The sequence below is a fragment of the Setaria viridis genome, chromosome 3 (assembly GCF_005286985.2).
Source record: "Setaria viridis chromosome 3, Setaria_viridis_v4.0, whole genome shotgun sequence".
Lineage (NCBI taxonomy): Eukaryota > Viridiplantae > Streptophyta > Magnoliopsida > Poales > Poaceae > Setaria > Setaria viridis.
The window spans coordinates 7,167,621-7,277,104 of record NC_048265.2 but is presented as its reverse complement, the minus strand read 5'-3'; the positions used below and the strand labels follow the sequence as shown (position 1 = coordinate 7,277,104).

The 109,484-nt window shown below is 43.5% G+C and overlaps 14 protein-coding genes and 1 non-coding gene across 17 annotated transcripts; 10 read left to right on the top strand and 5 right to left on the bottom strand.

Moving 5' to 3' along the window:
• Window positions 1–8,236: 8,236 nt before the first annotated feature.
• Window positions 8,237–16,666, top strand: LOC117849460 (uncharacterized). Of its 2 annotated transcripts, none has more exons than XM_034731021.2 (13): window positions 8,237–8,712; window positions 11,781–11,955; window positions 12,187–12,270; window positions 13,044–13,285; window positions 13,379–13,622; window positions 13,737–13,816; window positions 13,940–14,024; window positions 14,463–14,594; window positions 14,716–14,829; window positions 15,325–15,369; window positions 15,881–15,965; window positions 16,108–16,158; window positions 16,257–16,666. In XM_034731021.2, the coding sequence occupies exons 1-13, from the start codon at window positions 8,489–8,491 to the stop codon at window positions 16,334–16,336; spliced, it is 1,641 nt and encodes a 546-aa protein (XP_034586912.1). In that variant the 5' UTR covers window positions 8,237–8,488; the 3' UTR covers window positions 16,337–16,666. The 2 variants fall into 2 exon arrangements, with proteins under 2 accessions (XP_034586912.1, XP_034586911.1); XM_034731020.2 differs by having other exon boundaries at window positions 8,243–8,712; window positions 16,248–16,666.
• Window positions 16,667–21,206: 4,540 nt separating this feature from the next.
• Window positions 21,207–22,653, top strand: LOC117849840 (probable WRKY transcription factor 51). Its single transcript, XM_034731543.2, has 3 exons — window positions 21,207–21,548; window positions 21,679–21,822; window positions 22,024–22,653. The coding sequence occupies exons 1-3, from the start codon at window positions 21,307–21,309 to the stop codon at window positions 22,250–22,252; spliced, it is 615 nt and encodes a 204-aa protein (XP_034587434.1). The 5' UTR covers window positions 21,207–21,306; the 3' UTR covers window positions 22,253–22,653.
• A 1,193-nt stretch (window positions 22,654–23,846) lies between these two features.
• Window positions 23,847–27,014, top strand: LOC117849839 (uncharacterized). 2 transcript variants are annotated; one of them, XM_034731542.2, is made up of 3 exons: window positions 23,847–24,137; window positions 25,564–25,910; window positions 25,989–27,014. In XM_034731542.2, the coding sequence occupies exons 1-3, from the start codon at window positions 24,104–24,106 to the stop codon at window positions 26,688–26,690; spliced, it is 1,083 nt and encodes a 360-aa protein (XP_034587433.1). In that variant the 5' UTR covers window positions 23,847–24,103; the 3' UTR covers window positions 26,691–27,014. The 2 variants fall into 2 exon arrangements, with proteins under 2 accessions (XP_034587433.1, XP_072148723.1); XM_072292622.1 differs by lacking the exon at window positions 23,847–24,137 and adding an exon at window positions 24,151–24,347.
• A 1,868-nt stretch (window positions 27,015–28,882) lies between these two features.
• Window positions 28,883–33,833, top strand: LOC117848465 (glutamine--tRNA ligase). Its single transcript, XM_034729887.2, has 22 exons — window positions 28,883–29,145; window positions 29,266–29,313; window positions 29,420–29,491; window positions 29,571–29,670; window positions 29,865–29,960; window positions 30,072–30,133; window positions 30,239–30,340; window positions 30,425–30,508; window positions 30,605–30,757; window positions 30,832–30,887; window positions 31,003–31,180; window positions 31,298–31,495; window positions 31,567–31,665; window positions 31,743–31,874; window positions 31,968–32,104; window positions 32,342–32,441; window positions 32,541–32,636; window positions 32,766–32,866; window positions 32,950–33,055; window positions 33,132–33,221; window positions 33,314–33,443; window positions 33,542–33,833. The coding sequence occupies exons 1-22, from the start codon at window positions 28,990–28,992 to the stop codon at window positions 33,637–33,639; spliced, it is 2,394 nt and encodes a 797-aa protein (XP_034585778.1). The 5' UTR covers window positions 28,883–28,989; the 3' UTR covers window positions 33,640–33,833.
• Window positions 33,834–34,488: 655 nt separating this feature from the next.
• LOC117848466 (acyl transferase 15) lies at window positions 34,489–36,145 on the top strand. Its single transcript, XM_034729888.2, has one exon. The coding sequence runs from the start codon at window positions 34,621–34,623 to the stop codon at window positions 35,947–35,949; it is 1,329 nt and encodes a 442-aa protein (XP_034585779.1). The 5' UTR covers window positions 34,489–34,620; the 3' UTR covers window positions 35,950–36,145.
• Window positions 36,146–36,395: 250 nt separating this feature from the next.
• LOC117848467 (uncharacterized) lies at window positions 36,396–42,441 on the bottom strand. Its single transcript, XM_034729889.2, has 12 exons — window positions 42,197–42,441; window positions 41,967–42,053; window positions 40,026–40,107; window positions 39,808–39,875; window positions 39,378–39,479; window positions 38,705–38,794; window positions 38,254–38,328; window positions 38,146–38,178; window positions 37,759–37,833; window positions 37,216–37,266; window positions 36,814–36,905; window positions 36,396–36,722 (listed from the first exon to the last, which is right to left on the bottom strand). The coding sequence occupies exons 1-12, from the start codon at window positions 42,314–42,316 to the stop codon at window positions 36,695–36,697; spliced, it is 903 nt and encodes a 300-aa protein (XP_034585780.1). The 5' UTR covers window positions 42,317–42,441; the 3' UTR covers window positions 36,396–36,694.
• Window positions 42,442–44,362: 1,921 nt separating this feature from the next.
• On the bottom strand, window positions 44,363–49,634 carry LOC117847585 (FACT complex subunit SSRP1-B). The gene is made up of 16 exons (XM_034728807.2): window positions 49,462–49,634; window positions 48,387–48,572; window positions 48,096–48,201; window positions 47,865–48,001; window positions 47,403–47,486; window positions 47,231–47,325; window positions 47,042–47,150; window positions 46,850–46,936; window positions 46,671–46,763; window positions 46,082–46,279; window positions 45,845–45,996; window positions 45,599–45,749; window positions 45,414–45,512; window positions 45,152–45,319; window positions 44,850–44,928; window positions 44,363–44,703 (listed from the first exon to the last, which is right to left on the bottom strand). Exons 1-16 carry the CDS (start codon window positions 49,513–49,515, stop codon window positions 44,585–44,587), a joined length of 1,917 nt encoding a protein of 638 aa, XP_034584698.1. The 5' UTR covers window positions 49,516–49,634; the 3' UTR covers window positions 44,363–44,584.
• Window positions 49,635–55,803: 6,169 nt separating this feature from the next.
• On the bottom strand, window positions 55,804–61,411 carry LOC117847584 (FACT complex subunit SSRP1-B). The gene is made up of 16 exons (XM_034728806.1): window positions 61,232–61,411; window positions 59,976–60,161; window positions 59,682–59,787; window positions 59,448–59,584; window positions 58,965–59,048; window positions 58,799–58,887; window positions 58,582–58,690; window positions 58,361–58,447; window positions 58,185–58,277; window positions 57,551–57,748; window positions 57,317–57,465; window positions 57,070–57,220; window positions 56,887–56,985; window positions 56,574–56,795; window positions 56,225–56,303; window positions 55,804–56,068 (listed from the first exon to the last, which is right to left on the bottom strand). The coding sequence occupies exons 1-16, from the start codon at window positions 61,289–61,291 to the stop codon at window positions 55,950–55,952; spliced, it is 1,968 nt and encodes a 655-aa protein (XP_034584697.1). The 5' UTR covers window positions 61,292–61,411; the 3' UTR covers window positions 55,804–55,949.
• A 4,101-nt stretch (window positions 61,412–65,512) lies between these two features.
• On the bottom strand, window positions 65,513–68,623 carry LOC117849593 (protein SLOW GREEN 1, chloroplastic). The gene is made up of 4 exons (XM_034731197.2): window positions 67,331–68,623; window positions 66,280–66,426; window positions 66,117–66,197; window positions 65,513–66,027 (listed from the first exon to the last, which is right to left on the bottom strand). The coding sequence occupies exons 1-4, from the start codon at window positions 68,090–68,092 to the stop codon at window positions 65,842–65,844; spliced, it is 1,176 nt and encodes a 391-aa protein (XP_034587088.1). The 5' UTR covers window positions 68,093–68,623; the 3' UTR covers window positions 65,513–65,841.
• Window positions 68,624–68,771: 148 nt separating this feature from the next.
• Window positions 68,772–70,933, bottom strand: LOC117848988 (uncharacterized). Its single transcript, XM_034730601.2, has 3 exons — window positions 70,589–70,933; window positions 69,436–69,600; window positions 68,772–69,187 (listed from the first exon to the last, which is right to left on the bottom strand). The coding sequence occupies exons 1-3, from the start codon at window positions 70,889–70,891 to the stop codon at window positions 69,074–69,076; spliced, it is 582 nt and encodes a 193-aa protein (XP_034586492.1). The 5' UTR covers window positions 70,892–70,933; the 3' UTR covers window positions 68,772–69,073.
• Window positions 70,934–80,064: 9,131 nt separating this feature from the next.
• Window positions 80,065–82,174, top strand: LOC117847595 (uncharacterized). The gene is made up of 5 exons (XM_034728817.2): window positions 80,065–80,272; window positions 80,850–80,908; window positions 80,987–81,059; window positions 81,158–81,223; window positions 81,864–82,174. Exons 1-5 carry the CDS (start codon window positions 80,084–80,086, stop codon window positions 81,936–81,938), a joined length of 462 nt encoding a protein of 153 aa, XP_034584708.1. The 5' UTR covers window positions 80,065–80,083; the 3' UTR covers window positions 81,939–82,174.
• A 366-nt stretch (window positions 82,175–82,540) lies between these two features.
• TRNAM-CAU (transfer RNA methionine (anticodon CAU)) lies at window positions 82,541–82,612 on the top strand. Its single transcript has one exon. It is a non-coding gene; the product is annotated as a tRNA-Met (tRNA).
• Window positions 82,613–82,995: 383 nt separating this feature from the next.
• On the top strand, window positions 82,996–83,932 carry LOC117847280 (embryogenesis-like protein). The gene has a single exon (XM_034728459.2). It carries the CDS (start codon window positions 83,110–83,112, stop codon window positions 83,566–83,568), a length of 459 nt encoding a protein of 152 aa, XP_034584350.1. The 5' UTR covers window positions 82,996–83,109; the 3' UTR covers window positions 83,569–83,932.
• A 16,688-nt stretch (window positions 83,933–100,620) lies between these two features.
• LOC117849571 (putative disease resistance protein RGA3) lies at window positions 100,621–102,733 on the top strand. Its single transcript, XM_034731159.2, has one exon. It carries the CDS (start codon window positions 100,647–100,649, stop codon window positions 102,729–102,731), a length of 2,085 nt encoding a protein of 694 aa, XP_034587050.1. The 5' UTR covers window positions 100,621–100,646; the 3' UTR covers window positions 102,732–102,733.
• On the top strand, window positions 102,733–104,297 carry LOC140222340 (putative disease resistance protein RGA4). The gene has a single exon (XM_072292620.1). It carries the CDS (start codon window positions 102,844–102,846, stop codon window positions 104,143–104,145), a length of 1,302 nt encoding a protein of 433 aa, XP_072148721.1. The 5' UTR covers window positions 102,733–102,843; the 3' UTR covers window positions 104,146–104,297.
• Window positions 104,298–109,484: the final 5,187 nt, after the last annotated feature.

Sequence of the window (109,484 nt, the reverse complement as noted above, 5' to 3'; positions counted from 1 at the left end):
AGTTAAGTAAGAATGAGATCGAGGTAACGTGGATTGATTTGGGCTTCCACCAATACTAGAAAAATAATCTCTCATTTCGAGGTTTAGTACCGGTCACTTTTGAACCCGGTACTAGCCCTCTAGTACCGGGTTGGGGCTCCACTCGATACTAGAGGTACCCCACCCGGTACTAGAGGTACCTCCCATCCACGCACCGCAAACACTTAGACTTTATTTGGCAGCACATGGCTAATTAGCCTCGTGATGAAATGATCCTACAGGGATTTTTTTGATTTCGGAATCCCTTCCATGGCAGGACAATCTTGCCCCCTCCTTCCCCGTTGTTGTTTGGCAGCACACGGCAGGACAGCGCAACCCAGCTTCAGATAACAAAATGGCTCCGTTCAGTAGTGCGTGCTGCAGCTCTAGCTACATCAGCTACCTAGCAGCAACTGTACCAGCTGCAGCAAGCCAACATGAAATTTAATCCTTATCACATCGAATGTTTAGATACTTTAAAAGTATTAAACATAGAGTAATTACAAAACCAATTGCACAGATGGAGACTAATTCGCGAGACGAATCTATTAAACCTAATTAATTTATGATTAGCATACATTTACTGTAGCATCACATTGTCAAATCATGCACTAATTAGGCTTAATAGATTCGTCTTACGAATTAACCTTCATCTGTGCAATTGGTTTTATAATTAGCTCATATTTAATCCTCCTAATTAGTATCTAAACATTCAATGTGACAGGGACTAAACTTTAGTCCTCAATCATCTTCAGCTGGATAGCATTGTGCAGCACTTTTGCAGCTGAGCGGCTTGCTGTTCAGCTGCAGCACAAGACCCTGCAAATAAGCAAAAGCGAACAGGGCTAATCTGACACCTCAAAAAAATCATGAACGTCACAAAAGGACATGTAAATAAGCTCCAGCCACACATGCAGTCTTAACTATAAGTTCTGTTCTCACGGCACTACATAAACAAAACAGACGACAGTCTCAACTAGATCATGCATGATAAAACATAAGGATGACTCCTCTCCTAGCCTGAGATCACGGTCTTGTAGCATGCCTTGCCAACTCGAGGATAAAACAGGATAAAAGGAAACTCCAAAGCGACTGCAGCTTTCTACATCTTTAACCATGTCACTCCTACAAGCATGATCATTTCAGGGCATTGCAAATTTGCACGGCAAGTTTAGCAAGTCCATAAACAAAGAGGTGCAGAAAGAAAAGAAAAGGACCACTGATACATGTTAGAAACATATAGTTATGGTAGTAAAACAGGATTTAGGTAAGCAGCATCATATCAGCAGAACGTGAAAAAGGTAGCATAAGAAACATACTAGGCACTAAGTGGCTCGGACGATGCAATCGTTAGCCCATTGTCCAAGCTGATTGAATATGAAAAGGAGACTTCAATTACCCTTCACTGCTGACAGACTGGACCAACCCATGAATTGCATCTGGAACAGATACTTGAACAAGAGCACATCTAAATCGTAATGCAGAGGTACATGTCCGTAATGCTAAAAGTAAAAGAAGTTGGCTATGAGCCTGTGACAAAAATTGCCAAAGACCAGGAAACTAAAAGAACAGATAAAATTCAATTAGATGGGTTGAGCATACTACCAGCTATCATATACACAATTAGCCGGGTTGAGCATACTACCAGCTTTCATATAGTGGACAGGACATGAGGGCAACATTTAAAGACATTGCATTTAGAAAAGACAGTTATGTGTCTTAGCCTCCATTAACAATCTATAAGGTAAGGCAACCAACCATGTGCTGAACTCAAGGCAACCATGTGCTGAAGGAAGAAATCATACAAAGAAACTCATATGTAGATGAGCTCAAGGACAAAATGAATGCTGTTGAGATTGAAAACGGAAGACTGAAGGTCGATCTAAATGGTGATTTCATGATGTTAGGATCGTTGCAGACTGAAGTCAGTGCCCTGGAGGAACAAACCTTGTCCCTTGCCTGCCAATGACTGCTTGCAATCAAATAAACTCAGAATGGAGGTATACATTCCCTCTTTCATGTTTTATTCAAGATTTAAGGATCATATATAGTTCCCGGTATAATATCATATTGCTATTCTCTAACAGGTTAATTCTTTTCTACTAGTAACATAGCGCAATAAACTTAGCTATTTTCTCCTTAACATTCAGTTTAAGCAAGAGGTCAAATATACTTAAAATAGTACACACTACACAGTGATTGCAGGATTTAGCAGTTCTAGCTCCTAAAGATATCCATGAGAAAAGAACCTATCATTTAAACCTTTGACTTCAAATATCAGTATGCAATGCCTTTGAAATCATTTAAACCTCCATTTCCCAGTAGAAAAAAGAACATATCATTCAAATGGGACTAAATCATTAGGCTGCTATACCGCTCCAACAAAGTGTAGTAAAATATACACTTCTGTATCTGTAAGAAGAACTTCATAGGTGGGTATAATGGGAGGAGCAAATAAGACTAACACTCAAATCTAGATCTGTGAAATCAAGAACCCCTACGCAAATCTAGATCCAGGCATGTGAATCAAAACACTACCCAAGCACCCAATGCAAACCTAAAGGGTGGCCTAAAAAGCAAGTCACTCTGCTAGATCATGGACGAACTTAACAAGAACAAGTGCATACATAAATACTCCAACTCCCTTGTCGAAGGAAAAGCTGCAAGAAACACTATCTAAGGCACCCCAAAGCAAAGCTAAAAAGAGGCCTACAAACAAAATATCCCTGCTACAACAAGATCTTGGGCGAGCTAGGAAAAAACAATCGCCTACAAGAAGAGGAGAAGGACGAGGATGGGTGACTCACCGGCAAGAAGACGGCCACCGAATGGGATAAGCGCTTGAGTGAAGAAGACCGCGTGCCTTGCGGGTATCCACCGCCGCCATCGGGAGGATGGGGAGGCGGTGGGAGGGACGAGGAGGCGACAGGGAGGATAGGGAGCAGGGGAGGCGACGAGGAACAGCGACAACGAGGCGCAGGGAGGGGGAGCCGCACGGGCGACGGCGCTTGAGTCCCTCAAGAAACCGCACGGGGAAGAGGCGGCCAGACCCTTGAGGTGGGGAGGGCCTGCTCGGGGAAAATGCAAGGAAACGGGTCGCCCAGCCCCTCGGTGTGGGCTTCCAAATGACAAGAATTTTTGACCCGTGCCGCATTTTCACGGGGAGCGTCGGGTCGGGGAAAAGGCCGGGATCCTAGCAGGATGTTGGGCTCCCAAACTAGCCCTTAGATTTTTGGGCCGCTGTGATTCCACGCGCTCCTCCGTGCGGTGCCTTATCTTGGCCTCGTTTGTTTCCGCTTATAAGCGGCTTATCCTTATATTGGCCCCGTTTGTTTCCGCTTATAAGCGGCTTATCGTGGAAATAAGCGAAAATCCCGCCGAATGCTTTGCTTATTTGCACCGATTCTCGCTTATGTGGTAAGTCGTTTCAGAGACTTGAACTACAAGAAGCGAAAAGTGAGAAAATCTTCGTTTAGATTATAATCCAAACGTGGCTAGGAAAAGCGTATCCAAACAGGGCCCTTATCTCATCGCCGGCCCGCCCTCCACGCTCTCTCACTCTCTCTCCCACGCGCTCTCCCTCCTCTATCTCTCTCCCTCCACTCCTCCTACCTCCCCTCCCCTCCCCCTCCGCTCGCCCCTCACCAACGGTGAGGAGCGGCGGCGGGACAAGGTGAGGTGGCGGAGGTGGGTCGGGGTGGTGGCGACGGCGCAAGAGGGGCGCGACGGTGGGAGCGGCAGGGCGGAGGCGGCGCGGGAGAGCGCGGCGGCGGTGGGGCTAGTGGATGCGGCGGGAGGCGAAGGAAGGACGGAGGAGGGGACGGAGGAGGCGGAGGAGGGGGCGGAGCGAGTGGGGCGGAGGGGCAGAGGGAGGCGGAGGGGAGGGGGGCGGGGTTGGTGATGGGAGGGGGCGGGCGGGGCGGGTGTGGGCCGGCAGGGCCGGGGGATTTTTATTTTTTTTACCGGATTGCTAGTACGGTTGGGCGTTGCGGATTGGTACTGGAGCCGTTCTATCTGGTAGTGCACTGAACCGAATCAAATAACCGAAGCACGAAATTCTTCAGCATTGGAGTGCTGCGGGCCTGCCTGTAGTAATTAAGGGGGAGTGACCGAGTGAGAGGCTGACCTGACATGATCACGTGTAGCCTTAGATGGACGAGGACGACGGCAAGGCCAGGTCTGAGGTCTGGGCCGGCCGGCCAGCTAGCAGGCGACAACAAATGCGTCCGCAAACTCGATCCCCGGTCACGACTGCTGGTTATCTACCTCGATCGATACGTGGAGGTGACCTGAGTCATTTACAAATTTTCACATCTTCTGACCGTCAACTGCAGGCAGCAGTGGACTGTTCAGATTCGAACTAGACATTTGAGATACCCGACGCACTCAAGCACCACGTCGTTATATTGTTCAGTTTTTATTTTTAGGGTGGTAAGGACCTCTAATTTAGCTTAGTAAATTTAAAGATCGGATTCAATAAAGGATCGGATCATAATAATATATGATTTTAAGTTAAAAATAGATAGCATTTTGTTGGACTGTGAAGGAGGTACGAGTGTCATACTTCATTACCACCCCTATATATATATCACTCTCCCCGTGGTCCATAGATTATACTCCCAAGTTAAGTGAGCAAACTAACGCAGTAACCTTTTTTCCTGGTACCATTATTGTTGCTTCACTTCACATACCCTCACAGCAGAGACTGATGTTTGTTCTTTTGGTGAAAGAGATAGAGACTGACCGATCTTGACAGGTTAACCAAGAATGATTTCGGCGTGCAGTTACACACAGGCTGGCGGCCACTGCACACGAGTGACCTGGCCGCGGCGGTGACTCGTGCATGGCCGTTGACCCGATTATTGTGCGCGGCCGGTCGGTCTCCCACGAGCACGGCAGTAAAATTGGACCTTTAGTCCTGGTTGGTAAGGATTAAAGATCCCAAAAATTCATTCGAAACTAAATTTTCGAGACTAAAGACCCCCTTTAGTCCCGATTGATGTTACAATCAGGACTAAAAAGTTTCAAAAAAAATAAAAAAATAGATTCGACCGCGCCGGTCGCACCGCCTGGCGGCCTGCCCGCCCGTGCGTCGTCCGCTCTGCCTGGAAGAAAGGGAGAGGAGGAGAGAAATAAGGAAGAAGAGAGACTGATGCATGAGATAAGAGAGTGGAAAGGATAAGTGGAGAGCGGTGTGTGTGTGTGGGGGGGGGGGGGGGGCTAAAGGCCTCGGGAGCTTTAGGCCCTGTTTGGCATGGCTCCAACTCCAGGTGGAGCTGCTCCACTCCTGAACTCCACATGGAGCCAGCTCCACTCCAAAACTCCAGAACAAAAATGGGGTGTTTGGCTAGATGGGTGCTCTCAGCTCCAAAAAAGATCGATTTCAGTGTGGATTGCCATTGTTGCCCCCCAATTAAGGCCCCACTTGTCATCCTCTCTATCCTATCTTCTTCTTCCCCTTTTTCCACTGCACTGTGTTGCACACGGGAGACCCTCCACGGGCGGCGGGCTCGATGGCGGGCAGCGGGGTGGGCGGCGACGGGCGGCGGGCTCGACGGCGGGCGGCGGGGTGGGCGGCGACGGGGGCGGCGACGGGCGGCGGGGTGGGCGGCGGGCTCGACGGCGGGCGGCGGGGTGGGCGGCGACGGGGGCGGCGGGGTAGGCGGCGATGGGGGCGGCGCTGGGCGGCGACAGGCGACGACGGGCGGCGGGCGGCGGCGGGCGGCGACGGGCGGCGCTGGGCGGCGACGGGTGACGGGCGGCGCGCGGCGACGGGCGGCGATGAGTGGCGGGCGGCGACGGGGGCGGCGGCGGTCCGTGGCGGGCGGCGAGGCCGACCGGCCATGGGAGCGGCGATGGGCGGGGCTCTGGCGGCGAGTGGGGCTCGAGAGAATAGAAGGGAGAATATAATGAAACGTTTTTTTGTGTAACCAGTGGCATTGGTGGGTAATTACCTACCAACTCCACGAGGAGGATCAAAAGAGAGGTTTCTGGAGCAGCAAAAGAGGTGCTCCAAAACTCCACCTCCATTTGCACTACAGCTCCATGGAGTTGGTAACTCCATGGAGTTTTGGAGTTGGGATGTTTGGCTGAATTTTTTGATGGAGTTGCTGGAGTTTAGGAGTGGAGCCGTGCCAAACAGGACCTTAGTCCCGGTTGATCTTAAAACCGGGACGAGCATATTTTTGACTCGGAGTCCAATATTAAGGCCCTGTTTGGCATGGCTCCAACTCTGGGTGGAGCTGCTCCACTCCAGAACTCCACATGGAGCCAGCTCCGCTCCAAAACTCTAGAACAAAAATGAGGTGTTTGGCTAGATGGGTGCTCTCAGCTCCAAAAAAAGATCGATTTCAGTGTGGATTGCCATTGTTGCCCCCCAATTAAGGCCCCACTTGTCATCCTCTCTATCCCATCTTCTTCTTCCCCTTTTTCCACTGCACTGTGCCGCACACGGGAGACCCTCCACGGGTGGCGGGGTGGGTAGCGACGGGGCGGCGGGCGGCGACGGGCGCGGCAACGGGCGGCGGCGGGCGACGGGCGGCGGCGGGCGGCGACGGGCGACGAGCGCGGCGGCGGGCGCGGCGGGCGGCGGCGGGCGGCGACGGGCGACGAGCGCGGCGGCGGGCGGCGACGGGCGGCGGGCGCGGCGACGGGCGGCGGCGGGCGGCGACGGGCGACGGGCGGCGGCGGGCGGCGACAGGCGGCGGGCGCGGCGACGGGCAGGGCTCTAGCGGCGAGTGGGGCTCGGGAGAATAGAATGAAACGTTTTTTTATGTAACCAGTGGTATTGGTGGGTAATTACCCACCAACTCCACGAGAAGGTTCAAAAGAGAGGTTTCTGGAGCAGCAAAAGAGGTGCTCCAAAACTCCACCTCCATTTGCACTACAGCCCCATGGAGTTGGCAACTCCATGGAGTTTTGGAGTTGGGGTGTTTGGTTGAATTTTTTGATGGAGTTGCTGGAGTTTAGGAGTGGAGCTGTGCCAAACAGGGCCTAACTGAGATAAGGAGCTGGATGGAATATCAGTTATAGGTCTGCAGTTGCAGCAGCAGCTGCACCTTCATCCAGAGTCATGGTCATGGCCGGCAGCTATGGAGGAGGGAGCTGGACTGCCACAAATTTCCCGGGAGCCGCTAAACTCTGCTTGACGGCGCCGCGCGATGACTGCATCCACAAATTTTCCCGGCGCGCTTCTGTCATGTGTGTGTGGAGGGAGTCCGCCCATTTCGGCTCATTTTATTTTAGTGGGCCTGGTTTTGCAAGGGAGCACTGGGCCAGCTTGATTCATTCTTGGTGGCCCCTAAACGCTGATCCAACTCCTTTTAGGCAGCCCAATTACACTAGACTGACTTCAAGGCCTGACAAGACCTAACGTCGGCAAATTCGACAAGCCCAATTTTGTTTTTATTTCTTATCTTTGATGAGATCAAGTAAAACATGCCATCTACCTTTCAAGGAAAAAACGCTATACAACTTAAAATAAGGTCTTTAGAACACAATCTCGTTAGAAAGTTTGGGTTTTTTTAGGTAAGGCGGTAGGCTATGGAGGATGAGGCGATAGCCGGTGAGAATGAACGGGGTGGGGCAACTCACTTTGTTAAATTCCCATGGCAAATGTGGGGAAGCAGCGAATCCAGTAGATCAATGTACGAACGACTAATTTCAGACGCCTGTATTTAAACAAGAAGACAATTCCTTGAAAGAAGATTGGAGGGAGAAAAAGACCAGAAGAGGCAAAGATCAAACAACCGTTGCTTTGGACCAAGGGTGTGCCATTAGGTACAGCCAGGGGCCAAAATTTACCAGGTGCCCTCTACACTGGTAGAGCATTACACTATGAACACTGAACAGCAAGGTGGGAAAACTTCTTCTTTTTTTAAGGAATGTACACCGTCCTCATCGAAACCAGTGACGTCACACCTCACATGGAGTACGTTCTCTCTCCCCGAAACGCACACAGGATTACAGGATGGCTGCTGGAACACAAACCGACGCGGGTGTTAGTTAATGCTCCCGCGAACCCGAACGGAAAAAGGCTCTTCTCCCGCGGGGATCGCCCCGTTCCGTTGCGTCTCTCCCCTCGCAGGCCCTTCGCGCCGCGCGCCGCCCGCCCGCCCGCCCGCCCGCAGCACCACCACCTGTTGCTAAGCTAAGCAAAGCAATGCTTGCGTAACCTCTCCCGCACAGCTGTCTCCAGCCTTTTTAACCCCGCCATGACAGCACGATTAGTTTACTCTCCCTCTAAACCTCAAACCACCCCGAAAGAAAGGAAAAAAGATCGGAGGAGGTAAAAATATACGCAGGCAGGCAGGCCTGCGCGCGTACAAAGCGCTGAGAAACAAACAAAAAGGAAATCGGGGGAGTGCCTGCCGAGTAGAAAAGGAGGAGGAAACAGTTCGAGCTCGCCGCAGCGAGAAGCGACTCCCCCAGTCCCAGGCGACGAGCGTGCGAGGGGGTGCTGGGGTTGGGCATGGATAGCGAGATGGCGGAGGAGTCGGCGGCGCGCGGCGGGGCTGGACAGCTGGCGGCGGTGGCGGAGGAGGGTGAGGGCGGAGCGGTGGCGGGGGCTCAGGCGCCGGCGCCGCCCGCGGCGGTCGGGTCCAGCAAGACCATGGAGCGCGTCGCGGCCGCGAAGAAGTTCATCGAGGACCACTACAAGGCGCAGATGAAGAACCTCCAGGAGCGCAAGGAGAGGTACTGGAACCCGAACCCCCACCTCAGAATTTCCTGATCAGAGGTCCTCGAGCTGGTGGAGTACGAGCGCGTGCGATTTGGATAGATCTCGCGTGGGGGCGGTCCGATTGGTCTCGAGCTGCGAGGTGAGGGGTTGGGGGTAGCTTCTGTATGCTTGGATTGCTGTGGGGATGCTGGGGGGTGAGGGTTTGAGCTGCGCGTTCAGCTGGATTGGCTGTGGTTCATAAGCTTTTCATGGTGCTTGGTTGTAGAATGTGGCTTTAGCTTCTACTGGTGCTGTGGTTTGGGGCTTGATTGGCGGTATGAATTCAGTGGATTGAGATTTTGTGCGTTGCTGCAGTGGAGCTTAAGTAGATTGTCGTTCTGTGGAGTCCAAGTTGCTTGGGCTTGATTTGGCTAGAATAATATGGTGGGTTTTGGAAGGCTTGCCATAATTGGAATAAAGTTGCGGACCGTTAATGGGAGCATGCAAAGAAATGAGGTTTGCGCTTATGGCCGCTTCCTCAGTTTCAGGGAGAGGGGACACGCGGCGCTAGAGTACAAGTTTCAGGGAGAGGGGACACGCGGCGCTAGACGTGTACTCTGACGTGCTATACGTTACCTTCCGATGGCATGCTAGCAATTGGTGCTGAAGATTGGACTTGATGATGTGAATTGTGAATAGGTCTTTGTGTGTGGCACGTGCTATACGTGCTTGGATTCCTGTAGAGATGCTGGGGATGAGGCTTTTAGCTGCGCAGTTGGCTGGATTGTTAAGTGAATCGAGGGGCCTGACCTGTGAAGAGAGAGTTTGGGGGTAGCCTGTATTTCTTATGCTTCTGTGGGGTGCTGAGGGATGATGATTTGAACTGTGCATTCAGCTGAATTAATTGTGGTCCAGAAGCCTTTCATGGTAATTGGTTGTAGAATGTGGCTCTAGCTTCTACCGCTGTAGTTTGGGGCGTGATTGGTGGGATGTTGTAGTATGTATTCAGTGGATTGAGCTGTTGTGCATTGCTGCAGCGGAGCTTAAGTAGATTGTCACTTTGCGGAGTCTGAATTGTTTGAGCTTGATTTGGCTAGAATCAACATGTTGGGTTTTGGAAGGCTTGCCATAATTGGGATAAAGTTGCAGGCTGTTAGTGGGAGCATGCAAAGAAATGAGGTTTGCGTTTATGGTCACTCCTCAGTTTCAGGAGGGAGGGGACACACGGCGCTTGACGTGTGCTCTGACATGATATACATTAGCTTTCTGTAGCATGCTGACAATTGGCGTTGGAGCCTTGGAGGCTGGACATGTAAATACGACTTCATGTGTGGCACGTGCTATATGTGCTTGGATTCCTGTGGAGATGCTGGGGGTGAGGCTTTTAGCTGCGCATTTGGCTGGATTTTAAGTGGATCCAGGGGTCTGGGCCGTGAGGAGAGAGTTTGGGGGTAGCCTGTATGCTTATGCTCCTTCGGGGGTGCTGGGGATTGAGGATTTGAACTGCGCATTCAGCTGGATTGGTTGTGGTTCAGAAGCCCTTTGTGGTACTTGGTTGTAGAATGTGGCTCTAGGTTCTACTAGTGCTGTGCTTTGGGATGTGATTGGTGGGATTTTGTAGTATGTATTCAGTGGATTGAGCTGTTGTGTGTTGCTGCAGCCTGCAGTGGAGCTTAAGTATATTGTTGCTTTGCGGAGTCCGAATTGTTTGAGCTTGATCAATATGGTGGGATTTGGAGGGTTTGCCATTATTGGAATAGAGTCGTGGGCTTTCGAGGGAGCATGCATAGAGACGAGGTTTGCGCATATCACTTCCTCACTTTCAGGGAGAATGGACACTGGTGCTTGACGTGTGCTTTGATGTATGTTAGCTTTCGGTGGCATGCTGACAATTGGTGTATGACATGTGGTGCCATTATTGGAATAAAGTTGCAGGCCGTTTGTGGGAACATGCTAAGAAATAGAATTTGCACTTATAGAAGAGCTTGAGGTGTGCTTTCAATGGCATGCTGACAACTGGTGTTGAACATGATATGGAATGGAAAAATTTGAAGTGATCTAACATTGGCAACAGGTAGTATCAAGTAAACATGTTGAGACGGATCCATGTGTCGTGCATGCACATGTTATTGTGTGTTACAAGTGAATTTCTTCCTCGACATATTTTCTTGCTGACGTCCTGTTACACGTTATTGTTGTGCCAGTCATGCTCTAGGAACACATTTAAAAGTCAGGCCGACACATACTTCAAATATGTAAAAGATCTAAATGAAACACAAACCTTATCCATCGAGTGCAAGCATCATCATGTTAACCCAAAGTCATCCATACTTCATTTCTGGTCACACCCTCCTTCATTCATCCATGCAACTACGTTTTGGAGTGCAAATCCCCTTCAATCAGTCACGGGAAACTAAGCAGCAGCTAATGTGGCAAGGCACAATCCATGCATTGCGTGACTCAATGCAGGCACTCTTCTAGTGGAGCCATGACTCAATCAAGTTAATGAATCTGTCGTGTTCCATTCCATATATTGCGTCAAACTGGTTCTCAACAGAGAAATAATTGATTCGTGTAAATGAATGCAGGTTTCTTTTTTGAATTGTATGGTGAGATTCATTGTGCATCCTAAACTAAGAAGAGGATTCTAGAAAGTTGTAGGTTCATAGTGGAATCTAAAAGGAACTCTCTACAAGTTTAAAGTTAGGTTTATAATCTGGATGTGGAGTTATATTTTGGACCACCGGATGGTTATGGGAGAACACTAAATATTTTAGATGCTGCTGCACTCTCATTTACTAACTTTTGAACTCAACATTGAGACTAGTATAGTCCAAGGACTGTTGTTTTAACACACTTTCGTTAATGCTGTCTTCATCCTAGTCCCAATGGGTAAATTAAACAAACACTCAGTCCTAATGAGTTTTAGATTTGTCGTTGTACCAAATGAATCTTTCTCTCTCTCGTTATCCTTTTGTACCCTTACTTTTATGAACCATGCGTTCCTTTATTTTAGAATTCCATATTTCTCTATTACACACCCATTAATGGTTATGTCTATACTTAAGGAATTTGGGCATATTGGTACCATTTGTGTCTGTAGGCGCTTGGTTTTGGAACAACAGCTAGCTTCTTCACAAGTTCCCAGGGAGGAGCAGCTAAACTTAATAAAGGATCTGGAGAGAAAGGAGACTGAATACATGAGACTCAAAAGACACAGAATTTGTGTGGATGACTTTGAGATGCTCACTATCATTGGAAGAGGCGCCTTTGGGGAGGTTTGCACATTCCGACATTCATATTTCTGCAAGCATGCTCATGATTTCTTTTCTGTAATTTTATCTTGAACAATTAGGCATGATAATCTTTATATGCTGTTGTGCCACTCAGCTACATGTAACAGTCTATAACCTCTCTGTAGTGCCTGGTGTTTACACAATGCAACTTCTGTTTTTCATAGTATGACTCGTATTCCTTGCGCTGATAGCTTAAATTTGCTATCCTCACAGGTTCGACTATGTCGGGAAAAATCCTCTGGTAACATTTATGCAATGAAAAAGCTAAAGAAGTCTGAAATGCTTGTCAGGGGTCAGGTAATACAGAGGAAACTACATCACTTATTGTGGCTTTTCTTTTTCTTTGTTACCACAGATATGGTAATCAACTAATTACTATTTTTCTTATTTTGATATGCTGACTAGTAAATTATCTGTGATATCAATAGCAATATCATCATGAGAACATGAACCCTTTGTTTAACTATTTGGAGTTTACTGGATTGGTTATATACTTTTTAGTGACAGACTGCTTTGTTATGGTTTCTTAGTTATATAACTGTGACAGAAAAATTATGTGTTCCAAAATTTACAAAAGGAAACTTACTAAAAGCATTATTTGGATAGAGTTGTTTTCAGTTTTTGTGGTCCCATTTTTGTGGTAGTAGACTTGGTATGTTATTTTCCAGCTTAAATTTTTTGTGTTTGTTATACCGTTTACTAAGGGGTACGGAGATCCAAAGCTACAAGGATATGTGTGTTCTACTGTTCTGAAGTCTGAACTTTATAACTGTTGACCACCAATTAGGCTTTTCTAAACTTTATTATATAATTGTTGACACCAATTTGGCTTACTTTATATGAGTTTCGTGATACAAAAGTGGTACAACTAGATTTGACTTTCAATATACATTCCAATTTGTCATGTTTTTTTCCTACTTGTTAAGGATATTTGAAGGAAACTTTGTGGCAAAGTTCAATTTTAAAGACCATGCCAAGTCAAATTGCACCTTATAAAAATAGTGTAGTATTAAGTATGCTTAGTGGTTTCTTCTGTCCATTGTAGCTAATGTTTTCACGTTTGTAATTAGGTGGAACATGTTAGAGCTGAAAGAAACTTGCTGGCTGAAGTTGGTAGCCACTGTATTGTGAAACTATATTATTCTTTCCAAGATGCTGAGTACCTCTATCTTATCATGGAGTACCTTCCTGGAGGTGACATGATGAACCTCCTCATACGGGAGGATACTCTGAATGAAGGCGTGGCTCGTTTCTACATTGCTGAGACTGTTCTTGCAATCGAATCCATTCATAAACATAACTACATTCACAGGTTACATGCTTCTTAATCTGATTTAAATGGTATCCAGTGTGCTCTGTATGTTTACTCATTTTTAAACATTTTTTTGGCTTATCATTGTTACAGGGATATAAAACCTGACAACCTACTCCTCGACAAGAATGGTCATATGAAATTGTCAGATTTTGGACTGTGCAAGCCAATTGATTGTTCAAAGTTGTCAACCTTGAATGAAGATGAACCAATGGCTGATGAAAACCTTAGGGAGTCCATGGACGTTGATCATTCTTTCTCCGATACAGCAAATGGTAGGAGGTGGAGAAGTCCAAATGAACAGCTTCAGCACTGGCAGAAGAACAGGAGAAAACTGGTAGACATGTCTTTATATTAAGTGCCTCTCTAGTTAAACTAGTTCTCATGATCATAAATTCTCAAAAGTTGTTTTCCATAAATTTTTTTCACATGCTATGTGAATGTTCTTCAGGCATTCTCAACAGTTGGGACACCTGATTATATTGCTCCGGAGGTTCTACTAAAGAAGGGATATGGAGTTGAATGTGACTGGTATGAAGTTAATATATTCGTATTCTTAGTTGTCTCTTGTTTTCATCTTCCAAAACAAAAAAAAAACTGAACTCTTATTTGAACTACTGTAATTTCATTGTTTATATTTATTATTGCATGCAGGTGGTCCCTTGGTGCAATCATGTATGAAATGCTTGTTGGCTATCCACCATTTTATTCAGATGATCCAATAACTACGTGCCGAAAGGTTTTAGTCTTGGCTTCCAAACAGTTTATCTTCATCTTACTTTCGTGGGGCATGTTGTCAGTTTTTCACATCGTAATAGTTTAGTTAGATTATTTAGTTGTTATTGCAGCTTTGTACAGAGCTTATAGTTAACTGGTGGGTTTTATGTTTTTACTGAACACTTTTTATATGTTATCTTTATTTATGTCTGCTGTGTTAGAACATAAATTTGTTTCATGCCTGGAACACCCTAATCAGATGTGGCACTGTGGCAAATAAAATAAAAAAGAGTTGCGGAACTGACACCAAATGGATTTCCTCAAGTTTGCTATAGTTTGCCAAATATTGAGAAAATTATGCTCAGAGAGTCAGAGTCTATGTATAACGAAGATGTTTAAAGCAAAGTTCCTTTTTCTTTGTTTTAAATTATTGCATTGACTATGTATTTTAACTTTCTAGATTGTGCATTGGAGAAGCTATTTGAAATTTCCAGACAGTCCAAGTTTGTCACTTGAAGCAAAGGATCTCATCTGTCGGTTATTATGTGATGTTGATCACAGGATTGGCAGTGGAGGGGCAGACCAAATAAAGGTTTTTTATTTCTCATTATTAAGATCTAATACTTTACTGTTGTTCATTTTGGATGATATGGCTCCCCTCTTTTTATATTTTTGTATGGTTATATTAATCATTTCTGTTATCCTTTTCATAGGCTCATCCTTGGTTTCAAGGAATAGAATGGGACAACTTGTATGAGATGGAGGCAGCTTTCAAGCCTCAAGTAAATGATGAGCTGGATACACAGAACTTCATGAAGTTTGAGGAAGTAAGCAAAATCCGTTTTCATTTGTTTGATGCATTTGTCATTCTTTAGACATTATCAAGCTGCACGAGGTTGAATGTGGTCTGGTTGTGCGTGGGCGTGTGCATGCGTGTGTGTGTGTGTGACACAAAGTGTGGATGTGTGCATGTGTTGTGTGACCCAAAGTGTGGATGTGTGCATATGTGTGTGTTTGTTACACAAAGCATGCGTGCGCGCGCGTGCGTGTGTTACACAAAGCACGTGTGTGCATGTGTGTTACACAGAGCACATGTGCACGCGTGTTTTAAGTGTGCCTTGGCTGAGGTCTTTATGCCCTCTCCCTTGTACCTTTTTTCCTTCTCCTTAATGAAATGATGGGCAGCTTTCCTGTGTGTTTGGGGGGGAAAGCTGCATGGATTTTTTTTATCTGCATTTGGTTTATTATTAATGAACTGCTTATGTTTTTCTATCACCAGTACATTATACTCAGCATTTACGTTCTTCGACTCTTTTCTGCAGTCTGACCCTGCTCCAGCAAGACCAGGTTCTGGGGCTTCAAGGAAGGTACGCACCATATACATAAATATGAAATTCAAAAAAGCTAACCTTAAACCACATTCATCATTGCATTCATGTTAAACACTATAATACCAATAATACATAGTTAATGTGTCCCTGTGTTTTATTCTGTTAAAGTTATTCTTATAGTTAATGTGAAAAAAAAGGGAAGTAAAAAAAATCCTCAGCAGTGTCCATATTCTGTAGAGTGATTCATTATGACACAGTTCTTGAACTAGTTATTAGTGCTGTGATATTTGACAGACATTTTAGGATTGTTAAATTGTTTCAAAATACTTAAAGTGATGATGCTGGTGCACCCAAATTGAAATAGAATGTTTTGCAACTCGCATTATACCATATGGACAGTTGGCCTTTTTTATTGTCTGGGGTTCTAGCTTCTGGGATGGCACCTTTTGTTCATATCACTTTCATATGTCCATGGGTCTCCATAACTACATGCCATTATTTTTTTCTTCACTCCAAAATTCATTATTATTTTGGAATGTTGTTGCAGATGATGCTTAATTCTAAGGATCTTAGCTTTGTGGGTTATACATACAAGAATTTTGAAGCTGTGAAAGGTTTGCATCAATCCGCAGGTTTGTTAAGTATAGTGACAACTAAGAATGCCTTGTTAAATACACTGCTTGCAGTTGAACCGCATGATTATCTTTTTTATGCAAATGTCATTGTGGCCCTTGTCAGTTTCCTTTCTTACCTGCAAACCATGTATGCATGCAGATCTGCGGAGAAGCTCCTCATTTACAAGGCACTCCACTGGCTCCCCATCTGGTAGGGTATTTCATTCCATGGCTAGTTCATTAAACCTCATATGAGTCATTGGTCCGTTCTTTATCTTGTTTGGATCCTTACATTCCCAGATTCAGCAGACATGGACTCATCAATGGAACAGGATGGAACGGACACCCACAGGCGCTCTAGTTCGTCTGGAGACCCTATGGTGCCATGATCTCCCCTGCGGTTTCCCTGAAGCACCCTGTCCTACAGCATCGGTGCCCCTTGATGATGTGGCTGCATCTGAAGAGACCTGCCTGCTTTTATTCAGGTCCCAGCCCTTGTAATCGTTGGCGAGCACCTTGCTGTACAAACTAGAGGTATCAGCGCAGTGTGTTTCCGGTGAGAACCGAGATGGGTAGGGTTTGGGTATTTGCTTCTTGACGCTGGCTGCCCAGGTTGGCATAGTATTAGATTGTTGCCTTCCTTGTGGCAGCTCTTGGCCCTTTTAACATATATGATAATGGAGGAAATGAAGAGGTGGTAAACTGTGTTAGGATAGCCATTGTGGTTGGTTGACCTGTGCTTGTTCTGTTTGATGCCCATCAGAGATCTTCGGTTGGAGCTTATCCGTGAGCTGTGGTGTCTTAAGCCTGAAAATGCCTAGTTTTGTTTTTCATTTGCAGGATGCCTTTGCCGTTTTGGAAATGCCAAAATTTGTCAGTTTCGGTGGAAATTGAACTGCTCCCTATGAAACTCCAGCACTCTAAATGGGGCCTGCGATATGGTGTTTGGACATGGTTCCATGCTCAGTGTAGCTAATATTTCAGGTCAGGTCACTGCGTATGTTTGAGACGAGCCAAGGGAATCTGTTGGATAAGTCTGGACGCGCGATGCAAATGACCGGTTCCTCCGTAGACAATTTGCCACCCACGCGGCTGGCCGGAGTCATGCCAGTTCAGCTAGGCCGTGCCCGTCAATCAGGGAATTCATGGGCTGCGGCGAGTCGTCGTCAAACCACAAACGTGGCCGGACAGTAGGGGACAGCAATGTGGCCACGAAAGATGTTAACACCTATCGTCTACGGCCACAAACCCTTCGTAATCACTCGCTCCGGCGTGGTCACCTGCACCTACATTTTTTACAGGCTGTGGAAATCCCCTGTCGTCAGGGACTCAGGGTCACCTTTGAACACTGTTACATCGTGGTGTACTTGCATTTTTTTTTTTGTCTAAGTGACATGGAGTTAGCGAAAAGAGAGAAGCTGACTACTACTAGTAGCCAGTCTATAGTCCATTTCGATATGTAACAATGTTACAGACTTATACTAGTTTCGGAAACATGTTGCAGCGCTAGACCATTGGAGATTGTATCTATTATGCTATCTATGGTGAGATGGTGACGTAGATAATCTTATAGCTACCAAACTACTTTACTAGTGGAGAAGCTCTACTAGGCTCATTGGTGGCTTAAGAAGGATGCCTTGGTGATGGGCTGATCGTTGCAGACCGAACAAGGGGATTATGTTCTTTTTTTTTGTCGGATATTCCGGGCCATTTGGTGACATGAACCAAACATGACGTTAGTTTTCCAAAGAAAACTACAAAGTGCTGCTTTGTGTGCATGTTACAAAACTTGAATTCGGAAATATAAACATCAATCCAAAATATTACACATGAGTTATGAATATTTATTGAATAAAAGATGTAGCGATCAAATCCGGGTTTCAATATTGCTAGCAGATTTTGAATGAGATAATAGTATATCAATATAAGTTGATGAAATTTCTCATTTGGAAATGAGAACAATTTCATTACTACAAAGCTTTGGCAGTCAAGAATCAATTTAGTCTAGGCCTTGTTACACTTCTACTTTATTTGGATTATACCTTTATTTTTTAAACCTAATTTAATACTATTTAATTCAAAAATAAAAGAAATAGAACAATAACATAATATTTTTGAGGCACAGTAATATAATGACTAATGAGAAAGTTACATCAGTAGCTCCTAAACTTGTCTAACTGTGTCTCACGCATCCCTTGTACACTTGCAAAGTGATTTAACATCTCCCTAAACTTTCACTACACTCAGTGTACCCACCATGTAGCCGTCTCATTGAGACTTCAAGACTGGTTAGAGTCTATCCACATTATTGTGACGCGTGGTATTTACGTACTTTCTCCTATCATGAAGGAAGATCCACTGAATTTCATGTTTCGTTAAAACACATGTTATGCTAGGAATAACAATTATACGCATATGTAAAGGACAAGTCCTATATGATTATTTTCCACGAGTGTACCATTGGTAGCAATGAATCAAATGATGGACTTAGTGAGGAGGGATAATCTGCATCAAACTCTCCCTGATGGTTACGGATAAGGTCTTGTTTTTTGTGGAAGATGAAGTTAATATAATGCAAAATAGGCTTTCTATTCCCGCAGGTTTACCTTTAGGCGTTGATTGTTCAAATATGGGATTGGTGGATCAAGTGAACTTCAAATAATAAAAATCCAAACATTTGAAAACCGTGTCAACTAAGTACTAAACCCTATGAATGTCTCGAAAGACTGAGCCGATAGATCTTTATCATATTGATGAAGTTATCATAGGTGTATATGCCACCGCCGATGAACGCATTGTGTACTATTGAAAGAATGATGCATACTTTCAAGATTACTAAAAAATGTGAGCACCTATGCGTTTGAGACTCTAACCTAGAAATCTAACCAACTGAGCATTGCCATCGCATATAGACAAGATCACCTAGGAGGATCTAGGCAGTCTCGTACTAACAAGAACATAAGCACAAATTTGAGCTAAATAAAATACCTAACTTGAAATGTAAAGTGACCTCAAGAAGAAAAGGAACTGTAAATCATGGAGGGGCATACTCATTCCAAAGTACTCACTCCATCTCAAATTATAGGTCGTTTTGGTTTTTCTAGATGCATAGATATTATTATACATCTAGGGTACATCTAAGTGCATATACCAAAATCTATGAATCAAAAAAACCAAAACGACCTATAATATGGAGGGAGTAATACCAACTAACCACACTGACGTATCTAGCTCGATTCCTCGGTGCATCATGACGTCACTGGAAGTGCGCAACAGTTTAGGAGGAAGGGATTGCTAATGCTCACGTCAGAAAACTAGTATTAGGCGTTTAGCAGATTCAACGCCGCCTAATCCGCTTCTTATTAATAGCCTCGAACACAGGGCAGAGTTCCGGCAAGCAGACCAGCTGCATCATCACTGGTCAAATTAAATTAGGCTCTAATCCTGTCGTGGAGGGAACAAAATCCGAGCAGGCCAAGCCAAACAACGACGACGACGCCACACCAGCTGGCTCACGGATCCCCGTCGCCGTCCCCGTGTGGATTCCGACGAGATGGAGACAGCGACGACCCGCGCTGTCGTCTTCCGGCCGAGTCTGCCGGAGAAGACACGGCAGGGGCAGATCGATCGATGACGACGCCGGATCGGAGCGGACAGCCCCCGCTGTGCGATCGATTTGATGTGCGGCCGGCCGAGGAGGCGCGCGCGCGGCAGCTGGTCGTGGTCGTGGAGGGTGTCGGATTCGACCTCTTCGTCTCCGGCCGGCCAGCTGGTGGTGATCGACGGAGGAGGCCGCTTGGTGCCTTCCCTTTCGTGACTGCGGCTTTCGCTGCAAACAATTCCACCTCGCTTTTCTCTCTCGCGCGCGCGCACACTCTCTTTTAAGACTCGCTAGCACTTTCGGGGAAATTCAGAAACTATGCTATTTCCATCTTACCACCTTTGGTTTTATGCGGTCACAAATTTAAGGTATTCAATACGATTTTTTGTATTCCGATTAAAATGTTGAAATGTCTAGATGTACTAGTATTCAGAAGCTATTTCAAAATCTTAGAAATTTTCTATACTTTGCGAAAAAAATATGTATACAGCTACTAATTTACAAACAAAGTAGTGTGTAGTTGCCATGTGAATGTTTAAAAGGACACTCTTTTGTGACTTGATGGGGGAATATATATATTTTGAACCAAAAATAGGCAGTACAAAAACGTTATAATTCTCTATGCTTCGCAAAATATGATCAGCATTTAGGATAAGCTATATGCTGAGGAAAGGGGAAACAGTACGCAATTGCAATGCACGGATTAACTAATTAATGAACCTTTGCAGTGCTGTACTGTTTACGTTTTCTTCAACCTAAATACGGGACTACCTGAGAGGGAGGGGCAGCCAGGTAGGTCAAAGCTGTACTAGCACGAACGCAGCATGGGGCAGAAGAAATTATTTGGAACAATACATGACTCTCACCGATATTCCTACGCGTATGCTCCTCCTCCAGATGATTTTTCTTTATTTACTAGTACGTGGGTAGCGTGGCAGCACAGAGCAAGTAGGATAACTACATTTTTGAACTATCTATAGATGACAAGCACGTCACTGTCAAGCAACGCCTAGCTTTCAAATAAGTGACCAAACGAAAGAGACGAGAGGGTAGCGGCAGAGATAAAGATACGAGAAAATCAAATAATAATCTGTCCACGACAAGCTGGGCATCCGGATAATCAAGTTACTATATTTTTTTTATAACAGCACAGATCTAGCGAAGATTTGTTCCCTAATCATACAAGCATATAGTCTTTACGCGAACTGTTAGAAAGGGTCGTGATGATGTAACACTGACAAGTGAGACCCACAACGACTTTATTTTCCAGATAATCTATATATTACCCCCCCCCCCCCCCCCCCCAAAAAATACTATTTGTATAAAGTTTACCTATATACATATATGTATCATCTATACAAGATTGATTATATTATTCAGTAGTCCTATATATATTTTCGCGTACAAGTTGCATATATACAAAGCTTATCCATTATATATGCGCGCCAAGTGCAACTTGTACAGTGGGTGCACGTCACAATCGTATATATCGCGCATGCATGTACAGTTGAATTGACATGTGACATTATCTCTGAAAGCGTAGAGTAGTCCAAGGAATTGACAGGTGACGCATCTCCGAACTTTCGGACCTGCTTTGCGAAGCCTCCGCGAAGCCCTTGGGATCTCAGGCCCGATGTATAAATTGCAGAGCCCGGCACGGCATGAATATTATTCAGGCACACTAGCAGGGCGGCTAGCTAGCTACAGCGGCTATTAGTGTAGCTAGAGCTAGTGCGAAGCTTGCTGGTGGTGCATGCAATGGCGGCCTCGCTTGGGCTGAACCCTGAAGCTCTCTTCAGTTCCTTCTCCTCGTCGTACTACTCGCCCTTCATGTCCGACTACGCGCCGAGCTTCCCGGCGGCCAATAACGCCGTCGACGACGCGGCGGCCTTCTCCGCCGAGCTCGATGATCTTTGCCGGTTTGAGTACTCGCCGGCGGCGCCGGTCTTCGCCAGCGCCGGCGGCGGGGCTGGTGGGGACGATCGCAACGACAAGTCGATGTAAGTATATACGCAATTAGTCCCTCGCTTAATTTGTTAGTTGTAGCAGATTATATTAGTGCCCTTTATTCGACAGGGTGCGGTAATTTTAATTTGGTTGGTGACGCTTTTGGCGATTTGATTCGAGCAGGTCGTGTGAGGGTGGAGATGAGAAGAGACCGAGAAGCAATGGAAGGATCGGGTTCAGAACGCGATCAGAGGTGGAGATCTTGGACGACGGTTTCAAATGGAGGAAGTATGGGAAGAAGGCTGTCAAGAACAGCCCCAATCCAAGGTACACATGCGTACAGTCCCTAATTTCGAGTTTGAGTTCAAGCAAATTCATAGAATTCTACCAAATGGAAGCATGTCATGCGCATACAATTGCTTCTTTTTTTTACGGAAACAGTTAAATTCCCAGAACATTCAAGCGAAGATCTAAGAAATGAAATATCACTCGATTCTGATGAGCCTTTTGGCGCGCGCGCGCGTGCAGGAACTACTACCGGTGCTCGTCGGAGGGCTGCGGCGTGAAGAAGCGCGTCGAGAGGGACCGCGACGACCCCCGCTACGTCATCACCACCTACGACGGCGTCCACAACCACGCCAGCCCCACCGCCGCCGCCGCCATCCAGTACGGCGGCGGCGGCGGCGGCGGCTTCTACAGCCCGCCGAGCAGCGGCTCGCCGTCGGCCGCCTCCTACTCGGGCTCCTACCTCTTCTGACTTCCGAGTCTTTTTCAAGGACGTGCTCTGACCACGTGCTGTATCAAGAGGACTTGACCCAATGGTTTAATTTACCGGCCCAGTAGGATGAGAAAAATGTTCGGAGGGATCATCACCGGCCGGCCGGATAGGTTCCGACCTGCTTGTAGATTTTTACAGTTGTGCAGTAGTAGTAATTAGTAAGCTAGAAATACTTTACTTACCTCAATTGGTTACCTAGCTCTTCTGATGATGCATCAATCATCACTAGGATAACCGATGATGACAGCATGTTTTTTTTACTTGCTCCTCTTTCTTTGTTCTGTTTTCGTTTCTTTGCATACGTTTGTAATAGTTGCTAAAAGGCTGCTGATTTAACCTCGGTTCTCAACAATTATCATCAGAACTAGAGTTATCCGTGAGCTTTTTCCTTTTTGCAGTGTATAGCACTTGCTTGTTGCTTGAACCAAGATCAACAATTATGCCAAAAAAAAGGTGCATGGTAACTTTGCAGGGATAATGCTCTAGTTTACTTATGGGAAACTTTATACGACTGAAATCACAACTGCAAGATAGTTACTCTCTCCGTTCCAAATTGTAGGCCATTCCAACTTTCTTGGAGAGTCAAACTATTTTATGTTTGATCAAAATTATAGAGAGGATTACAAAGATTTATAGCACCGAATAGATATACTATAAAAATATATTTAATGAAGAATCTAATAATACTTATTTGTTATCATAAATATTAGTATTTTATTATATAAATTTAGTTAAACTTGAGATATCTTGACTTTCAAAAAAAATTGAAATAGCTTGCAATTTGGAACGGATGGATTACTTCCTACCTTGTTCGTCTCTACTAGTCCAAGCAACCAGCAAGCCTAGTCAAAAGTCAACAGTCATGCACGATCCATTTCTTGACGTTTCTCGTGACTCGTCAGGGATACAGATGTAGCATCTGTGTCCATGCACCCACGTACACCGTACCCTACTCACCACATCACATGTACATAACCAAACTTACAATTATATTACACCCAAACTCTACAGGAGCTACTTATTATAGCAAGGATGCCTCACACTTAGCCCACTTTGTAATTTGCTTTCTTGATTAACTTTAACTTCCCTTTCCCTCCATTTGTGCCGCTTGTCTCTATTAGGGTTGGGTGTTGTGGACACTGTGTTCACAACAAAATAGGGCAGCAAATTCTCTATGGCCAACATTACCGTGACCTTCTTGATCGATTGTTACTGGTCTAGTTGTCTAGTTACTTCTTACCATACTTCTTCTTCTTATATCTTGTTATATTCAATTGTGTGTCATTTGGTTCACGGCTACATTTCTACGTGGTGTACTAGTTTAACTTTTGGTTTCTAGCGGATATCATGGCGGCTGATCATTGCGAGTCATTTTATACAGGCACAAATATAAAACTTAAGTTCTTCGCTGTAGAAAAAAATAGTTGTTTTATTTGATCTTAGCACCAAAAGTTAGGTAAGTCATGCTGGAGGAGCGTCACGAACGACCAGGGCCTTGTTCGCCTAACTATACCAAAATATCGCCAACCAGGCACCGTTTTGCGGTGGGGGTCTTCCTGTGGGCCCCACCTGTCATGCTATTCCTCCCCGAGGATCCTCCCCCAAATTCCCCAATTCACAGGCTGCCTCGCAGCAGCTGCAGGCCACATCGCGCGCCCGCCTCGCCGCCGTTCCCGCCGGCAGCCGCACCGTACCGCCTCCAGACTCCTCTCCTCCATAGCCCAGCTCGGCGCCTCTCGGGGGCCCGAGCAACCAACCTACTCCTCCCTCCTGCACGCGCCGTGGGGGCCTGCCATTTCTTGGATCTCTGGGCGGCCGGCGCCGGGCACGATGTCTGGAGGCCAAGAAGACCCCGAAGGCTCAGGTGACTTCGATTGGTCAAAGCTAGCTCTCAACTTTAAATTAATGCGCTTTTGTTTTTTGGAAGAATAAGATGAGTCCCGCCTCGACTACCTGGCTTGAGCTTGTACGGTTCAGTTAGCCTATGTGATGCAAATTCACGATCCCTGCAGGCCTGCGGCATAGCCTAGTGATATTTGGTTCGCAATAGCCTTCCCTGACCCTGATACAATTGGTATGACTGTTCCTTTATGCTGCCACAGTAAACAAGGCATACATCCTGTTTTCAGCAGGGTAGTTCATTCTGTTTTATATGGTTACGGTTATTTGGTCTTTGGATTTTTGTTTAGTAACTGAGATAACTAGGGGTAATTTCGTTATATCTTGTTGTATCAATTCTTGTTCGCTGTTGTGATGTCTTTTCAAATGACAATATGCGCCAATCAGACGCATTGAGAATTTTACCATTAATCCTACCTATGAGTTTTTTATTAATTAAACGTGAAGTAAAGTTCTGCAAATTGATGATGTCCAGTGAGTAGATTTTGACTTATTCTCAGTTGTGTTCATGTATGTGCTCCGATTGTCAGTGATGCACTATTCATCTTTGGCAGCTCACATAACTGAGGAAAGAATCCAGAATAAATGCAGGCTACAAATTGTTGGTGTCCAAGGAATGGTTCTTTACCTGTTCTTAGTTGCGTTCATGATGTGCTCTGATTGTCAGTGCTGCATCAGCCATCTTTGGAAGTCCATTTAACATAGGAAATAACCTAGAATAAATAAATATGGACTTAGCTGATTTAAGGTATGCTGCTAGGTCCCGTATATGGTAACCTATAGATAATGCCATTTAAATAAGTCTGAATGTGGGGTTTATCATGGTGTCCATACAACTCCATGATCCCCCAACTGACAAATGGTACTATCTTGCATGATAATAGAGAGCGAGCATTTGAACTCTAAATAACTTGCTTTTAATGCTTAGTCACTAGCCTTTCTTGCTTCATCCTCACAGGATTCTAGTGAATATTGTAGTGTCGTTCTGCAGAAGAATTAGATCCCAAAAAAGGTTCCAGTTGGTATTATAATATCCTTTATTTATTAAAGTTGTCACAGACTTCGAGATTAAGCACAGTTGAACTACCAATTGATTGTGTAATAGATTAATGATGATGACTGTTCCTGGGGCAAATGGACACAAGAAAAATGGTTTCCCTTGTGATTTACTAGTTTACAATGCTGAGGGCACCATTTTTTTACTGATCTTACTACTAGCTGCCTCTACTGTTGTGGATTACTTGTAATGGATTTCACTTGTTGCTAGTACTTCTGCTATTTGAAACACAATTTAAGTGTGATTGACCTACTTCTATTGATAAGGTAGCCACCTTGCCCCAAAATTGCAGTGAAATCTTCTTACGTACTGTCACCATACCTTATCCATGTAGATCACAACATGGACCTGGGAGAAGGCAATACCACCACACGGATCAAAAGGGCAAAAGCCACAAATTGGCCCAGGGTCATGTCAAAGTTTTTGCTTGATTGGTACCTTGAGAAAAAGAGAGGAATGCCACCCAAAACCAAGTTCAAGAAGATGCACCATGTTTGGTGCACATCTGCAGTAAATGCTAAATTCAGAACAAGTTACTCTGTCGATCAGGTCCATCGCCATTTTAGGCGTTTCAAGGAGATCTGGATCGTTGTGACTCGGTATGCCAATGAGACTGGGAGCAGATTCAACAATAAACACAAAATGCTTATACTTCCTGCTGCCATTATGGCTAGTTTACCTGTAAGTATTGTATCATAAGAGGGACAAATTATTTTGCATTGTTTCCCCACTGCACTAATGAATATAATTCTTTAACAGATAGCGGAGCGTGCTATTCTCGCCAAGCCCATTCCATTCTTCGACCATCTGCTACAACTCTTTAATGATGGCGAGCTGGATGCTGCCTGCATGAGAGACCCTATTATGGATGATGATTCTCATGAGGAATTGGAAACCCAGATTGCAATGAATATTATTGCCCAGGGTGCAGACACAAGGGATCAAGATGGGGCGAACTTAGATATTATTGAGTTGGAAGGTGAAGATAACCATCATGAGGTGGCAGCAAGTAGCGGTGGGGTCCCTTGTGAAGTCATGTCTGACACTAGTGCACCATCTGTGCAGCCATCTGGTTCCTTTGCTGAGAGCACAATGGCTGCTCTCAAGCCTAGCGCAAAGAAGATGAAAATCATCAGCAAAACAAAACCAAATCCAAAGCTGCAGGCTCTAGTTCCACGTGATGGCAGGAACATGGACGCATTGAACAGTACATTAGTGGGAATCCGTGACAGTGCTCCAAAACTGGTTCGGACACAACCAACAACATCAGACCCAAATGCCCCTTTATGGGACATGCTAAAAGAAATTCCACTGTCTCATCCTGATAGGCTCTCTGTTGGAATGTACCTTTGTAAGCCAGAGTCTGAAGTGCATCGAAGCTTTTTCATGAGCATGGGTAAGGAGTACCTTGAATCATGGGCCCGTAAGTTCTTGGCTGGAGAGGAATCTGGGGCCTTATAGTTTCATAACTGAATACTGATTGAGCTTCTTCACTACAGCTGCATCATAGTTAGCTCATAGACTATGCTGCTGAATCGTCGTTTATAGGGTCGTGTTGTTAATGCCGATTTATGTTCTACAATATGCACATCTTGCGCTTCGTCAGTTGGTAAATATCAGTTCGGTAGCTGTCATGTAAATTGTTATGTGGACAAGTTAGTTCGCCTCTCAGTTTGTAAGCCTCTCAGGTTATTTTTAGCTCTGATTCCTCAGGTTGTATATGGTAACTGAATTGGTCTAATTTAGTCCTGTTAATTCTTGGGATATATATCGTCTCTTCGTTGAGTTGCCTGAGTTTCCTTCTTTGGGTTTGGGGTGGTTAGTTTCGTGTAGTTGACATAAGCATAAAAATGGGTTTACAACTGTATATACAATGTATTGATCATTTGAAGAAATATTGGCGCTTTAAATAGCAGGCTATAGTATAGCAGCTTTGAAGTGCTGCTTCTACGACCGTTGCAATAGAAATAGCGGGCTATAACAGCGATGTCTGGCGCTAAATCCTAGCTCGCTATTTAAACACCGAGAAATATAGATTTTCAAAGGTAACCTGAATACATATGGGTAATTAATTAAATTTCCAGAAAAATAGAAAATATTTAATCAAAACTTTGTAATTTGTAGGACAGTATTAGGCCTGTCACTGAGAGGGTATGGACAAACCCACTCTTGTTTATACCCAAATTCAAATAATTATTATCCACTCCTTACCCTCCAATCCCACCCGTATCCAATGGATAATTAACTTTATGCTACATATATATACATATCCAATTGATTAATTGTACCTTCCCAATATCCTCTCCTCCCCATTTCTAATGGGTATATAATTTTCTACCCATACTCTCTCCATTTGAAGTGGGTGTGATTTTGGGAAGAGGGTATGGATACCCAGTGGCATGCCTAGACAGTATCATATGTTTACTGGATGTCAACCAAACACTCTCTGAAAATGTACATATGACTCGATCAATTGTTCATGACTAAATTCACTGTGAATTTCTAGGTGCATAGTAAAAACTATGAACCAAAAAATGATAAAACGACCTACAATTTGGGTTGGAGGGAGTACATATTAATGTGCCTAGCATAATTTGCAATTTAAAAAACATATACTCCTTCCTTTCCAAAATTTAAAAGATATTAAGTTTTTCTCTAAACCAAATTATTTAAATTTGGTCAAGTTTATAGTAAAATATATGAGCATCTTTATGCATAGTAATTGCCAAACTCATCCTTGTTTTCACAATACTGTGAAATAGTCTGATACTCTCAAATTGTACCGCTCTGTGCATAATGTTTTAGAATATAATGACTTTATAAGATCCGCTGGTTCAATTTCTTAAGGACGATGCATATAGATGGGTTGCGTCTGCATGTGTTTCCACAAGGATGCACGTGAGCATGTATCATGTTTTTATTTTTTATTAAAAACCTATTCGTGGAAATTTTTGAAGGTATGTTGCTGTTTAATTTTAGTTCGTGGATCTACCCACATCTGACTGCTGCCCCTGCAATGCAATGCAAAATCACATTGCTCACCAATCACCATTGACCAACACCCAACAAACACAAAAGTGATCAAACTTTGCATCCTTGCAAGATAAGTTCGAACCCTGAGTTCGACGCTGGTTTTATTTGATTTGGCACGTGTGTTTCTAACAGCAAAGCGGGTGGGTCCACTTATATAATGTATGTACAAGGGGATACGAGGTGCTAAACTTTAGCAGGATCACATCGGATGTTCGGATGCTAATTAGGAAAACTAAATATGAGCTACTTATAAAACTAATTGCACAAATGGAGTCTAATTCGCGAGACGAATCTATTAAGCCTAATTAATCTATCGTTAGCAAATGGTTACCGTAGCACCACATTAATAAAATATGGACTAATTAGGCTTAATAGATTCGTCTCGCGAATTAGACTCCATCTGTGCAATTAATTTAGAATTAGACTATGTTTAATACTCCTAATTAATATCAAACATCTGACGTGACATGTGTTAAACTTTAGCCGCATGTATCCAAACAGGCCCTAAATGTAAGGCCTATTCTGAAAAATTTGGAGTTTAATTTGAAATCCATTTTTCCAAGGACCTTGTCACATAATAGAGCTAGGGTTTTACACTCTAAGTGGGGCCCGCATCTCCTCGCCGGAACCTCTCTACTGTCCGTGTCCGGCCCCTCGTCTCAGCTCACGCCTCCCACGCTCCGACACCTAGCCCGTCTCGTCGGAGCTACGCCGCAATACAGCCGAGATGGCGACCGTCAGCGACGGAGGCAAGGGGCCGGGAGCGGCGGCGGTGCCGCCGCAGCTTGAGTCGTTTCTGGCCATCGGGCTCGACCAGCGCACGGCGGAGAACGCCCTTGCCAACCGCAAGGTCACAGCCAACCTCACCGCCGTCATCGCCGAGGTATGCGTCACCCGCCTCAGTTCGCCTCTCCCCGCTTCGATTGGAGCCGATGAGAGAAATCTCGCCCCTAGCGTCGCGTCTGGGGTTAATTCGCAGTTCTAACTCTTGCTTGTGCTGCAGGCTGGTGTTACTGAGTGCCACAAATCTGTGGGGAATCTCCTTTACACTGTAAGGATTTCACACTGTTGAATTGAGTGATCGGAGATGTATCTTCGGTGATGCCTTTTAAACTGTATTTGGCCAATGATCGTGAATCTGCTGTGCAATTGAATAGGTTGCGACCAAGTATCCGGCAAATGCGCTAGTGCACCGACCAGATCTCATTAAGTACATTCTTTCAGAAAAGGTGATTTTGTTTTTGTGATGTTCTGTAGTCCCCGATTGTAACCTTGGATGAGTTTTAACACAAGCCATGCAATTTCCAGATCAAGAATTCTGCACAATTGGATGCTGCTCTGTCATTTCTTTCTACCTTAGGTCCTGATTCCTTGGATCCAGTGAAGTTTGAAGAGGCTTGTGGTGTGGGTATGTTTTCTTGGATGTATTTTTATCTATATTTTTACATCTGCAGTTAAATTTTTTAAAGATGTGGAACCACAAGCTCGTTGCTGTTGACAACAATTTATATTAAGTACTTGTGATAATTAAGTGAAATTGATATACTCCATTCTGAGTTAATGTTATGCTCACTAGTCCATAATATTTCCTTTTTCCTGCAGGGGTAGTTGTTTCGTTTGAAGAGATTCAGTCAACAGTCAATGATGTTCTAAATGAAAATATGGAGGCCATACTGGAACAGCGATATCGTATAAATGGTTCGGGTTCCAGTTCACCTTCTCTTACTTCAATCTTGCTGTTTTCTTCCTTTCCCCCCTTTTGACATGGACGGTAAGAGTTGAGCATTATTTATTCCTTTTTTTTTTCAGTTGGCAGCTTATGTGGACTGGTTAGGAAGAGGCAACCCTGGGGTGATGCTAAGTTGGTCAAGGTGGCTAAATTGCTGAATTTGTTGGAATTTCCCCCTGTATTTGTTCATGTTGTGAACTTTGCCATATGCCTTGCACTAAGTTACTACCATTTGACTATGTTACAGGAGGAAATTGAGAAAAGGCTTGTGGAAATTTTAGGTCCAAAGACAGAAGCAGATAATGCTAAGCCTATTAAAAAGAAAAAGGAGAAGCCTGCCAAAGTTGAGGTTTGTTAGCTGATTATTTTTTACAAATTTAAGATAGGACTGTTTAATTATTGTATAGTCAGTATGGTTTTCGATGATATACAGGAGGAGAAAACTGTTGCTGCTCCACCTTCTGAGGAGGAACTAAATCCGTACTCCATATTTCCTCAACCAGAGGAAAACTTCAAGGTACCGTGAGGCGTGAACCATGTGAGATGCCACCATATTCGTCATGCTATGGATAGTTTAATGAAGTAATTGACGGCCATTGTTTTGGTGATTTAGGTCCATACAGAAATATTTTTCAGTGATGGAAATATATGGAGAGCACATAACACAAAGAGCATTTTAGAGAAACATCTTAAAGTAACTGGAGGAAAAGTGATGACCCGCTTTCCCCCTGAGCCTAATGGATACCTTCATATTGGTCATGCCAAGGTTCTGATAATCCCCTACACTGAAGAGAGTTTCATGAAATTCAAAATGATGCTTACATGCTTTCTCATGTACAGGCTATGTTCATTGATTTTGGACTTGCTAAAGAGCGCAATGGCCATTGTTACCTTAGGTATGAAGGATTTTTAACTGATCCATAGATATTTATTTCTGTCTCAAACACTTACAGACTTTAACTGATCTAGAGATATTTATTTGTCTCAAATATGATGTTATCTGTATAACAGGTTTGATGATACGAACCCGGAGGCTGAGAAGAAAGAATACATAGACCATATTCAAGAAATTGTCACATGGATGGGCTGGGAACCTTACAAAGTTACATACACGAGTGACTATTTCCAAGATCTATATGAACTTGCTATTTGTTTGATACAGAAGGGACTAGCCTATGTCGATCACCAGGTTTGCTTTCTTTGGGCTTGCTTTTTTGGATTAAAAGAAATCTAGAATTTCACATATAGGTGTGTTTTGAATAACAAGAATTATATAGCATGTTGATATTGGGTATATGCTTGGCAGACCCCAGAAGAAATTAAGGAGTATAGAGAAAAGAAGATGAATAGTCCATGGAGAGATAGGCCCATTGAGGAGTCGCTGAAGTTATTTGAAGATATGAGACATGGGTTGATTGCTGAGGGAAAGGCTACTCTCCGAATGAAGCAGGACATGCAGAATGACAACAAGAACATGGCTGACTTAATAGCATATAGAATAAAGGTAAATGGTCCGCTATAATTGGCTTATTTTTCTTAAGTGTGGGATTTTAATCTTTGTTAATGTACATGCAGTTTACACCTCATCCACATGCTGGAGACAAATGGTTCATCTACCCAAGCTATGACTATGCTCATTGTTTGGTAGATTCTCTTGAGAATATTACACACTCGGTAATGTCTGATTATTGCTTTCCAGTTGTTTGGCCCCTAAATTGTCATAAACTAATCTAGCTATTGAATATTGCCAGTTGTGCACTCTAGAATTTGATATACGTCGTCCGTCATACTACTGGCTGCTTGTAGCCTTGGGCCAATACCAGCCATATGTCTGGGAATATTCAAGGCTAAACATATCAAACAATGTTATGTCCAAAAGAAAGGTATACCCCTGAAACTTGTGGATGAAATTTCTACTTAATATTTATGGACTTTGGTCCATTATACAGTTAAATTTTACATCCTGTGTCTTGCAGCTGAATCGACTTGTCACGGACAAGTGGGTAGATGGGTGGGATGATCCTCGACTATTGACACTAGCAGGACTAAGAAGGAGAGGGGTATCATCAACAGCAATTAACTCTTTCATTCGTGGAATGGGAATAACAAGAAGGTTAGTTGAGAAACGTCTTACCAAATTGGGAAAGGAAAGTGTCCATTATTTTTCTATGTACACTTTTGTTAGGGAAGCAACAAACAAGGTGAATCGCAGATCAGTGGGCGTATAAAATGTGTGCATGTTCACCTAGAGCACAAAGTCCATGTCCCACAAATTGGCCCCTTTCTATATCAATATCAGGAAAATCTTCCCTAGTTTTTGTATTACTGATACTGTAATATTTTGTTGCAGTGATAATAGCTTGATTCAAGTTGAACGCCTTGAATACCATATTAGAGAAGAGCTTAACAAAGTAGCCCCTCGAGCTTTGGTTGTTTTGCATCCTCTAAAGGTTCTGTGTAAACTATTTCCCAAATCCTTACTTTTTTTCTTACTTTGTTAATCGCTTAACTGATGAACTAATCATTTTTCATTGTTTTGGTGGATATAGGTTGTCATAACTAATTTAGATTACGGAACGATAATTAACCTTGATGCCAAAATGTGGCCTAATGCTCCTGACAGTGATGCTTCAGCCCACTATAAGGTGCTTCTCAATTCTCACACGTTATATGCCATCTTTCTTAGAAAATGGATAGGATGTTTTATGTTAATGAAATGACATCATTCTGCTAAATTGTCTTTTTGCCTCTAATGTCTATCACAACTTTCCTAGGTTCCATTCTCAAGAACACTCTACATTGAAGAATCTGATTTCCGCCTAAAGGATTCGAAAGATTTCTATGGGCTTGCTCCTGGTAAATCAGTAATGCTGAGGTAATATATTTGGAAACATCTAAGTAGTGGTTCACCTACTTCATGCCTAGTCATCTGATGTGTGTTGCCATTTGAATGGATAGACACGCATTCCCAATAAAATGTGTGGAGGTTATCTATGGAGACAATCCAGATAGTATTGTTGAAATCCGAGCTGAGTATGACCCTTCCAAGGCTACAAAACCGAAGGTACATAGGCTGCTGAAATACATGAGAAGCATTAATTCGCAGCTTCCCCTTTCTAAGTCATCTTCAATTTGTGTAGGGCGTGTTACACTGGGTTGCCGAGCCTTCTCCTGGGGTTGAGCCACTCAAGGTTGAAGTGAGATTGTTTGAGAAACTGTTTCTTTCAGAGGTATAGTATTTTCTTCATTGCCTTCCTGTTGCAAGCTCCTTGTTCTAATGGAAGTTCCCGCTGACTTCTGTCTTTCCTGCTCTCTTGATCAGAACCCTGCAGAGCTCGAGGATTGGCTGGGTGATCTCAACCCGCAGTCAAAAGAGGTGATAAAGGGAGCATATGCTGTACCATCACTTGCAAATGCCATGCTGGGTGACAAATTCCAGTTTGAACGCCTTGGTAACATCATTAGGATCCTGTTTACATGTTTAACTCGGATAAATAAGATAAAGCGTTCCTGTGTCTTAGTTGCTTACCACCTTGTCGCGCGGTTACAGGTTACTTCGCTGTGGATTCAGACTCGACACCTGAGGGGCTGGTGTTCAACAGAACGGTTACCCTAAAAGACTCCTATGGAAAAGCTGGACCCAAGTGATCGACTCACCATCTGCCGAGGAAGAGACTTGCTCGCTTGGCTTGGCGAAAAAGATTTTGTTGTAATACTGTTAGTGGTTTCTAAATAGTTGTAGCACACTGCCCTGCATGAGATTCTGTGGGGGTACCCAATTTTGCAGCGATGTCACCAACACTGAACTGTTGTTTCATTAATGGTAACTCAAATTATGTTTACTTGATAGTGAGTTTTATTTAACATCCCGAGATTTGATGTGGCATCGATGCAGATACATACAAGTATGTTGGACTCTTTAAGCTCGCTCATCAGTCAATTGAGTGTGTTCTATACGTTGTCTAGTGGTGCACTGGTGCGTGGTGTCAGCCACACCACCTGACGTTTGTAGCAACATAGACAAGGTGTTGCTGAGGGATCATTCCATTCTATCTTAGAACCATTCTACGAATTTGCAACCGCTGACTCTTGCCGGGTAAAACCTGCAACCTGCAACCGCTGACTCTTGGGTGGGATTGGGGAACCAAACAGATCTTTTCAAACAAATTATAAAACCTGCAACCGCTGACTCTTGCCGGATATCGTCAGGCATCGACCAAAAAGTTCGGCGACTTTTTTAGTCGCCTAAACAGGATGATGTGCGCCCAAACGATAAACAACTTAGCAAATTTCGGCGGTGCGTTCGTCCGCTAGTTCAACGCGTACCAAAATAAGCTTATCCGCTACACGACTCTACTGTCTCTACGTGTTTCACAGTTTCTCATCCCAGCTATCTAGTCAACCCTCTGCGCTGCCGGCTCCACATGACACTTCTACATGATGCATCTGACTTCTGACCTCAAGGCGCCTGCCACCGTAAAAAACCAAACGAGGTCACGTCACACGTAGCCTGGAAACAGTTGAAAGTAAAAAATGCCTGCCTGCCACCATTGAATGTGGCGGGTTTAAAGGGAGGGGGGGTAGATAGTTAGAGTCAACAGCTTTGCAGTACCAGTAAGTGAGTGAGACATGCCGATGAGCGTCACCGTCACCAAGTTCCCGCCGGTGCTCGTCGGCCCGGCGACCGCGCCGGAACCGGCGGCGGAGGCGACGGTATACATCAACCTCTCCTCGTTCGACAGGGCCCTCGCCTTCTTCCCCGTCACGTCGTTCCACGTCTTCGACCGCGCGATCGGCGCGCCGGCCGAGACCGTGCGGGGCGCCATGTCCCGCGCCCTGGTCCACTACTTCCCGGTCGCCGGCCGCATCGTCGCCGCCGCCGCCGACGGCGAGCGGCTGCGCATCGCCTGCACCGGCGAGGGCGTGTCCTTCGTGGCCGCGACGGCCGACCGCTCCCTGGCGGACGCCGGGCTCCTCGACCCGCCGTCCGGCGCGGCGCTGCTGGACGAGCTCGCCGTCGGCGTCGGCGCCGAGGGGTTCCGCCCGTCGGACCCGCTGCTGCTGGTGCAGGTGACCGAGTTCGCCTGCGGCGGGTTCGTCGTCGCGGTGACGCGGAACCACGCCGTCGCCGACGGAACGGGGTTCGCGCAGTTCATGCGCGCCGTCGGCGAGCTCGCGCGGGGCATGCCCCGGCCGTCCGTCCTCCCCGTCAGCTGCGGCGACGACTCCCTCCCGGAGCTGCCGCCGCTCGTCGCCGCCATGGAGAACGCGCTGGTCGTCCTCGAGCCGCGGGACTTCGCGTTCCTCGACATCACCGTCCCGTCCAGCTGCATCGACCGCATCAAAGCCGGATTCGCCGGCCAGGTCACCGCCGGCGGCGGCCCCTGCACCGTCTTCGAGGCGGTCATGGCCGTCCTCTGGCAGTGCCGGACGCGCGCCGTCATGCCGGACGACCCCTCGACCCCGGCGCCTCTCATCTTCGCGGCCAACGTGCGGAAGCACGCCGGCGCCAGGCACGGCTACTACGGCAACTGCATCACGTCGGCGGTGGCGGTGCCGACGAGCGGGGAGGTGGCGCACGGCGGCATCAACGACGTGGTGAGGCTGATCAAGCGCGCGAAACAGCCGATCCCGCACCAGTTCAAGAGGAGGAACAGCGGCAGGGTCGCCGGCGGCGGCGGAGAAGGAGAAGGTGGCTTGTCTCTGTCCGCGGAGCAGGCGGAGGTGATGTTCGGGTACAACGCCTTCGACGTGACGAGCTGGCGGAACCTGGGCGCCGACGCGGTGGACTTGGGCGGCGGGACGCCGGCGAGGGTGATGTGCCGGATGGACAGGATGCCGGTGCCGCACTGCGTGGCGTGCCTGCCATGCAGGAAGGACGGGGCCAACGTGCTGGCGCGCTGCGTCAAGGAGGAGCACGTCGACGCCTTCCTCGGGGAGTTGGCCAAGTTCACCTGATGATATCTGCTGACAAACCGCAAGGGACCTGGCCCCTGTGGAGCTGTAGTTACAACTGCATGTTTGGCTTGTTGCAGGAACGTGTAGCGTGGCATGTCGTACGTGTCACTAGGGTTTAGGAACATGCTCCGTATTTTGTTAAGCTATTGTGTTTGCTTATCGTCGTTTCTCAGTAATCAATAAATTAATTTCCTAATGCATTGCCACTCGACGAGTCACATCGGGCTCGCTGGCCTCCGCTCCAACCTTTGGTGGTTTTAGTTACACATTTAGTTTACCTGTATATGGAGCATCTGTAACTCTAATGCAGAGCCCACCTGCCATTTGCTGGCACGAACCGATTATAAGTTCTACTGAAACAAAAACTGATTTCACGGCACGAAAACACAGGTTTAGGCGAATTGGTGGGTGCATAAAAGTTTTTTCTAAGTTGCAAGTCCACACGGTCACAAGCCAACCAGAGTGTTGTCCATTTATTTACGGCAGAGTGCTGCCTCAAAAGTCAAATCATGTCACAAAGCGATGCCACAAAACTGAAGCATTGCCTAGATTCCTAAGTAGCAACTACTGGCATTTGCACAAGCTTACAAATTAAACAAACAGCACTTCCTGCAAGCAAATAACTTTAGAAAAAGGCTGCAGCTCTTTACATGTTTACTTGTAATGAATACCCTTTACAATACTCTCATGGGGCATGGGATCTCCATAGGAAGATGTTTGGCCCTTGGTGTCAACCGGAGAATAATTATTTGACTGATTTGATGGAGCTCGACCTGCAAAAGTGCACACCACAGTAGTTAGTTCAATTTATACCCAATCCAACGCAAAAGAGGAACTTGTATGCAGAGATTCGGATCTTCAAACCTGTTTATCTTATCAGTGGAATCAGAATCATTGATTAGCGCATCAATGGCGTCCTTGCCAAAATTCCCTGATTCTATCGCCAGTTGCAACCCCTGAAATGTAATTTAGCATCCAATGTAACAACTTGAAGCTAGTTTGATTGCGGCAGACCAGTAAATATCACATTCCAAACCTACTTGCATTATTTGTTGTTTCTTCAGTGTAAAGTTATATACGCTGGACACCATGCCAAAGATAATTCACTCGTTTCAACAACCAATCCTAAACATTTTCATAGTCATTCCAAAAATCCAAACAGATTTCACCACCATTTTTGTGTTGGTACTTGTAAAAATTTGCAAATTGAACTAAACACTATTTTGCCTCATAAAATGTGTAATGCTATTATGCTAACTGACTAACCTGTATGACCTTTTGACCTCCATAACGCTTCCCAGTCACTTTTGGGCCCTCCTGTAGAAATTTAACAAAAAAAAGGTTAAGTGAAATGAACTAAGAACCTTGAAACTTGCGGGCCAAAGATAAGAAACAGGTACTCCTCTGATACTTGTCAGGCAAGTATCGGACATTTTCATGAGTTTAAATAAATAAAGTAATCCCAGTACTTTGTTGTTACCACTCTTAACTCTTTCCTAATAGCTTCAAACCTAATCCCCTACTATGCTCATAAAAAGCTCTATGCATAAATATTCTTCACAAAGTAGAGGCCACCTCCTAGCTAGCCCTAGCTGCCAGTCAATGCTATCGCCCCTAGAATCACCTGTTTGTCTCTCTTTGCTTCCTTTTATATCAAATACGCAGTCAATTGGGTAGCAGATAACCTTTGAAGCATTTTTCTATTTCTGTATTTTTAATATTCACTATATATATATGTGCATCCCCCTATTAGTGTTTTTGGGAAATGTATCAGACTATCTGGGTAACATAGAGTGGAAATGCTCATACCAGGCGTTCCGGCAGCTTTCCACCATTTTGCTCTATGAATTGGCAGAGGTACATCACACCCGCACATGAAAAGTCCTGTTGATAAAGAGTACTTCAGTCAATATAAGAAAGACCAGTAGAAGGAAACATGCATTAACTGGATTTGCATGCATTTGGTGCCTAGGGGCACCACACCCACTGTTATGACTTACGAAAAGCATGCATGATGCACCTTTTGGAAAATTCGAAATAAAAAAAAACAGGGATAGAGTGCATGTAATACATTTACACATGCTAAACTGGACCATCAAATTTCCTACCTTCAAACATATTATTTTTACTTTGTTCATTTAAAAAAAAACTGAACAACTGAACAACAACATAATCTTTTTTCAAGTGAAGGCCCACCTGTTTGGCTTCCATTGAATCAATTTTCCCATCCTGCAGAAGTATAAAGAATTCAGTAAACAACTTGGTAGCAACAACTAGTAACCTTCAAATGAGATATACACTTACAAGACCCCAGACTAATTCTTTGATGTTTTTAATTTCTGAACCGATATTCTCGAGCTTCAGTCGTGCATCAGTAACCTGAATAATGAAGTAGATATTTCAGAACTGTATGACCAATGAACTCTCTTCATGCGTTTTTAATGGATGCCAGTTAAGAGCATATTGACATCCAATTATAAAAAAAACTTGAACACACAGCAGGGCTAGGTATCATTATATTAGATAGGAAGAAAGGCAAACCCAAGTAGAAACAAACCAAAAACATAGAAAAGAGAAACAAGGAAGTGGGGGGAAAAACTAAAACACAAAACAGCTACTTAGGTATGGTATATGCTACTTCAGATTTTGAACAACTGAATGCATGGACTTTGAACAAATGGAGCAAGATGTGGAATATTGAACAACTGAATGCATGAACTTTGTACAAAGATGTAATATTCAGGAAAAAAAGTACATCATCTCTTATTTGTCCAGATAGAGCCTTTTGCTGATCCAATTTATCATCCAACTTTTCAATGCGCTGCGTCAAATGCCTTTTAGCAGCCTGCAAAAAGAAGATCAAGGTTTAATTATTTGAGAACACACAGGTTCTTGTATAACAAACTAGCAAAAGATCTCAACAACGGCATTCAGACCATGTGGCAGAAATACACAACGAACAACTTGGAGAAAAACATGAACTGACTTCATCAAGAATCAATTTAAACACCTAACAAATGTCTGGCACAAATAGAAAAAAAAAAGAAAAACATAGCCAGGGTACAACCCATGGAAATCTTACTCTGGTTTCAAAAAACAAACTACAGTTCTCACTTCTAACAAACACTTAAATAAAACACCCGTTGCCTTCAACAGCTTAACTTTTGTTATCAACAACAACCTCATAAGTTAGATTTAGTAAGCATATGAAAATTTGTATGCCATCAAAATGAGTATTAGACCATTAAGCTTATTTTAAAACAATAGAGTACTAAAAGTAACATCTTACCACAGTAGTATTGTATTAGAGAAAGACAAATTAGCAATCATAGTGAGCTCAAAAGTCAAAACTTAGCTTAAATCAATATTTTCAAAAAGGCGGAAAAGGTACGGATTCTGTGACAAGCAACTAGGAAAGAAGTACTTACAGCAAGCGAGCTTTGCACTTGCTCCAAATGTTTAGTCATACTTGAAACAGCATTTGCCATGTTGCGCTTGGTAACATACATTAGATCTGAGAATGAGATGCCCTGGACAAAAAAGAGTACAAAATGAGTAATAAGAATCTCGTGTACTATAATAGATGATAGAAGAGGAATTCAAGAAGAACATGTACAATTTAATCCTTAACAGATAAATATAAAAAATCCAGAAAATCATACCTGCCTTTTCAGAATAGAAGGAAAATGAGTCACACTTAATTATATTATAAGTTTATGACAAGAAATGATGAAAATATAAATGAGAAAACAGGCAGATCCCACAAAATTAGCATAAACTGTCAAACGAATTGCTAGCATCCAAGAAAACATAAAATAGCCATGACCTGATTGTCCAGAACCACCAGTAAGAACATACCTTCCACCACATATAGCCATATCCCAGTGCCCCTACAGTTGCTGCAGGTACTAACAGACCTGACACTCCTGCAAAGAGATTAAGATCAATGGTATAACATATATGCTATCACCAAGGATATAGGCTAATGTCCTGAATACAAACTTATAGCATCCACCTATCCTAAGTCAAAACTTAAAACTCAGGCACACCTCGAGTTTGAATCAAGCAAGACAAACCTGATTGTCCAGAACCTCCAGCAATAACAGTTACCGGACGTGAGGAAGTAAGCTGTCGGACCTCCATTGCCAGCCGACGCACCTATAATGGAGTTTGCATTTGACATGAGAAAACTGAATAAAGATGACCACTAAATACAGAATCTGTACTAACCATGACAAGTAATAGTGTAGTTATTGAAACAATTAAAGACTGCATGAAGAACACTGAAATTGCATACGCTTAAGTGCCATGTTCAGCTATTAATCATATGATGTGTTTTTATGGATTATAACCACATCATGACAGGGCTTATCATGCACTGCTCTGAGGCTTGTGAACAATATCCACATTGCTGTAGCAGTGGGCCCAAACCAATGATTTGAGAATCAAGCAAGTTATATATTTCCCTAAATAGCTTATTTGTTCCCCAGGGCAATGATTTTTGGTATCCTACCAATAAGTTGATCAAGTGACTATCTGGACTGATCTTGTATACAATTGTTACAAGAGCCTTTACATATGGAAGCTTAGTATACTCAATAATTATTCACAGACATCAAGCAAGAAATGAGTATAGAATAGTCAACCCAATCTATAGTCTAATCCCTCCCCTAACCTCCTCCTCCCTCAGGCTTTGTTTGAAAACACAGTGATCCCCTCCCAATCCATACATATTGGAAGGGATTGAGGGGGAAATTCGTTCATTTTCCACTCTGATCAACATATATTGGGAGGGAATGGTTTTATCCAAACAAGGCCTTAGGCGATCTGAACCGAGCAAGCCCTACTTGGTGTGGTGTATACCCCTACTTCATAATGATCTAAAAATCAATGCACAGTTAATAAACATTTCCAGAAGTACCAAGGGTTCTTAATTCCAAGTGCAATGCAAACCCATTGCATGATCATAAAATGAAATATAAACAACAGGTAATAGTAGAATCATTATCTTAACTAAGTTCAGACTACAAGGAAACAGATCAAATATCAACCTTCCAAAACTTGAATTGAGATTACTCTAGGATATCCCTCTGGTGAAAAGAAACATGACAAAAGCCTTTTACTCCCAAGCAAGTTAGGGTAATTCAGAACCCAAACACTGCCACCACCAATCACCCCCCCCCCCCCACTTCTTCTCCCCTAAAGATTGCACGAGAGAATTCGAAGAAGAAAAAAGTGTCAGGGCAAAGATCCAAAGTTTATAGCAGCATTGTCCACTACTAGGAGTCCTTGACGAATGCAGATAAAAGGATTTGTTTCTATGGTCATGGTAACTGTTTGAGTTAAGCATGTATGGAAATTACAGATATAAGGATCTGTTTATACAGTCATGGTAACCATTTGAGATAAGCATGTGCATGCAAAAGAACAATATCAGAAGAGAAGTACACAGCTGCAATGGTGGACTGACGCAGAGAACTGTGGGGTCTATTTAGAGACTAGACAATAAATTAACGAGCACAACAAACTTAGAAAACATTTTATGATAAAAATCATCAACCCACCACTTTGCAATGAGCACTTCACCAAAGGAGAAGTACACACAAGAATAACAAAAAACAGCCTCAGCCATAGAGAAGCACGTGGGATCTAGCATAATGTCTCCCCTGATGTATATGTTTTATCATATACTTTGTTTAAAAAGAAAAGAGACTGCTCGGGATAATATTTCCATTGGACCATTGGAACAGAGATACCAATTAACATGGCAATAACATCAAGTCTGAATATTGGATACACCAAAGTAGTACTGAATTGCGTGATGCATTTCTACTTTGGGAGCTGAACACTGACAGATAATCCGGTGCATTGAATTAATAGGATTATGGGAACATTACAAGATGTCCTGCTGTATTTGAATTACTCGGAGGCAGAAGCAGGCACTAACGTGTTCGCACAGCCACATCCAACATACTACTATGCTAGCAAACTAGTTATATGAAAGGCAAGGAGATCACCTGCGAGGTGAGCGCCTCGTTGAGGTCGGCTTCGCCATCTCCTCCCCCTCCGCTGCCCTTCCCCTTGCTCCCCTTGTCGAGTATCTCCTGCACAAACCCACGCGTCACAAATGATAAATCATCAGAACCAGAGCAATCCGGATCGCCTCGCTCCCCGGATCAGGACCCGGGATCACCAGGTCACCATCAAGGCGCCGGAGCGCGGCCCGCGGCCAGGGGACGCGACGCACCTGGAGCTCGCCGAGGATCTCGGCGAGGCGGCCGTTGCGGAGGACGACGGAGCCGGCGACGCCGGCGCCGACGAGGACCACGACCTTCGTGAGGCCCATGCCCGCCTGCGCCAGCGCCATGGCTGCGCACCGGCCGCGTAACAGGGGGAGAGGTGGTGGCGGCGGAGGAAACCCTAGCTCAGGGCCCGTCGAGGTGCGACCGCGCGAGGCGTTGAGCTGGTCTGGTGGAGAGAGAGGAGGCGTAGAGAGAGGAAGAGAAGGGTGGGGCCTATGTGGCGGCGGGAGAGGAAAGTCGGTCGGCACGCGCGAGCTGCGCTGCGCCTGCGGAGGTGGAAAGGAACACGACACCGCGCGTATTTTTGAGATGACGTATTGTGAGTCAACTAGAAACCGGCCAGGTAACAGATATTTTTCCATAATAAATGTACTCATGAAATAATTACAGTCATAGCTAATTAACCACGAGCTCAATAAAGAATGGGCTTATTGGTGCCATAATGCGCCGTCGAATAAACATTTTGCTAATTGGAAGCTACATAACTATGCTCTCTCTTGGTATGCTAAAAACAAAAATCATTCAGTTGTAGACATTTGTTCAGGAGTACTTTTGCATGTTGCCGTGGACTTGTAATACGCTTCAATATATCTTTTATTTATTCAATTTGAATTTTGCCTTCTCTCCATTAGCCTCCATTTTTATATTTGAATCTAAGGCCATGGTTACATTTGCTTATTTTTAGCATCCGTCACATCGAATGTTTAGATACTAATTAGGAGTATTAAACGTAAACTATTTACAAAACACATTACATAAGTGGAGGCTAAACGGCGAGACGAATCTATTAAGCCTAATTAGTCCATGATTTGACAATGTGTTGCTACAGTAAACATTTGCTAATGATGGATTAATTAGGCTTAATAGATTCGTCTCGCCATTTAGCCTCCACTTATGTAATGCGTTTTGTAAATAGTATACGTTTAATACTCCTAATTAGTATCTAAACATTCGATGTGACACGTGCTAAAAATAAGTAAAGGGAACCAAACGCCCCTTAATATTATGACTCTTGCACCTTATAGTAGGCTTTTTGATATATTTCCTTTGCAGTAGTCCTTCTGATTTCTTGAAAAAAATTTCCTGATCTGATTTGTTGCTATACGACTCTTGATTACACCTTTTGCAATAGGCCCTTCAATGGTAAGAGATTGATGAGTTTCTTTTCACCCATTTTATCCAAATTATAGCTTGTTGCCATTGTTGGTTTGCTTGTTGCACTATTAAGAATAGATGTTACGGTGTAGTTTACGATGAACATGTATAAATGTTTATTAGGGGATAATAGTTTCAACGAGGGGATCGATGCTCATATGGACGATTTTTATTGGTGGGAATTTGATTTTTTATATTTTTTTTCAAGTAAAGCATTTATGCTACTATTTTATTTTACAGTTAGATCCTTTAGGGTCAAATAATTTTATTTTTATATTTTACTGTTTGCAAATTTTTAAGGTAACCAAAATGTGTTGAGAAATTTCCAACTTTGATAAAGACTCCATCAACGGCTGAAATAGATGGAATTGACGATGGGTGTGTGCTCTTTTTTTATTGCCCAACAAAACCAAGTAGGGGTGAATGTTTGCTAAAAAAGCCTTAGGGGGTGCTACCTAACAAATGCCACAATTGAAATGTGAGAATTTTTCTTAGACCGTGTAGCTAGTACTATAACGTATGATGATGCTACTACCCTGATTTTGACTGGACTACGGCAGCCTGACCCATTACCATGAACTCTTGATATTGAGCTGCAGCTTTTAACTTTTCTAAAAAGCTAATGCAAGCCTTTTGCTTCTGAAAAAGTCAACGCTAGCTTTTAGAAGATGTGTTTATCTTTCTGAGCTCAAAAAGCTACGAAAAGCTCATAAAATTGAGCTTTTCAACTTTTCATATAAACTCAGCTTTTCTGAGCTTCCAGCTTTTCGGAAGGTATATGAGAATATCACTATTTGTTTGAGCTTCTGACTTTTCACGCTACGCTAAAAAGCTGTTAGAAAGCTCAAACAAATAGGGTTATAGTTCACGCACACATATCTATTGCGCATACAATTTCAACACGTATCGCTAGTTCACTAATCACTAACCATTGCTATGTTTTTCACACAGAACGTTTCAACACAATTTTTGCAGCCAGAGTATTTACCTGAATGTCACATTAAAAGTTGATAGCGAATAGATTCTATAGTACTTCCAGGCAACAGATATTAATGGTAGCACTAGCTAAGATACCAGATTGGATAGAAGATTCAAAAGCTAGGTAAAATTTATCGCTCAGTTTACACTGATGGCTCAATAATCCTCCCCAGTAGTTAACTGTCAAAACGATGCCACATTCAGTCCGACCCACCTCCGGAGCCCTGCTGAGTACTTGCACCACGGTAGGCAGCAGACTCTTCTGCATAGCGTTGCTTGTCGACCTGGGACTGCTCAATGTATGGCTGCCTCTCCTCAGCTGCAAAAAGGAGACCAGAGGAAATAATCGTAATGGATAATTTCCACTTCTGCCATGGTGGTATCTCTAAGAAAACACGATCACCATAATGAAGAATATGTATGTGCACGGCAATGGAAGTATGCATCACAGAGCTGGAATATTACCTGACATCTTTTGCCACCGCTCCCCAAGCTTCTTCGCGATCTCTGTAGTAGCTAGTTCAGGGTTGCTGCTCTTAATATTCTGCAACGGGAAAGTGCCAGTTAACATTCAACACATACCTCATGTTTCGATTTGATCTGCAAAATCCTAGGACAAAAGCTAACATGTTTGTTCTTGCAACCTAGCAAATACATGTAGAGTAGAAAAAATAGCAAGCTAGGTCCAATATTTGCAACGAAAGCAACATGATTTTTCTCCTACTAATTTTATTCAATTTTGTCACTCAGGCTTATAAGAAACTTACAGGTCGCTCAGCCTTTGAGAAGTACATGAATGGAGCTATGGCTCTTTTAGGGGCATTTGGATCTTTCTTCTTCTTAGGCTTCTTTTTCTGAGAACCTTCATCAGGCACACTCTTCTGCTTCTTCTTCACAGGTGGCTTTGAGGTACTAGCTTCCTTCTTGGAAGATTTCTGAAACAAGTTCATTAGCGTGGCATACTACTCTAGATGTTCTAGTTCAAACTGAAAAAGTTATTACGGTATTTTGTAAGAGTAAATTTAGTACCTCCTTTTCTTCCCCGCTCAAACTAGCATCAGAGCCATCCTCATCAGAATCATCAGTAGGAGATCCACTATCATCCTTCTCCGCCACAAAATCTTCATCCTAATGTTGAAGAGAGATTACACAAAAATGTAACATACAAATGGCCGAGGGGCCTCTATCTAGAATCAGATAAATAGATATAATACCTCTTCATCACTTTCCTCATTACCAGCCTGATTTTTAATCCTCTCTAGATGTGGATCAACTGAATCATCATCGGTGCTCTGAAGAACAGCAGTAACACCACCAGCTCTACCTTGACCATCTCCAAGATTTAGAATTTTCAAGTGCTTACCGCTTGAAAAATTATAAGAAATAAGAAGCCATATAAGTTTCATAAAAAAATATGGAGGCTACAATGGTGATTAAATCAACAAACACATATCAAATACCTGATGAAATTGAACAGGTTATGGTATTCATTCCTTTGGATGTTTCTGAAGAGATGTTCTTGATCGTTTTTAAGCTTTACTAGGAGGTCAAAATAATGAGATGATATACTAGCACCACCAGTACCATGACGCTCAAACTCAACATACTCAATCTGCAGCCAATAAAAGGTTACCATAGGACAAAATAAATTAATGAAAAACTATCTTTTATCTTATTTTTAAACATAGAAAACAAACCTCATCATGAGAAATGAGTGTAGGGGGCTTTGGCAGAAAGAAGAAGGCCTTTTCAAGTGGATAAAGCAAACCATCTTCAGCTTTAAGTGATGACTTGACAGCATATCCATCTTGGCAACTGCGGAACGTACTTGGCCTTGTCACTTTAGCACCAGATAAGCCACGAAGGACCATGGAGAATACCTCATGTATTAGACCCTACAAATAAATCAATAATTCAAGAAAGTTAATTTGAAGACGCAAGTACAACGGATGATCATATTAAAAGCCTGGAGTGCAGGGATAGATGAAAATAACATTAGGCCTACATAATTCTTTGCTCAATTGCAAAACTTCACCAAATGCGGTTAATCACCACCCTATTTGCAAGGAAAATAACCATACGCAGGGCTAAGAAAGCATGCACAATTCCATTATATTAAAAAATAATGCATGTAATTACGAAAATACAATCATGTGAAAGAAATAAGCCAACAGGTGATACGCATAAGTTAGATAACCAGTAAAAATAAAATAAATGAGCATGTGCTAGTATCCATTCAATGGATGCAAGAATAGATTACTTATCAAAAGTGAATAAATGTATCACCCTATAAGAGCTCTGAAGTCTATCCTTGTACTTTTCAGCCAAAACCTCCTCACTTAATGTCAGTTTCCTTTCAACAATTGTCTCTGTCTCGAACTGTTCACAAAATGAGGAAATTAATTTTCGGTTGAATATGAACATTTGATCCAATTTAGTGTGAAAATTTAATTGTAGCACAACACCTGAATAACGATGTGAGGATATAATGTTTGTCCTTTGCGAATAGGTGGATCAAGTGTGATAACCACGAAAGTATGAGGGTTGTGTGACTGCATAGGCAAAAAGGAAAGAGATGAAGCCATATATTAGTTTGCAGTCCACAATGTGTGCAATAAAAGATAGCACATATAAAATAAATATGAAATAAATGTAACCTTTGGTAAAACAAAGAGACGAAGAATACTGCTGTACTGTATTTTGAAATCATTAGCTTGTCCTTGGAGTCGCAAGAATGACTGATGAAGCTCGACACTATATCGACCTCTGAATGGACAAGGGGCAATTAACTACTTAGGTAAAACAAACACATTGAAGTAGATGTTCTGCTGTAAGATTTTTCCCACCTTGGTGTAAGAATTGCAATTCCATCAAATGTAGCAACAGCCGCCTCTGAGGAGCCACCTCCGTCAATTTGAACCGAGATAGCTTGCCATAGCATCTACAAAGGAAATATTTCACCAATTGGCATCATGCATGCATGTGTTTTGGCCATTTTGAACTTATCAACAACCTCACCTGAGCTGACGTACGATGCTCATCTCCAATGAATTGAGTATTTGAAGTTGGTACATGGAAACTTAAATCCATGAGTGAATCTTTCTGCAGTCATAGCAAGGGAAAAGAGTTGATCAGCTGTAACGATAACAATGATCAAACATAGACCATTAAAATTTCAACTACTGTTAATGGATCTTCAACTCACTGTAGTCAAAGACTTGAAAAGTTTATATAATGACAAACCATGGGAATGAAAACCATTAAATGAGATTGAACTATCTATGGCAGAAAAATCATTTGCAAACAAATAAGAGACACAATGAAATGAAATAAGTAGGACGTTTGGGTACCCTTCAATGATATTTGTAAACATAAATATCAACTTCTTAATTTACTCCCAGAGAACAGTGAAGTAAGCAAACAATAAATTTTAACAAAACAGGTGAACATGGATTAAAAGAAACACACTTAACCACAGACCTCATTAGCCCCAGTTGTATCATCTACATGGAACTCAAGGACAACATCTGTTTTTCCTTGCATCTGACTTTGTGAAACATCCGCTAGAGAGACTTCAAATGCTTCCTTTGAACCGACATTAAAGCAAAGCACATTCCCTAAAACAGAAATAATAGTAGAAGAAATCAAACCAAAGCAGAGGTTACCAAAAGGCAATGGAGTATACAAAATGCCACATCAAACTTGGCTAACCATTTATTTCAATTCCACCCCAGTTCTGCCCACTGATGGAAAGCTGCTTCTCCTGTGGTGTGATTCCTGTGCTCTTTTGAATGTAGTTAGTCAGGCTACTAACATCCTACAAAATGACAGGATAAAACTGGAGTCAAAATATGCATTGTTTTCAATTATCTGAAACAAAAATAGGCATCAAAACAGATATCAGGTATATGATAAGAAATCCAAATTCACTATCATTCTTTAGCATTTTCAAGTTAGAAATAGAAATTAGATCATTCGGATAAAACAATGGGAGAATATAACCTGTTCACGGAAGCCAAAGAACCTGTAACAGAGGCCCTCCTTTGTCCCAACACTAAGCTGATAAGATTTAGGAATTCTCATCCATGTCACAGATGTGATATCAGCTTTATCAACCTCGATGATCTTTCGTCCCCCTTGCTTCTTCCACGCCAGTCCTCCTGAATAAAGTTTGAACTGCCCAGGGTTCTACAGCACAAGTGATCAAGGAGAATTTCATCAGCACAGTGTAATTGCGATAACAATCATTAAAAAATGATGAATGGAGATATTCACAGATTTGATCTACAGAATCCCCTCTTTTGCAATAAGAAATGAATGGTTGGTTCCTACTTCCCTAAAATATACAAAACAGAATAGAAGCCAAACACAATTTAAATTTGCAATAATGAAACAAAATGTGTTTTATATTAGTATGATAAACGCTGATAAAGCTAGCATGACAAGAGTATTAATCCTTGAACAAGTGCACATATTCATCAGATCAAAAGGATTAAAAATATTTAAGCATTTGCCAGTTACGTAACCACAGGTTATGAACTTATGGTCTTCGAGAAGGGTGCAATGGTAGCCCACTTATCCCAGGTTGAGCGTTGCTCTTTAGGGAACATGCTATGGTGAGAATGCAACAGCACAAGAAATGAGTATACGATCTTGGATAGACTCGAATAGAATCAGAATTTCTCTGAAGTTACGACCTGATGCTGAATTTCCTATGTAACGCCTATTGATTGTGCCATTCAGTAGTAATTTGATGGAGAAACCCAACCTTTTAATTGTTGCAAAGGCCGCATTGTTCCAGGAGTCTGTTCCGACGGAATTCCTCAAAAAAAATCTAACGTGCCCCTCGAGAAAAACCCTACCGCGTATCTCTAGGGAGATCAAGCGCCGCACCTGAGATGCCAACCAACGAAATTCCCCGATCCCAAACCCGATCGATACGCGAAACCGCCGCCACGAAATCGAAGGCAACAAGAGGTAGTACCGAACCCTGGCTAATAAACAACCCCTCGGCTCGCCTCTGACAACTAATCACGGCGAAAATGAACTCGAGAAGGGAGGGGGATCGAGGGCTCACGCCGCCGCCGCGGCCTCCGAGGGAGATGTTGTTGAAGTGGTGGCCGTCCATCATCTCGGTCGCCCGCCGCCGCTAGTGCCGTCTCGATTCGCTCTCACGTGGCCTCGTCTCATCGATCGCCTTGTTCGTCGGATGTGTTTGATCGCGGAGCTCTGCTCTCCGCGAGGAGAAGACGGCTCCAGTTTTTTGGTGGGGGGAGGGGGCGCGCGGCGCGTTTATATAGGCGTTTTCGTTCAGACGGGCGGAGTCTGACAAGTGGGGTAGTCTTCTCGCTAGCAAACGAAAAGTTTTATGCATCTCCCCTGTTATTACTTACCATATTTTTCTTTTTGTAAGGCTACTTACCATATAATATAGGCTAATGACAAGCAATTCCGATATTTGTCCAATACGCAGGAGAGCTGCATATTTTTTCATTAAGAAGAGAAATGAACAAGTTCTTACAACATGGACCTTCCCGGACGCACGTACATGAATGTTTTACATATTGGATGCTACATTGCACAAACCAAACACAACTAAGGAAAGGGCAGGGGTACTAGCATAGAGCTAAGGTGGTCGTGCTCTATCGGCTGCAGCCGGCCATCCTAGGACTGCTATCAGTGTAGCACCGGCTTCGATCCAGAGCTATGCTTGCCGGGTGATGGTCATGGCGATCTGAGCAGCGGACTGTGGTGCCGATCGTCCAAAGACTCTGTCGTTTCTCTCCCGCAAAATGCTCCAAGAGATCAACATGAAGGAGGAATCAAAGCCCTTTCGTTTGTGCTTGTTGAAACCCGAGAGTAACTGCATCCACCAATCAACCAAAGATCCAGCCAGAATGGGAGTCTGAATGTTCAACAGCCTACTAACTGCATACGACCTCCTTGGTGAAGCAGCAGTTCATGAAGAGGTGGTCTTCAGTTTCCACTCCTTGGTCACAAAGTGCACAATTTGGATTATCTTGCAGTCGTCGCTTGTGCCTCCTTGCTGCAGTCCATAATCGATTTTTGACAGCTAATCACATGAAGAACTTGATATTCAACGGTGCCCATGTCTTCCAAATTGTATCGGCTACAGGGAAAACCGTAGCTCCGAGGAATAAGAACATGTATGCTGATTTGGCTGAGTAAGTGCCTGTTGCTTCCCATTTCCAAGACACGGTGTCTTCGACCCCTGGCTGAAGGGCGATTGAATCGACAGAATGCCATAACTGAAGATACTGAAGCAAGCTTCTACTGTTGGTTGTCCGATAATATCAGAGACCCAGCGTCTATCCAGAAGTGCTTCAGCAACCGTTCGTGTCTTGGCAATCCTTGGCCTTGCCAACCTGCAGAGATCAGGTGCAATGTCGCATGGGGAAACATCCCCATTCCATCTATCCTTCCAAAACAACACGAGGTTACCATCCCCTAAACGCACATTGATGACGCGTGAAACATCTGGCGAAGGAGGGGATCATCTGCAAACTGCACCTGCAGGTATTTCCATGGCCTGTTGGCGTCGGTTCGTTGCAGCCAGAGCCAGCACAGGCGTAGTGCATAGGAAGCCAGCTTGAGGTCTTGAATCCCCAAACCGCCAAACCTCGTCGGCCTGCAGGTCCCTGTCCAGGCCACCATGCAATGTTCTCCATGACAAGTTTGTTTCCCCGCCCATAGGAAACCCCGCCGGCGCTTGTCTATTTCGTGAATTACCCATTCTGGCAGCTTTAGGGAGATGATGGTGTGTATCGGAATTGAAGTCATAACAGTTTTAACACTGGTGAGCCTCCCTACCTTGTTCATAAGAGGCGCTCTCTAGGCCGGCATGCTGTGTGAAATCTTGTCCACGAGAGGCTGAAAATGCACCTTTCGCAGCCGCCCTGTAGATAATGGCAAACCAAGGTACTGAATTGGGAATTCTGATAGCCGAGCCGGCAGGATGTTAGTGATCCTTTCAATCTGCAGTTGAGAGCAAGCAATCGGAGCAATGAGACTCTTATGCAAGTTTGTGTGCAAGCCTGAAGCGTTGGCAAAGAAGATCAGCAGGTCCCTGATAGCCACCACATCTCTCACTTTTGGTGCAAGGAACAACATCACATCATCAGCATACATTGAACACTGGTGGTATATGGCGGGGCTTGCAGGTGGTGACAGAATGCCTTGCTGGGCTGCCTTGGCAATGAGACGGTGCAGCACATCCATGATCAAAATGAAGAGCATTGGAGACAAAGGGTCGCCCTGCCTCAGCCCTCTTGCATTGCGAATTGTCCTCCCAGGTTCCCCATTCAGGAGTATTCTTGTGGACGCAGATGGGGTAAGTGAGGCAATCCAGTCCCCCCATCGTCTGCCAAACCCCATGGCTTCCAGGACCAGCAACATGAAAACCCAATCCACAGTGTCAAAAGCTTTGGAGATGTCGAGCTTCCATAGCAACGAAGGTTTTTTCTTTCTGTTTAGTAACTTGGCAGCCTGCTCAACGTATTTAAAGTTGTCATGAATCGATCTCCCTTTTATGAAAGCGCTCTGGCTCACCTCGATCAGCTTATCGAGCTTCGGTGCTAATCTCTTAGCCAAAAGTTTCGCAACCAGCTTACTGAAGCTGTGCATCAAGCTAATGGGGCGATAATCCCCCGGGCGCTTAGGATCTGGTCCTTTTGGGATCAAAGTGATAAGTGACCCATTAAGCCGGTACAGATAAGCACATGCATTTCTGTAGAATGCACATTGAACCCAGCCACGATGTCGAGCTTGATCACCGGCCAAGCAGTCCTATAAAACTCTGCCGTGAACCCGTCAGGTCCAGGCGATTTGTCGTTCGGCAAGGACTTGATCGTGCGCCAGACCTCGTCTTCAGAGAACGGTGCTTCTAGGTGCGTGAGGTCGGCCTGCTGAATTCCCAGAGCGGCAAAGTTGATAGCCTCAGAGTGGTGATGCAGTGTGCCCAGGATTTTGGTGAAGTGCTGGAACAGCACCTCCTCCTTTCCCTGCTGTGTCACTGCAACGCCGTCATCTGTGTGTAACTGGGCTATGAACTTCTTCTTCGTTCTGTTGCTAGACTGCAAGTGGAATAGCTTTGTGTTGGCATCTCCATCCTTCACGAATAAGATGCGCGAGCGTAAGCGCGCCATTGTTCTTTCTAAGGAGGAAAGACCGAGAACCTTCAGTTTGAGCTCTTTCCGTAGGTGAATTTCGTCCTGCGTGAGTTGCCGTGCCTCTTGTGCCTTGTCAAGCCATGGCACGATTGTTCTTGCAATCAGGAGCTGCGACTTGATTTGTCCCACAGTACGCTGGCTCCAACTTTGGAGGTGCTTTGCCATGTTCTTAAGTTTAGCGTCAATCCTGCAAAGAGGGTCGGCAAAATCCTCATTGCACACCCAGCCGGCCTGCACGGCATCTAGGTACCCCGGGATTTTGATCCACCAGTTTTCAAAGTGGAGGCGCCGTTTAGTGTGGAAGGAAGCATTGGCTGAGAGGAGTAAAGGGCAGTGGTCTGGGTATCAATGGAGCAAATAGTGTATATAAGATCACAAAAATGTATTAGTTTAACTGTTCGGGATAAGCTATAACTTTAGTTGAAATATACGCATGGACTTGGACTCGAGCACATGCTAATAAGATCAGAGACACTACGTATGAGATGATATGAATGGCCCGAATCGATAATTCTTGAGTGTCGAATAACCTAATTAATGTGCTAGAATATTCCCCAAGCTAATAAAGTATTTTATACGTGAAACATGTCTAGCATGACTTAAGTATGGAAAATATATCAAGACCACGATAGCTTGATGAAGAAAAGTAGCTGAAAATATTGACATGTCTTTGGATGTGGTGGAAAGAGAGAAGCGGAGTAAGGAGAGGGTATTTAAATAGTGTTGAGAATCAGCTGATCTGGCATACGATAGCAACGGAGGAGAAAAGTTGAATGCGACAGAAATCGCATTGGCAAAAACCACCATTAGATCGGTATTCTCAAAAACAAATTGTGATGGCTGTTTCCATTTATCTTGCTTGGGTGGACGGGATTTTGTGATCAGTAATGGTGATGTGGTGAGCGGGGAAACGACGTCTTGAATATGTTCTGAAAACTGTGCAAGCAGAAGTGATGGCATGTCTTGGAGGTGTTAGCAGGACAGCCATTGAGTGTGGCATGGGAATACTGTGGTCGAGACTGAGACTGATGCCCAAAGCACGTACATCAACGGCCTTTGCTTCATACGGTGGGACGGCAGAAGTCTTTATTGCAGAGTTGAAGAATTTACGGTAATGCTAAGGTGAAGACGCTAGCATCTTTCTGTCCACGTATAACTTGCACGGGCTGAAGATATTATCTGACAGCTCCACCTTTTCCCTCCGCACAGCACAATGGTTATCCTCTCCCTCTTATTTTTTCCGTGCCTCTCCCACACGGCCACTGCCCCCAGTCCACCACCACGTCCACGCCGTCGTCGTGCCGTCCTCCTTCTTTCCCTACCACGCACGTCCCGGTGCTGCCGTCAGGCGCGTGCGTCCCCATGACACTGCTTCCGCGCGCCGCTGCCACAGCGCGTGGGTTCCAAGTCAAGGTGGCGGCAGGCAGGGCTGGGGCCGGGGAGAGCGAACGACGTGGGAGGAGGGAGGATAAGGGCGGCCACGGCGCGGGCCTGAGCTGCGGAAGCGAGGTAGCGGCGGCGTTTGGTTCGGGCGGTGCACTGGGCTTGGGGATTGGCAGCGCGGGCTTGAGGATGAGGATTATGGCACAGGCCGAGGAGGCGCGGGTGACGCTGCTGCAGGATGAGGAGGCGGGCGGCAAGTGGAGCTCCAGGCCGCACCGCATTGCTCTCTTCGTCGAGCCGTCGCTCTTCGCGTCAATCCACGCCCTCCTCTTCTCAAGCGCGTAGCTAGTCAGTCTGATTAGAGTAGATCACATCGAGGTACATGGATGTGACAACGGTAAAGTCCAGATGTTTCGTGTATTTATTTCATTTGTTTCAATTGTTCGTTTCTCTTGTTGCGGATTTTATTCACTTCTCTGGGATTTCCATTCTGATTTTTGCTTGCCCCTCTCTTTAGGATTTGTGATGTTTCAATATTTGATTTTGCATGTTGCAATAGTTGATTTGAGATGTTAAGGTGGGAATTGGTGTTGCCATGGGGGTATCTTTCTTCCTCGCTGGTTGACTTCTTGAAGGCAACGTTTTCATGTTGCAGCTCAATAAATTTGATGTTGCAGTAGCCTTGTTCTGATGTTTCAACTGGATCGATGGAGATAGTGATGGCATCCATACTTGCATCCATACATGTTTCAACGAGTAAATCGATTTGTTGCGGTAATATTTTCTTGATGTTGCAGTAGCCTTGTTATGATGTTTTCAACTGGATCGATGGAGATGGTGATGCCATCCATACTTGCATCCGTACATGTTTCAACGAGTAAATCGATTTGTTGCGGTAATTTTTCTTGATGTTGCATGAGCTTTTTACTGGATGCTGGAAGAGCAAAATGAATTGTTGCGATAGATTTATCCGAATGTTTCAGAATTGGATCCGGTTCTATTTTCCTGTACAACTCAACTGGAACTCAACTGGATCGATGGTGATGGTGATGCTATGTTCAAGGTTGCAGTAGCATTTTTTATGGATGTCGCATGTGCTTTTTTTCGTTGTTGCAATAAGTTTTCCGGTAGTGACTGAGTTTTTTTTATTATATTCTTGATATTGCACAGATTATTTTATAATATTGCGGATGCAATTTTTTATGGTGTATGAACTATTTTCATCTTCTCCAAATCTCCAACCAATCATCTCTCTGCCCTCCGCGTGACGTTGGGTCCCTCCTCTCTCGTGATGAAGCAGGGGCTCACAGTGGTAGGACAATGTGCGCGCACAGTGGTAGGACAATGTACGCGCACAGGTGGTTGGGTAATAATTAATATGGGACCCACCATCCGACGACCAGTGCTCGGATCGGACGTCCGCTAGCCGTACCGAAGAATTTAATGAATCTTAATTTTATCAATGTTTCTACTATCATAAGGCTATGCATGCTTGGGGTCATAGTAGTCTTGTGGAAGTTGGTGGCGGTGGCCGACACATAGGTGCAACCGTGCAAGGATGGATCAAACTTGGAGAATCCATGAACCATGATCACGAGTCGTAATCAAAATTAGGAAGGATTGGATGTTATCTTGGTTAAGTTTTTGCTAAATGGATTTTCTCAAAGTGGAGTTTCAACGAGTCTAACATGTGCAATGCAGTCCTTTTGTGCTTGGACCATTAGATTACTAATGACTAAAGATAAGGATATGAGAAATTACTTTTATATTGTTCTACTTATGGCAGCTTCTACTTATCGTTCCTGATTGATCTACACTCTTTACGGCCGATAGAGGACTTCACAAGATACTCCAGGCAACACATATTACTAGTAAAGCTGGCTAAGAAAGATTGCATGTAACAATTAGAAGGTAATAAGGTAATTTCACGCCCTATTTACACTGAGCGCTCAACAATCCAGTTCCTTCTGTCAACTGTCAAAATCTGCAACCTTCACTCCGATCCATCGCCGGGGCCTTGCTGAGCGGCTGTTCCGCGGTAGGCGGCATACTCTTCCTCGTAACGTTGCTTGTCGACTCGGGATTGCTCTACGTATGGTTGTCTCTCATCGGCTGCAAAATTGGGACCAGCAGAAATTATTAGAACAACTGTTCTCTACTTTCTGTAAACAAACATGATTTTTGACAACCATCATGAAGTACATAATAATGTGCATGGCAATATCACAGTGACCGGGTATGCAGCACAGAGATCTGAACTGTTGTTACCTGTCATCTTTTGCCATCTCTCCCCAAGCTTCTTTGCAATATCTGTGGTAGTCAGTTCAGGGTTGCTGTTCTTTATATTCTGCAATGGAAAAGCGTCAGTTAACTTTGTAATATGTACCTATTTTGTCTGCTTGATTTAATTTACAGGCCAAATGCCTCGTGTCTTTTCTTACAACCAAGCATGTTTGCATACATGCAGAGTAGGAAAAATAGCAGAAGTATAGCCAGAGGAAGCAAAAATTTTCAATATTTGCTGAGAAGTATAAAATCAGGTAGGAGCAATTCTCCTAACTTTAATTAGTTCTGTCGACAGTATGGCTTTCTGAAATTCAGGTTTATAAGTACTTACAGCTCGCTCAGCCTTCGAGAAGTACATGAATGGAACTATGGCTCTTTTAGGGGCATTGGGATCTTTCTTCCTCTCTGTCTTTTTCTTCTGAGAACCTTCATCGGACCCACTCTTTTGCTCTTTCTTTCTCTTTGTTTTTTTATTAGAACCTTCATCAGACCCATTATTCAGCTTTCTTTTCACATGCAGCTTTGATCTACTAGCTTCCATCTTGGAAGAATTCTGGATCAAAAAGTCTGTTAGTGTGTCTCATTACTATAGAGACTCTGGTTCGAACAGGAAGAAGGGATACTGTAAGAGGAAATCTAATCACCTCATTTTCACCTCCACTCATACTAGCATCAGAGCCTTCCTCTTCAGAATCATCACTAGGAGAACCACTATCATCTTTATCTGCCACAAAATCTTCATCCTAGTGTTGAAGAGAGATTACACAAAAATATACATGCAAATGACTTAAGGTAATCTATAATATCCATTAAGCAGAAATTAATACCTCTTCATCACTTTCCTCATTACAAGCTTGATTTTTTATTTGCTCCAGATATGGATCGACAGAATCATCATCAGTGCTCTCTAGAGCAGTTGTAACACCACCAGTTCTCCTTCGACCATCTCCAAGAATCCGAATTTTCAAACGCTTGCCACTTGAAAAATATATAAAGGATCAAGAAGCCCTTGTCAGTTCCATAAAGTATAAAGGGTATAATGATAATTATTAAATCAATAAAAAAGGTAAATACCTAATGAAGTTGAACAAGTTTTGATATTCAATCCTTTGGATGTTACTGAACAGTTGTTCTTGATCGTTTTTCAGCTTGACCAAGAGGTCAAAATATTGAGATGATATATTAGCACCAGCACCATGATGCTGAAACAACACATACTCGATCTGCAGCAAATAACAGCTTTAATCGGATCAAAAGCAAATGAATGAACAACGATCAACATCATTTTTCTTTTTTATTTACACAAACCTCCTTATAAAGAATGAGTGTAGGGGGCTTTGGCAGAAAGAAGAAGGCCTTTTCAAGTGGATAGAGCAAACCATCTTCAGCTTTAAGTGCTGATTTGACTGCATATCCATGTTGGCAACTGCGAAATGTACTTGGCCTTGTCACTTTAGCACCAGATAGGCCACAAAGGATGTTGGAGAATACCACATGTATTTGATCCTACAAATATGTCAATAGTTTCTGTGAGCTAATTAGTTTAGGTTAAATCGATAACCCAGGAGAAGTTATTCATTAACCACAAAGGTTATAACCAACAATTGAAGATGAGAGTACAAGAGATGATCCGAATGGTAAGACCCTTGAATGTGTAAGCTCGAAAGAAAGACCCCGGAATGCAGTGACAGATAAAAAAAACATATGGGTCAATAACGCCTTTTGAGTCAAAACTTCTCCACAAGCAGTTAACCAGCACCCTATACTTGCAAGGGGAAGAACTGTGCATCTATGGAAGCTTACATATGCAAAAATACAGCGCACTAAATCACAAGTCAGCTGATGAATAAAACCAAAATGAGCTCGGAACCATCTTATGAAGACTGTAAAACTCAACTGATGCAAGCATAGATAACTAATTCAAAGTGAGTAAATGTATCACCCTGTAAGAGCCCTGAAGCCTATCCTTGTACTTTTCAGCCAAAACTTGCTCACTCAATGCCAGTTCCCTTTCAACCACTGCCTCTGTCACAAACTGTTCACACAGTAAGGAATTTTTTTTCTGTTCAAGGAACACTTTATCCAATTTACTGTGAAAACTGGATGGTGATACAACACCTGAATAACAATGTGGGGATATAATGTTTGTCCTTTTCGAATTGGTGGATCAAGTGTGATGACCACAAAAGTATGAGGATTTTGTGACTGCATAGGTGACAAAAGCAATGGATAAAATGATTTGATTAGTTTGGAGTCAGCAATGGAACAAAAAAGGGAGAATGGACTGCACAATAAGATATCACAACATATAAATAAAACAAAGACAGAAGAAATGTAACCTTTGGCAAAATAAAGAGGCGAAGAATACTGCTATACTGGATTTTGAAATCATTAGCTTGTCCTTGGAGTCGCAAGAATGACCGATGAAGCTCAACACTGTATCGACCTCTGAATTGAAAAGGAGCACTTAGTTACTTCAGCAAAACAAAATAAATACACATTAAGTATCATTAGTTTTAACCAAACATATGCTCTGTGCGTGTATGATTTTCCCACCTTGGTGTGAGGATTGCAATTCCGTCAAATGTAACTATAGCCGCTTCTGAGGGGCTCCCCATGCAAAATCTAATCTCCTGGCACAACATCTGAAAAGCAGAGAATGTTCCAGATTTGCACCGGGCACATGTGTTTTTATCATATTGCACATATCAAGCAACTTCACCTGAGCTGAAGTATGACGCTCATCCCCAATAAATTGAGCATTTGAAGTTGGTACATGAAAACTTAAGTCCGCTAGCGAATCTTTCTGCAGTCAAAACAAGGGGAGGAGTTGAGCTTAGCCATGTCAGTTATAATCATCATCAAATAAAGACCATCAGAGTTGCAACTATCTTTAATGCATAAACAACTTCTAAACAGTATTCATCAACGCATTCGCTGTTCAGCTCAGTCACAGACTTGAAAACTTATCTAATATCATGGAGCATGTTATTGGAACTAAATAAGATTGAAAGAGCAACATGGAAGCACAGTATTTTGTTAGACAGTCTTGGAACGAACAAGAAACACTACAAAAGATTAAAAAAAAGGTACAGAAACTATGAGCTTCATGAAAACTTGCAAAACATATATTAATTTACTTCTTGCAATACACCCAGAAAAAGTGACGCAAACAAAAGACAAAAATGGATTAAGGGAAACATACCTCGTTAGATGCAGTGGTATCATCAACATGGAACTCGAGAACAACATCTGTTTTCCCTTGCATCTGAGCCTGCGATACATCTGCTGGAGAGACTTCAAATGCTTCCTTCTCACCAACATTAAAGCAAAGCCTAGTTCCTGAAACGGAAAGAACAAGGAAAGGAATCAAATCAGAGGTTATAAAAAGGCAAGGGAGTACAGAAAACACTTGAATACAACAGGAAGCTTGGCTGACCATCGATTTCAACTCCACCCCAGTTATGCCCACTGATGGAAAGCTGCTTCTCTTCTGGTGAGATTCCCGTGCTTCTTTGTATGAAGTTACTCAGGTTGCTAACATCCTAAAATGAAATTAGATACTTTTCGAGTTACAATATGACCAAAGGTTCCAATTATCATATAAAAACATAGACACTGGCACATTTATAAGGTCTTTTTTCAGCATTTATTCATTAGACATAGACAATATAAATACCTAATTTGCTTCTGACAAAATAATGGAGGGACCAAGGGAATATCATTATATCACCTGTTGACGGAAGCCAAAGAACCTGTGAAAGAGCCCCCCCTTCATCCCAACATTGAGTTGATAAGATTTAGGGATCCTCATCCATACTACAGAAGTGATATCAGCTTTATCAACCTCAATAATCTTTCCTCCACCATGTTTCTTCCATGCAAGTCCTCCTGAATAAAGTTTAAACTGTCCAGGGTTCTACAAGAGCACAAGCCATAATAGCACAAAAAAAAAATTCAGAACCACAAAGGGACATAAATAATTGTAAAAAATCATGGAATGTACATTTTTTTTGGTTCATTTCTTTCATGTATAAAAAATGGAATTGGTCGGCCAATCAAGTTCAACATCATACTTAGTATGGTAATCAATGCAACAGGCCATGATAATAGGAATAATCCTTAAACAAGTGCAAAAAATCAGGTTAAAATTGGTCAATAATGGAGGCCAACGGTGCAGTGGTAGCCCAATAATCACAAGCTAGGAATTGATAAGTACATGGACAAGGGGAAAATTTTAATTGAGGTGCAAGTTTCCCCCCAATTATTCCTATCAATCCTTAAAGGCAAGGTTTTAATTTAATTCCTCACGCGAAACAAGTCGTGGAAACAAGTTTCATTGTTAGGCATCATGGTTCCATAGTAATTTCACAGGAACAACAAGAACTCATTTCATTGTTCAAAAAAGCCTACATTGGGAACTTTTCCCATCAAGATTATGTTCTTGTATAATCTCCAAAATCCCCGTGTTCGAAGTACCTTTTCTGTTCCCAGTGCGCAATTACAGCAATACAGTCAAGCATTAGCAAAAATAACAAGGAGCTTGGTATCTAATAGTTGCAACTATTGCAGTTATCCGATGATCGAAAACACAGTTCCAGATTGTTCCACTGTGCTCAATCCAGCGTCCAATGCATTGCACGAAACAAACAAAAGACAAAAGGATTCAATTGTTTTCCCTATAGACAAATTACGTTCATCAAACAATCCCGCAGGTCGCAAATATTCGTCCTTGCAACAGTACTCGTGCCCCTCGAGGAAACCCATAACGCGTGGCGTGATGCCCAGGGAAATCAGGCGCCGCACGAATGCGAATAACGCCAACAAAATAATATCCGGCCGCGCAGCCCGATCGCGAGATCGCCGCCGCGAAACCGAACGCACCAAGCCGTAACCCTAGAGAAACAACCCCTCGGACTCGCCGAAAAGCGAGGCGAAGCGAACTCGAGATGAGATGGGAGTGGCAGAGAGGCGCGATCGGGGACTCACGAAGCCGCCGCGGCCGCCGAGGGAGATGTTGTTGAAGTGGTGGTGGTGGCCGTCCGTCATCTCGCTCGCCGCCGCCGAACCGCCTCGAATCGCTCTCGCGCGACCTCGCCCGCGCGTCGCCTCCTCGGGTGTATGTTGATCGGGGGAGCTCTGCTTCGCGAGAGCTGAGAAGGCTTTGGGTTTTGGGTTTTGGGGGGGGGGGGGGGGGGGGGGGGGGGGGGGGGGGGGGGGTTTAGTAATTTGGGAGACCGAATCCCCGTCGGGATCCTGCAATTTCCCAAGAGTACGTCCGTGGAATCTAGACACGGACCAAATTTTCCCGCCGTTTGGAGGCCCACGCCACGGAGGCGGACGACCCAATCCACACGTTTTCCTCAGGGTACCTCTTCCCCACCTCGAGAGTCCGGACATGGCTTTCCCGTCCGCCTTCGCGAAGCGACGCAAGCATCGCGCCGCTACCGCCGCACCGCCTCTCCGTCCAGGCGCCTCCTCTCCACTTCCCATCCAAGCGCCGCCGCTCCCCCTTCCCGTCCAGGTGTACCTCTCCGCTCCACATTCAGGCGCCACCCCTCCACGTTCCCGTCCAGCACGCCCCCTCTCCGGCATCGGCGGCACACCCCTCGAACATCTCTATCTGCACCGACGCCTCCACCTTGACCGCCAGTCTGCCACCTCATCTTCCTGCTCGGGTGAGTTCTCCCCCTTCTATTCTCCTATTGCCTAGGATTTATAATCCTCTTTCCTTAATTCCTAGTTCTTGTAGATCTTGGTGGCTTCAAGACTGTCGGATCCAAGATACACTCCTTGTTCATCTCTTAATGGGATATTGTATGTCTAGGTAAGCATCCCGTTCTATTGGTTGCCAAGGATAAATTGCTTGTTACGATTTATACTATGCTTACTGTAAAAATGGATTGTTAAGAAGGGAAAAATGCAGCAATATTATTACTGTAAAGAAATGATATTATGCACCTGTTTGATGATGATCATTATAATAGTCGGCACATGGATGCAGCTGGCACTAACTGTTAACCTCGTCTCATTGCATATATGTGTGGTGCCACCCATAATTACTTTGTCTGGTCATCCATACTAGTATCATAAGAACAAAAGCTTATTTAATCATTTCAATTTGTTTGATTGTTCATACACTCTCTTTGAAAACAACAATTGAATGAATGATTGTTGGTTTCACAAGTGCTGGTAGCTTGTAGTTGTGCTGATTTATCTTATATATTTAGATACGATATGCGATACCTGAAAGAAAGAAACAAGTTATTGACTGCATTCGGTTGTTTTCCTTGCTTTATTTTTTAGGTTTTAGCACATTTGAAATCTTTGCGAGGGAATAACTTTACGAAAGTGTGGACAGGTAGAACTGATTTGTAGTGTTTTCATGCACTCAACTAAATTGGAGTGCCATCCATATGCCAACGAACTGGACACCCTGCAAATAGTCCCTCATGTCTATATGACCAGAGCACACCTCATCTCTAACCAGTGCAAAAAAGGTCAATTAAATCTTAGAAGGCCATGGGATTTGGTGCAAAAAAAAATTAGTTCAGTTATATTCTGCTTGTTGTTTTTCTGATTAGAGATGGTTCACCCTGGTTACACTTTAACTAGAATTGTTTGGTGTAAATATGTTTGCATCTATATATTTGGAAGCATCAGGCTGATTTTCACTTGGAAATATATAGCTACTTGGAAACATCATAGCTCGGCCCCATCCAAACGTCCATATAACTGCCAAAAGTTTTGAACTTGGACAGAGTTTCTACGATGTGTTATCTGTGTTTGTTGGATTAGGCTATTTCTATGGTCTGCTTCATTTGAAACGTTGTACTGGCATGTGTCCGAAGGAGGCAGGCTGCTTAGGAGCAGTTAGCCTGTTACTAGCTAGGATGCTTGGTGGTTGTTTAACTAGATATCTCATTTGAGTCTGACAAGTTAATTTTGTTGCAATTTTATATGAGTTTTTTTTTGCAAGACCTTGGTCTTTCATCAACAAATTCAGTAGCACCAGAAAAATATACAGTGTAAGGTATATCTGGTTTCAATGTTGAACAAATAGTTGCTTCACTTGGTCTTTCAGTTCCATTCCATATATGCATGTCTCATGGCTTAGTACATGTGTTCTGCTTATGCTTAGGCCATGTTTAGTTCCCTCCAAACTCCCAACTTTGACACTATGCAAAAAGAAGATTCCCCATCACATCAAATTTGCGGTACATGTATGGAGTACTAAATATAGACGAAATCAAAAACTAATTGCACAGTTTTGTTGTACTTTACGAGACGAATCTTTTGAGCCTAATTAGTCAATATTTGGACAATAATTCACAAATACAAACGAAACGCTACAGTTGCGCATTTATGGCAAAATGCCAATTTTGCCACTCCCGAATTTGGAACTAAACAAGGCCTTAGTTTTTTATACAAGTTTCCCTTTCAGTTCCATTCCATATGTGTATGTACAGTTTATATATCTAATAATACTGACTAGTGCTTCCTGGGAAGAACATAGTAGTACTTTGGTGTCTTATCCTTTGTCTTATTTTTGTCAAACTGAACCGGCAATGTTAATTCTTCTTATAATTTTATCTGAATGTTCATGGCTGGTAGCAAAGTACTGGTGTTTATTATCTCAGGATAATGAGAAATTAATCCTAATTATTATTTTATTGTTTATTTTTTAGAATAAGTGAGTGTTGACCGGAAGATGGTGGTTTTGTTGTCTTAATGTCTTGGATAATGGGGCCATTTCAGAAGGGGTGATGAGATGCTAGAATTTCTTATATAGTAAATACTTGCTGGATCTTAGTTGATATTTGAATTAAACTTTGCATGAATTGTAATATATGTGGATGTATGGACAAAATAATTCAAATTTGTCTTGGATGTGTTTGTTCTTTGTGATGGAGTGCAAGTCAAGGTGGATGAATATTTATAGCTATGCAATCTTAAATTCGGATTTTTTAGTACCCGTGTATCGTTGGCACTGAATTTGAATTTTGGATGGCCTTATAGCTGTGCACTGTTTGTATTTTGTGTTTTTTTCTGAAATTTCTTGACCCCATATGACCATTTTTGTTATTTTATTCAACCTACATACCAGCACTCCCTTGATTTAGTAGCTTTGCTATTAGATTAGCATTATTCCCTCCCGTTGTGCTGCTCCCCGCCTCAAACTTCCAAACAGTGATGGGGGGAGGGCGCAGCAAAACCCTCCGGTGGAAGGGATTTGAAAATCCTAATTAATCCCCGTAGGGGCATCTCTTCCCTGGCTAGTCATCCCTGTGCTTCCAAAGGAACCCTGATGGATGGGGTAGTGCAACGAAAAATTTACCTAATCTTTTTCCCGGTAACGGGCCTATCCGTAGTGCATATGTTTTCACGATCAAAAGAGTCTGAATTTATAGAGTGCTAGATGCGGTAGAGAAAATAACTTTGTTTAATTTCATTTTTTTACACTAGTTATACTTTTGTTAATAGAAATCGAATGAAATGTTTTATAAAAAATGAATTTATCGGAACTATTTGATCCAATCAAAAAAATAATTAATCTAGTGATGTCCCGTGATAGGAATTTAATTAGTGGGAACCTGTGCATTAATTACATGATATTTTACATTTGATTTTATTAAAAGTAGTTTGTATATTATTATGATAGTACGGCTTATCATAGTGGAGGATTTCATTTGATGTTTCCAAGATAACCACATCATCAAGAAGAAAACGAAATTATTTTTGAAACTACCTCTCCAATGCATAATTTCATGTTGTTATATCATCGGCACCACATAACATTTAATTTCATGACACATTTTGAGTTGGTTTTTGTGCCAATAGAGTTTCATCTAGATAAATTAGTCCTTTCTCTCCCCTCTTATTCCTACCATGTTACTAGATTAGCTGATGTGGAATTACATTTAATGTGCATGAAATTTTTACGAAACTAGCACCGGGAATGGCCTAAGCTATGACCGTGATACAAGACCGTTGATAGCTTGGAATTTTGAGATTTTCCAAGATTCCTTCGGAAGTATCACTCACTCACCATAAAAAAAATGCACCATACTCACTTGAAACGCAAGAATTGATAAGACTGGGATAGAATTGCATGTACAAGATTGGAAACTAGAGAATTTTTTTTGTACGATGAGGTGTCTGGATCACAGAGAAGATTCCTTTACAAGTATCATTACTGACTTATAGAAGTTGTATTTATGGAACTCAACATGAATACGTGCAAAAGAGGGGAGAGGTGATACTTTACGGTGATAGAGAAACTTCACTTCTTTCAGCATGTACACTTGTATATCATTTCACAACTCAGTGTCTCAGCGAACTTCTTTCAGCATGTACATCCAGTTGTCTGCTACTACATCTTTTCGATACAGATATGACCTTTCAAGCAGATTTTTTATGATGGGCATAAATACTTCACCTCTCTTCACCACTACCAAGTGACAGCAGGGGTGGAGAAGGAATGAAGAAAAATGGTGCTAATCCTCTCATTCACTTCCCTTTATTATATTTCGTACATCACTATGCAGCTATCTAGCCTACCAGGAGTATAACTGTTCAGCTACGAAAATGTTAATGGATCATTTCTTCGATAGAAATTCTGTTCCAAATTCCTTTTGTATCCGATCATTTGACTCCATTCTAGCTGCTAGTATCACATCATTAATAAAACTCTTATCTGGGAATTCATCTGGCACAAGGCTTCTGTATATATCAAATTGCTTATCTGCATCTTCTTTCCTGTCTAAAAGTGCATACACAATGCCCTGCAACACAGTAAAATCCATAGCCAGAATCAAAATAAAGTATTTCAGGAATCAAGACAAATCACAATCTACAGAATATCAAAGAGTACCTGGCAAAGATGAGGCCGAAAATCTCGAGGATCCTCATTTATAAGATTTTGTAGTTTCTCTGATGCAATGCCTAACTGACCCTGTGTGCCATCAAAACTTTCATTTAGACAACAAGAAACTGCTGTGGATTCAGAACTCCATGTAATTTGAAGTATTTGTTACCATGACAACATGCATTTGTGCAATCAAAAGCTTTATGTTGCGCTCTTCCGGGACCCTTTTGTCAGAAGCTGCAAGTTGCAAAGCATTATCAAGCATTTCAAAACCAGCAGGGCCTTCATGTTTCTTTTGCATACATATTGCGAGTCCCTACAAGAGTGTGAGGTGTTACCAAATCATGAGGAAATATCAACTATTCAGAAAATGTCACATGAATGGGACTATAAGAAAGCACAAGTTTTAAAAATGCCTTAAGGACTAGAATTGGGCTCAGAATCTGCTGCACATGCCTGAACACAAAATGCTGAGCAGACATGTCTAGAAGTAGAGAACTTGCTTTGCTTCATTTCTCACTAAATCATGAAGAAGTCGATTATAGCTGCAGTTTATTGAATGAAATTTACAACACTTGATACAATCAGTTTTCTCACAATTTAATCAGTAAAATTTACAACACTTGACTTAATCAGTAATATAACCCCTATATAATATATGCTGACAGCAGTTTCCTCACTTCCTCAGGTACTAGTTCCTATCATCATAAAAATGAAAAGTTGACTGTTAACGCAAAGCTGCACAACGTCGCCACAAAACACCTTGCAGAAAGGGCTCATGGGCTGTGGCACAGCCCTCCTCCACAACATTGCGTTTGAAATTGCTAGCACAAGAGCCGGTTACCCAGTGTATAGCCAAATGCATTTCTGTTTCATTCTGAATTTTAAGCATTAAGACAATATATATTATGTGGATTCTCAGGGGCAGCTCTAGCATAGATTAGAAATAATCGCAGCAAACTGCCATGATGTTAATGGAATGTAGCACGACTTTTCTTCCCATCACCACTAACGTTCTATTGCAATTGCTAAGTACCAATTTGAATTTTCAATGTATTAAACATGTATGATCATCAATCATACCAAGGCAGAGGCAGGCAGAAACCAATAATAGTAGCATAATTCTGATATCATAATGTGAGCAATGTAACCATATCAACAAGAACAATTGCAGTTAAGAGTCTCCTAGATCAGGAGGAGCATGTGTGTGCTATACTCACATGGAGAGCCCGGATGAGGAGGGGCTCCTCTGCTAGGACCCCCCTGAACTGGCGCTCGGCCTCGGCGAGATCCCCCTTGAGCTCGTGCAGCTGCGCCTCCATCAGCCGCCACTCCACCTCGCCGGGCTCGGCGTCACGCAGCCGCCGCGTGTACCGGAGCGCGCCGGCCCAATCTGCACGCCTCATCTTGGCGTACAGCGCGCACTTGAGCGTGTCGAGGTCGCCCGGGTCGCGACTCAGAATCGCTGAATACATCCGCACCTCGTCGTCGTCCTCCTCCTCCTCATCCTCTTGCTGCTCCTCATTCTCTTTCACCTCTGCTTTCTCGACCTCGTCCTCGACCTGCTCCTTCCTTTCTTCGGATTCTTGCTGCTCGTCTTGCCCCTCGATTTCTTGCGGTTGCTGCTCGTCTTGCCCCTCGATTTCTTGCGGTTGCTGGGTCGGCGGGGGAGCGGAGGCGAGGGCGGGGAGCGGACGGATTCCAGAGAGGGAGAGGAGGCCTGCGGCTAGCAGGAATAGGAGGGTCCTCGAGGTGGAGGCGACGGGCGAGAGGGCGCTGACGGTCGGGGCCTCGCAGGAGGGGGAGACTGAGGGGCCTCTGGAGAAGCGCGGGGGTTTGGGTGGAATTCGGAAGCGGGAAGGGAAGCGGTGGGGCTTCAAGGGAAAGGAGAGGGAGGGACCGGCGGCGAGCTGGCGGCGGATGGGGAGGAGGGAGGCGGAGGCTACGGGGGTAGTGGTGAGCAAGATGAAGCTCATCGCCATGGCCAAGGTTTTGTCGCGAGGAAGAAGAGTGGTTTGCTGAAGCTATAAAACCTCTTGCTCACGCTCACGCCAGAGCCTCCTCTGCTTCTGATCTGCAATTCTGCACCTGGAGAAATGGAGATGCTACAATGGGGAAAGAAAGGGGCTATTTTAAATGCACATGGATTTCCAGAAATTTAAACAGATCATTTAGTTTGCAGAGAAATTGAAAAATCACATTCATTTATAAAACGATATTGTTGAAACCCATGCTTATGTTCATAATGAATTTCAGACGAATTCCAAGGATACATTTCATTTCTCAGGAAAGCTTCCCTTTGGGTCCTGAAACATGCCCAAGCACAATATTCATAGTTTCTCCCCATGTGCATACATAAGCAGAGCAAATTCAGAGACACTTCAAACCTATGCTTTGTTCAGGAAACCCTCCCCTGGAAACCTGAACATGCTCAAATACAGTATTCTCACTCCATGTGCATGAGGACAGCAAATATAAACTGAACTTAACGACTCAAGGCTAGGCTGGGACTTTAGTTCAATAGTCACCTCAGCTGATACCTTCATTTTGACAGGTAGGTAAGCTTATTTTTCCCCTCCCAATAAAAGTGTTTCCAGCGTTGACAATGTATAGCAAGCCAATTAAAAGTGAACAAGACATCACACAGAAATCTCTCAGATGTAACTTCAAAGACGCAGCTCACTACGAGATAAGCTGTTTGGCTTGTAAACCGAAGATTTAACATGTCATACAACCACATCTTTCCCTTCAGAGTTGCGTTGTGGTGACAAACAAAGCCAGCAGTGATACGTACTGTTACGCCACTGAAATTTAGGAAGCTGCAGTTTTCCTGAGCTTAGAAGGAGAAAAAAGTAAATTAGCAGGCTTTCTGCTTCTTTCTTGTACAAAGTTAAGCAAAACTGCGATGCTTGTATCATTTGTAAATCTTTCCTCTTGCACGCGGTGCAAATGCAGGCTCCAGTCTAATTGCTTGAATCCTTTTTGTACATCTCAGGCTTGAGAACACCGACATAAGGCAGGTTGCGGTAGAGCTCCGCATAATCCAAACCATAGCCAACAACAAAACAGTCTGGGCACTGAAAAGGAACAAAAGCAAATTAGCACTTACAATGTTTGCTTGATATTAAGTCTACATTTGTTACAAAAGAGCTTTTAAGCACCATATTTGTTACAAAAAAAAACTACATAAGTCTCTAGTTTGCATCTTTCACTAGTAATAAATATAGTTTGCTTGATATAACATAACAATATAATGTTTTTGTAGCAATATTTTAAAGAAGCGTGTGCCATACAGAATGGTATTAAAAGGAGAAGGTATTCGTACCTCAAAGCCACTGTAGAATTTTCCATCCCCCACAAGCTGAATATTAACTTTTCTTCTAGCTGGTTTGTCAAGGAAAGTGCAAACTGATATGGACGATGCACCTTTCTTTTCTAAATGAGCAATGAGGCATGAGAGAGTATTCCCTGTGTCCACAATATCTTCAACCTATAAAGATACGATATCAATCAAATTCCATATACCAGCAGAAACAGATCTATAGGAGTTCATCTCAGGCAACGCAATATGCCAGTTCAGTTGCTGAACACATAGGCTAATTAAAATAAAACAGATAATGGACAGAGAAGGCATTTCTATCATCCTGGATGCAAGATTCAGGCACACCTATTGCATACAAGCAACCACCCTTCTAATGAGACATGCAATTAGGCACTCTGACTATGTACAAGTCAATATATCATAGTCCGGCAGATAGCAAATAATTTGACTAGAAATGATAGTGCGACGGTCCTATTGATACTTGCTTGAGCTCATGAATCATGGGAAAAAGTGTGCTCGTTTTGCTGATAAGAGAGTACTCCAAAGACACTAAGCGGTCAAACAACCTTATACAGCACATTGTACAGAGTCACCTTCACCTAAAAGACTATCCCATCAATTTCAGACTATTAGTGCCTTGCCTGATCATTCTTATCCCTCTCCCATCTAGAACATTTTTGCCCAACTTCTGGTGAACAATTCTAGAATAATTTCAAATGTTCACAATAAGAGACCTTGTAGCAGTGACAGATTAAAGAACATATGCAGGGACCTAGAAAATAGAAATTACATGCAACACAGGAGCATCATGCCAAAACGTTGGAACACTTATGCAAGCTAAACAAAAACCAAAGAAAGAAGAGTATGCCTTTATTTTGCTCGCATTAGAATGGACTTCTTCCTGTAACTGAAGAGAGAATATTTGCAGCAAGCTACTGAACTCCTGAGTGAAGTAATAAACAAGCATGTAAACAGTCCAAACGAGGTCACGTGAATAATCTCCGTCCACGAGCAAGCGGCAGGTAACAAATTATCAAATCTAACAAATTCTCCGTACAGGACCACACCCGAAGGCAATAGCCGCACACGACAAGTCGACAAGGCATGCCATCCACGCAAAAGCGGGTCACGAGAAAGGAAGGGTCGAGCCGCTAACCACGACGACGTGCTTCCCGGCGACGTCGACCTTGAGGTCGGCCGTGATGCGGGGCTTCCCGCTGGACTCGGTCCCTCCGCCGTAGGACTCGACGCGCACGAAGTCGACGGCGAGCGGCGCGTCGACGCGGCGGACGAGGTCGGCGAGGAAGAGGAACGCGCCCGTGGCGACGCCGACGACGACCGCGGGCTCCGGCAACGCGCGCAGGTCGGCCGCGAGCTCGGTGGCGACCTCGCCCACGCGGGCGGCCACCTCGGCCTCCGTCCACAGCACGCGCTCGATGCCGGCCTCGGCGCTCACCATGGCGGCGGCGGCGGCTGGGAGGGCGACTAGGGTTGCAGTGCGGCGGCGGGCGGGGGATTTATTGGGCGGGCGTTGGTGCGCGGGCGGCGGGGTGGTGGGGGTAGCGCTGTTGCGCGGCTGGGAAGACGCCGAGTTGGTGCGAAACCGTTACAGGATTCCGGAATCCTGCGGCGTCACCACGACCATGTTAATGTTTTTTTTTTCGAAATACTCAACCATGTTGATGTTGGCCGTGATGTCGGGAATCCTAGCTCGCATCGTCGCGTCCTGGCTGCGCTGGACCAGCCTCGATGGATTTCGTATCCCACGAGCCAGGTTTGGTGGGTATCTTTGCATCATCGGACTATTTGATACGAGGTGCTAAACTTTAACATCGAATGTTCGGATGCTAATTAGAAGGACTAAACATGAGCTAATTATAAAAATAATTGCAGAACCTTGTGCTAATTCGCGAGACGAACCTATTAAGCCTAATTAATCAATCATTAGCAAATGGTTACTGTAGCACCATATTATCAAATCATGGACTAATTAGGCTTAATAGATTCGTCTCGCGAATTATACTCCATCTGTGCAATTAGTTTTGTAATTAGCTTATGTTTAGTACTCCTAATTAGCATTCGAATATCCGATGTGACAGGTATTAAATTTTAATAGGGTGTTCCCAAACACCCCTGAGACAGGCTAAACTAGAGGGGAAAATATTGGGTGCAAACCAGGTGCTCAGGGCAATCCTGGAAACCAGAATTCTATCCGCCGGATGCAAAATGGAGCATCAAGATGAACCTCCTGAACCCAGTGAGAACTTTTCAATTAACCCCCCTCCTCCCCTTGAAACACTTCGCATGGCAAACCTTGGATGCAGGAACTTTTGCACAACTCTCCCTCCTATCTCGGCCCTGTTTGGGAGGAAGGGGCTAAAGTTTAGCCCTGGGCTAAAATTTAGCCCTCTCAAATAGAGTGCTAAATTTTAGCACTGTGGGGTGTTTGGATAGGAGGCTAAACTTTAGCACTTTGATTGCCAAAAGACTTTTTTACCCTCATTCATCTCCTTTCCTCTACCCCTCCACAACTCCTTCCTTGTCAGCTCCAATCGAGCAAGCACGGCAGCCACCGCTTCCTCGGCGTGGCCGTTTCGGATCCGGCCGGAGGAGGCGGCGGTCGGCGCGGAGGCGGCGGGGGCGGGCGGGGCCGGCCGGAGGCGGCGGGGCCGGGTGGGGTCGGGCGCGGAGGCGGCGGGGCCGGGTGGGGTCGGGCGCGGAGGCGGCGGGGGCGGGCGGGGCTGGCGGCGGCGTTCGGGCGGAGGCGGCGGGGCCGGGCGGGGCCGGGCGAGGCTGGCGGCGGCGGCGGCGTTCGGGCGGAGGCGGCGGGGCCGGGCGCGGAGGCGGCGGGGCTGGGCGGGGTCGGGCGCGGAGGTGGCGGGGCCGGGCGGGGTCGGGCACGGAGGCGGCGGGGCCGGCGGCAGCGGCGGCGTTTGGGCGAAGGAGTGGGGAGAGAGAGAGAGTGAGGGGAGGAGAGAGAGGGGAGGGGGGCAGGGGGGAAAGTGGTAGAGGGGGACCACTTTTTAGTCCATTTAGTCCATTTTAGCTACCCCCAAGTGACTAAATGATTAGTGAGGGGCTAAAGTTTAGCCCACCAAATTTAGCCCACCTGTTTGGGAAGCTTGGGGGCTAAAATGAGCTAAAGTGGGGGTGCTAAACTTTAGCCCCCCTCTTCCAAACAGGGCCTCATCCTCTGCTCCTCCAAAAAAAAAAAGCCAGGGTTCAAGTCAAAGCACCTCTATTCTTCTCCTCCAACCATCCAATCCCCTTGAGTTTCCTCCAGATGTACACTTGGTAGATCTGCCCTTATTGCATGTTCTGTGTGGCTTTGGCCTTTGAGGTCAGAGGAGGAGGCTGCCCATCACACATGGTGCCCCGACTCGTTTGACAGGATTGCTTCGTTGCTAGCTGCTCCACAACCACAACCACGATAAGGCCTTGAAGATCCCCAACAGCTCCATGTCATGCTAGTATCCCCTTATCATATGGGTTCCTTGTTCAGTTAATTTTACTATTTGGAGCATAAATACATGATAGCTGTCTTGTGCCAGCTGAATTTTAGGTTCGGAGTTGGGAAGCCTCAATTATTTGGGGTGCTTGGGGCTGGTTCCAGGGTCCAAGAATTCATACTAATGCTTTGATTTGTAGATTGGTTAGACCAGCGATGTCATTTGCTTGGACTAGAAGAGGTTATTAGACCAGTGTTGTGTTGCATATTTGTATGCTTAAGAGGTTATTAGGCCAGTGTTGTGTTGCATATTTGTATGCTTGTCAGATTCTGAATATAAGTTTGGGGGAATGTTAGTTTGTCTGTTGAGTTTTTTTTTGTGTGTGTTGAGATGTAGATTATTTCTTAGTTTGAAAAAAGTGATATATGGTCTGGAGGAACCACTTTAGTTTTTTTAGCTCCATGGAACCTCCTCATTAGCTTCAACTGTAGGCTTCTCTGTTTTTTTTTTCACTTTTTGGGCCCAATGGGCAAAATCTGGAGAACGTATTAGTGATTTTTACATCATTCTGTAGTGAAGAACAAGTGTTTGTCGTATATGCGAACTAGATTTCAGATGAAAGTTCAAAAATATGTACTCACTGCTGTTCATAATTCAAGTGCTCCTATTATGTTCAGTTGGTGAATCAGGTCCTAGTTTTAAATTGTGCTGAGCTCCATTTGTGCAAAATACAAGACTATAATCAGTATGATAAATGCTTAACTTGCTTCTGTTTCATTAGTTCATTTTTACTCACATTTTTGTAAATTTTAAAGTTGTTTGGATTATCACAGGTTCCGTGTATGTTCCTGACTGTTACACCAACCTAAAGCATGCGATTGACATGGTTTTCAATAGCTTGAAGGAAGATGCAGACTTCTACAAAGTTTGTGCTTTGCGGGAAGCAGGCAAAGGTTATTTAGGGAAGCAGTTCGTTTGTTTGAAGGCAGGCTGGAGCCTGGAGGGAACGCAAATGGAACAAAAAGCCCACGAGGTGGAAATGTAGTACTAGCAGAATCATTGGTTGTATAATCCCTGTTGGTTTGACCTTGGGCAGCGTGGGCTGCCTCTACAAGATATAATGTTCTTGTAATATTGATCCTTGAATGATTATTAGATTGAGCGCTAACTTCCTGAATGGTGTAATTGATAAATTTAGCTATTAGAATGGTTTCCATGATTGATCATATACAATGCTGCTCAAATGTGTAATTTCCATGTCTTTGACTGCACTTCCATATGTACAAAATAAAACAAAAGATCAAAGCTCAAGGGGTTCAACAATGTGCTCATGACTTCGATTTTTGTTTAAAGGTGATGTCATATATTTTCAAGAAATGTTTTGTGGTTCCAATTTAATATTTGATCTTTGTATTTTCTAGGCAATATAGTTTCACATGCTGAATAGTCACCAAAATGCAAGTGGCACGACCCTGATTTGTTACATTTTACTGTCTATACACTAACTGAAATGTTCCTAACCATCTAAGGGTGTATTTGATTGAGCTGTGACTTGTGAGCTGTAAGCTGTGAGAAAGCTGTTGTGAGATATGAGTTGTGAAGAAACTGAAAGCCGTTTGGTTGAAGAACTATGGCTTTTGAAGAAACTGCTGTTAGTGGGCCCCACATACCATCCATGACCCACATGTCAATCTCCCGTACATCTTCCTCATCCTCTTCCTACACACATCATCATCTTCCTCAAGCCAACGGAGGAGAGCCGCGGGCGGCCGCCCGGCCGCCGGTGTGCAGAGCTCGCGTGCGCTTGGTGGGCCGCAGCGGCGGAGCTCGCGCGCACCTCGACGAGGCCGTGGCGGCGGAGCCCCCCGAATCACCACTGCCTAGCGCACCCAATGTTGTCGGCCTCCCCTTCCCTCCTCCTGCTCCTCGCCCCATCCTCCTGCTCCTCGCCCCCATCCTCCTGCTTGCCCCGCACGCATCCGCAGGCGCCGTCGTGGGGGTCGGGGTGAGCGGCTCGACGAGGATGGCGCACTGTAGAGCACCATCGACTGGGCGTGCGGCCTTTGCACCGGGAGAGGAGGAGGGGCATGGAGAGGAGGGGCCCGAAGAGGGTGCCGTCGTTGGGAGCGGTGGAGCGGCGCCGAGCAGGGGAGCGCCGGCGGGTGTGAGGGAGACGAGGCAGTCGGAAGAGAAAAAAGAAGCAAACCGATACAACATAACCAATGGCAGTGGATAAATTTCACGAAAACACAGATCCACAGCCGGCCACAACCACTCCTTCCCTACTGTGAAAAATGAACTACTCAAAAGCAGCTTTGAACATGGGAGGAAGTTGGTGACTTTGGTTGGCTTTCAGTTTTTTTTGGTAGCCACAACACTTTGAACCAAAGGGACCTAAGTGTGTCTGACTGTACTTGTGTCACTAGTTGAACCCAAAAAAATCTCAAGTGGTCATTTCCGCACAAAAGCAACTCAGGTTCCTTTAGTGAATCAATCTCGATCTCAACATAGAAATTTCATTTGCATAACACATTGACACTGCCTCAAACTTTTCTTTCAAACAAAGCATTGCAATTTCTTTAGTGTAAGAACCAATCACACATGTCATCGAAAAGAAGATATAAAAAAACTAACAATTGTATGCAATCAGAACCATACAAGCATACAAATATGTCAGGAATGAGTTACACTTGAGAATATCCACATAGCACCATATACAATATGTTGGTCCTGATCTAATAAAAAGAAGCCTTAGTCCTACCAACTTGAATCGTGCCATCCAACTTTCTTGCATGTCCTGCACACGTGTGGCATCCTAGAAACTCTTCGAGCTGTTCAAGTGCACTCAGTTCTTAGGCTGAAATCATATCACTTATTTTAACCCCAAGTGCAAATACGCCATCCATCAAAATCTGTATGACATCCTGCTCCCAAAGTGGCATCCGCTTGTAGTACTGATTCTGCATCTGACAATGCATCCAGCAATTTGAGTGCAGCAACATTGCTCATTTCAAAATTAAATTCCATCCTTCCTGCAAGGTTGAGGTGCATATTATGTGTTACACGTGCCCAGATAAACTACCACAAAAGGAGAACCCCATAAGCACATCTTTTTGCCACGGAATTAAAAGAAATCTTACATATTCCAGAATTTTCCAAAGCATCATTTTCAATATATTTTGCATGCTTTTAAAAGTGAACTACAAAAGATCAGCATTTCCACATATTTGTGCAGTGTTCAACTTCAATCAAGCATCATTCTTTAACTATTTAACTGCAAAAACACACCAGATGCATCTTCTTTCAAGAAAAATGCACATGTTTTTTTTACATTTCGGGAGAGATCAAAAGAAAACCCAAATAAATATCTAGCACTTATGCATCCTAAATAACATGTACCAGACTTAAGTAATCGATACAATTTGAGAACTAAAAAAACAATCCTCACACCAACAAGAACAGTTGCAGGCCAAAACAATCCTCACACCAACAAGAACACTTGCAGGCTCGTGGCTGAACCTTGGATGTTGCAGCGAACCGAGGCTTCGAGCTAGTCCGGGTGCGATTTGAGAAGATTAAAGCCTGAGGCAAGATGTCAATCCGGCGAGTTGGGTTGCCCGTTGCCATTGGGATCTACACCGCCGCCGCCGCCACCATCATCGCTGTCGCTACCTAAACCATCGTGTGAGCTTCCTCCAAGATGGTCCTGAGCTCGATTAGAGTAGATCCAGTAGATGGATTCCTGGAGGAAACTCAAGTTAATGGAATGGCTAGAGGGGAGGAGCGGCGCTACAGGGGAGCCATAGCCCTGAGCCCCCGACCTAAACCCTTGCTCGATGTGTTTGAAATTTGAAAGGGTGCTCCGTGCGAAGTGTTACAAAGGGAGGCGGGGGGCTAATCGAAAAGTTGGTTGCTAGTTCCGGATGGCTGATCTTGACGCTCCATTTCGCATCCAGCGGTCATAATTCGAGTTTCCAAAATTGCACTGAGCAGCCGGTTTGGACCTGATATTTTCCCAAACTAGAGATGATGACCTCCAAACAAGCACAGCCTCCACCACGCGAGCCAGGCTGAGCAACCAATCACGCGAATATACGAAGATGCTGCATCTTGGGAGCCTGGAGCGGCCTTGTGCAGGATACCAATCAGGCCCATGGATGTTGGGGTTGACTTGTGTCGCGTTGGAGTAGAAACCTCAATCCCGGAAACCTCGTTTCTGGCAGCCTTATGGTGACTTGGATGCGCTGCTGCTGCCATAGTGGGAAGAGGTACGTTGAACCGAACTGATCGGGTTCTGTCAATCGAGTTGCTCGTACGCATACTCCGCTAGTAGAGTCAGTTCTGGTGTACTTGGTTTGTGGCAATGCTCGAGTAATCAGGTCAATGGATGCGATGGCGGTGAGAGGAGTGTGATGATGACGCGATTGAACGGCTTTAAACGCGTGATCCAAGTTCATAATCGGTAGGTCAGACGCAAGGCGATGACGACGATCTGCTCGTGCTGCGTTTCTTGTTCGTCGACGATTCCTTTGACTCTCAATCTCTTCTCCTTCTAATTTGTGGTGAGCTCATCCGCCGACACGTCGTTTGGGTGGCACTCGCGTCGCAGATGCCTTTCTGGTGGCTCTTCGCAGTCGCCCTCTGGAGGAGCGACGATGGCGAGTAGTTCCCGCTCCGGAGAAAAACTATCCGAGCTTGACGTGACGATCTCCATAGGGCCATCTTCTTCATAAATAGGAGATAGAGGAGTACCCTTCTGGTATGGGAGAGTATCGAGGTATGCAACAAGGCGTGACTCATCGTCATTGGCAAGAGCAGATGGCTTCATGTTGGGCTAGTAGACGAATCTGCCTTGAGGAGTAGTTGTGATTACCAAACCCTGTTGCGGACCTAATAAAGGGATTTTCTCGTCCAAATCTGAGTAGTAGTAGAGGTCCTCGATCGAATCCGTGTTGGATTGAGATCTAGATAGGATAGCTTGAAAGATAGTACCCGAGTTTCGGAGTCCGAACGAGAATCGACTTGTATCATAGACTGATTCACATGATGGCTTAAGCGCTGGCTCGTGGGAACCAGTCCGACTGGTGGGAGAAGTCAAGTTGTACTTAGAAGAGGTCAAAAATTTTGTTGAATTTTCAACAAAATCCTCCAAAGCTTGGCGATGGAGATTGATGTCGTAGTGCTTCTCCTCCAGGGCCGACGCGATGTGGCGGTGGAAGTTTCCAGTGTCATTCCCGACGCAGACCCAGGAGTCAAAGATGAACGTCGCGCCTTCTTCGAATGCAACGGTGGGCTTGATGATGACTTGAGCCATCAAGTTCGGCGATGGATCTTTTGCGAGATCCCCTACCTGGCGCGCCAGCTGTCGGTGTTTAGACCCGGCAACCTACCGAGGGGGTACCCGACGTAATATTTTATGCGTGGGGCTCGCCGAGATCAGGAACTCAAAGGTGAACTCGAACAAACGATTTAGACAGGTTCGGGCCGCTAATGTCGCGTAATACCCTATGTCTTGTGTGTTGGTTGGATTGTATTGATTGAACTTGTTTGGAGGGGGTCCCTGCCTTGCCTTATATTATCGGGGGTAGGGTTACAGAATACTAGTCGGATTCAACTAGAGAGTTCTACTCTAATTGCTACAAGTAGTTTCCTAATTCTCGATTAGTTCTTGTCCTCCACGTAGACCACGTCGTCCTACACCGTAGTCTTCATGTTTGACACGTCTCGGTGTACAACCCTGTATCTAAGACTGTCCAAGATTCCCGGTGGGTCCATAGATATATGGTCAACAGGTGTAATGCTACACATGGTGTGTACAATAGTAGTAATGATAAATCATCACTGTAAATGAGTTTTTTTTGGCAAAGATCCTTTCCAATGTAGCAGGAAATTTGGTTTTTTTATGTAACTTAGCTTTGTGAGAGTCACACGTTTCTTATGTTACTGTGTGTTGGAGTCGGCGTACTCTATCCCGAAAGTCTATTTATACGTAGCATGATATTTCTTATACATTAGAGTGGCTTTTTTATATATTTAAATATGTGCTACACATTTAGGTGTTTATTGTGTGTTCATGAATTTGGCTACAATAAGTTTCTAACATGTTTCTATAAAAAAATGGCGATATGTGCCACGCAATAAAAGGTGGTTAAGGGATAGAAGGTTTCAAAATACCGGAAAAAGTGTGATCATACACCCGGGTTAAGAATAGTGGTCAATAACATAGCTTGTTCTACCAAATTTCAAGTGCAAAGAGCACTCTTTGTTTCGTCCAAGAGAAGTGCAATTGCATGAAAAAAAACTTAGTTTTAGAAGCTTTTTGATTGATTGATTACATTACAAGTTACATTGTTCTTACAAATTAGCCCTTACCTTAAAATTTACTTCTCATTTTACAGGCTATACATCACAAGATACTTGAACTAATAATGTGACTAAAAAGAGAGCATAGTTATACAAATATTTTATGTAGGGTTTTGCTCTAATGCAAACACAAAGTCGTACAACACACATTTGGCATATAACAATAAATATTTATGTAGGATTTTTCTCTAATTCAAACACACATTTTATAGTTGTATGCTTTTTAGTTATAACATTAGATGTCATAGATTATTAAAATAATGATGAAAAATAGATAATTTATTTTTTAACATATATTACCATATCCGCTATTAATATGAAAAATTTCAACTTAAAATTCCACTTGTGATGGAAAAAAGACAAATCTCATTAAAGGAGAAATTGGACCAATTGACATGGTGGTGGGTGTAAATTGAAAAAAAAAACTTTAAGAGGTTATTGGAACCTTTACCATATTGAAGGGAGTAATTTGGACTTTTTATTTTTTTTTCTAATTTTTCTGAGCATACTACTAATTTTAAAATAATTATATCATCACTAAATTTAAAGAAACACTTTTTCATTTCATTTGCAATTTTGCACAATCCTTTACTTGCCACTATCAGCGGCACATATGGTCTCTCAAAGGGACCTTTTCTGTAACCTTTTTCAGAGTGACAACTCTTTGACATACAAGCATTGTTTTTCTTTACATGGCTATCCATGTAGCCATATCTATACCTATTAGCCAAAATGTTTGTCAATTTTAAAATTTAGTTACACTGTTTATTTTAAAAAATATTAATTGAAAAACTTTAAAATAAGACACAAAGAGAAAAAGGATCAAGGATCCCATTCCCATGTTACAAACTTCTGAAATACTTCTCCTGCATGTTCTCGCTCTCCTGCCCTTGTCCTCCCAAATTCAACACGCCGGCGACCTGGTTGTCATTACCTCCTCAACTCCTCCTGTCCTGGCTCCAAGCCACCATCGCACCGCTTGGCCCTTGCGGATCCGCCAGGCTTGGATTGATTTCTTCTTTTGCTTGGTAAGGAAACCCTAGCCCGCCAGGATGGATTGTTCCAACATTAGTTTTTTTCCATGTCCCTTTTCTTTCTTTTCTGTCAGAAGTTAAATCCAAATCTTTACTCCAAGCACTGCCTACTTCATTTTCCAAACAAAATTGGGGTTCAATTGAGCCCATATGCCCCGTTATGTCAGAGGTCCCTAAACGTTTGGCTTTTATTACCCTCCGCCCTGACAAGCAACAGTAAAGAATTCTTCAGGTTCGTCAGGATTGTTCAGTTGCTGAGTCGATTCAGTATAGGTTTAAAGCTTGAGTCGATGTAAACATTGCCATGGAGTAGTTCGCGTGTATTGACCCGTTTAAATCGGTAGTATCTTTGCAAGGTGTTCTTCAGATGCAAGTATCTGATGTTACATGTGGCTTGCATTTGTAGATTTTATTAGACTGCATACCATAAAGAATCTGCTAGCTGAACTTAGGACATTTTTTTATTGGACAGTGCAGAGTATGCACTGCATGGTGTTTGCGTGTTTATAATTATATAGATGATGTAGTACCATAGCTGATTTGAAGTGATTGTCTGATGGATATTTTGCAGGAAGGAGTATCCAGTTATTTGATGATAATGGAACCAAAGCATTCAGCTGAAATGTCCAAGTAAACTTTCTTGGCTACCCTTTTGGAGTAAATGGATTGTAACTTTAGCTCGTTATATAACATAAAAGGGACCTGCAGGCATCTGGAGAAGCAAAATCAAGCACTAATGGGAACATACCGAGCAATGTCCCACGAGTTGTATAAACTTCAGGTGTGCCCCTAGGCCCTAGATAGTATGAACTTTTATATAAAGATTGTCCTCTAGAAGATGATGTGTAGATAGTCATTTGTTCCCATCATTTAATAAAGGTAGAGGAAGAAACAATCATGCGCGAACTGTATGAGCTTATGTCTGCAGAAGGTCCTCTTCCAAAGGTACATGCCTTTTTTAAGATTTCATCATGTTTGCATTACTCATCAATATGCGGATGATAAATGATCCCAAGGCTACACTATCATAGGCCAAACAACTGAAATTTCATTCTTACTGAAAATATCATGGAAATGATAGAAGAGAAAGTAAGGAACAAAAAGAAGCTGTAATCTCCCCTGTTATGGCCAAATGCCAGTCCTCAGTTCTTACCAAATTCTCGTTTGCTTAGTTCAGTCCTTACTTCAGGTTGAACGGCTAAATGAGTATATCATAAAAAAGGGAAATGCTAATATGTGTTGTCTAGTTTTCAGATTGAGCTGAAATAGCGTTCTTAACAATCATTTTACAGGCATTTATGCACGTATGCTTGTTGACGTTTCCATAACGGGTTACTGATTTGATAAAACAACACCTACTTCCCTGCCTGGACTCCATCACATGTTTTTTTTCTACGGAGCAATTTTTTTGATGGGACTACATGCTTCTTTTCAATTAAATTGCTTCTTAGGTGCTGCATGAACAGCGATTTCACGCTTTTTGCACGTGACACTCTGATATACTTCATTCTCCTATGTTACTCCCTCATTTCAAGTTTTCAACGCTGCTCTGCCTCATTTAACTAGCTTACCATTAATCATGCAGCACAAGAAAGAAAAGCAACTGGAGAGAGATGCCAAGGAATCAACTCCGGTAGGAAAACAATGGACAGAACCATAGAAAGCAAACTTCAATTTGAAATGTTGATCTGGCACTGGGTTCCTATCCATTCCAATGCGATACCCTGCCACTGCAACTCAAGTTTCAACTATGATTTAGATATTTGGTGGCAACTTCAGATGTTGGCATGATCTGTATTTTCCGACTGCATAAAGGAATGAACCTTACAGTTTGTTTTGTGAGGAATCATTTTATTGTTTATCTGTTGCAACCAGATTCACCATTTTTCCTTTTCACGCTTATCTTCTCAAGAGGTTTCTGTATTTTAAGATGGGTTTCCTCGCTGTAGAGCTAGTTGTTCCCTGACGCTTTGGAAACTTTGAGTGTGATCACTTTTTACGGAATTGTGAAGTTTGTATCTGTATCTACAATCGGAATATTTGGATGCCAAGGGAAGTGTTCAACTGTGCTATCACCATGTTAAAGCATTTTAACCATGTTCTACACAATTATGAATTACATGATGCCGAACGCGACCAGTATTTAGTTGGCAGTAAAAAATATCTGACGCTCTAGAATGACCATCAAACGGACGGAGTTCAGTGTGGCATGACCACATGGATTTTATACTTAATTATTTTTGTACGTACCTAGATATCAAAATCAGAGTGGCGCAGCGGAAGCGTGGTGGGCCCATAACCCACAGGTCCCAGGATCGAAACCTGGCTCTGATAGATTTTCCAGTGCCTTTTTCTTTTTTGCTGTTTTTTTTTCATTTTATACTGCTCTCTACGTTTCCTACATTTCTTTTCTGTTGCCGGATTTTGCTCCTCTAGCAATACCAAAGCCAATGCACTCCTTCATAGATATTCGATAATCACACATTCATGTTCAGAAATCGTAGGAAAACCGTGTGTTTTACTTGTATAGCTGAGTAGCTGACTGCTAACATTGTTATTCCAAGTACTACTTTTTATTGGATTGGATGCTTTTCTTCCACACTTTATAGGATAAACCCGAAATATGTTTATACATACATAAAGAGAGAATTTTTGCTCTATTCATTGTCACTATTAGTCTTACAAAATCTTTTACAAGCTGATGAAGAGGCGTACCCGGTACCCGTGATTCTGTCAAGATGAACCATTAGGACGATCCAGTTCTGTAGAAACACATCCGAGCCCAAAATTGCTGGACGGGAAGGAACACGAGACGAACCACGCCACGCAAGATGCACCGAAACCCTCGCGCCGTCCTCCGCGCCGCCGTCGCCGCCCTCCTCCGCCCGGCCGCCGCCACCGCCCCCAGCGCGGCGTCCCGCCAAGCCCTACCCAAGGCGACGCCCGCGCCCACGCTCGCGGAGTGGCGACCCCTCCCGACGGCGGCGCTCCCGGGCAGCGGCAGCCGCCGCGCCTTCTCCTCCCCGGCGGCGGACTACGGCAAGGACGTGGACGAGGTGAACCGCAAGTTCGCGGAGGCGCGGGAGGAGATCGAGGCGGCCATGGAGAGCAAGGAGACGGTCTACTTCAACGAGGAGGCCTCCGTCGCGCGGGACGCCGCCAACGAGGCGCTCGCCGCCTTCGACGCGCTCCTGGCGCGCCTGCCGCCCGCCGACGCTGACTCGCTCCGCCGCTCCATGGGGCTCAAGATGGAGCAGCTCAAGGCCGAGCTCAAGCAGCTCGAGGACTAGGCCGGCGAAAGGTTTGAATTTTGGGAGGAAATTTGGGCGAAGCTAGCTATACATGTTCTTTTCAGATTGAAATTCCTAGGTGTTTTGGTTGGTGAATAATGTAGCCCAACAATCTGTGGAAATGCCAATGTGTTCTTTTTGGTGGCAGATCCGTAGCTAATATGTCATGTTTGCTTGGTTTACCATCTACTCCAATTGGCCACTTTTGAGGCCTTCCATTGTTACTAATTAGGAGAAGCTAAACTGGAAATGTGCTCGTGTGTTAGGATTGAGCTTCATTTGCATTTATTCCTGCTTATTACTGAATGATACAATGATGCTTCATTCCTCAGTATATCTGTGGTATTGGCAAAATTTTGAGGTACTTTGTCTTGTGCTCCTGAAATTGGCAGCTTCTAGGCCTTACATTGACACAGAATACTGAAGAATAGGATAAGCTGGGCCGTTAATGTTTTCCTGTGTAAACAGTGAGCTTCATTTGCATGTATTCTTGCTTTAATGCTTAACATTCTTATCTGATCTTGAGGTGTTTCTTCTTAGTGAATAAATGAATCAGTCAAAAACTGCTAATAGCAATGTGAGATCATTTTAAGCTAGAAGCTACAAGTATCATGTCTTCCTTTGTTATTGTTTGGAAAAAACTGTTGATAGGCATGTCTTCTCGTGTGATTATTTGGAAAAACTGCTAATCATCGTGACAGATTTTATAACCTATAAGATCTGATCCCAGTGTTGTGACTTTAGGTGCTCTGGTAGTACCTCATTTACATGGAACCATCTCTTCCTTGAGACCACTTGCATCTGTTAGCCCATGTTGCTCATGCCCCAACGGAGACAATAGACAAGCCACTAGCAGGGGCCCAAGTAGCTTATTGCGCCTTATGTGGGTAGGCAAAATGAGAGCACCCTGAGTCCCTGAGATTGCATGTATTTACCCGCGCCTGCCACTACATAAGTACGATGAACTTCTTTCTTCCCGTCTGGCCCCTCCCCATTCATTTCGTTCTCCACGAGCTAGGGGTTTGCTGGTCCAGCAACTCCGTGTTGGTTGCTGACGCGGTGACGCCAGGAGGGAAACAAATCAGTCGTTGATGCCAAACTCTTCAAACATCCCTGTGCAGCCGGTTCCCCCAGTCTCATCCTCGTGTTCAGGAGCTAGGTTACCCATTACCCAGCGGCCCCGAAGTTCGATACCCCTCCTGTCGCAGATCTCCTTTGACCCCAGGATACCTCCTGCCGCACCTGTTCTCCAGAGAAATAACTGCACGGCGCCAAGCTAAGGTACCATTTCTACTCTTTTCTTGTTCTTAGCTCTATTAATAATGGATTTGATTTGGCCTGTGGCTTGCACGGGCAGGGAAGAAAAGCCAAAGCCAAAATAGTAGCGTTCATGGTCTCATCTCATAGAGCACAGCATGATTTCTCTGTTGAAGTAGCTGGCAGGCTGGAACAGCAACCAATATACCATGTATCACTGTAGAGATGAAGCCTGTCAGTTCACTAAGAATTATTGTATGTAAAATGGATTTTAGATGGTTGGTGCTGGTTGATGTGAGTGCTGTAAATATTATGATGCATGGAAGAGGATGAAAATTGCAGAGTGATGGTGATTTTTTTTGCTTGACAGGTGGTGTCATGTTCTGAATTTTTTGGTTGCATTGTGCTGCTATGTTCTGATTTTTTTTCCTTGCTCATGAATTACTGAGGTTGATCCAAGTTGTTAAGTTTCGGTAATAACTCCTTGAGTACTAGATGATTTGCTCAATTTTTTTTTCATGTAATGGATCTGCTAATGATGTGTGCCTAGCTGTGCGTGTCCGTGTGCGTGTGCGTTTTTTCTGTTATATATCTAATGGCTTAATTTTTTAAAAGTTTCTGTTCCATATCTATATTTTTATATTATTGTCATGTGCCAAAACGAATAGAAACAAACCCACAGTCACTATTTGTTTGTGTTATATAATCCTAGGGATATTTCATACATTTCTCAATTTGCGATAGAACTCAATATGTCACCAGCACATAAAAATGCCAGGCCGAAAAATACCCAGCTTCTCCAGGTGGCTGCTTTTCCAGGCAGCTAGCCTAGCTTTGGCAGGGTTGTTGCAAAGCTAGGAGATCACTCGTAGCCGAGCTTTGACAGGCTAGGGATCTTTTCAGGGCCTACCGGGTTTAGTATGACAAGTCCATTCTTCATACAATTTGATTACTTTGTGCTAATGCTAGTCACAAAGAAAGAAATGCGCTTTATTGGAATCCCTCTGTTTATGTCGAACACATTTTTTTTAATTCAGGATCTGGGATTTCTCGAACATATAGTTTCTCTTCTAACGGGGCACATTCTTTTTAAATTTTTTTTTGGAAAACTACATGAATCAGATATCGCTCCCTGATTTGTTGTAGTTCTTTGTTCTTTGTTTCTTTCATTGCCTTGTTTATTCCATAGTAGACACTTGCCTTTTTCATTTGGTAGGAGTCTCTACACATTTTTTATTATGGACCAAAGCCCTTGGTTTATCGGTATCCTATTTCGGGAAAATTGATTCCAGCATAGAAAGATCGCGACTTTCGTAAAATATCACTGAAAGGCATCAGCCCTGTAAAATACCACTGAAAGGTACAGACCTCAACTGAAATAATCAGCTCTGTTAACTTGGATAAAAATACCTCCAAACTGGTACCTGACGACTAGAAACATAAACTTGGACAAAAATGCCCCCAAACCGGTACCCGACGACTAGAAACATAAGCAACAATTACAGGGCCTCAACTGACAGCATTTCAACACAAGCTCACTATACAAGTCACCACATGCACTAAATATTGACCAAACACATGAAAAATATTATTCTGGTTCAAACTAATATTGACCAACACATCTTGCAAGCAACATAGTGACTAATGAAACACATCCTACAACCAATATAGTGCAATGGTCCAACACATACAGGAGCCAACTTAGGTTCAGTATACATACAGGAGCCAACTTAGGTTTAGAGCCAACTTAGGTTTAGTACAGGAACCATATTGCTCTGGGAAAAATTGGTTCTGTAGCATCAAAAGATCGTGACTTCCGTAAAATACCACTGATAGACATTGTGCCGTAAAATACCACTGAAAGGTGCAGACCTCAACTAAAAATACCAATTTGTTATATTTCAGCGTCAGCTTTGTTAACTTGGACAAAAATACCCCCAAGCCGGTACATGACGAGTAGAAACATAAGAAACAAGCATAGTGCCTCAACTGACAACATTTCAACATAAGCTCACTGTACAACTCACCACATGCACTAAATATTGACCAAACACATGAAAAACGAGCCAAACCCTTTATAAAAGTTTGAGTCCTAAGTTTATACTACAACTCCACTTATTTGACCTAGGCCCAAAATCCTAGCAGAACCAATTTAAATTTTGATCTAAAGTCAGCTAAAAATGTCAAAATCAGCCCCAAGTCGAAAATCAGCCAAGTCTCCAAAACCGGCGTTCCCACGATTTTTGGCCTCAAGTAACTTTCAATTCAGCCTGAATTTGTGCCTAATGTGTTTCTAAAATTTGTAGAGTAGAGTTTAAACTATAAGTTTTATATTTGGAGTTGGCAGAGTTTAAATTGAAAAACTTGCACAAATTTCGTTCAAACCGGCGCCCTTCGCGCTGCACATGCGTCGGATCAGGCAGATCGTGCCCGACGCGTCGCCTTGCTCCGCGTGGCACCACCCCACCGGCGAGCCACTGCCAGCCAACCCAAGGCCTCGGCAAGACCCAATGGCCCAGCCCCGCGCTGCACTAATCTCCGCCCGTGACACGCGATCCCCTCCGCTCTATCCCGCGGACGCCTCCGCTCACCGGACCGCGCCACGACGCCGCCACTGACTAGCTCCGCGCCTCCGCCCAATCTCCGCACCGACGAGACAACTTGCGCCGCAGCCGACCAACGCCCGAGCCTGGCAAAGCCGCTCTAGCGCGCTTGCAATCTGCCATGGCCAATGGTCGGGAAATCCCCGCGGATCTGCACGCCTCCAACCGGCCAACCATGGCCGCTGGCCAATGGTGCCACCCGTTTTCTCTCCCCCGCTCCCCTCCGACCACGTCCTGCACGCTCGCTGGCTCCGCCTCGCTCCCCTGCATCTTCCCAGCCCTATAAAAGGGGTGAATGCCCGCCGGAGCTCCCATCCCCAGCTCGCTCGCCCCCTGCCTGCTCCTCTGCTCCGCCCGCTGCCGCGCTATCTCCTCGTGGAGAGCCCCGCTCCACGCAGCACCACCGCTCGCCGCCACTCGCAGTAGCAGCCCAGCGCCCACGCGCAGCTTTCCCCACCGCCCGTTGCCCGCCAGCTATGCCGTCGGCATCGGGACACGTGAAGCTTCACCGCCGCGCCGCAGTTTCGTCCCCATGCCCGTTCACCGCCGACGAACCACCGCCGCGCCCCAACGTTCACCGGACTCCCTCACGGTGAGCACCCGCACGTCCCCCGCCCCTTGTCCCCCTTGATTAAGCCCTAGATCGCCGGAACACCACCCACCTCGCCGCCGGCCACCATAGGGGCCTTTCTGTGGGCTTTTATTTTGTGCAGGGACCTAGATATAAGAAACCAAGGGTTTTTCCGTGAATGTTTAAAACCTCTAAGGGTCTGTCTGCAAAACTGCCACTTTATATCTGGTTTAAATGGAGTAAAATAAGCTGAACTTTGAAAATGCACAAATAATTGTAGAACAATCAGAAAAACACCAAACCAGTTTTGTTGAACTCAGTGAGTAATGTTTTTCACAGAAAAATAACCTTGCATATGTTACTATTAGAAATAATGTTCTATGATTTATTTCTTGCTTAAAGCCTTTAAATGCATAGTAAATCATAGAAAAATGGTAAATGGCAAAACTACCTCTGTTAGACATGTAACCTTGAGCCTGTGCAAAGAAAAATAGTTGTCACCCTAGTTTAGATGTTTTATACACTGTTTTAGTTTTATCCTTGAAATCTAGTGAAAAAACTTTCTTTTTGCATAAGTAATGGAATATGTCAGAGTAAAATATGAAACCACCTGGGTTAGATCAATTATGCAACATACCTGCTAGGAAAAATAATAGTCACTATAATAAACATGTTGGAACATGCCTTTCGTTTTATGCAAAGTTAAATCATAGGAAAATATAGAAAATAGTTGTCCTTCACCAAAAATCCTGAAAATTTTACCAAAGACTCTGTTGCACCTTTGTAACTCACTGTTAAAATTTCAACAACAAACTCTCTGTGTAAAGCAAGATGAAAAAATAGTTAAGTGCTTGCTACCTTATGGTAATGAAATAATTTTTTTGATTTTTGTAATAATCTAATGGACTTCAAATTTCTACAGTAACTTAGGAGTGGTAGTGATAAATCTCTGTAAAAGTTTCACACCCATAGCTAATCATATGCCACTGAAATGAATTATGGAAATTAAAGCTAAGAATAAATAGATAAGACAAATTAAGTAATGATAAGGGTAAAATGGTAATTTTAGAAGAGGTACAAAAAACATTCAGAAGCAGGATAACTTCACAATCTAGAGTCTAATAAGCTTGTCACATTTGTATAAACACAATCACCATCAAGACCGAGCTAAGTGCTTAAATCGGAAAACACTGCAACTATGACGAAAGTGCTGTAAGTGTCGGTCTAAGTGTAGTTGGTCTCGAAATGAAGTTTACTTTACCATAACATATGAAATGCCTTTCAGACCTTGTAAAGGGTCAAAATGTTGAACTATTGCAAATGCATCACGTGTAGAGGTCAATCTCGCCGAAGGGACATACGAGCTTCACGCCACTCAGGAAGAAGAGCCCCCGGTGGAACTACATCACTTGGAGGCCGAACCCGCACAAGACCAAGCTCCTGAAGACTCACTAACTCCCTGTGAGATCAAAGGAAAACCTCGGAGCATGTCCCCGCTTTCTAAACTTATGCACTACTTATGTTGCTTATGTTTATGCATTTAAGTTCATAGGAGTTGATTGAAAACTTAGTTGCATGATCCGGTACCTATATGTTGAATACTAATATGTTAAGATGAGTAGTTGCGATGCTTAATAGGGATCCGGTAAAAGTCGAGTGATTTCCTGTCACTCGTGAGCTGTAGGAGTTGCCTGTTTACTTATGTTGCAACCATAAGGATTGACGGGCGGGGCTGGGCTATATGTTCTATTTTGATGGATGGTGGATTGCCCCGTATGTCTAGGAAAAGATGCTAAGGTCAAAATGTGTTTAGAGTTGTGGTTAAGTGTTTGAAAGTACTAATCTCATACCTAGTATGGGATAGGGAAGTCTAGTACCTAATTGAACCAGGATGTGGACATACTCCCTGCTCTCTCTAGAATGGAGTTCCCCGGTGCATCATGTGGGTACAAGTGTAGTCACAGTATGGCGACGTTCCGGGACCGTGGGGCCTTGTATGCAAGGGAAGTGGGCCTTGGCCACAGGCCTGGGAATTGATGGGGACGGCTGACATGGGTGGACCTGTCATGGTTCGCAATATCGTGGGATTAGGTTCACCTTGCAAGGTTAAGAAACTTGATTTGAATCGTCTGCCTCTCACAGTTTGAGACTGCTTGACCTACTTCTGCACTGAGTAAGAAGGGGAACAAGAATGATGATCAATATTGATGCTTGAATTAAATTGCTTGTTCACATGCTTGCTTAGAATAGGTGCTTACCTAGAATGGTTAATCAACTAGAACCTGCTTCTAAAACTTGAAACTAAGGACCTACTTTAGCTGCTTTTGGTAAAATAAACCCCTCAGCCAAAAAGCCTTGCATATCTAGAAGTTGGTGAAATAGTAATCACCTGTCGGGTCAGTCTTGCTGAGTATTAGATGCTCAGCCTTGCTTGCGACTCACTTTTCAGGTGTTACTGTTTCCAATGAAGTGGTTGATAGTCTTACTTGGCCTACCCAACTCCCTCCGGGTTGGACGGTCGAGTGGAATCTCTCCTCGGACGGCGAGGATATGGGTTAGTGATATCATGGTTGGCTTTGCCGTGATATGTTGTACCGACGTTTAGCTTCTGCTTGCATTTTTATCTTCCGTTGTTGAAAACTTTGCAAACTTCATTGAATTTTGAACTCTGATGTAATAAATTGTTGCACTATCTTAATCTGGATGGATTGATGTAATTTATGGGGATAACACTCACCTTCGTGTGAGCCTGCTTTGTGATCGATCCAAGTTAAGTGGTTTATCGGGTGAAACTCGACGGACTGCGGAGTTAGCTTGATTAAATCAAGTGTATGTTCATGTTAGGTGACTTAAGTACACTGTAGCCAGGTTAATTTGGGGCGATCCGCGATAGCCTCGTCACCGACGAGGCCACCGGCAGCGAGCTAGCGCCGTTACTCGCTCGGGCACCCACGGTCAAGGGCTGCATGTCTGTTGCAGCGGCTACGTAGAGAGTTAGTGAGAATAGGGTTTTCCAGGGGGTTTTGTGAGAAAATGAGTTTAGGGTGTTTCAGATATTAGATTTAAATCCAGTTTCTTATTTAATTCACCAGAATTTATATAAATGTCCAAAAATAGTGAAACCAATATTGTTAGGTTTATTTTATTTTTCTTTATGCATTAAAATTCTTAAGCCCTAGGAAAAATTAATAAAAATTAGGTGTTTGTTTAGTACCTTATATTTCAGGTATTAGATAAATACTTAATCTTTATAAAATGTATAAAATTTTGAATAATGATTTATTAATTAAAAATCAATAATAATTAGGAATTAGGTTTTGAGATTAGTAATTATGTAATAACCCCTTTTATAATAAATTAAAATAATTAAGGTTAATAAATTGAGAGTTAATCTTTTATGGGTAGATTAGTGTTGACTTGTAATTTTATCATGAAGATAAGTTGTATAGTCTTTATTTCAAAAAGTTTTGCATAGTCTAACTTTGGCAGGCATCATATCGTAGAACCTGAAGCTCCTGAAGTGAATTTTTTGGAATTCTCTGAAGAACCTCAGGAATTCAAGGAGGTTATTGAGGTTGTTCCTTGTGTTGAAGGATCTCCCAAAGGAACTAACTTTTTTTGAAGCAAGGCAAGCCCTGGAGCATCGACACCTATCTAATTTTAGAAATTACTATTCATGTGTTCAAATTATTGGTTATTTCCTTGTTTATGCATTAAGTCTAGGAGTTGATTGAAGCCTTACTCTTAAGCATAATCCAACCTTGTTTGTAGGACATCTTTGCCACCTGTTCAAATAATTAGTAACCATCCTATACTTAGTAATGCTTAGATTCACTTTTGAGTAACTTTGTTGCTCAACCACTTAAGATTAATATTGTCATACATCTTCATCAAGGAAATGGCTTTGAATTTTGAAGATGTGGACAAAAGCTAGAGATGGTAGTTCTATCCACTAAGATTAATGAATTAAGGCCCGTTCATTATTTTAACCTTTGATCAAGTGATATTATCTGGTTGCTTACTGCCATTGGGAACCAGTAAGCTCAGTAGGTTAGTTGGCTATTCGATTGGAAATATTCTTACCTGTGCTTAGCATGCGGAAGAAAGGCAGGGGCATAGCCTGAAACTCACATGGAGATCAGGCCAGATGCTGTAACACCCGGTGTTAATGACAACTTAAGTATGACACTAAGAAGCTAATGGTGAAATTTGGATTAAAGGAAGGTAAATTGAGCCAAAGTCAAATTTGAGCCGAATTCAACCAAATTTGCAACTTGGTGTTTCAAATTTGGATAAATTGGCAAAAATATGAAATTGAGACTTGAGAGTATTTAGAACTCAAAAGAGTAAAGCTTGGGGTCTAATTCAGGTCATAAACCTCTCAGAAATATAATCGAAGATGGAATCAACGAAGTTACTATGCATCATCCGAAAACACGCGAATCTGAAAATAATATTGGGTACACAACTTTGGAACCAATTTCTGGAGAATGTTTCTTGTAAGTGAGCAGATATTTTTGGACATTAGTGAAATATGGTCTATGGAGAAGGAAAATGAAATATTGTTGGCCAGAGAAAGTGGAAGGTTAATATTTAAAATGAAGCCCAAAATCAGCAAATGAGCAGATTTCAGCATCGATTAGCAATGTTTGGAGCAAATTTCAAAAAAATCCAGTGTAAAGGGTAGATGGGTTCTTGTGCAAAATGGAATCTTTGTTAGTTGTAGAATAAGGATAGGCAAGGTTCAAGTTGTATGGAACAAGTTTGACTAACTAAAATCGCGCTCAAAGTAGGGCAGAAGTCTCTGTTTTGGAACCTCACGAAACTGAATCGTCGAGGTTCAGTTACAGGAAATTTTGGCCGAACTTTGAGCTTCAAAATCTCGGTGTTAGGGTGCTCATCTTGGGTAGAGGCCAATTTACCAATTGAAGTGCTTGGATTACTCTACAAGATTTCTTAAGGGATATTCGAGAGATTGGATTTGGATTGGTTGATTTTGAGGTCTGAAATTCGGAGGAAAAGAAGAAGAAGAAAGAGGGAAACGAGCAGACGAGGAGAGACGTGCCGCCGCCGGCACTTCTGCTCGCCGGCCAGCGCGACGGCCACATCCGTGCCACGCACGCCTGCAGCTCATCGATGTGGCCTCCATGCACGCGGTGAACGCTTGAATATCTATGCTCCCACGCCTATCAGTTTAACCCTGCCGTCTTTTTTACCACCATCACGAGCAGTGCCGCCGCCGGCCAACACCCTTGCTCCGCCACTCCTCTTCGCGAATCCGCCCGCCAGAAGCTCCGCTAGCCCCACCGCGACGCCCTACGCCATCCGGTTTTCGATTCCTCGCCGTCAAGCTCCGAATCGCCGCCGTTTTAATCCGTCGGCCGCCACCACTGTCCTCTGGTGGGTTTCTCTATGCTACCCCTTTTGCTCGTTTCCTTGGGTTGCGGGGCTTATCTAGGTCGCATAGAGGCCATAGGGTGCGCCGACGGTCGTTCTTGTGCCACCGCCGGGCCTTGCGCCGGCCGGCCGAGGCCATGGCCGCCGCCGCCCGTGGAGGGCATGGCTTGGGCCGCCTCCAGGGGTGCCGCCACCTCTCGCGGGTGCGCCATGGCCTGGAGTTGCTCCCTGGCCCGGCCTCGTCGCCGGCGAGCCGCCTGCCGATGAGCTGCCTGGCCTACCCACCGGTGCTCTGCCTCTGGCGCTGGGTAGGGGAAGGCCTGACTACAGGGGCTCGTACGTCATTGGCTGGGTTAGGGGCGGGCCGGGTGAGAAAAAGGTTTTGCGGGGGAGTGGATAATGTTGAGAGTTTTCAGTTTGCGAATACATAGCTGAAATCCGTATTTAATTGTTTAATTCACCAATATTCGTAGAAGCACCCAAAAATAGTGAAATAATTTTTTCTAGGTTTTTTTAATCTCCTTTATACACTAAAATTTTTAAAACTTAATTGCTTATAGAAATTTTTTGGGTATTTATTTAGTGCCTTTTATTAAAGGTACTAAATAAATAGTTAATAATTCCAAAATACATAAAATATGAAATAATGTTTTCTAATTACAGATTAACCATAATCTATAGTAATTAGAAGTTTAAGATTAGAAAATAATTATGATGCTTTTCAAAAATAAAACAAAAGGCTTACATATTTAAATAAAAAGATAAAGATTAAGTATTTATTTAATGCTTTTCCTTAAAATATTTAAGTAAATGCTTAAAGCTTTATAAATAAATAAAATTCTGAATAATGTTTTGATTAATTCGAAATAAATGTTAATCTATAGTTTTGCGTTTTCTTTACATTAGAAATTAATTCAAATGCTTTTCAAAAATAAAAAGAAAAGTCTAAAATGGGATAATAAAGGAAGTTTAAATCGTGGGTTAGATGTTATGGGTAGAGTTTTGTTGGCTTGCACCTTTATCATGAAGTTAAGTTGTCTAAGTCATTGTTGGCTTGCAACTTTATCATGAAGGAAGTTGTATAGTCTTGTGCTTAAAAAGTTGCATCTCTAATTCATGCATGCACTTTATTGTAGACACTGAAGCTACAGAAGTGGAATTTCTGGAAATTTCTAAAGAACTTCCGGAGTTTGAGGAGGTTGTCGAGTTGGTCCCTTGTGAAGCAGGATCGTCTAAAGACACTAACTTTTTTGTGGATCAAGGCAAGCCCCGATGCATTTAAGCTTATCTACTTTTGGGGTTATTATTTCGTGTGTCCAACTATTGGTTATTTTCTTTATGAATGCATTAAGTCTAAGAGTTGATTGAAAACTTACTTTTATGCATAATCCAACCTTGTTATTAAGGATATCTTTGCCACCTATTCCAAATAATTAGTAAGTATCCCATGCTTAGCAAAGCATAGTCACGATACCTTTATCCTTTCTGAGTACTTATGGTACTCAGCAACCTAAGGTAACATTGTCATACATATGTATATCAAGGAAATGATCTGTTTTGGAAGGTAGTGGACGGAAGCTTGGATGGAACCAAGAAAGGAGTCTTGGGTTCCGTAGTTCCGTCTACTCGGTCAATTTGATTAAGGACCGTTCATTGTTTTAACCAGTGATCAAGTGATATTACCTGGTTACTTACTGCCATATGGGAACCAGCAAGCCCGGTAGGTTAGTTGGCTCTCTGATCGGAAATATTTCGTACCCGTGCTTGGCGTGCAGTGGAAGGGTAGGGGCGTAGCCTGAAACTCACATTGGAGATCAGGCCAGACGTGGGGTCCCATGTGGGAGTGCGTCCCTGGGTTTGAGTAGTCATATTTCTGATTGTTGGGTACAGCTAATCGAAAGGTCGTTATGTGCAACCTGGATAGTTGTACATAGCTGGTGGTTGGGTATCTCCTGCAGGATGTAAATCGATCTGGATTGCCGCAATTCTCGGATATGAATGCACTTGATCATTGTTTGAGCATCGTAGTGTAACGAAAAGAAGAGAACCGTTTGCTTTGAATAAATATGTTGTATGACTTAGTTCCATCTGGTTGCTAAAATATTTTCGTCATCTAGACTGGTCAGGTAACGAACTCAATCTGAAGTAAAAGATAAAACTAAGGTTTCACTTATAGTAAGCTCTTTTTGCAAAATGTGAGTCAGGCAATACACCATAAAGCTATCATACAGTATACAAAAAGTATTTATATTGGTTAGACGGGTCAGATACTTTGTACTCAGGGGATCCTTTGTTGTTGTTTTCAGAAACCCAGCAGGGACCCACCGAGGAGGAAGCTCCGAAGAACAAGGGTATCTTATGAGTCTCATGATACCCCAGAATAAACTTAGATGTTTAATTACTTGCCCCGGACTTGTTTATATTTTAAACTCTTAGTAATGGTTTAACTTGCACTATTAAGTTTCTTTCAATTTATGGTTTGTAATAAATCGTACCTCTGGTATGTATATAAAAATGTAATATTTGTTGATGCTATCCCATCGTGGAAGCGATCCTAATGTATGGCTACGGAATACATCGTCAAGCGACGGACTACCGGACTTACACTGTTTTAAGTGTGTTTTAGATAATTGCTGTTCTAACAGTAATTAGGCACACTTAAGCCAGTTTAAGTTGGGCGGTTCTGCCAGAGACACAGGGTCCCATGTGGGGGTGTGTCCCTGGGTTCGGGTAATTATGTTTTCCGATCTTTGGGTACGACTAATCAAAAGGTCGTTATGTGCAACCTGCGCAGTTGTGCATGGCTGGTGATTAGGTATCTCCTGCAGGATGTAAATCGGTTCGGATCGTCGCAATTCTCGGTTATAAATGCATTTGATCATCGCTTAAATTTCGTAGAGTAAACAAGTTCAATATGATATTTTGCTTAAATTAATATCGATGTATGATGTTTAGTTCCACTTGATTGAACAAAATGTTTTATTTAACTAGACTGGTTAGGTAAGAACTAATTGTGGTTAAAATAACAAAACTAAAGTTCCACTAGGCACCAGTAGCTTTTCGTAAAAATATGGAGTCAGCCAGTTTACTCCTTGAAACTTTATTTTAGTTTATCTGTACTAGTGAGACGGGTCAATTTTGCTAAGTAACTTTGTACTCAGGGGATCCTCTTTTGTTGTTTTCGGTCATGCAGCAGCAGGTGGGCGAAGAGGAAGGCCCGAAGAACTAGGGTCTTTTATGAGTTTCATAATGCCCTAGTGTTGGACTTAGTTGTTTAACTACTTACTTTCTAGGCTTGTTTTAGTTTGAAACTCTTAGATTGGTTTAACTTGCATTTAAGTTTGTTTCAACCTATAGTTTGTAATAATTCATACCCTCAGTAATTATGTAAAAAGGTAATGTTTATTGACGCTTTCCCTTCGTGGAAGCGATTCTGATGTATGGTTAAGATTCAAGTTGTATGTGGATGATTTGGGTTGTCCCGGAGAAACTTGACGGACTACCGGATTTAAACTGTTTTAAGTGTGAATGAATAATTACTGTCCCAAATTTAAGTCAGACAGTTCCGCCACATTAACCCTCCAATGTTTGCCTTAATGACTCCTCGTTATCTATGCAATTTATTGACACAGTCCACATCAATGGCAAATAGGACTATCATTTGTGAAAATCTGATTTTTGGAAATATCCCTATCAAAAAGAGAATGGATGGAGCCTAAATTAAACACCTAAACCTTAATCTAATTATCTGCATGTTCATTATACAGAAACATCAAAAAACCCAATATGTGATTCTAATTACCTATTTATGTCATTATTAATGGAAAAGGCATGTCAGCCTGTAGACATAACGGATAGATTCTTCCACACGGGACTAGAACTTTTGATAGACATAAAAATTAGAAATTTATGTAAAAAAATAGGGCCCGTAGCTCATTAAAAATAGGACCTTCGTTGTTGGTAGCGACGAAGCCTGCCTAATTGCGCAGAAATTGCCAAGTAACTCCGGGAGAAATTGTGCCCGAGCTTGTACCCAAGCTTTGATAGGCTATGGTTCAATCATTTCGGTGCCTTATTGGCATCATTTCTTTGGGATGGTCTGCACTAAACAGGACATTGATCAGGTAATTGAGCGCCTACAAGGTTTACTAAGACAAGTCCATTTTTTTAACACAATTTGATTACTTCATGATAATCCTACTCACAGAGAAACAAATGCATTTTATTGGAATCCCCACTTCAGTTCAAACACATTTTTCTTTAATTCAGGGTGTGGAATCGCTCAAGCATATAGCTTGCCTTTCTAACAGGATGCATTCTTTTTAATTTTTATGGAAAACTTACACGAATAAGTTATCGCGCACTTATTTATCTGAAGTTCTTTGTCTTTGTTTCTTTCCTTGCCTTGATTATATCCATAGTGGACAGTTGCTTATTCGATTTATTGGTAGGAGTCTCCTCACGTTTTTCTGTTGTGGACCAAAGCCCTTGCTCACTCTTGATGTTCATTGTTCAACAGACGAGAATTATACATTGAATTCTGAGAACTGGGGAGTGGAACTGCAAGTTGGGACATAACAAGGTGAGCTAAGATGAATAATCCCGAACTGAATTTTCTGAAGTAGATGTAGTTTTCTTTCTTTTGCCTGGGGAAGAGTTAGACCCTTTTCCTTTTCTGCTTTTGTTTCCATTGTACAGTACAACTGCTGTCTCTATTTCTTACTACTTCATCAGTGAGTCACACAAAAAGATATTCTGTGTGCATGTATGAGTATGGACTGCAGCAGCACCATTTAAGGCACTTGAACTGATGAAATCAAATAGTAACTAGATAAACTGAACCCATTGTGAAAACTTCTGTTAACTGTGAGCTTGTTGAGAGTATTATATCAGCGTGCGCTGTAGTGTTGTTGTATGGACAGAAGGAAGTAGAGTCACCCATCCAAGTATGATTGTAAGCGCAATGACATACATCCATACAGGTGAAAACGACAGGCTTCACCTGACGGTTCTCTCATCATAAATTGCCAAGTCAGATGAAAATGCTGGTGATCTTACAGAATTGTAGCAAGAGGTTTGATTTCGACTGTTTTCTTATGTCTTGCAGTGAAGGCTAATGTAAGTATGTAACCACACTGCCACACAGTAGACTCTCGAGGTCCTCGTCATCATCGAGTATCAGTATCCGCAATTCCGCATCCAGGCATGCTGCTCAAACTTCTTTGACGTCATTAATTCATAAAGTCTAAATTTTCAACTTGCGAGTTACTTCTCATCTGTAATTCTTCATCCTGGTGGTTTCTACACATGCATAACTTTTGGCCATAGTCTCAAGCATGCTTTAGAGGGTGTTTGGATACCCGCTGCTAAACTTTAGCACCTATCACATCGGATGTTTGAATACTAATTAGAAGTATTAAACATAGTCTAATTACAAAACTAATTGCACAGATGGAGTCTAATTCGCGAGACGAATCTATTAAGCCTAATTAGTCCATGATTTGACAATGTGGTGCTACAGTAACCATTTGCTAATGATGGATTAATTAGCCTTAATAGATTCATCTCGCGAATTAGACTCCATCTGTGCAATTAATTTTATAATTAGCTCATGTTTAGTCCTTCTAATTAGTATCCTAACATCCGATGTGATCCTGCTAAAGTTTAGCACCTCGTATCCAAACACCTCAACCTTTTACTGTTATTTAGGTGTGCGTGAGGAACACCCCTCGAATCATCAGGTTGTTGGATAGCCACGCACTCCCCTGTATATCTTGCTTTGGCCCGCAACAACCTCCTGCTTCATCGCCGGTTGCTCCACATTGATCAAGGTTATTGCTAATTAACCATGTAGCTTCTGGATTCTGCTCTGTCTAATACTTGCGGTTAGTGATACGGCACCTCAAGCTGGCTTCTCGTTGTTTGAAGAGTTGCAGATCAAGATGTACAAGTGGAACACATCGGTACAAACGTCATTCTATATTCTAAGAGCAACTTCAAGAGGCTGTTAATCTTACCCCAATACCTTTTTTAGGAAAAAAGAGAGAAAAATGAACTCCAACAATCCACCTAAACCTTCCTCAATTTTTTTGCGACGCTAAAAAACAGCCTGACACCGCGTATATTTTAGCGTTGGCGTTCCTCCCCCAATCCTGATTCCCGCGCGTCCCTTCCAATGGGCCCAATACGATGACGTGGCCCGTGTTTGAAATATTGGGAGCTATTTATTAGCGATCTGCTGTGGACTGATATGTTTTTGGGGGAAAATTTTTTTGGGAGAACCCCCAATATATAGTTTTGGGGAAGAATTTTTTAGGATACTCTTGGAGTTGCTCTAAGGGGGTGTTTAGTTCCCACCCCTAAACTTTAGCACCTGTCACATCGAATGTTTAGATACCAATTAGAAGTATTAAACATAGACTATTTACAAAACCCATTGCACAGATGGAGGCTAAACGGCGAGACGAATCTATTAAGCCTAATTAGTCCATGATTTGACAATGTGTTGCTACAGTAAACATTTGCTAATGATGGATTAATTAGGTTTAATAGATTCATTTCGCCCTTTAGCCTCAATCTGTACAATTAGTTTTATAATTAACTCATATTTAATGCTCTAGTTTTCGAAAATTTGATGCGACTGAAGTCCAGAAACAAACACCCGGCTCATGGATGGCCTCCAGCGCCGCCCTGTCGGCGTGTCAGGCGAGCCGGGACATGCTCCACATGGATGGTCTGCAAATTGCAATAATTTTCGTTAGCTGGCTTGTCGTTGTTTGAAGAGTTGCAGATCAAGATGTACAAGTGGCTTCTCGTTGCCAATCTTCCTCCGTCATCAAGACCTTGGCCTTGTTTAGTTGCCCTGAATTTGGGTGTTCAAAATTACTGTTGTAGTACTATAGCACACTGTAGCGTTTTGTTTGTATTTGTGAATTATTGTCCAAATATTGACTAATTAGGCTCAAAAGATTCGTCTCGTAAAGTACAACAAAACTGTGCAATTAGTTTTTGATTTCGTCTACATTTAGTACTCCATGCATGTACCGCAAGTTTGATGTGACGGGGAATCTTCTTTTTGCATAGTGTCAAAATTGGGAGTTTGGATAGAACTAAACAAGACCCTTGAAGATTTGGGAATGCGACAATCTTCGATCCCAGCTGGAACACATCTGTACAAACGTCATTCTATATTGCTGTAATTTATTGCAACCAATCAAACCCATCCCACTTGGCTCCTCCCACGTCAATGCATGCTCGCAGTCTCCATTTTCCCCGAAAGCAGCTTCTCAAACCCATCGTCTACCTTCGCCACCCTCTCCACCTTGCAACTGTGTTTCCCTGTGTCCACTATCCTGCGCGTGCGTTCTGATCGAGCTCCAGGCGTTCCGATGGCTGAGGTACTGGCCACCATGGTGGTCGGGCCACTGGTGTCCATGGTGAAGGAGAAGGCCTCCAGCTACCTCCTGGAGCAGTACCAGGTGATGGAGGGCTTGGAGAAGCAGCACAAGCTCCTCAAGCGCAAGCTGCCGGCCATCCTGGACGTCATCACTGACGCCGAGGAGCAGGCGGCAGCCAAGCGAGAAGGGGCGAAAGCTTGGCTGGAGGAGGTCCGGCAAGTGGCCTACCAGGCGAACGATGTCTTGGACGAGTTCAAGTACGAGGCGCTCCGCCGCAAAGCCAGGGAGGAGGGGCACTACAAGGAGCTCGACATGGATGTAATAAAGCTCTTCCCTTCTCACAACCGTTTTGTGTTCCGTAAAAGGATGGGAAACAAGCTCCGTATGATTTTGGAAGAACTTGATGTCCTTATCGCAGAGATGAATTGTTTCGGGTTCAAGTTCCGGCAAGGGCCACCAGTGCCCGTTAATCACTTGAGGGAGAATAGTTCTAAAATCATCGACCCTGTGGACATTGCCGGCAGATCCAGAGCTGGAGACAAGGAGAAGATTATTAAGTCGTTGCTTGATAAAGCTAGCAATGTGAATCTCACGGTCTTTCCTATCGTCGGGATGGGAGGGATGGGGAAGACCACCTTAGCACAGCTTGTTTACAATGACCCTGACATTCAGAAGCATTTCCAGCTACGACTCTGGGTGTGCGTCTCTGACAACTTTGATGTGGATTCCCTGGCTGAAAGAATTGTGGAAGAAGCTAAGAAGAATTTTGAAACGAAAGAAGCTAAGAAGAATGGTTGTGAAGCAAATGGAAGTTCAGCATTGGACAAGCTTCAAAATGCAGTGAGTGGGAAGAGGTACCTCCTCGTATTGGATGATGTCTGGAACCGTGATGAGGCCCACAAGTGGGAAAAACTGAAGTCCTACCTTCAGCATGGTGGCAGCGGCAGCTCAGTGCTCACAACAACTCGTGATCAAGAAGTCGCAAAACTAATGATGGGTACAGCTGAAGGAGCCTATGAACTTGGACGCTTGGGTGAAAATTTCATAGAGGAAATTATCAAGTCAAGAGCGTTCAGCTCAAAACAAGAAAAGGATTGGCCTCGTGAACTAGTTAACATGGTTAGTGATGTTGCAAAGAGATGTGTTGGTTCTCCTTTAGCTGCTACAGCATTAGGCTCTGTGTTAAGTACCAAGACAACCGCGCGTGAATGGAAGGATGTGCTAAGGACAAAAAAGATTTGTGATGATAGAAACGGAATCTTACCAGTACTCAAGCTTAGTTACAATTGCTTGCCATCACATATGCGGCAATGCTTTGCTTTCTGTGCTATGTTTCCCAAGGATTATGAGATTGACGTGGAAATGTTGATCCAGTTATGGATGGCCAATGGTTTTATCCCGGTGCTACAAGGAGAAGAACATCCTGAAATTTCAGGTAAAAATATTTTCATTGAGCTTGCGTCAAGGTCATTTTTCCAGGATGTGAAGGGGATCCCATTTGAGTTCACTGATATAGAGGTCTCTAGAGTTACTTGTAAGATCCATGACCTTATGCATGACGTTGCATTGGATTCTATGGGAAAAGAATGCGCTGCTATAGCAACAGAACAGAGTAAAAGTGGGGATTTTCCACATTCAGCTCGTCATTTATTATTGTCGGTCAATGAACCAGAAACTTTTCTGAATGCTTCCCTGGAGAAAGGCTCTCCGGTTATACAAACACTGATATGTGAGTATGATGAAGACGATGACTTCTGGCAATCTGTATTCTGTAAAAAAAAAAGACTTGCAAAATTTGTCAAAATACAGGTCTGCGCGAGCACTAAGGATAAAGATCAGGGGAGGTTCAACATCAAGGACCATGCTAGGTTTAGAGTTATGGAGCAAGCAAACTTCATTCCTAAAACCCGTATGGCTACATCACCTGAGGTATCTTGATCTCTCAGGAAGCTATGCTATTAAATCACTTCCTGAAGATATAAGCATCCTATATCATCTGCAAACATTGAACCTTTCTGACTGTGATGGTCTTGAACGACTTCCAAAGGGAATGAAGTACATGACTGCCCTCCGTCACCTCTACACTCACGGATGTAAAAGGTTAAAGACCATGCCTGCTGATATTAGACACCTCACTTCCCTACAGACCCTTACATGCTTTGTAGCAGGTGCTGGATCCGGTTGCAGTAAGGTGGGAGAACTTGGGTGGTTAGACGACCTTGGTGGTCAGCTGGAGCTAAGACAGCTAGAAAATGTGAAAGAAGCAGATGCATATGCGGCAAAACTCAGATATAAGAACAGACTGGCCAGGTTGACATTAAGATGGACTGATGTTGAAGAGGCACGGAATAGTGATAAAGAGGTACTGGAAGGTCTGGAGCCTCATGACGGACTGAAGGTTCTAAAGATATATTCCTGCAGTATCGACACTTGTCCAACATGGATGAATAAGTTGCAAGGCATAGTGAAGCTTAAGTTATCCGATTGCAAAAGACTCGAGAAGCTTCCTGCATTCTGGCAGTTACCAGCTCTGCAAATTCTTTGCTTGTGCGGATTGGAAAACATACGTTACTTGTGCAGCAGTGATACAGCCTTCACATTTCAGAAACTGAAGAAGCTTGCAATTTTTGAGTTGCCAAACTTTGAGATATGGTGGGGCACAAGTGAGGTGCGAGGAGAAAGGCCAATATTTCCTCTGCTTGAGAAGCTGTTAATCAAAGAGTGTAAAAGTCTGGCTGCATTGCCGAAAGCATCAGTTATTAAAGAAACATTTGAAGGGGTCAAGACTGAGTACAGGTCTGCATTTCCAGCATTGAAGGAAATGGAATTACGAAATCTTGAGATGTTTCAGCGATGGGAGGATGGCGAAGGAAATCCAGGAGAAGAGCTAGTGTTTCATCGGCTTGAGAAACTAAGAATTTGGAGTTGTCCAGAGTTGACTACTCTACCCGAAGCACCGAAGCTAAGTGTATTAGAAGTAGAAGGAGCCAGCCAACAAATATCGTCCCTGCACGCAGCTAGCAGATATATCACTTCATTGTCCAGCATGCAGCTGTTTGGCGATAACACAGAAAGAGAATCGGTGGCTGAACAAAATTCGAGTGAGTTGGTGCGTGGCAAGGAGAAATGGGAGCATAAATCCCCTCTGACACGTATGACGTTATGGAGATACAACCTTTTGTTCTCTCACTCAAGTGCACTGCCACTATGGACATGTTTTGCACAGCTCGTATATTTAACAATTTCATATTGCGACGCTCTTGTCTACTGGCCAGAAAACGAATTCCAGGGCGCACACAAAAAACTTCTGAGCAATCTGCTCCAGAACGGAGTGGACTCCTGCCATGTCTAGAGTTTCTATGCTTACAAAATTGTCCATCTTTGGTAGAGGTTCCCAACCTACCGGCATCTCTCAAGAGATTACGTTTTGACAACTGCCATATGCTCGGGTCCATCATATTCGGTCAGCAGGAATGCGACAATCTTCGATCAATCAAGACGTTGGAGATTGAGGAATGCGACAATCTTCGATCCCTATCAGGACAGCTGGATGCCCTCCAAACATTACATATTGTGAAGTGCAGTAATTTGAAATCACTCGAATCTTGCTTAGGAAGGCTCCCATCGCTGGAAGACCTCCGCCTTTTGAATTGCAGAAGCCTGGAATCCTTACCGAATGGGCCTCAAGCCTACTCATATCTTAGAGCTCTTAGGATTGAATCTTGTCCTGGTATAAAGTTGCTTCCCCTGCGCCTACAGCAACGTCTGGATCATCTCGAGGAGAAAACACTAGATGCCCGTTATGAAGGTAACCTCCAGTCTTTTTTTTTCCATTTCTTTTAATAAAGTGACCAGGAGCTCAATTGGTGTTTTGGCAAAAAAGTAACTAGTGACTTAATAAGCATACTAGTAGTTACGACAAGATGTGGTAGTACAATTTAGTGATTAAAAAGTTTTAATAATGTTTAGAACCTCTAGTAAAATTCAGTCAACAAGTTTAGGCAGAAATTAATGGTGCACTTTAGTGTAGTCATCCTTGTGCATCTCTTCTCTTGTCCCTCAAAGGAATTTAGTTATCAGATGATCTTTCCGCCCCTTATTATCTTGGTATTAAAAGCTAATGCAAATCACGTATAATCGATCAAACTTCCTTTACTAACATATTAAAGTTTGGCATGATGGAATTACTGCGGCCAAACTATATTAGTTCTAATCCAAGTGGCTGATGAATTTATTTTTCCTGTCATTTTGAACCAATACTGTATGCTATAGTTGACTGCTCTCTGTGATTATTTTCCCTGTTAGTTGTCTTAAAGTTTTTTTCTCGAAATTCACTAGCTCTTTGAATATGTGTAATTTTGTTTAAATGCCTGATGCCTTTTTACATAAAACATATTTTTTGCTTGTACGATACTATTGGATGACATATACAGTCATTCTCCTGTATATATACTTTCCAATTTGGTGTTGATTTGCATGCATAACTTCTGACACCATCTATGATCACGACCTGACCTGCCAGGATGGGAATATTCAATTAGGAGGCGGCTGGCATGCTTGAAATAGCAGATTGAAGACCTGATGAAAGTTATTACCCTGGTTCGTAATATTGGTGTGCCTGATGATTGATTTTGTATGACACTAGCTTCTAATTAATGCTGACTCCCGTGTTTGACTTCTTTAATTTGTAGGATCGTTGCCAGGACTGCAAATGATGGATTATTTACAGCAGGATAGGCATCCAGCTGTCTGGCGAATAACGCGAGCGCCACGGCCGCCGCGTAGCAGAGGGCGATGGAGGCCAGCAGCTGCAGCCGCCGGGGCTCCTCGCGCACGCCGTAGAACGACAGCGCGAGTTTGCCGGCGACGGGCAGGAACTGGACCGGCGCCTGATGGAAGATACGGCGCAGCCTGTGCTACCCTCACCGGACGCTGCGGCGGCGCCATCCTTGGAGTCCATGGAGATCGATCGAGAGCTTTCCCCTTTTCGTTTTCGTTTGTGTGTGTGTGATCGTGCATGTTTGCGTGAGGCTGGGTATCTCGTCGCACGCGGCAACACGGCCACCAAGGGGTCAGTGTTGCCGAACGAAGAACGCGGCGGCGTGGCTCGCCGGAGATTGATCGTCCCGTCGTAGACTTTTCACGTCCAGCAGTTTGATTTTTCATCCTTGAACTATCCGACTTTTTTTTATTTTAGCTTTTTTCGCGAAAAAATTTCACAAATAGACCCCTGATGGAACCAATTCAAAAAATGGACCTTTAGCTTGACGCCAGCATACAACGTCTTGGCGCTAAGGTCCCCGACATGGCGTGCCCCCGTGGCATGGCGTGCCCCTGTGGCGTGGCGTGGATTACGTGGCGACAGGCGCGAAGGCTTGGCGCCACAGATCTTGGCACCAACGATCTTGGCGCCAAGCCTTGGCTTTCTTCCCTCCCTTTTGTGCGTCCCTTGCTTTCTTCCTTCGATCAAACTCGTCGTTCAAACTCGCGCCGCCGCCGCCGTCGTGTCTCGTTGCAGCCGCCCCGCCCGCCCCCGCCCCCAGCCGGCTCCCGCGCCCGCCCTACGTGGCGCCCGCGCCCGCCCCCGCCGGTGTGCCCCCTCCGGCCAAGCCCCCGCGGCCGCCCCGCTTGGGCCCCCGCGCCCGCAGCCATCCCCGCCGGTGGCCCTCCGCCCGGCGCCTGCCCCAGCTTTTCCCGTCGGTGCGAACGACTCAGGTAAAACTCTAAGAAGAGTTATAGTTAACTAGAATTTAGATTGTTAGGTAGAATTTAGATAGGTAGGTAGAATAGATAAAATAGTTAGATAGATAAATTAGAATAGTTTGGTAGAATTGTTAGATATGAAAACTAATTTATTTTGGTAGTTTTTTTTTATGAATTGCAATGGTAGAAGGAATAGAGAATACTCATGACACTATTTAACTAGATGGATGTGCAATTTTGTTTACGTAGTTAGATGTATAGTTAGTTAAATAGTAAACTAGTTATTACGATATTTAGTTAAGTAGTTGTATAGTTAAGTACATAGGTACATATTAGGTGACATAGTTAGTTAGTTGTATGATATAGTTAGAATGCTTCATTTATTATGGACTAAATGAATTGTGCATTGTTATATTGATGTACTAGATGGAGAACGTAGTGAGCATATATCATGGAGGCACCGTGGAAAGGGATGACTATGGATGTGTTAAGTTTGTTGCCATGCAGTGCGAGGTTGTGACTTAATGATTTAGTCATTTAGTGACTTAGTGTGTAAGTAAGTTAATGACTTAATCATTTATTGCTTTAGTGACTACTGACTTCTAAAAATTTGTTGCAGGGCGTACGCTCCAAAGCTCGGTTAGAGATATTGAGCATTTTCGTCCTAGAGTTACGGACCCCGAGACGTGAAGTTTTCTAGATGTAAGACTCAAATTGTTCTTTCAAATACTTTATTAATACGGTACCTTCTTTCGTTTAACTAGTTTTTTCACAACAGCGACTGTCAAGTCGGCTTCGCCGTGCGGCTGCTCGTTGTGGTTGCAGGACTGCCACGACGCGAGACGTGCACGTTCCATCCCCACGCGAAGGAGGCATTGGTACGTCTAGGCAAGGCCCCTCAGGGTCGAAAGCAATTGCATCCGAGGATGAGGACGATGACGACGATGATGACCAGAGGCCCGAGGAGCTTGGCCCGTCTCAGCTCCACGAGGTTCCCTTGACTCAGCCTACACAGGTTGTAGGCACTAGACTACGTCGCCCACGTTCTCCTTACACTCTAGGAACCACGTTCTCCTTACACTTTAGGCACCGACACCCTTGGTCACAAGGTAAGGGTAAGACTAGGAGGCACTGAGGGTACTTATTGCGAACTATGTGGTATATGGACTTTGTGTTATATGAACTATTTGTGTATATGGACTTTCATTCTGAACTACTGTGAATTTTATTATGAATGTGTCATATGCTTGTATGTTTGTATTTATGTTCACTATTCATCTCGTAATTTTGTATGGATTGCATTAAAAAGTAGACGAAATTTCACTAACAAGTACCCTTTTTATTTTCTGCGGAAATTTTACTAGAGTACAACTTTGAAGTGCATTACATCGCAAAATAAACATAGGTCATCTACCAGTTGCATGTTCATACTTAAAGTGCATCATTACATGACAACATAATAAAAGTCTCACAGTACAAAATATTATTCATAAATAAATCATAGAACTAGAAACTAATTATGACTATTGAGTGCAACGAGGTCACTTTCCCTTCCTCAAGGCATCGGGATCCTTCTCAATCGCTGCTTTCGCTCGGCGTGCACGCTCAAGCTTCTTCTCCCTCTCCTCAATGTTCGCAGCAACACGCCTCCTTTCCTCCTCTTCCTTGTGCTCCTTTTCCGCAGCCTCCTCTCTGAGCCTCTTCTCCATCATCTCCTTCCTCTCTGCATCCCAGCGCAACATATACTCCAAAAACTTCTTGTCTTCAGGATTGACCTCAGTGTCGATCCACTGCTCAAAATCACATAGCGGTGGAGGGGTCTACAACAAATGCATTGTTATAAAAAAATATGGACAATAATTATAAGACAACAACAATTCCTTACCAACTTGTTAATGCGGCACTTACGAAGTGTAGGTTCAAACGCAAAGTTGGAACACATCAAATACCTCTGCCTATACATATCATGTTCATCGGACTTGGCTACCTTACAAGGATCGCCGCAAAAGCACATAGGCACTGGAACACCACTAGGCAGAGGCAATGGATCGAAGGCATTTCCGGTCAGCTTGGTGCCATAACTACAATTTAGTTTATTTTGTTGTAAGAACCAAACACACTTAATAATAAACCTACAATTAAGGTTTTTCATTTGATCCACAACAATGAGCACATAACATAACTACATGCGCTGGGGTTACCTTAGTTTCCTAGCTTTTCCACGCCTCGGCATCCTACATTTGCATGAAACCCTAAGTTAAAAAAATGCAACTAATATATAGTGAATCGATGTGAAAAAAAGCTACGAGGGAGAGAAGATACCTTGCTCTTCAAGATCCACGGATCAAATGAAAGTTTCCTAAGCTAAAATGTCGATTCGTTGTATAGGACGAAGTAGGGAGAGTAAAAACTTGAGAGAGTGAAGAAGGATGAGTTGTGCGGCTCGTGTTGATGTCTCAATCCAACCCGCCGGTGTATATTTATTATTATACTGCCAATTTGAATATTTTCTTTTAATATAATCGGCAGCTCTTCTGCCCAATTCGTCTAAAAAATACGAACGAGAGAGAGGAGACGAACCAGTCCGGGCGGGCACCACAGGACGCAGAGGCGGGGCCGACGGCCGATAGCACGGGGAACGGGCGTTACTACAAAGGCGGGGTCGATTACCGATCCGGTGCCTTGCGGTCAAATCTCTTTGGAATTTGAGTTCTCCCTACTGGCCCTTGCGGTCAAATCGGCTGGTTTGACTGGTCATTCCCGTGATGGGTTAGGTCTGGTCTGATTGGCATTGTAATACTTTTGGCTGGTTTTGTTTTTTTCTTTGGTTTTAGCGCTTGTTTATAGTATTTCTTTAACTTAGGGCTTTGTTTTTGTTTGGTGTTGGCGCTTGCTTATTTCTTTAATGCTTATTAGGGGAATAGACCGTTAAATGTGACAAATATATGGATTTTTCCTATGTAACGAATATGAGGATTTTTAGATTTG

Coding starts and splice junctions, on each gene's coding strand:
- LOC140222340 (XM_072292620.1), top strand. CDS start 102,844: ATGAAGTACATGACTGCCCTCCGTCACCTCTACACTCACGGATGTAAA.
- LOC117847280 (XM_034728459.2), top strand. CDS start 83,110: ATGCACCGAAACCCTCGCGCCGTCCTCCGCGCCGCCGTCGCCGCCCTC.
- LOC117849839 (XM_034731542.2), top strand. CDS start 24,104: ATGTCTGGAGGCCAAGAAGACCCCGAAGGCTCAG. Junction 24,138..25,563: donor AGAAGACCCCGAAGGCTCAG/GTGACTTCGATT, acceptor TTATCCATGTAG/ATCACAACATGGACCTGGGA. Junction 25,911..25,988: donor CCATTATGGCTAGTTTACCT/GTAAGTATTGTA, acceptor ATTCTTTAACAG/ATAGCGGAGCGTGCTATTCT.
- LOC117847584 (XM_034728806.1), bottom strand. CDS start 61,291: ATGACGGACGGCCACCACCACCACTTCAACAACATCTCCCTCGGCGGC. Junction 56,796..56,886: donor TGAGTGGAGGTGAAAATGAG/GTGATTAGATTT, acceptor TTTTTGATCCAG/AATTCTTCCAAGATGGAAGC. Junction 56,304..56,573: donor TCTCGAAGGCTGAGCGAGCT/GTAAGTACTTAT, acceptor TTTCCATTGCAG/AATATAAAGAACAGCAACCC.
- LOC117849593 (XM_034731197.2), bottom strand. CDS start 68,092: ATGGCGATGAGCTTCATCTTGCTCACCACTACCCCCGTAGCCTCCGCC. Junction 66,427..67,330: donor TCCTCATCCGGGCTCTCCAT/GTGAGTATAGCA, acceptor ACACTCTTGTAG/GGACTCGCAATATGTATGCA. Junction 66,198..66,279: donor CACAAATGCATGTTGTCATG/GTAACAAATACT, acceptor GATGGCACACAG/GGTCAGTTAGGCATTGCATC.
- LOC117849460 (XM_034731020.2), top strand. CDS start 8,489: ATGGATAGCGAGATGGCGGAGGAGTCGGCGGCGCGCGGCGGGGCTGGA. Junction 13,817..13,939: donor TATGGAGTTGAATGTGACTG/GTATGAAGTTAA, acceptor TATTGCATGCAG/GTGGTCCCTTGGTGCAATCA. Junction 16,159..16,247: donor CTCCACTGGCTCCCCATCTG/GTAGGGTATTTC, acceptor TTACATTCCCAG/ATTCAGCAGACATGGACTCA.
- LOC117847595 (XM_034728817.2), top strand. CDS start 80,084: ATGTTACAAACTTCTGAAATACTTCTCCTGCATGTTCTCGCTCTCCTG. Junction 80,273..80,849: donor TTGATTTCTTCTTTTGCTTG/GTAAGGAAACCC, acceptor GATATTTTGCAG/GAAGGAGTATCCAGTTATTT. Junction 81,224..81,863: donor CAGAAGGTCCTCTTCCAAAG/GTACATGCCTTT, acceptor TTAATCATGCAG/CACAAGAAAGAAAAGCAACT.
- LOC117848466 (XM_034729888.2), top strand. CDS start 34,621: ATGCCGATGAGCGTCACCGTCACCAAGTTCCCGCCGGTGCTCGTCGGC.
- LOC117847585 (XM_034728807.2), bottom strand. CDS start 49,515: ATGATGGACGGCCACCACTTCAACAACATCTCCCTCGGAGGCCGCGGC. Junction 48,002..48,095: donor GGGTGGAATTGAAATAAATG/GTTAGCCAAGTT, acceptor TTTCTGTTTTAG/GGAATGTGCTTTGCTTTAAT. Junction 47,326..47,402: donor AGCATCGTACGTCAGCTCAG/GTGAGGTTGTTG, acceptor TTTCCTTTGTAG/ATGCTATGGCAAGCTATCTC.
- LOC117849571 (XM_034731159.2), top strand. CDS start 100,647: ATGCTCGCAGTCTCCATTTTCCCCGAAAGCAGCTTCTCAAACCCATCG.
- LOC117848467 (XM_034729889.2), bottom strand. CDS start 42,316: ATGGCGCTGGCGCAGGCGGGCATGGGCCTCACGAAGGTCGTGGTCCTC. Junction 36,906..37,215: donor GAGGTCAAAAGGTCATACAG/GTTAGTCAGTTA, acceptor ATTACATTTCAG/GGGTTGCAACTGGCGATAGA. Junction 36,723..36,813: donor TCCACTGATAAGATAAACAG/GTTTGAAGATCC, acceptor GCACTTTTGCAG/GTCGAGCTCCATCAAATCAG.
- LOC117848465 (XM_034729887.2), top strand. CDS start 28,990: ATGGCGACCGTCAGCGACGGAGGCAAGGGGCCGGGAGCGGCGGCGGTG. Junction 29,671..29,864: donor TGAAGAGGCTTGTGGTGTGG/GTATGTTTTCTT, acceptor TTTTTCCTGCAG/GGGTAGTTGTTTCGTTTGAA. Junction 31,875..31,967: donor ATGTTATGTCCAAAAGAAAG/GTATACCCCTGA, acceptor TGTGTCTTGCAG/CTGAATCGACTTGTCACGGA.
- LOC117849840 (XM_034731543.2), top strand. CDS start 21,307: ATGGCGGCCTCGCTTGGGCTGAACCCTGAAGCTCTCTTCAGTTCCTTC. Junction 21,549..21,678: donor GATCGCAACGACAAGTCGAT/GTAAGTATATAC, acceptor TGATTCGAGCAG/GTCGTGTGAGGGTGGAGATG. Junction 21,823..22,023: donor AAGAACAGCCCCAATCCAAG/GTACACATGCGT, acceptor GCGCGCGTGCAG/GAACTACTACCGGTGCTCGT.
- LOC117848988 (XM_034730601.2), bottom strand. CDS start 70,891: ATGGTGAGCGCCGAGGCCGGCATCGAGCGCGTGCTGTGGACGGAGGCC. Junction 69,601..70,588: donor CCGGGAAGCACGTCGTCGTG/GTTAGCGGCTCG, acceptor GTATCTTTATAG/GTTGAAGATATTGTGGACAC. Junction 69,188..69,435: donor AATTCTACAGTGGCTTTGAG/GTACGAATACCT, acceptor GTTCCTTTTCAG/TGCCCAGACTGTTTTGTTGT.